This window comes from Tenrec ecaudatus, chromosome 2, assembly GCF_050624435.1.
Source record: "Tenrec ecaudatus isolate mTenEca1 chromosome 2, mTenEca1.hap1, whole genome shotgun sequence".
In the NCBI taxonomy this organism is placed as follows: domain Eukaryota; kingdom Metazoa; phylum Chordata; class Mammalia; order Afrosoricida; family Tenrecidae; genus Tenrec; species Tenrec ecaudatus.
Window position 1 is genome coordinate 208,247,510 of NC_134531.1, and position 143,413 is coordinate 208,390,922.

General features: G+C 46.8%; 3 protein-coding genes, 2 non-coding genes and 2 pseudogenes across 5 annotated transcripts; 5 read left to right on the forward strand and 2 right to left on the reverse strand.

The window, feature by feature from the left end:
- The first annotated feature begins 4,713 nt into the window (after window positions 1–4,713).
- LOC142441616 (small nucleolar RNA SNORA27) lies at window positions 4,714–4,840 on the forward strand. Its single transcript, XR_012782980.1, has one exon. It is a non-coding gene; the product is annotated as a small nucleolar RNA SNORA27 (small nucleolar RNA).
- A 9,435-nt stretch (window positions 4,841–14,275) lies between these two features.
- On the forward strand, window positions 14,276–22,783 carry SUMO3 (small ubiquitin like modifier 3). Its single transcript, XM_075542206.1, has 4 exons — window positions 14,276–14,432; window positions 16,581–16,709; window positions 19,898–19,969; window positions 21,417–22,783. Exons 1-4 carry the CDS (start codon window positions 14,412–14,414, stop codon window positions 21,507–21,509), a joined length of 315 nt encoding a protein of 104 aa, XP_075398321.1. The 5' UTR covers window positions 14,276–14,411; the 3' UTR covers window positions 21,510–22,783.
- An 8,160-nt stretch (window positions 22,784–30,943) lies between these two features.
- Window positions 30,944–31,648, reverse strand: LOC142439668 (uncharacterized). The gene has a single exon (XM_075542207.1). It carries the CDS (start codon window positions 31,646–31,648, stop codon window positions 30,944–30,946), a length of 705 nt encoding a protein of 234 aa, XP_075398322.1.
- An 8,186-nt stretch (window positions 31,649–39,834) lies between these two features.
- UBE2G2 (ubiquitin conjugating enzyme E2 G2) lies at window positions 39,835–83,591 on the forward strand. The gene is made up of 6 exons (XM_075542208.1): window positions 39,835–39,980; window positions 54,302–54,337; window positions 54,447–54,492; window positions 74,218–74,336; window positions 77,684–77,824; window positions 81,980–83,591. Exons 1-6 carry the CDS (start codon window positions 39,938–39,940, stop codon window positions 82,090–82,092), a joined length of 498 nt encoding a protein of 165 aa, XP_075398323.1. The 5' UTR covers window positions 39,835–39,937; the 3' UTR covers window positions 82,093–83,591.
- Window positions 55,066–56,829, reverse strand: LOC142439666 (crooked neck-like protein 1 pseudogene; annotated as a pseudogene).
- Window positions 59,937–60,074, forward strand: LOC142442154 (small nucleolar RNA SNORA15). The gene has a single exon (XR_012783388.1). It is a non-coding gene; the product is annotated as a small nucleolar RNA SNORA15 (small nucleolar RNA).
- Window positions 83,592–103,307: 19,716 nt separating the features above from the next.
- LOC142439667 (DCN1-like protein 1 pseudogene) lies at window positions 103,308–104,157 on the forward strand (annotated as a pseudogene).
- The last annotated feature ends 39,256 nt before the right edge of the window (window positions 104,158–143,413 follow it).

The following is a 143,413-nucleotide window of genomic DNA, read 5'->3' on the forward strand; positions in this document are numbered from 1 at the left end:
TCAGCGATCATGTCGGGAAAGTGAGCATTGTGGAATGCCAATCTAATAGAACAAAGTGTTCTTGCATTGAGGGAGTACTTCAGTGGAGGTCCAATGTCCATCTGCTACCTTAGTACTAAACCTATACATATATGCACATAGATCTATTTCCCCATCCTCATATAAATATATTTACATATGTACATGTCTGGATTCAGACCTCTATAAATGCCCTTTGCCTCCTAGTTCTTTCCACTGTTTCCTTTTACTTTCCTCTTGTCCCACTAGCAGGCTCAGCCTTTATTTGGGTTTCAGTGACTTTGTTAGCTCTCTCTGGAGATAGGGTTGCACCTCGGTCCTTGGCTCTGCGCGAGAAAGAATTCATGCCGAAGCCTGGCTCGTGATCCAAGTGAGTTTAATGAGAAGTTGTTTCAGGTTTTACCCGGCACCCATAGGATTCCTCCCGACCACGCAGCCTGGCAGAGACTGCTCGTCACGCAAAGATCTTTCCCTGCGACTCCCTGTTAGATCTCTCTTCAAGTTCCCCTCCCAACTCTCTGCTCCTGCCTTTTCAAGGATTCCACGGGGAGGCGTGGTGGACCCCATTGGCTGAATTGAATTCACCTGGCCCAGGTGGGCCGATCCAGGTTTAACACCCACCCATGCCCACTGGTGGGAAACCCTGGGCCTCTGAGCATGTGCAGTGCACCACCCTTTGTTCTCGTGCTTGGCTCTCTGGGCATACGTTAATGGACATCCCCATCCCTGCGTTTATCTGTCTAACAATTTCTTTCAGTTACGTTGCCCTTGACCAAGCACTACCAGGCCTCTTATACACATGGGTGTCTATAAATTTATTTCTCTAGTCCACCCAGACTAACACACTGTCTTACTCACTGTTCCTATTTTTATCTCTGCAGTATCACTATTCTATCCCTACCACTTTGTTTCTGTTGGGTTTCCCGGTTTGTGAAGCACAGGGGGAGTAGATACATAGAGATAAGACCTGTTGCCAGGGCTTATAGGGGAGGTAGGGGTAGGGTGGGTGGGAGATGGGGAGGGTGAGGGGACTGAGGGAGCAAACAATATATGTGGGACAGGGGAGGGAGGACCAGAACTGATGGTTATTACATAACTCACTTTAAAAGTGATTTAACCTGAGGGGGTGGGGAGTGTTCTAAAAGTGATTGTGGTCCACCCGCCCCTTGATGTCTGTGTAGAACTCTTATCTCGAGCTGTGGTGTCATTTCTGTTGTGTTTGTTTTTTAAATTAAGTCTCCAATTGCACCCTGTGATGATTGTATTAAATAACATTTGGGGTTGGGGAAAAAAAGTGATTGTGGTGATGATTGTACACTCTTCTTGATATGATTGAATTATTGTGTGATAGGTGGTGAATTAAGTGCCAATAAAACTTGTAAAAAGTTAAGGTGGGGGTGGGGTGGGGGAAATGTGTCCTATTTCCTGGGTGCCAGAATTCAGGGGCAGTCCTGCATTGGGGTCCCATAACAGGATAGAGCCATCTGAAGACCTACGGGGCAAGAGGGTCTGCTTCCAAGCTCTCTTGCCAACTAGCAAGTGGGTGCTGTCAGCAGGAGGCCTGGGTTCTTTTCCACAATTCTCCTCGGGCCTGCTGGTGTGTGCCCACAACATGGGGCTGCTCCACTTCTCAGAAGCCACCAGGAGGCTTAGGCAGGAGCTGCTGTGCTCTTGTGGAGCTCCCCACCCCACCCCAGAAGTCACACCCCTTCCCTTCTGCCACATTCCACTGATTGCCTTACAGCATTGTGATGGGAGGAGCCAAACTGATGACTAGCAGATGGAGCAAGGTAGTCTTGATCCACAGGGAGGGAGCCAGCCAGTCTGATTTGACATAACTCTTGTCCTTGCCAATGATAGTTCATTGATTTACTCCCCCCAACCCCCACTCCCAATAAAACCATCATGGTGAAAAAGAGGTAAAATCTCTCATCCTGGTGGTGTGCACTTCTGGGGGAGTTGAAGCTGGGTGCAGGATCCACCCTTACCTCCCACCTGGCTGCCATTCTTCTGGGAGGGTGTGGAGTTGAAGGAAAAGTGGCCTCTCCCAGCTCTTGTCTCTAGGAGGGTGAAAGCCACGCCCAAGGAAGGTCCCTGGTTCTTGGTGTGGTGGCTTGGCTTAGGGTACCTATTGTCATGCAGACATTTTGGATTGTTCTGCAGTTAAATGTCTTTTCTTTTTGATAGGGAAGGGGGTAGGGGGTGTATATTTGGCCTCTCCTCATTCTAATTCTATTGCCCGGTTTTTCTAGCACTTAATTTTTTTTTATCGTACCTGTAAGGCTTTTATACCTGAAAAAGAGCATTCTGTTACTTGTTACCGTAGGTGTAAAGTGCAGCAAATTCTACTTCCTGAGTTGCCAGCCGCCCCCCACCCCCACACACACACCTGGGTCTGAGCAAGAAGGATCAAACCGTCTCAAATGAAGTGCTTCTGGCGGCCCAGGTGGGAGCAGGCTCACCTGTTGGGCTGATGTGGCCCCCAGGCACCAGACCCTGGGAGTGAGGGAGGGGGGACACGCATGCCAATGACTAGGTGGCTTCGTCATTTTCCTTCTCTTTACGCTATTGGTTCGCTATCGGATTCTACTTGGTGGCAGTGAATTTTTGTGGTGGGAAAACAGCTGTCAAGTGGCCCGGTAATCTTTCCTCAGGCCACCTAATCATAAGCCTTGGGCCAGAACAGGGCAGGACCTGAGCCTCCCCCTGTCCCAGTGACTTCTTCCTTATCTGGGAAATTCCGCTGCTGTGGGACATAGTCTGCTTATCGCTTACACGAGTATGTCCTGTGGCTCCGGGCCAAGCCCACTGTTGGTGCCTGCTTCTGCAGCACAAGAGAGCCTCCTGCAGACACCTCCCTGTGTAGCTGCTATGGGGAGAAATCGTGGCCCTGGGGACCGTGGCCTGCTGAAGCTGACCTGGCTCTGTCCCTCCCGGTGTGCGTCCAGGTGTTCCTCCCAAGCCTGGGTGTGTCTTTCTTGGCAACCTTGGACTTCAGGCAACTTAGCAGAAGAACGAGTTGAGTTGACGGTCACGTAAAATAGGCCATTTCAATCATTGTAAATGTACGGTGCAGCAATGTTAATTACATCTGCAATGTTGTTCAACCGCCACCACTGTTCCGCAAAAGTTTCATCCCCACAAACAAATTCCGTGCCCCATAAGCAGTAACCCTCCGTGGTCCTCTCCCCCACTCCCTGGACACCATGAATCTGCATCATCTGTGGCTTTGTCTCGTCTGCCTTTTGCCTTAAGCAGAGTCTCAGCACTGTTTCTAAGGAGACAGGCTAGAACATCGGCCTAGGATGGGGTGAGAAGCCAAGGGAGGTGACACTCGTGAGGGTGGCCACCCGATAGCAGATCTGCGTGGGGGGTGGAGGTGGCATCCGTGGACAGTTCTGTGTCAAGGACAGCAGCCAGCACTTGGCGGACACGGCTCTCTGTGGTCCAGGCTGCACTTTGAGGACTTAACTACTCAGAGCCGCTGTGGGTCTGGACAAACTCCCCAGGGGGCTGACTGTCAGCAGCCTGCTCTCTGGGATGTGGATGTAACACGGGTTTGTAGAAACTGGGAGGCCCCACAGGTGACAGGGGTGGCTCTTTGAGCACCTGCAATGGCTCAGAGCAGGGCCTTAGGATGCTCCCCCTCCCTCTTTTTCTCTAATGCTGCTTCAGGACTTGAAGATTCCAACAAATATTTATGAAGGCCACCTCCTCCAGGCCAGCAAGAGCAATCGTCATGTTTCACAGAGGCTAAGGGACTGGCTGCAAGGGGCTCAGTGTCATCACAGTGTTAGAAGCCACGGTCCCGGCTCCCAGGCAAAGCAGGAGAGCATCACACGCTAAATGGGCACCTGTGTTAGGCAGGGTTCTCTAGGGAAGCAAGACCAGGACACTTATGATGATATATATGTAAAAGCAAAAGTTTATATCGTGAGAAGGAAATGTAACAGCCAATCAATCCAACTCACTCTCTGGGACAGGCACTATGCCGAAGGTCTTTCCAGCTCACCTTATCACTAGCCCAAGGCCAAGGCAGCAGACAATAGGAAGATGAAGTGGTGAACCTTAGCAGAGCACAGCAGAGTGAAGGAAGCAGGTCTGGGTGGAGCCTCCCCCCTGTGGAGCCATGAAAAGTGGCTGGCGGGAGGTGTGGCTGGAGTGATGGCAAGATAGGCAGTTGGCCTGCAGGCAGTCCACAGGCAGGGTGGAGCGGAGCTGCAACGTGGGACAGACAGCACGGCACAGCAACTTGGTCCACATGATCGGTCCAAGGGTTGGCTTGGCCACCGGTAGCACAGCACAGGTGTTGAGGCAGGGTAGCTAAATCGGGCTGTGTGCTGGTGGGACCACCAGGGAGAGAGAGACAGGTGGACCTCTTAGAGCCATTTATCTCGGTCACGGTCACACTTCACAAAGTGGTCCTCAAGCTGCAGCCTGATTAGCAGGCTAAACTCTGCCCATATCTCCTATGGGTGTTATGTGGGCACACAGAAACCTATCACAGCGCTCCACCCATGTGGCTTTATTCCTGAGGGGCACATGGTGGACTGGAAGAGGGATCCCCTGGAGCCAGAGTCAGCCTCCAGTGTCCCCAGGAGGCCCTATAGCCTTCTGCCGCAAACACTCTTCTGTCTTTGAGCTTAAATCCTGAGCACCACATTTGCAGAAGGCTGTGGGTAATTGTGAAAGCCCCACCCCCTTTTCACTTTGTCAATTGGACTTATGTCTTTATTGGTCATTCAAGTGGGGCAAAAGAAATATCCTTTTAAAACTCAGGCAAACTGGGTGTTTGTCTTGGATCCTGTCAGAGGAAACAGGTTTAAAAAATTTTTGTGAAAGCCCCAAAGCCATTTGCAGAGTCCCCAGGTGGATTAAACCTCCCCAGAATGTTTTCTGACCATTAACCTGGGATGGGAGCCATCTAGCCCTCAGGCAGAATGAAAGGGAAAGTGGATTGCCCTCATCTCCCACTAGCCAGCCCAGGGAGGGGCACTCTCCATTAGACGCTTGCCTTGGGGTGTCCTTCATGGAAACTGCCATACTGGGTCACATAGTCCTGAGTCATACCCATGAGTCATGCCTGGCTGCTTGGGTCAGAAGGCTCTGGGCCAATCTCCTAAACAAGTCTGTCTAAAACAATGCACATATATACATGTCTCCACCATGGTCCAGGCCCCGCATCTGTTGCCCTGCTGTGACTATGGTGTATTGACCTGCCTCCAATCATGCTCTTGTGGCTGTTTCCTTTGTCCTCTGTGTCCTTTCAGAATCCCTGCAGCTCAGTAAACCTTTGGATGCCATTATGACCTCGTGCTAATTGTCGATCTCATCTGGATGATGTGTCTTTACCCTCCGTCCTGTATAAAACTTTATATTAGAGATTTGGGGTCTCTTTAGTGCCCTGTAAGACTTCCACCACTGTGCTCCATTGGCCCAGATGTCCCTGTGTGAGGTCCAGGCATAACTTGACTGATCTGTAGACCCTGGCTCCAACCTCTCCACATTTCTGGTTGCGCCCCAACCCCGGAAGCTCAGGGCAACCCCAACTCTTGCCTTTGTGTCCAGGGGGTGGTCAGAAGTCTGTTAGACTCGGACAGGAAAGAGGACTGGTGACATGGGGACTCGGTCTATTTCCCTCCCTTCAGCCTTCCTCCCTTCCTTCTGTCAATATGTGATCAAGAAGCTGTCTTTGGGGTACGAACAATGGAAAAGTGGGTGAAGGGTGACAGAGGATGATATAAGATATGAAAATAATAATCTATAACTTATCAAGGACTCATGAAAGAGGGAGGGTGGGGGAGGAAGGGGGGAATGAGGGACTGATATCAAGGGCTCAAGTAGAAAGAAAATGCTTTGAGAATGATGATGGCAACATGTACAAATGTGCTTGACACAATGGATGGATGTATGGATTGTGATGAGATGTAAGAGCCCCCAATAAAAGTATTTAGTAATGAAAAAAAAAGACACGGTCTTTGTGTTGGTCATAGGGCTGGGCATGAGGTAGGTAGGTAAAGGAGTGAGACTTGGGTAGGGAAACCCAAAGACAGGCTTCGGTTCTCGGGAGCAGTCAGGAGACAGACCTCCTTTTAAATGACCCAGGAATAAGCATGAGTTTCTTGTTTCCAGAAGCATGCAACAGGTTCTGGATGGTGGGAGGCCAGGCAGGGAGAGGATTTAAACTCATCGGGGATGTCCAGAGGGCACAGTTGAAGGTGAGGTGCAGCCGCCCCAGTGTAGGGGTAGGAGGCAACTGACAGAAGCCCTAAAGATCAAAAAGCCCAAGGAGGCCATGTGGCTGGTTGGGAGAGGTCACATGAGCCAATTCAAGGACACATTCCAAAGGAAGATGCTGGCGGGCAGGGAAGGTGTTTGGTGGAAGAAGCTAGAAAGGCAGGACTAGGCAACAATGGCAGGCTGAGGCCGAGGGAGGGGTCAGGGGCACTCCGGGTGCCCTAGCCCTGTGGTTTGGGGCCACTGGGGCCACCAGCAAAGCAGGGGGGAGAAATGGCAGGCCATACAAACTGGTCTTCCTATAGGATTTTATCACTGACAGCATTGTACTTCATGGTTAATCTTAAAGTGTTCTTGATGAATGAGAAGCCAGTCCTTTTTAAGACGGGGCTTTCTACTCCCATGAAACAGTTACTGTCTTGGAAACTCAAAGGGGGCCATTCTACCCCATCCTATAGGGTCGCTGTGAGTTGGCATCGCCCCGATAGCAGGGAGGTTGGACTTTGTGTTGGTGCATATTCAACCGTAGGATTGTCTGATTCAAAGTGGTCAATACCAGTCCATTTCAACTCACTGAAGCCCCGACGGTGCTGTCAGGGCAGTGCTAGAACGACTTGGACTGCCAAATAAAATATACAAGGTCGGTGGTTCAAACTCATGGGGCACTGTGTGGGGCAAAGATGAGGCTGTCTGTTCCCAAAGAAGATACACAACCTAGGGCACCCTCTATGGGGCCACTAGGCATTGGAATCCGCTCAAAGGCAATGGTAATGTTTAGGATATTGATCTTTATCCCCTGGTCATATTTTTAGCCTTTCCCCCTGAGGGGCTCATTTTCAGCATTATACCTGTCCAGGTCCTGCTACCCTTTGTCAGGTTTGCAGTGGTTAACCTCACAGACATGGGCCTCTTTACGTTCTTCCTAATCTGTCTTAGTCTAGAAGCTCTGCTGCAGCCACCACCCTGGGTGACCCTGCTGGGATGGGAACTATAATGGGACACAGCTTCCAGCATCACAGCAACATGCAAACCACCACAGGACAAGAGCGAATGTGCCAGGCGAGCGGAGTGCGGCCCATGGAATATAAAAACTCCACCAAATCCACTGCCCTCGAGTCGATGCTGATCCACAGCGACCCAGAAGCAGGGAAGACTGCACCTGTGAGTTTCTGAGACAGTACGTTTTGATGGGCGTCGAGACCTGTCTTTCTCTCCTAGAGTGGCTGGTTGTTTCAAACTGCTGACCTGGGGGTTATCAGCCCAGTAGGTTACCTCTGGAATCCTACCAGGCCTACCAGACATGGCAGCTCTCATGGTGGACATGCAGCAGGCCGCAGCCACCTCTGATCTGTCTTGAGGATGTATTCCAACATGTCACAGCCCCCCAGGACCCTGGATTCCCTACTGGCCTGCAGGCTCTGAGCCCAGAGAGGTTGAGTTCCCACAGGTAGCCAACGGAAGTATCTAGGCACTACCCTGCTCCCTCTTGTTCCCGGGACCTAGACAAAATCATGGAATGTAAGGACGTTAAGAATCAGGCTGGTGTTCCTTGGGATCCCAAGATAATCACAGACTATTCAGTGTATTATATCAGAGAACCAGAACATTGGCCTGGGGCAACCATGAAGGTATTCTGTGCTCATTGAAGACAGCTGGCTGATCATCTTTGCTGATAAGACGGAGGAACACAGCAGAGTATTGGTTGGGCTAATTGCTGCACATTGTGCCAGGAGTTCATGCTGATTCGCTCTGGGTGGCCACCTTCTGAGCTGTGACAGGTGTCCCCCTGTGTCTGAGGGTCCACCTTGATTTTCCATACCCTTCTGGCCTTTATAGGAATCATAAAGCGATGTTGGCAGCAGTGTCTCCCAAGACCTGGACCGGCATTCATCCCCCTGTGGTAATGTCAGTGTCATGGTTCACAAATTTTTGGGAGCAGGGTGGTTCCAGGTATTTCACGTGTTCCTTTCTCCAACAAGATCCTTCCCACCAGAGGTGAATGAATGACGGTGGAGAGTCTTTCAATTGCTGAATTTGTCGTACCATGGGGCCTTGTGTGTTATACAATGGAAACTACCACGCATATTGCAAAATACCAGCAAAGTCACCCAAAATACCAGCCGGGATAGGTTTCCCTGTGAAGCTTCTTGACTCAGACTGACTAGGAAGAAAGACCCGGCTGTGCTTGTGAATGAAAACTGTGTAATTCACAACACAGTATGGTCCCACTCGCTGCTTTGGGCACATCCTCAGGAGAGAGCAGTTACTAGAGGAGAGTGTGGTGCTTGGTGAGGTAGAGGACCAGCGAATGGCATTCTTGGTGAGCTGGCTGGATTAGCCCAAGAACCACAGCTATGGACTCAAATATGCAGGTGATCAGGAGGATAACACAGGATTGAGCAATGTTTTGTTCTGTTGTACAGAAGGTCACCATGAGTCAGCACTGACTGGATGTCAGCCATTGATCTAGCTCCACAGACTAGGGCCTCTGCTGCCACTGATCCCACTGTGAGACTGATAAGGCCAAGGTCGCCTCCTCAACTGCTCTCTATAAACCCCAGTCTGTCCAGTGAACCACAGTGGCTGACTAGGGTCACTGTAGAGCCAGTTATCTCATGACCCTGAAAGATCAGGGCGTTTCCCTTTCCCCTGCACAAGGACACTTGCAAATCGCCACAGGCTGGGAAGACTGATGGTCTAGGACGGTTAATTGCATGGTCCTGCCTAACAGACTAGGAATCCCTATGACGATACATGAGTTAGATTTCCCCCAGCAGGCCTGTGTAGGTTAAGTAGCACTTTTGTAGGCCATACATCTATTTCAGAACTGGGATCCCTGCAGTTGGTTAGCCATCATCATGATCCCAGTGGCTCAGAAGATTCCAATTTCTTCCTGGCTCATTATGGAAATTGCCCCCATGTTTTCCCTTTCTTTCTTTTTTGATGCCAGTGGGAATCTGTTGTCAATTTGAGAGGATTAAGAGTGAAGGGGTGGAGTTTATCCTATTAATCAGGTTGCAGCTTGATCACCTCATTTGGAGGCGCTAAGGAGATAAATAGCTTTCATGAGGTGGGATGCACACTGAGTCACTGTGAGATGAGCTTGCTGACAAGCCACATGGAGACAGGCTGATGGCAGCCAGAGCCTCGGAGCTGGAGAAGCTACGTGGAGACCCCCTACCAGTGCTGAGATGCTTACACTGCCACTGGATCCACAAGACTTCTCATCTACTGGCCTATGATCTTCCTGCATTTGACGCCATTGAATGTGTTTCTGAGTCTGAAGAGGACTTCATAGATTGGTGTCAGACATATGGGCTAATACTGAAATTATGGACTTGATCTGGACTGGATTGGGATGTTTTCGCAATATTCAACTACTCTTGTATATAAAGCTCTTTCTTATCCATGTATGAGTGTCTATGAACTTGTTTCTCTCGTAACCCAGACTAACACAATGTCCAAACAGCCGTTTTAATGTGTTGAATCTACTCGTGACCTACTGGTGGTATGCTTCACATTTGCTATTGTGCTTATTATTTCCAGCATTCGACTCTTACACTTTCCATTTCTCTCTGAAATGGCCCATCTGTTCATGCATATTGCTCATCTTTTCCACTAGTCTCTAGCATTGTCCTCTAATAACTTCAGAATGGAAGTCATATCTGAATTGGTTTCTGTTGATTTTTGCCTGCTTTCCCCTCCCCCCTGCTGTTTTTGTGTCTTATAATTTTAAATTAAAAGCCAGACATCAAGAGAAGAATAGAGCCTGAGGTAAATAGCGTTTATATTTGTAATGAACATTCCTTTTCTTCTATATAAAAGAGTTTATCTCAGTTTGGGTTTTATTGGAACAATGAGTGTTGGGCAGCTAACAGCAAGGTTGGTGGTTCACACCCACCAGTTGCTCCATGGGAAAAAGTTGAGATTATCTGCTTCCAATCAAATTTATAGGCTTGGAAATCCTATGTAGGGTCACTATGAGTTAGTATTGACTCAGTGGAAGTGAGTATTCTTCTAGCATTATCTAGTTTGCTGGAGAGCTTCTCTCGATTGAAAAAAAATCTCTTCTGGCCTATTTTACCTACTTCTGTAACTCTACTTCACAAACATGTTATATCTTTTCATCACATTGTATATGTCTCATACCATTTTACTTTATCTTCTGTACATTGCCTTTTCTAAATAATCTGAATATTTTCTTCTGTCCTATCTTCCAGTTTACTAATTATCTTTTCCCTTGTGTCTAATTTGTTGTTAAACAAGCCTTTGAATTCAGAATTTTTTTGTTTTCAAATTTTCATTTTCTTTTTTTTGTTGAGATTTTAGTTCTTGGCTGAAACTTTCCATCTCAATTTATTTTCTTAAACATATAAATCATAATTGTTTTAAAATCTATGTCTAATGTCATCAATTTCCTATTCTCTTGTGGATTTATTCCTACTGTGTGTATATATGTAGTTTTGGATCATTTGTCTGCTGTGTTCTTTGTATTTTTAATGCTTAATTCTGGACACAGTATGTGAAATTTTTAGTTTAAGGCCCTGGATAATGCTCTCTTTTTTCTGCAAGGATTTCCTTTTGTTTCCAGACAGGAAGTGGGGGCAGATCATCTTGATGAGATCTCGAATTTGAGTTGAAGCTTTTAGAAGCTAGATTTCAGTCTATGCGTGGGCTGAGCTACTTAAACTTCAGCCTTATGCCTATATCGTTCCCTCACCATTTCTAACTGAAGGTATAGCTATTTACTTATCAGAGCTTCCCTACTTAGCAGGCCGTGACTAGCTACTGTCTTCCCCGGTGTGGGATTTAAAAGCTCTGTTCAGTTTTTCAACTTCTCATCCACTGCTTAGTAATCACTTCTTTTCACTCTGGGATCTTTGTCCCTCAGTTCCTCCTTGCTTTGGTAGTATCTGAAGTCTATAAACCAGATTGTTTTTAGAAATATTGTAAACAAGTTTGTTCTTCTTAGGAGGATTGGTCTGATATGAGTTAGCCCTTCTTTATCTGTCATCAGAAACTTCTTAGGGCGCTTTCAGGATTTCTTGTCATGCTCAATATTTCTGTTGGTCTTTTGTTAGTCAGCTCTCTGATCTTCAATGACTTTCGATTTGTAGAGTCACACGTTTCTTTAATTCAGGGACATCTCTTCAATGCTGTCTTGGAATTTATCATTTCCTTTTCTTCATTTGAAGCAGCGTTCTTCTATTAATCTTGCAGTTTTCTCTGTAACGGCTAAGAGGCTAGGAGCTGTGGTGATGTAGTGGGTATGTGTGAGGCTGCTAACCATGAGGCTAGCAGTGTGATACCACCAGCCTCTCCGTGGGGGAAAGATGAAGTTTTCTACTCTCGTGAAGAGCTACAGTTGTGGAAACCCACAGAGACAGCTCTATCCTGTCTTGTAGGGTTCCCAGGAGTCAGAATGGACTTGATGGCCGAGTTTTTCTTTCTTTTTTTGGTTTCATGGTCACTCATTGCAAACATTTCTTCATGTATGTGTTGGCTGTCTAAATATCCTCTTTGGTGAACTCTCTGTTCATGCTGTTTGCTCATGTTAAAAATTGGATTATTTTTATGTTGTTACATTTTAACAACTCTGAAATTGAGATGTGTCCTCCAATCCATGTCTGTCATAGTTGAGTGTTATGTAGTACATACTCTTGTCATGTTTTCTAATTTATTGTTAGAGTTGATGTCATATTGATAGCCTGTTAACATTATCTACCCAAATCACATCTCAGCAAACAATTTGGGTAGTTCTAGTCCAATTCCATCTTACAAGGAACTGGCTCCTGGTGGTCTGATCTTCCAGAAGCACAACTGAAGCTAGTCATTCTACCTGGGGATTCTCTGGAATAGGCTGGCTACAGTCCAGATTCACAGATGAGAAGGGACCAAACCCTCTAACCTGGTTGGGATGGGGGTTTGGGTTCTGACCACGACTTTCATGAAGAGACTTTGTCAGATTTTGGGGGAGGGGAGCCCAAATTTTAGAAGACCCCCTTCCTTTTCCTAAATGGTGGTCCTAGCCAAGACTCAATGATGGATTGTAGGGAACAAGACCATGAGAATTTGGCGCAACAGTGTTGTGGTATGAATAGGAAATGAGGGAAGCCCAGTTGGATAGGCTTCGCTCAGGCAGAACGGAAAGAGTTCTGACATATTATGTCTGGTCCCTACTATTGGCTAACTATACAATCTTGTGCAATCTGCCCTCCCCTAAACCTTCATTTGCTAATTGGCAAAATAGGAATCATGAAGGCGTCTGCTGTTGAGGGCTGTGGTGGGGTTTTGATGGATCAGCACAAACTTGACACTGTGTTTGGCACACCTGGACCATTTCATCTGAGGGCATTCAGGTGAGAGACCGGGCAGCCAAGAAGAACCATTGTCTTCTCAGAGGATATAGGACAGGACAGGTAGACCAGGTGTCAGATTTCTCCAGCATGTTTGCCTTGTCCACCTGAGGTTTCCTCTTCTCAGCTGTGCTTGTAATGTCAACTTGCATGTCAGACATAGTAGAACGTACTGAGTGAACTCACAGACCAAGTGCCCAAGCTTCTCATCAGCTATATGACCATGTTACTTGTCTTCTGGAAGTGCCTTGGTTAGACCATCTACAGAATGGATTTTTTTTTTTTTGGGTGAGGATTAAAGCTAGAGGGCCCAGGTAAGCATCTGTGAATTCCGATGTGTAGCAAAATCTGTCACTCAGATTGAAACTACCCACGGGGAGAAAAGGAAATCAAAGAGGGTGTGACAAGTGGACAAGCAGAGGAAAAGATGCCCATTACCCCTGAGCTCCACTTTCGGGGCACCCTTTTTACTCTCTTCAACTCAACTGATACCATCGAGTCAATGCCGACTTACAGCGACCATACGGCACCAGATAGACCTGCCCATGAGTCTCTGGGACTGTAACTTTTAACGGACGTAGCAAACAAACACACTCACTACCGTGGAGTCATTGTGGACTCACAGCGACCCCTTAAGGATTTCCAAGACTGTTAATTGTTTATGGCAGTCGAAAGCCTAGTCTGTCTCCCACGGAGCTGCAGGTGGTTTCACACTGCCAACCGAGCGGATCACAACCCAACATGTAACCACTGCACCACCTTATACTCTCTTCCGGGGTGCCTTTATCCACCTGTGGAACCTTGGCGGTGTTGTGGTTGCGCGGTGGGCTACTAACCTGAATGTCAGAGGTTGGAAGCCACGAGCTGTTAGCACTGCAGGAGAAAGCTGGGGCTTTCTACTCCCATTAGAAATACCGCCTCGGAAACCCATGGGTTGAAATTGGCTACGTGGCAATTAGGTTGGTTGGTTGGTTTTTTAAATCCACATGAGCTCTTGGTGAGGAAGGACACACTCAGGAGATGCGATGAGACTGCCAAGTGAACTCAACGCACATGCACCGAGGTGAAGGCTGTACCGAGTCTCCGCTCCCTTTAGGCTGGTTCAGGAGGTGATCTCACTCAGGCTCTTTGCCCAGCCCCACCTGGGCGACTCTGGGCCTACGCAGATGTCAGGGCCCCTCGGACTGCAGACGGTGTCTGCGCCCAGAGCCCGCGAGCCATCAAATGAGAGGATGGCCAGGTGAGCCAAGGCACGTAGCCTCTCAGGTCGCCAAGGCAACGGGTTTTTGCCTGCCTGGACTCATCCCGCCCATGTCCTGCCGCGGGGCCTGAGACCCCTGGGGCCAAAGGGCCTTCTGCGCAGCTCCCCGGTGGAGTTGTAAGGGCCTGGGGCTTACAGGACGGGACCGCGGCCCACGGAAGTGCAGTGTACCAGGAGCCAAGGGTACCGGAGACTTGGAGGTGCGGGCCCGGAAAGACCCTGGGATTTGGGGACGCGGGGCGCAAAGCCAGCGGGGACGCGGAAGGGACGCGGGGGCGCGCCGCCGCCCCGCCCCGTGACGCATTTCCAACCGCCTGGAACCACGTCCTGGGCCGAGCGCGCGCCCGACGCCCGGGGCACGCGCCTCGTGCACGCGCAGCCGCCACGTGACCCCAGCTCTGGCCTATCGGCGGGTCCGGATTTGGGGGGCAAAGCGCGGTCCCGCGAGCAGTTGCGGCGGGAGAGCGGCGGGGCTGAGAGCGTGACTCGCCCGCTCCGGCGTTGCTCCTGCCATCGCCGCCGCCTACGCCCGCACAACCATGTCCGAGGAGAAGCCTAAGGTAAGCGGCCGGCGGGCGGGCGCGGGCCCCGCTTCCCGCGCTCTGGCCGCGGTCTCCCCTGCTGGCCTCCCGCGCCCGCTACCATCTCGGAGCTCGGGCCCCGTGTGCGGCCACTGCGGCGCCCCTCGGCCTTCCCCGGGCCTGCAGGGGACGCGGCGCCGACGGGCCTGGCGTCTCAGGCCTGCGCGGGCCGGCTATCCACTCCCCTCCCCCGCGCGGGGTGCTTCCCCTCCCCCGCCCGGCGGCGACCGTGGCGCGCCCCGCTTGACGCCCCGCCCCAGGGACGCCCCGTCCCGAACTCCGCCTCGGCCCCGGGCTCCGCCCCTCCAGGAGCTCCGCCTCAGGCCCGGGCCCCGCCCCTTCCCAGGCCCCGCCCCTTGTCGGGCTCCTCCCCGCCCGGGCTCCGCCCCCGCGGGACGCCCACCCGGGGGCCCGCCCCGTGTTTGTTCTTAGCTGTTTTTCCACGGCCGGGCTCTGCTCGCTGCACCCCTAACATTCAGCTTGCAGCCCTTTCGCCGAGCCCTTTTTGTCTGCAGTCTTAACCTCCTCCTCGCGTCTCTCTCATGCACGTGGTCCGCGGCCCTGGTGGTGTTGGCCGAGGCACCCCCGCGCGCCTCTGGCCCCTCTTTTCGGGGGTCAGCGTTCAGTTGAGGGGGCTCTGGGAAGAAGCGCCGGGACCTGAGCTGGAGACCCTCAGGGCAGAGTCAGCGGGCGCTCGGCGTTTCTGGGAGGCCTGAACTCCACTTCCACCAGCGCACGCTCCTCTTCGGGTGCGCGGCCCCGGCCCCCCGTCACAGTTCCCCGATAGGCGCCTCACCACTCAGGTGCAGAGAGCCGTTTGTTTGGGGAGCAGTCCTGTCACTTGCGCAGCTCCTCTGAAAAGGGGGGCATTTCTGAAGTGGTTGGGCTCCTTGGTTTTGTTCCAGCGGAGTGGAAGATTTGGTTAGCAGAGCGCTTTACACTCGGACTTTCTCGGAAACGAGGCTGGGCATGGCCTTGTGATTTACAGACGCGGAAGCCAGCTGGGACTCGACCGAGCATGCCACCGTGTGCCCAAGTTTCAGTCGTTTTTTTTTTTGTGAGGTGGCTTAAGCTCAGTGAAATAGCTGTGATAGATCTTTCTTCAGCGGCCTCCGGGTGGTTCTCTAAGGCCCGTTTTTAGGGGAATGCGCTTCTATGTTGGAAGTAATTGCAAGGTGATTGAGCTGCTGCGGTCCCCAGGTGCCTCCGAGCCGTGCTCCCTCCCCCGGCCTGGAGAACAGGAAGGACTGGGTGGGGAGGGAGGCACCCTGGATTACTGCCACTGTGCCTGCCATCCCTTGCTCTTGTCCCTCACATGTCCCTCCCTGCACTGGAGAGGAGAGTTTTAGAGTAGACGGTGAGTGCTCAGTGGCCGTGGTGAGGACCCTGTGCCTGGTTGGAGCCACTAGCCTGCCACGGCTCTTCTGTTGGCCTGTTTGTTTTAAAATTTGTTTTATTGAGCTGTTATTGGCACATCATAGCTTCAGTAGTTTAGTCATATTGAGAAAGGGTATGCAGCCCTCCCCACCGGCAACACTGGCACATTTTCTTCCGGTGCTGACGGGTGTTGATTTTTCCTTTCTCTTGTAAGGAGCCCTGGTGGCGCTATGGGCTAGCCGATGGACTGCTAACTGCAAGGTTGGCAGTTAAGACCGGCCAGCACTCCTCCGGAGCAACACGAGGTTCTGGGCACCTGTAAAGATTTGCGCTCTCAGAACCCTTGATACAGGGTCACTAGGAGTCGGAACTGCCTCGACATAAGTATCTGTGATCTGTGCATATGTGTTTTTACTGGTTTCATTTGAGAGTAATTTTAGAAGCCGAGATGGATTTTCTCAAGAATTTCCCCTAGATTGATTCAGCAGATTGTTTTTTTGCCCTAACGGCATGTGAGGACAACTCTGGATTTGTGTTGCAAAAAGTGCACTCTCTTGTATGTGGGTGCTACCATAGTAGCATTAATAAAAGCTGCACAGAAACCAGGTCCGAGCTCCTCTGACTGGGTAGAGGGATTAAAGGATTAGGTGTGTTCTGATGGCTCAGGACAATGCCCAGCTGTCCCTCAGGACTTGCCTCTGCAGTCCAAGGTGGCTTTTGGTGAGGTGCCCCTGCCCCCCTTTCTTTCAGGAGGGAGTGAAGACGGAGAACGACCACATCAACCTGAAGGTGGCCGGGCAGGATGGCTCTGTCGTCCAGTTCAAAATCAAGAGGCACACACCGCTGAGCAAGCTGATGAAGGCCTACTGTGAGCGACAGGTGAGGGGGGCGTACTTCTGGGACCTTGGCATAGACCCTTAAAGATTGACAGTGACTCTAGCACCCTGCCCCAGTGAGCCAGGACCCACTGGTGGACCCCTCGGAGTGTCCTTGGACAGCCATTTGGGCCCTGTGCCCTGGAAACCGGTGGTTGCCCCAGAGGCTTGACCAGACTCAAGTTCAGTTTCGCCCCCTTTCTTCTCTGCCTGGCAGGTGTTGGTGGTAGTGAGGGGTTCTCAGATGTGTTAGCTCATTAAGGGTCACAGATGGTGAGTTCTAGCTCAGCTCTTGAGTGCCCATCACGGATCACTGGAGCATGTCAGCATAGCATAGAAAAGGCAAGGCCATGCTTGATTTCTCAGAGTAAGGAGTTGGTTACCACTCTCCATGGGGGCCATTTGGACTAATTCCTATTGTGTGTGACTGTTCATGGCACTGTGAACTCATGACTTCATTTTATTAGCTCATCTCAGTCCAGTTCTGCATCCTCCAGCTCCAGTGGTCTGGGTCACTCTCTCGCTGGCTCGCTGTGTAGCACAGAGCCCGGCTCACCCGTGGCTCGCTCTGCCCCTTCCCCAGTGCCCTGCTCCTCAGAGGGGAGGCACGGCTCCACCGCTAGGTGCCAGCTGTGCACTGCTGCCTGCCTTCTTGTGCTTGGAGAGGTGAGGCGTCAGGTGCCCCTTCATGCTGTCCTCTTGGCTTTGCCATTTCTTGTCGGGGGAGTTTGGTTTCCTGAGAAACGTTCCTCCTCAGAGGCAATCCTTGTGAGCCCTCTGTGATGTTGAGAGCAGGCGGAGATGTCGTCTCATGTAACAGAAGTACCACAGTGGCTGGGACTACCTCCTCTCTGTTGAGGGGCTGAGTCAGAACTGGGGATGTCGGGGAAGGCATTCTGTCCTCCCTGGGGAGAAATCCTTGTTTGCTCCAGCTTCTCCCCTACCCCCACCCCATCATCTCCATGTGACACCTATGCTTCTGTCAGGGCCTCACCTGCTCTTTGTGTCAGAAGGGATACTTTCCACACTGATACCCCCTCATTAACACACCGGAACCCTGTCCTAGGTGGGCCTCTGTCAGCCTGTCTAGGGCTTAGGACATCACACACACATCCCACACACACACCCCACCCCCCAGCTCTGTCGTAGGCAGAAAGGCCTGCACCCTGTTTGCTAAGCAGCAGCCCTTACGGGGCAAGCACCTGCTCACCCCAGGCTGCTATGAGTTGGACTCGACAGACACCTAACACCCACAGCCGTCCCTAACCCGCTTCTCATCTTCCTGTGTGAAGGAGTAGGCTGGATGTGCAAATGCTGTGTCACATGACCCGTGGTGTACTTCCCACACCCCGCCCCCTCTGCTCCCCAGTCGTCTTGCGTGGCTGCTGTCTGTGTCATCGAGACCCCGTTAGCCTTTCTCTCTGTCCCCTGTTCTGTAAGTGTCCCCCATGGGACCAGGGACCCCCAGGCAGTGCCACTCTGGGAGTGTTTTTCCCCAGCATCCCACCTGGCGCTCCTATCCTGTCATTGTCTGTGATTGCCCAAAGTTCTTCGTTCCTTATCTTTTCTTTGAATGTTCTTTTTCTTCCATGTCTTATTTTGACAACTTTGTATTTTCTGGATGTCATTTTGTTTCTTCTTACCTTAAACTCAAAAACCAAACCCACTTCAGTTGAGTTGATTCTGACTCATGGTGACCCAGTAAGACAGTGTAGCTGTCTGTTTCTAACCCTGTAATGGGAATAGCCAGCCTCGTGTTTATTGTGAGGAGCGGCTGGTGGGTTTGAACTGCTGACCAATACATGACACATAATGGCACCAGGGCTTCCCTTCTAACGAGGTGACTGACCGATTTCCTCCCAGGATTCCTTTCTTTCTGTACTGTGGCTACTTACATATTTGAGCCTTTCCCTGATTGACCACCGGGTCTGGCTAGTAGAACATATTGAGGAACTGTGTACTAAAGCCTGGAGAGAGAGAGAGAGAGAGAGAGAGAGAGAGAGAGAGAGAGAGAGAGAGAGAGACTGCACGTAGGACTGCAGTTCTCAACCTGTGGGGCACAATTCCTTTGGGGACTTAACGACCCTTTCACAGGGGTCACCTGATTCACCACAGTAGCAAAATTTCAGTTATAAATTAGCAATGAAAATAATGTTATGGTTGGGGTCACCACCACATGAGGAACTGTATGAAAGGGCTGTGGCATTAGGAGGATTGAGAGCCACTGGCAGGGTGATCTGCCAGCGAGTGTCTCGGAGCACCGAGTTTTAGGGCTGGCTCCTTCAGACAGGCCGGGGCTCTGGCAGTGGCTGGGGCCTCGGAATGCAGCTGCAGGATAACGAGGTGTGGCTAATGCTGCCTTCCTGGTACAGCAGTTCCAAGCCCAGACCTGAATCCATGCCTCCTACAGGTGGGCCTGTGCCGCGGGAGGCACAGTTGCTAGGCCTCTCTTGGGATTAGGGTCCCGAGTTGGCGTCTGCATAGGACCTTCCAAGCAGTAGCCCAGAACCAGCTGCAGGCTGTTCCTCGGCCTCAGGTGGAGACCCCTGCTGTCTTGGGGCTCCATGTCCTGCTACGCCCACCCCTTCAGAGTCCAGGTTTCTTCAGACCACCCTATCTCCTGCTCTGTGGCTTCGAGCTCTTGACCTCGATTGCTGTCTGGCCCCTTTCCATTCTCCCTGCCCTGTCCCTTTTGCTTTGTGCTCTGTGACCCTCATTAAGCAGGGTTAGGATGGAGCAAGGATGCGAGTGTTCGCTCTGGCTTTTGTTGCAGTGAAATCGGGATGCTGTTTTCATGAAGTGCTCATGGGCCCCACAGCTGCCATTTGCTCCCTGGGATGCTGACAGGCTTGGCAGCTCCTTCTGGATGGAGCACGCCTCTGCCCTGCTGCCTTCTCCAGACCCAGGGTCTTGCTGTGGCTTTCCAGATTGGTGCAGCCTCATGAAATCCCCTGTCCCAGGCCATTAGGTCTTTGGGAATGTCTTAAATGGGAGGGAAGGATGGTGGTGCGAACAGCGTAGGAATTCTGTTCGGCTTCTGGAGGAAGCGGAAGGCAGAGTTGAGGAGGAGAGGAATTGACCATAAGGCCAGCGAAGCCTCCCCTGGGGGTCTTTGTCATCGGCTGGTTTGTGACTGAAGCAATGCTTAATTATGTAGAATTATTTACTGATAATTGTTTTTTTTCTTTTCAGGGCTTGTCTATGAGACAGATTAGATTCAGGTTTGATGGACAGCCAATAAACGAAACAGACACCCCAGCCCAGGTATGAAAGCCATCATCATACTTATGACCCCACCCCCTTTAGAAAGGCCTTGCTGGAGAATTCTTGAGGGATGCAGTCATGTAGTCAGCCAAGAGAAATTTTAATTATTGGAGTATTACCTCTGAAGGGGAGTTTCTCAGATGAGGAAAGCCCACGTTGTCAGATGTCATCCTTCTTGGAGACTGTTGCTTGTCCACTTCAGTGGCTTCCCTGGGAAGGCTGGGGAGAAGGGCGCCCCTTTGGTATTTAGACCTGCCTTTGAAGCCTGGGCCACTTTATGGCTGGCTCATTGGCTGCTCTGCCCTGTGTCCGCTAGGCTTCGATGGGGTAGAAAGGAGCACCTGTTGCCGCCCAGGGTGCTCCTCGGCCTGCGCATCAGCAGGTAGCAGCACGTGCAAACCCCTCCAAGAGGCGCTCGGTCCAGTTTTGGTGCCGCACAGCAAAGGGAAGGCAGCTTTGGACCTAGATGTAGAGGCTCAGCCTCCATGGCTGCTCAGGCCATCTGTTGCCTAACTGCGTGACCTTGGGGTTGAACCACGGAATCTCTTAGGGCTTGTTTTCTCTAGCTATGAAATGCACATCCATTTCCCTCCCTCCCTCCTGTACAGGGCTGGGGACAACGCTTGTGTAAAACCCTGAAGGGCAACATGTGAGCAGCCTTTATTTCTACCCTCATTTGGGAGAGAGGGACTCTTCCTAGCACAGAGTAGGGGCTGTGGAGGGTGGGGCAGGCTCTGGAAAGTGGGTGGGCTGGGACAGGAGGCGAAGGACAAGGCCTCCTCAGCCCTCAAGCACAGCCTGCAGAGAGCCTAGCCTCACTGCGCTCTTTACACCTGAGAAATGCACCTGCCACCAGCCATGGTCTCACTCCGGAACAGCTGACAGCTTCCTTTGTTGAGAGAATGGGGAACGATCAGGGTGGGTATTTTGGCTCCCTGCTGTGCTTGAAGAGGAGACTCGGGTGGGCCATGCTTCCATATTTCTGCTCGGTCTCTGCAGGAGAGGGCGTGGCAGAGGGGTCTATGCTGGAGCCTCCTTACTGTTGTGGGCCTGGCATGCTTGTGCTGGCTTTGAGCCTCACATGGGTGATGGAGGGTGGTCCATACAAGTGCCTTCCCTGTGTTTGTCCCAGGCCTTGTGCTCTTAAGTCATCCATTTGTCACACTGCTGTGGAATTTGATATTCAGTTTATTTTTAATGGGACCCTATTTTTCTCTGTCAGTTACTATTCATAACCTTGGAAATTATTTTGTGAGCTTCTGGGAAACTTGATGCATAAACAGGGCTTATTATAAATCTAGATTAAAAGGCGGTTCCCTGCCCCTTCCGCGTGCAGGAAAGGCTGACAGGTCCAAGGCATGGTGGGACGGAAGGCTTCCTAGCCGTGGGTAAGAGACAACTAACCAGGCTCCCTTTTTTCCTGTGTCTGGCCCGCCGACCTTGACAGCTGGAGATGGAGGATGAAGACACAATCGACGTGTTCCAGCAGCAGACGGGCGGCGAGCGGGTGGCTGGAGGCTTCTCGGGATGTGGCCTCTAGGTGCTGCACCCCATCCGTGTCACCTGTCCTTGCATTTGCGATCTAGTAGTAAACACGTGAACACGCCAACACAGAGGAGTCTGCGGAAACTCGAGGACAGTCACCAAATTACTTTTGTCTCTCTGACGTGCCTGGAGAGCAACTCAACACTATTTCTGCAGGGATTAACCTACAACTGAAATTGGGCCAATATAAATCACTATCTTTGTTTAGGTAAATGCGTTGCTAGGTTTTTGGGCTTGTTTTTGTTATTGGTTCCCCTTTCTGTAACACTTCTTTTCCAAATATGTGGCCTGCCAGTCTTGTGGGTAGAGATGTGGCCCCCTCTCCCCCACTGTTGCATCCAACTGTGTAGGTGGCTCCTATGTGCATGTTCAGTGCTTTGGGTGTTGGGTCTAGACACCTGTTTGGGAGGGTCTGGTGGGGATGGGAGAGAGAATTTCACTGGCTGCTGGTAAGCAGTATGTTACCTTTTACCCACCTGTTGAAAATTTTAGCTTTGTTCAGCATCTGGTAAAATCAAAGGGCAGATACTAGGATGCTGCTTCAAAGACAAACCAGGGGCACCGTGGGGCCCTTCCCTGGCATTTCCCCGCAGGGTTCTGGACCTAGAGTCTCCAGCACCACTGCTCAGGGCCTGTCGATCGGTGTAGCAGGCAACCACTGCAAAGCTCAATTGGCTTCTCCCCATTTATTCATGTAGGAGAAAACAAAGGCCACAATCCCCCTTTGGTCATAGTATTGTGGTCTCAGTTCCTCTGGTATTTGTTTCTGCTGAGTCATTATGGTCCCTCTATGAGAAGGCAAGATTCAGGATTGCTGACTTTGCAGTTCTGCTGTTGTGTTCAAGAGCTGCTTTGGGGTGTGGTGACGGATGAAGCCCATGGAAAGATGACTTCATGTTATTCTCACGGATTTTTGCTGTGCTGCTTTCCAAATATGTATTGAATTTATATGCATTAGTTTGGTGATTTCAGTTCTGTGAACTCTTTGGGGATCTATACCAATCACAAAATCTCATCATGCTGCCTGTCGGCCTTCAGTAAGGGTTCTTTGCTGCTTGACGGCCATTCTCTGCTCTTCGTAGTCACCTGGCGGTGTGACATGACTCCTCATCTCTGGCTTGTGTGAAATCTTGCTGAAAATGTTCTTGTTTCCTTTGCAGTTTGCTTGTGGGTAGGGGTGGGGTGTTTGTTGGCTCTGTTGTGTTTCTTCACCAATTTGTACATTATTTGTTGTCCTTTACTACTGTAAACAGTAAATATAGTTTGGTATTCTGTCTCTTGGCTTCTATTAAACACTGCATCTGAAGGCTGGAGACAACGTCTGTCACAATTCAGTATCTTACATTCAGCAAGAACTCTCAGCCACTTTGATGGGAAAGCTGTCACTGAGAGGCGACTTCCCACCAGCAGCCTGTCTGCCCGCTGGGCCAGCCAGTGCCTCCTGCCCGCTCTTCACCAAGATTCTGGCCTCATGTGAGACTGACTGTGCCTCTCCTGGTCTCTATGTCAAGAGGAAGTGGAGGGTGGGAGGCAAATCTGGGCTTTCGTCGGGGGCTTTTCGGTTTTGGGTAGGCCTTTGTCTAGTTGACATCCAGCCCACCTGTGTTGAATCAGACTCTCCCAGTCCTTAAGTGGGTACTGACTCTGGTCCTGCAGGACAGGGTAGAACTGCTCCTGTGAGTTTCCAAAACTAACTGCCTTTCTCCTGAGGAGCGGCAGCTGGTGATTTCGAACTGTTGGCTTTGGGGTTAGCAGCCCAACACACAACCACTGTGCCACCAGGGCTCCCTGTAGAAACAGAAGGGAACCGATACCCATGCAACACCATTGCATCGCTTCAGACTCCTACACGAGCAACACTGGCCATCTGAGCACACTGCCTGCCGTGGCAGCACCAGGACTGGCAGTGCTAGACCTGCTTGGTTCATGAGTAACATGAACACAGGGAAAGCTCTTGGGCAGTAAAGGACCCCAAGCTCATCCATACTGACCCTCAACTCAAACCACAAGCCTAGGGCCTCATGTTAGACCGGGTTGACTAGAGAAAACAAATCCAGAGACACTCACATATAAGAGAGCTTTATATCAAAGAGCAAGTGTACATTGAGAAAACATCCCAGTCCAGTTCAAGTCCATGAGTTCGATATTAGCCCATCTGTGCGATACTACATAAACTACTCTTCAGGCTCACGTAGCCACTCAAAATGGTGCTGAATGCAGTAGGTGGAAAATCTTGTGGATTCAGTGGCAGTGGAAGCATCTCAGCGCTGGTGTGGGTCTCTGTGGCTCATGTGAGCTTTTTCCAGGTGTCTCAACAGCAGGAAAGTAAAACTGGCCCACCTCCAAGGAGAAAAAAAAGGAAATTCCCGGAAGCCTCATGCGAAGGCCACACCCACAAGGAGACATCATCAGACTGAACAGGTTCGACTCCACCTGTACACTTAATAAGTCGACTTGAAGTTCTGTAACCACGGGCTTAGAGCAGAGCATGTTCAGGAGTCGGAGTGATTCGCCAGGTGTGTCGGATGGGAGGTGAGAAAGGTCACTTGTGTCGGGGTGCACCCCAAGATGCTCTCGGTTAGAGAAGCAGAGGGTTGACTTGGCCACAGAGCTGTGGATATTTGGGTTTCTATCGTAAACACAGCTGTGGAGAACAGGGCAAGAAATCTCCAACTTGTCTGCCTTAGGGATTCATGCAAGTTGTGTGGGAGAAAAGATCTTTTAGTATTGATGTATTTGAAAGCATAAACCTAACTTACAGAATCTTTGGGTGAAACGCAGTGTCTCCAAAAGATAAGCCTTATTTATCTCCCCATTAGCATTCCAGTTGAGATACTCAGTTATAGTCTGGAAAGTTCCACATTCTGGGAACCCCCTCAGTCTCAAGCAGAGGAACTGTGGGCTCCCTGAGCCGTGCCGCACAGGTATTTGGTTTGAGAAGTGGTGTTAATATCAAAGCTGTACCATTCAACAAGGGCCCCCAGTACCTGTAGTGGGGTGACGAGTTGGGCAGCTAATCACGGAGTCAACAGCTTGAGACTACCAGTCACTGGGAGAAAGACAAGGCTGTCTACTAGCGACTTAAAGTCTCAGAAATCCATAGGGGCAGGTCGCAGTCCTACAGGATTGCTACGTGTTGGAATAGAATTCGTGGCAGTTAGAACAAGTAACAGGTTCCGCTGTGAGGTCTTTAATTTTAGTCTTTCAGGATTTGAGTTCCCAGGGATATCAAAGATGTTTAGTTTGCCCGGAACTTCCTGCCTCCCCAGTGTGTGCTGCTTAGGAAAGTCATTAACTCTCACCTGCCTACAACTGAGAACACTTGGTCAACCAATCACTGACCAGCTGAGCTTAGACTTCCTAGAGTTACCAATAATGGAACACATCGCAGTTAAATTAGGTTTTCAGACAACGACTAGCTAGCAGTGGTTCTCAACCGAGTGCTGCAACCCTTTAGTACAGTTTCTCATGTGGTGACCCCCAGCCACAAAATTATTCTCATTGCTACTTCGTAACTGTAATTTTGCTGTCATGAATCATAATGTAAATATCTGATAGGATGTATTTTCGTTGTTACAAATTGAACAAAAATCACAATGATTAATCACAAAATAATACGTAATTACATATTGTGAAATACGTGTTTTCCGATGGGCTCAGGCGACCCCTGTGGAAAGTTCGTTTGACCCCCAAAGGGGTGGGAATCCACAGGTTGAGAACTGCTGAGCCTCGAGCTCGAGGAACGGAGGTCAGGACAGGAACCTACATGTGTGGTTCTCTGAAGATACTAGCACCAGGTGTACAGACACACGAGATACTGGTTTCTGCCACTGGAGGGCTAGTGAATCCTGCTGCACAGTCACAGTTCCTGCGGAGGGCGTGTCCTCTGCACTGCTTTTGAAAACATTGTCAGGAAGACAGATTCAATTAAGACACATCAGAAATACTTGAGGTTGCTGTTTGGAGGGTCACAAACTTCACCTGCATTTCCTTTACTTGAAACTGGGGGGTATTTTTCTTCAGTTGAGTGGGATGGGAAGGCCACCCTCTGACCCTCATGTGACCAAAGGCATGGTTCTGTGGACTAGTTTGGGACTTGGGATGCATTTTGTGATTGCAGGGGAGAGCTGCTGTTGGGAATGGATGGAGGGGCTTCAGCATTTGCAAATCCAGTATTCCTTGATGCTATCTACAGCTTCTTACCAGAGGACTCCTTCAACTAACAGCCTTAGTAACTCACAGGGGACAGGGTCGCCAGGACTTGAAATCAACTCTGGCAGTGAGTTTGGTTCGGGTGGGAGAAGCCAGCCAGCAGCAGCCCTGCAGGAAAATGACCGTGGGTCTGGAATTCTGGAGTCTGTCCTAGGCCACGCTGCAGGGAAGTAGATTTTTATTCATGCAAACTGGAGTGGCAGAGTGTCAATAATAATCTGAGATCTTTTAAGTGGGCAACACCTGTTGGGCTGAAAACAAAAGAAGGTCAAATTAAGAGGCCACCATCACAACCCAGATGATTGTCCTCTGTAAAAGGCACATCTTGCATAGTCACAGGTACCTAATGTACTTACTGTTCCTTGCAATCAATACGGATGTGACTTCTGAGGAGCATACATCTCTGTAGGTCAACCAGGAGTAGAACCAGTGTACCAAAAATTGGGGGGGGGGGCAAAGGCAACGAGGGAGTTGAAGTCGAAGTCACTTGGCGTGCCTGAAGTGCACAGGAGGGGATGCCCAGGGGGTCTGTGAAGAAGCCTGCTGCCTTCTGCTTTCCGTGGTGACCTTGGGTCACGGTCAGCAGAACTGGCAGGGTCAAAGCCTGCCCCATTTAGGGATGATTGCTCGACAGTGTCCCCTGAGTTAGAATTGCAGAGAAGTCCTGGGAATGTGTTCAAGACTAGCCACTTCAAGTAAAGGCTAAAACGTATTCAAACTGGTTCATTCAAACTTCACAGATACACTGAATTAGAATCAACTGAGGATCTTGTTAAAAACAAGTTTTTCAAAGTCCATATGGAAGAAGCACACCAGTCTACCCCGACACGATTGTTGAAGACAAAGCAGATGCATAAGCAAATGTGAGGAAGAAAGCTGACGGTGCCCAGCTGTCAAAAGATAGAGAATCTGGGGTCCCATAGGCTGGAAGATAAACAAGGGGCCATCTAACTAAGAAAGCCCACATGGAAGAAGCACACCAGCCTGTGAGATTGCAAGGCATCGAAGGTATCAGGTATCAAAGAAACCCCCCCCCCAAAAAAAAAAGTCAAACATTGTGAATGAGGGGGCCCATCGTTGGGAAATTGGACATCCCCTTGCAGAAGGGCTGTGGGGAGGAGACGAGCCAGTCAGGGTATAGTGTAGCAATGATGAAACTTACAACTTTCCTCTAGTTCCTGAATGTTTCCCTGTCCATCCCCCCCTCCCCCCAACTATCATGATCCCAATTCTACCTTACATATCTGGCTGGATCGGAGGGTGTACACTGGCACAGATAGGAATTGAAAATACAGGGAATCCAGACAGATGAACCCCTCAGGACCAGTGGTGAGAATGGTGATATCGGGAGGTAAAAGGAAGGTGAGGGGGGACAGATTACAAGGTCTACATATAACCTCTCTGGGGGACAGACAGCGAAGTGGGTGAGGGGAGACGTCAGATGGTGTAAGATGACAAAATTATAAAATATCAAGGGTCGGGGGAGGAGGAATCAGGGAGGAAGGGAAAAAAAACATACCAAGGGCTCTAAGTAGAAAGCAGATTTTTTGGAAATGATGATGGCAGCATATGTACAAATGTGCTTGTCACAATGGATGTATGGATTGTGATAAAAATTGTATGAGCCTCTAACAAAATGAATTAAAAGAAAGTTTCTAAAAAACAGAAAAACATGGAAATTGATTTGGTGATACTTAAAACAGATGGACATTGAGCTACCCAATGACCCAGCAATCCCCCTACTGGGCATATACCCAGGAGAGGTAAGAAACAGACCACAGCCACTCATCTGTGCTCCAATGGTCATCTCCACCCAGTTCACAATCGCAAAGAGTTGGAAACAACCTAAATTCCCTCAACGGATGAATGGATTTAAAAACTCTGGTATATGCATAAACAGAGTACTACGCATCCCTAAAAAGCAGTGATGAACGCATGAAGCACATCGTCTCCTGGGAAAAACTGGAGGAAATTGTGCTAAGTGAAGTAAGCCAAGCACAAAAGGCCAAGTACAACATGAATCCACTGAGGCAAGCTTAAAAAGCACAATGGCATTGGGGAAAGCTACTAAATGCATCAATTCCTGGGGCGAGGTCCAGACTGGCAGGTCAGACCCAACCCAGGGATGCATATGGCAGCCAACTAAAAAGGAAGGGAAAGAAAAAAAGACCTGTGGAGTAGGGCACTAACCCACCCATGGAGAGGGTACTGTCCGTGTCTCCACAGGAAAGGAAGAGAGGGACCAAACCTGAGCCTGGTATGCCAAGCCTGGAGGGCAACCTACCTGCATGGAGCAGCAGACTAACAGGACTACGGGGTCGGCCTCAATCCCAGTGATGTTGACCCCTCCCCAGAAGAATGCACTGCAGAGGACAGTACTGAACACTAGCCATGGGAGAGTGGTGGGTCTGCCAGGGAGCAAGAGTGGACCACATCCTGGCCCACCAAGCCTCGAGAATGACATTCCTGCTCCGAGCAGCCAATGCACAGAGGACTGTAGGGCCGACCCCACCAGAGACACTACGTCCCTTCACCCACAGTACTACAGGGGGCAGCACTGGAGACAGTATGGGAATTTTGCCAGAGCTGACAGCTTCCCCCAACGGGCCGAAGCATGAAAGGAGTGCAACAGAGCAGCAAGGGGAGCAAAGCATTAAAGTCCCCAAGGAATCCCCAGAATAGACTTATCACTCAGGGGGCAGGTCTTGGCTCCTCATCAGACCAGATTGGAAGCTACTTCGGAAACCTCAGTCACTGGGCACCCCATGAAGAGCACAGCTCTCATCTGTACCACTTGGGCACTGTGGGTAGGAATTAACTTGATGGCATTGTGTTTTTTGGGGGAGGGGGACGGTTTGTGGGGGTTGACGGTTAGGTAAGGAGCGGAGGAAGTTCAATGAGAACTTTGCCCAATGCTAGGTAGGCCCAGGGCAGCGTCTGGGTCAGGCTGGCCTGGACAGAGAGCCAAGACACAAGGGGCCCGCCTGCCACTGCTAGGCAGTATCACACAACCCACACCACCCTCTGGCATCCCGAGTGCCTACATGTCTATGGGGAGCCCACAGTCCATGGTGAGGGAGAAGGATCCTTCAGACACTGCCAAGACCAGCGTGTGCCACCGGTTGTCCGTCAGTGCCATGTTCCGGAAGGACGTGGGTCTGCCAGGCCCCAGAGGCGTCCTTGCTGAGGAACAGAAAGTGGAGCTTGCTGGCCGAGTAGCTTAGCCCCAGCAGCAGCAGGCCTCGCTCTTCCGCCAGCACCGTGAGCAGAAACTCGTTCTTCTGCAAGAAAGACCGGGGAGGGAGGCGTGAGGAGAGGGCTACAGGGTCTGACCAGCAAGGAACAGTGACATAAAGGCACCTCCACCCCCACCATGGCCCCCGCCCCCCACAGCAGCACACCCCACTGGTCTGCAAAGCAGTCTTGTTATGCACTGACCTGTGTCCCCCGGCCCCCACGGTATGTGGAAGGCCTAGCCCGGTACCTGCATGGGCGACCCGGTGTGGAAATAGGGCTTTCTGTGGTTTTGTTAGTGAGGAGTTAGCACAGCAAGGTGGGCTCTACACCTAATCCCTCACGAAATGGAAAGGACTCTGAGAAAGACACGCAGGGGGAAGACCGTCACCATGGGGGGGGGTCTGCTGGGAACCTGCAGCAGGGAACTGACCCCCGAGGGTCGAACTCTTAGCCTCCAGGGCTGCGGGACAATCATCTGTGTTTTAGCCACCATGTGTGGCGTGTATTCACCTCAGGAGACTGAGGGCAGAGGACTTCCTCTTTGATTACCAACTGACCAGCTCACTGCTGTCAAGTTCCCTCGGGGCTCCTCAGGCTGTCGGGACCCTGTGGGACACAATCGGACTTTCCCTGTGAGTTTCTCAGACTGCCGCTCGTCACGGAGCAACTGGGGTTTCAACTGCTGACTTACGGTTAGCAGCTAAGGCAGAACCCACCAGGGCTCTATATGGATTATTCATGTCTAAGCAATTTTCACTTAATTATACTTAGGGGACACTAACATTGTACTAACCCCTTCTCTAACACCTCCGCAAGGGTAGGAATTTAAAATGATTGGACTTAAAGGTGTCAAGCAAGTATGCGACAGTTACAGAGCAAAAATCTCAGCTCATGTCCCACCCCCCTATGAGCCAGGTTCAAGTCAATTGCTTCTCCCAACAAGCTGAACTCCCCCTGCCCTACCCCCCTGCACCTTGAAAAGTAAGACTCAGCAGCAATCGAGCCAATTCTAACTCATTTAGACCCTATAGGACAGAGGAGAACTTCCCCTGTAGATTTCCGAGACTGTAATCCTTTATGAGAGTAGAAAGCCTCGTCTTTCTCTTTCAGAGCAGCTGGTGGTTTTGAACCACAAAACTTGGAGTTAGCAGCGCAATACCTAACCACTGCATCACCAGGGCTCCTAACCCCCCCAGGACCTTCATCTTGCATTGAATACACAAGTGCCCCTGCCCCTGGCTGTCCTGGGAGCTGAGGGGGAGGCACGAGGTAGCCCCCTGGATCTCACCTTGAGGGAGAAGACAAACCCCCAAAGGGAACTAGGTGGGAATGCCAGACAGCAGGTGAGGGACATGGAGCGGCAAACAGAGCTGTGCAGGTGAGACCCTAACAGTGAGGGCCTGGAGCCGGGATGTCCCCACAGGGCAGGCAAGGGAGCTGGGGAGGACTCGACTGCACTCAGGAGGATCATGGCATGGGGCTTCTCCACATCCCGCCATGTTCACATTCGAGGTGATCCTTCCAGGCCAGCGGAGTCCTGGGCACCCTCCCAGAGGAGAGAGACCTGCCTGTGCCTCTGAGGGAAATCAGGCATTCTGAGAACACTCGTAGCAGGGACACCGAAGTCTGCTCGGAACTATGTTCCCCCGTGAATTGATGACAAGAAACAGCTTTAGCTGGTCCAGGGGTGTTTATTCAGGTGCCAATGTTGTGTTGACAAGCTGGAAGTCAAGGTCATGTGTCATGGAGCCCAGAACCAGGAGGAGAGAAAGGGGACCCCAATAGGCAGGTGGAGATGGGAAGAGAAAGCCTGGGTTTCCCAGGAGGGCAAAAGGCAACAGTCACTTTGGGACTGTGGAGACACAGGGGTGCCCCATCCTCAGGTGTGGGGAGCCACCTAACAAGGTCATGACCTGAGAGTGGATGTGAGGAACCAACCATCATGGGCCTGGAGCCCAGCTGGCCCAAGGGAGTGCCTGCTCAGCAGCAGGCCCCCTGGCAGGATGAGGTGCCACAGCAGGCTGGGCGGGGACAAGCAGGGCGGCAGAGCAGGGACATGGAGGAGGAGGCAGGGGCACAGCAGGCAGGTTTGCACACAGGTTGGCAGATGAGGGACATGCAGGAGGAGGGTTTGCAGCAGGAGGGCCCACACGGAGAGGGCTGGCAGCATGAGGAGGATGAGCAGGGGCCTGCCCCACAGCAGACGGGCACACAGCAGGGAGATGTGCAGCAGACAGGTGTACAGCACACAGGTGTGCAGCAGACAGGCACACAGCAGGGGGAGGATGAGCAGCACACTGGCTGGCAGCAGGAGGGCCCGCAGGAGCTGGTGCACACCGATTGGCAGGGGCTGGACCCACAGCTCACGGGGCTGCAGAGGAGGGTCAGGCAGGAGGTTGGAGCACAGCACGACTGACAGGTAGGGACACAGCAGGAGGACTGGCAGCAGGAGGGGGCACAGCAGGAGGACTGGCAGCAGGAGGAGGCGCAGCAGGGAGGCTCACAGTAGCTCTCCGGGCAGTCGTCCACCTCCCAGGAGGGACCAGTACGAGCACTGGGCATGCAGACACGGCTGCCATAGCTCCTGGGCATGTAGACTCGGCTACCATAGCTCCTGTCGCTGGAGCAGATGGACCTGGTGGACCCAGCTGGAACAGAGGTCCCGGAGTAGCAGGTGTCAGCCATGGTAGGAGTGTGGGCTGGAGGAGGTGGTGGGATGAGCGAGGGAGGAAGGCAGTGAGTGAGGTGCTTGCTCCGGGAGGTCCGGGCTTTTATATCCCCCTTTGGCCTGTGCTGTTGCAACAAGAAGCTCAGTAAGCCACCCCTTCCTTGTTGTTGTTAGAACCCCAGCTGGAAGCACTCATTAGTGTTGCTTTATTTGTACAACAGGGGTTACTCAGCCTTGAAGACTCCACGCTGTCAGGCTCAGTAAGCAAACACCACAAAGAAGGCAGGTGCTCCTGGAGCCCTTGCCTGCCTGGGGCCTGCTCTGTCCATCTCTCTGAGAGGCATCGTGAAGCCATCATTCTCTGCCATGTTGCAGGAGAGGAGAGCGCAAACCCAATCTCCTTGACAACATCTTGGAGCTGCAAGTTCAGGCAGAGAAGGGCCCCTTGCTGCTCATGAGCTGTAGCTCCCCCCTTACAGAAGGTGGGCTGAGTCTAGGGGAGATCAGCCAACGAGAGAAGTCGTCAATGGAGAGACTCACAAGTCTCTGGAACCCAACACAGGACAGTGATGGAACACATGAAAGATACACAGAGGATGTTTCCAGAAGAGCCAACATGCACAATGTAGGATCCAGAAAGCGATGCCAGGGACTAGACCAGAGGATGCACACTGGTACAGATAGGAACTGGAAACACAGGGAAGCTGGGACCGAAAAACCCCTGAGGCCCAATAATGAGGGTAGCTATACCAGGAATAGAAAAGTGGGTGAAGGGAGATGTCGGACAGTGTAAGACTTGACAAAACAATAATCATTTATAAATTATCAAGGGTTCATGAGGGAGGGGGGAGCAGGGAAGGAGGGGAAAATGAGAAGCTGACACCAAGTGTTCATTAGAAAGCAAATGTTTTGAGAATGTTGATGGTGACAAATGTACAAATGTGCTCGACACAATGGGTGGATTGTGATAAGAGTTGTATGGGCCCCCAATAAAATGATTTGAAAAAGAGAGAGAGAGATGTCTGGGAAAGGGAGAAATAAAAGTCCCCAGAGATAGGGGAAGCATGGGTCCTTGGATTTGAAATTCTGAGCAACTATGTATCTGATACATGGAAACCATGTCTGTCTAAACACCCTGGTAAGCGTTCTGACAGCTAAGACAAAGCCCTAAAAGTGTCCCAAGAGATTTGCAGCTCTGGTGGCATCGTGGGTACAAGTTGGGCTGCTCACTGCAGGGTCAGCACTTTGAAACCGCCAGGCCCTCAGAGGGAGAAAGAAGAGGCTCTCTGCTCCCTAAACAGGTGTCGTCTCTGAACCCACAGGGGCCCTTCTGCTCTGTCCTGTAGGGCACTGTGAGTCGGAATCCACTTGATGGCAGTGGCTTCAACTCCGTAGCTCTCCGTCCTACAGGCGACGGAGCGGAATCTTCAGCGCCCAGGGAATGGCCGACCCGTGAGGTGGAACTCCACTTACTGGGCTGTGTCAGGAGAGTGGAAGCATTTCGAACGGACAGCTGCACTGAAAGTTCGCCCCAGAACTGATCAATGAGAACAGCACGGCACGCAAGGCAAATGTAAAAGGGTGGGAGGGGGTGTGTGAGAAATGTAAGCAACGGTGTGGAAAATCAGCCCCAAGCAGTTGAAGGTTCTTCACTTTTTCAGGGAAAGAAAATACACTTGCTCGACTTGACCAAGGCGAGATATGCAGGTAGATAGCATCAAGGATATCGAAGTGAAGGAAGGTCATGAAGAAGGCAGGACAGAAAGACAGACTCAAGTGCATGTCAGAAGGGCCTGGAGTGTGCTCTGGAAGGTGGAGTGATAACCAAGGTAAATGGGAGCCGCTGTGAAGTGCAGGAGCGGAACAGGACTTTCAAAAGGCAGCTTGAGAAGACAAAGTAAAGCATCATCATGGGCCGGGCAACGACCTGGAGTGAGAACATTAACAAGTGAGGAATATGTTCAGCATATCTCAAACTGAAAGAACTTAAGGGAAAAAAATCAACCCAGCCTTGGGTGACAATTCTGAAGGACTCTTTAGGCAAAATGTTGAATGATACCAGAAGCGGCAAAAGAAGATAAAGAAATACACAGTCACTGTATAGATACAAAAACTTGGTTGACATTCAGTCATTTCGAGAGGTAGCATATCATCTAGAAATGATGGTATTGAAGGAAGAAATCCAAGTTACATAAAGGCATTAGCGCAAAACAAGGCTCCAGACATTAATGTAACATTAATTAATATGTTTTTAAAAACATTTTTTGATTAATGAAGCAGTCACTAGTGTAGACCAAGAAATTTAGAAGACAGCGACCAGGCCAGCCGATTAGAGGAGATCTGTATCTATGTTCATTCCAAGAAAGGCGCCCTAGCAGAATGTGGAAATTATCACTCAATATCATTAACATTACGAGTAAGTAAAATTTTGAGGATTCTGGGAGCTTCCTTTCTTTCGCCCTGGAGGCTGGCCACACTCTCGCTCAGCCTGACCTTCCTGTTGGCAACTCAGGTGGAGCCAAACTGAGACCTAAGCAAACCACGTGGCAGAGGCCCACACCAGCCCCGTGATGCTTCCACTGATACTCAGACTTTTCACCCATCGGCCTGTGATCTTACTGTATTCGGCATCATCGCATGGTCTGCGTGAGTCTGAAGAGGAATTTATGAATGAGTATCAGACATATAGGCTACTGTAGGACTTATGGACTTGATCCGGACTAGGCTGGGATATTTTCTCAATGTACAATTGCTCTTTGATATAAAGCTCTTGCACACGAGTGTCTCCGGATTTGTTTCTCTTGTCAACCTGGCCTAACACAAATGGGAATTCCAGAACACTTAATTTTGCTCCTGTGCAACCTGTACATGAACGAAGAGGCAATCTGACATAGCTTAAAAGCAGGAAAGGTGGGCACCAGACGTGTGTCCTTTCCCCACACTGTTCACTCTGTGTGCTGAGCAAGGCACCTGAGACACTGGGCCTACGTGAACAAGAGCGTGGCATTAGGGTTGGAGGAAGGTCATTAACCTGTAATATACATATGACACAACCTTGTTGGCTGGAAGGAAGAGGATTTGAAGCACTTGCTGAGGAAGATCAAGGATCGAAGCCTTCTGTATGGTCATAACTCGATTGAAAGAAAAGAAAGTCCTCCCCACCAGGTCAGCAGACAGCATCATCATACCTGGAGAAAAGACTAGAATGATCAAGAATTTCATTGTACCTGGGTTCACAATCAACGTGCATGGGAGCAGCAGGCAAGGAATCAAATGATGCGTTGCGTTGAGGACATCTGCTGCACGAGACTTGTTGACCATCTTAAAAAGCACAGGGGCCCTTTGAGGACTAAGGTGCGCCTGACACAAGTCAGGGTATTTTCAACCACCTCAGATGCACGTGAAGGCTGGACAGTGAGTGAGGAAGCCTGAAAAATTGATGCATTTAAATTCGGTTATTGGCAAAGAACATTATATCACACACTACCAGAAGAACAAATTATCTGTCCTTGGGAATGGTGAGACTTTGTCTCATGCACCTTGGATATGTCATTGGGAGGGACCCGTCCTGGGAAAGAATGTCATGCTTGATTAAATAGGAGGGTCAGTGAGAACGAGGAAGCCCCTCAAGGAGGTGGATTGACAAGGTGACTGTAACAATGTACTTAACACCGGAGCCTACAGAACCAATCATGTTCCTTTATTTGATTCTTTGTGATGTACAATTGTAACAGTTTTGACCAATGAAGTTTCCTATAACCACACAATGCTACATAGAAGAATCTCATCACCCCCCACCCCCCCAACATCCTTTGTGCTTCCCCGTTGTGGCAGCTCTCCCTGGCTACCACTGGCTCTCTCTTGGCTTTTCTGGGATTTCATGTTAGTGGAATCATACCGTCTGTTGAGTCTGCGTGTTTTGTTTTGTTTTTTACTTAGAGAAATACATTTGAAGTTCATCCTGTGTCTATTTAGGGACATCGATGGTTTTTGTTTGTTTTTCTATTGCTGAATCATTTCCCAGGCTATGAACTCGCCACAGCTTGTCTAGTCAAAGGACGGATGCTGTGTCCTGTGTTTTAATGACTACGCAGCTACGGTAGACGTTGTGCGCAGGTTTGTGTATGACAAGGAAGCTCTCCTGTTTCTTGAGCAAAGCCTATGAGAGGGGTTGCTGGGCCACTTGGTAATCACATGTCTGACTTAATAAAGAACTGCCAAACTATTTTCCAAAATGACGATATCAGGCTGCATTTTCATGAGCAATGTACCAAGTTTTAGTTGCTACACGTCCTTGCCAGTGTTTTATGTTGTGGGGTTTTTGCGTGTGTTTTTCACTTTAGGCATTCTTTTTTTTTTTAAAAAACAATTTATTGGGGTTCATACAATTCTTTTTTTTTTCAAATGGTTATTTGTGAGTTTTAATTTTTCAGTAATATAATTGAATTTGTGTTTGTCTGGATTTCTATTTTTTTTAATTTTAACAATTTATTAGGGGCTCATATAATTCTTATCACAGTTCATACATATACATACATCAATTGTATAAAGCACATCCATACATTCCCTGCCCCAATCATTTCAAGGCATTTGCTCTCCACTTAAGCCCCTTGCATCAGGTCCTCTTTCCCCCCTCCCCTCCCCGTTCCCCCCTCCCTCATATGCCCTTGGTAATTTATACATCGTTATTTTGTGAGCGCGATGTTTTTATAACATTTAATTGAAACGTGTCTGGTACCCAAATTATGAAGCTTTTGGAGCCGACGACAATGTCCACAAAATCGACATCTTTACTAGTGCAGATGCATACTGCTAGTCGTGCATTTTAGCGGCAAAACGCCTGAATGGTGGCGCATGTTTTGACCGATTGCGCGTTTGAGGTTAAGTGGTTGTTGGTGGTCAATGCATTTTTCGATGATTTTCAATCTCGTGAAGTTTTAGTGTTAATATATTTTGTGTATGTTCATAAAACTGTAGTTTTTATGTTAAAGGTATAATATCCATAAAACATTATATTTATTATATATTTCTGCTTTTTCAAAACATAAGTACTTCATTACATTTGTGTTTTGAATTGACAGTGACAAAAATGACCACAGCATGGATCGTGATTTGTTTTATGGAAAACAGTAAATTTATGACCTAGATGGAAGCGGAACAGACTCAGACAAGTAATCAGATGCTAATATAGATGAAATTGGTAAATAAAATGTGTATTATATTTTAAAAATTTGATATTACAATATAAAAGTTTAATCATATTTCTATTCAAAGTATTTTGATAACAATATTTATTTTTTTCTATGATAGGAAGTGAATATATGCCCAATTATTCTGATTTGGATGAATTAGAAGATCTCATAGTTAGTAATGAATGAGTTAGAAACTTGTTGAAGTTGAAGAATCAATTCCAATAACTACAAGTTCAAAGCCATCTACATCAAGAAATCGAAGAATTCCTCTTTGGCGGCACATTTCTGGAGACGGTACAGCTAGACCTATGCCTGAATGGTTAGGACAAATAGACTCTTCTGGGGTAGTAAAACGTACTGTTGAATATTTTAGACATTTTTTTCTCAAAGGATATCATTACTCATATTGTTGACCAATTCAAATCTTTATGCAATCCAGCAAAATCCCAATAAGCCTCTTGCACTGAGCAGCCAGGAACTTGAGCAATTTTGGGTATACTGTTTGATTTGATAGACTCGCTAATTGCACTGTACAGAATTCACATCAGATCGAAAAATATTATCACAAATGATTTTTTCATTTTATAGATGTGACAGTAGTGAACTCTTGGTTACTTTATCGTAGAGACTGTGAGAGACTTCAGTTACAAAAAAAAAAAATCCAACGTCTGCAAGAGTTCAAAATGAGCATCGCCGAAGCGCTTCTGCTTGAAGGAAAAAGTAATAGACCAACAAAAAGAGGCAGACCCTTCTACTTGCTTTACTGATGTTGAATTTGCTAACAAGAGAAGAGGTCCTGCCACCAAGAGTATCCTTGGAAGAGACACCCGTTTGGATGGTCTTCACCATTACCCTGAGGTCACACAGAGGAAGATGCAAAAATGTAAATTGCAAGAGTGCACCAGTATTTTTCTGCAGCAAATGCAAAGTTCATCTTTGTATCACACACACAAAAATTGTTTTGTTCAATTTCACACTAAAATTATTAAAAAAATAAATTTTGTCTTATATTTTATAAATAAAATAACTTGTATTATATTTTATAAATAAAATAACTTTTGTTTTTTATTTAATAATAAAATAAGATGAAAAATAATATAGAAATGAAGGTGCATTTTTTATTCTTGTATTTTAAATCCATGGACAAATGTGACAATTTGGTTACATTTAAAAAAACATTGCAAATTTTATATTTTAAAAATATATTTTGGTTTTGTATATTGATAACTATGAAAGTAAAGAATAAAAACAACAAATTTTTCCTGAAATTAAAAATTCCAGCGTTACAGGGTTAAAGGTTCAAAGATAAAAAAGCGGCCATAAAAAAAAAGCAGTCACGTAGCTGGGAAGCAACAAAGTCCACATGGAAGAAGCACACCAGCCTGTGTGATCACGAGGTGCTGACAGGATCCCGTATTAGAAGACCCAAACCAATTATATGAGTGGGAACAAGGAGGGAGTGGAGACTCAAAGCCCATCTGTAGACAACTGGACATCCCTCACAGAAGGGTCACAAGGAAGAGATGAGCCAGTCCAGGCGCAGTATAGCACTGATGAAACATCCCACATTCCTCTAGTTCTTTAATGCTTCCTTTCCCTCAATATCATGACCTGAATTCTACCTTACAAATCCAGCTAGAGCAGAGCAATGGACACTGGTACAGAAAAGAGCTCTCAACACAGAATCTAGGACAGATAAACCCTTCAGGAACAATAATGGGAGTAGATACCATGTGGGCAGGGGGAAGGTGAGGGAACCGATTACAATGATCGATTAACCCCCAACCGCCCAGGGGGACAAACAACAGAAACATGGGTGAAAGGAGATAGCAGATGGTGTAAAATATGAAAATAAAAATAATTTATAATTCAAGAAGAGTTCCCGAGGTCGAGGGTAGGGGAAAAAGGAGTCGATACTAAGGGCTCAAGTAGAAAGAAAATGTTTTGAAAATGATGGCAACCTATGTACAAATGTGCTTGACACAATGGATGTATGAGCCCCCCCCAAAAAAATGATTTTAAAAAACCACCCAAAAGCATTTGAATAATGGCCTGAACAAAATGATCACGACCACCAATCTGACACCCTCTAAAAACCTTAGACTAGTGTGAAGGGTTTATTCCAAGGAGCATCAAATGTCCTCCTGGATGGTTTCAGTCTCAGTTGCACTTCAAGAATTAAAACCTTGACACTAATTAGAGGTGATTGTGGGTCACCTCCCTGAAACGGACCAACCTGCAAGTGTTTAACTGACAGTGTCATGAAAAATAACTCTTGGGCAAAGGAGCTGATACCAAGGGCTCAAGTAGAACGAAAATATTTTGAGGATGATGATGGCAACAAATGTACAAATGTGCTTGACACAACGGACGCATGGATGGATTATGATGAGTTCTACGAGCCCCAAATAAAATGATTAATGAAAAAAAGACTATTCTACCATTCAGAGAGGCATGGCTTATAGAATTTGAGTTGTCAAAAATAGAAAACCCCACCTGTGTCTGTCACTATCACATTGTATTTTAAATAAAAGTGCAAGTCTCTAGCAAGACACACACAAATTAAAAAAAAGAAAAAGAAAACTAACTCGGGGTGAAATTCAGCGGGTCCCGGGCCCTGCCCTAAAGCTGGTTGCACTCCGGCGGGGACGGAGCTCCCGGGGTGCCCCGCTCGGCGGCCGTTTGTGCTCTTCGGCTCCCCGCCGCCGCTCGCGGCTGCTGGTCCCCCGCAGTCGTCAGTCCCATCCGTCCGCATCAGACACGTTTTCACTGCATCTGAGAATAAATAAAGCCGTCAACCTCCAGGGCGCACAGCGTTCCAGAAGGCCAGGCGCTGCGCGACTCCGGACGCGGCGGGCTTCCGCAGGCGCCTCCTGGGACCCACTTGCCGCCACGCCACCATTAGGTGCTGGGAACCCGAACCCTCCGCACCCGGGCGCTCGGCGCCCGACGCACGTCACGCCCGACGTCCGCGCAGCGCGCCATAGCGTTGCGAGTGTCGTGACCCGGAAGAGCTGCTGTGGTTGCGGCGGCTACCCGGAAGCAGTTAGTGTCGCGGCGGGCGGGACGTGCGCTTATGAGGCGAGGCCGCGGAGGACTGCTGTTGCCCGGACGATGGCTGGGACGGCGCTCAAGAGGCTGATGGCCGAGTACAAACGTGAGTGTAGGGCCCTGCGCCGCCCGAGAGTCGGGCCTCGGCCTTCCTGGGGTCGACGTGCGAGCCCCTGGCACGGGCCGGGCCCACCCGGACGCAGTTTGGACTGTGGGGGCTTCTTCCCGCCCCCTCGTCCTTTGGGCTGGCCGGCCGGCTGCAAGCCTTCGAGCCCGCGCCCCCGAGGCTGGGCTCGCCCAACCGGGCTCGCCTGGCCTGGCGTTATCCTGCCCTTGAGCGATCGAAGCGGAGCCGCCCAGCACTGCCCTGCACTGTCCTGTCCCTGGGCCGCAAGCCACAGTGCCAGCGGGAACGGAGAGTCCCGGGGCTCCCAAGCGTGCAGTGACGATGCCCCGAGGACGCAGAGTCCAGAGAAAGTTCACGCTCAGATCCTGTGCCAGCCGTGTAGGCGCTTAAATTAGTTCGGATTTGGGAGCTCCGGAGTCTCTCAACCTCTGAATCATGCAAATGAGTTTTGTTATGGTCCCGTGTGACTCATAGCCGGCACTCTATGTACTCTGCCGACCTGCCACCCTTATCCTCAGGGTTAAAATAAGGGGTGGGGGAAGCACCCACCTACCACGCATGCACTTTAGAATGCTTAAACACCCCCTGCACCCCTCTCGTAATGAGTAGAGTCCTGGTGGCACAGAGGTTATGCTTTGGCCTGCGATTGGCAGGGTCTGTGGTTCAAAGTCGCCCGAAGGAGGACTGGGATTTCCACTCCACTCAGCCCCAGAAACCCACAGGGGGTCGCTATGAGTCAGCATTGACTCACGGCAGTAATTAACTACGATGGGAAGGAGAGCCAGAGTTCTTGATAGAAAACTGTAAAAACTTGTGTTCTAAGGGACAAAAACTCACTGAAAAAACGATTATAAAGGGTAAATAATAAGGGTCCCTTAGGGGGTGGTGGGAGAGGGGGGTGATAAAGGGGAGCTATTATCAAGACGGAAAAGATGTGTTGAAATTGTGGTAGCACTTGTACAACATTGATTGAACTATGGATTGTTATGATAGCTGTAGGAGCTCCCCAAAATGATAAAAAAATAAAAACACCTCGCTCATGAGTGTTCGTTGAAAGATCTGGGTTTTGCTTTTCTAAGAGAGCAGGATTTTGAACACTGCCACTTGTCCTTTTTGGATAGTGTTCAGAAAACCTCGTGAATGCTTTCTTAGCCAGGAAATAAATATTTCCAATATTTGGGGCAAGGAAAAGGAGAAATGAGAAGCTTAAGAGCACACTATTCTACCTTTTAAAACTGTTGGAATAAAACACAGAGGACTGCCTCAATGAGAAGTTATGAAATGCTGTTGCCGTCCTGATGGAAAGTGCCAGAAACTTGGATTCACCGGTGGCAGACAAGCTGGTAGCAGTTACAGTGTGCTTCTAGAGACACAGATCTGGGTCATGACTCTGCCTGCCTCTTTGTCTCATTAACTGTCTGACCTGGGGCAGGGCCCTTAGCCTCTGACAACTCCTTCATCTGTCAAGCTTAAAGTTGATTTAGCATGTGAAGTGCTTATTAAGATCATCTGATAGCTCGAAATAATATTAGTTATTGTTGTTATTACAATTAGATAGAGGATTGATTGGCAAGAATGTTGAAAATGAAGTGATATATATATAAGAACGTAATAAAAAGAGTTGCTAAGTATTCATGCGGCTGTTTCCTAAACCTTGCAGCACAGGGAGTGTTGATGTTTTGCCCTGAGCATAACCAGACTGGCCAAATGCTAGCTCGTTAAGTCAATGTCTAAATAAGGTTCACCACCTGTGTTCATTAAATTAAGAACATGTCTTTATGCTAGATTTTTAGGGGACTGCAGGGGAGATGGTTCACTTAGGACAGAGGATGGTGTGGTGGGGGCCGTTGTCTTCACACCTTTTCAAGGGAAGCCTGGTTGGGGGGACACCTGCCATTTACTCCTGACCTTGTGGTCTGTGTTTCTGTACTGTTTTTGTCTGTTTGGTCCTATTTCTAGGCCGTGAGCTGGTATCATGTCCTTATTCTCCTAGCCAGGAGGCAGGCGGGGCGGGAGGATTGGGTCAGCCTTTCTGTTTCAATCCTTCATTCAAAGTGTTGAACTTGTATTTCCTAAAAATATTTGCATTAGCAAGCTTGTTTTGTTTTACTTTTTCCTTTTGCCTACTTATGAAAGCCTGATTTCAACTACATTATTGTCCAGGAATAAAACCTGAACAGCAGTTCAAATGCTGCAACACTGTATCCTGTTTGTGTTTTTATATGTTAATGTGTGGAACTTTGGAGAGTACCCTATGTGTGGTAGGTAGAAAGGAGCTTTGAGGGTCCTGTCAGGTAAAAGTTGGGCTGTTAACCTGGTCGTTGGTTCAATTCCACCAGCTGCTGCTCAAACACAGATGTGGCTGTTTGTGCCCATAAAGATTACAGCCTTGGGAACCTTATATAGCAGGGATAGGGAACCTTTTTAGGCCAAGGGCTGTTTGGAGTTTTAGAGCATTGTCGGGCCATACTGGTCAAACATTTATTAACTCATCCTTAACAGGATGGCTGGAGCTGCTGCTCTTTGGTGAGGCGGGTGACGTTATCTGGCATTGATGATTTCTTGGGCTGTATACAGCCTGAGTGCTGGATGTTCCCCACCCATGCTGCAGACGGCATTGTGTGGCAATGGGTTTTTTTGTGTGTTGTTGTTTGGTGCTAGGCAGAGCTGTAATGGTCTAAGGATACCCTGGTTATTCAATTAAACAATGATCTAGGTATTGCAGAAGTAATTATGGCTCTTACACATCTGCCCTTAAATTATGAGAAGAGAGATTAGCCTGGATTGTCCAAGTGGCCACAGTAAATCCCATGAATCCTGAAAAGCAGGTGAGGAAGGCAGGTGGGCTGAGACACGTAGGGTGTGAAGGACTTAAGCTCTCTGTGGCCATCTTTGTAGGTTGGGGAAGAGGGCCTCTGAAAGCTGAGAATTACCCCTGGCCAACCATCTGGACAGAATGGGAGTGGGGTGGGGGATGAGTCCTCTGTCCTGAGTATCCCCAACGACCTGGGTGAGCTGGGGCACCGTCCTGCCCACTCCCTGAGACCCGAGGAGCCGTGCCATGCCCCGACTCCTGTGCGTTCGTGAAGGAGTGTTGTCTTCAGAACTTGTTACTGCAGCGGCAGAGAAGGGGTACAGCATGTAACTGAGAGTCTTAGTCATTCGGTACCATTCCATTTGCTGACTCTTGTGTTCGGTGTCTTAGCATCTTATTTAGGACTGAGTGAGAGATCCATGCCTGTGTTTTTAAGTCTTTGAGTAGAATCTGTAGGTGAGTTGAACAGGTGTATACAGGGCGGAAAGCCTGTTCTGTGGTTTAAAAGCTGCACTTGCAGCAAGGAGAGGCAATCGTGATGGAGAATTTGTTGCCAGAAAGTGTTCTGAGGGGCTAGTTCAGTCATTTGAAGGTGAGCACCTTGATAGAGCATTGAAGGACCGGGAGGAGCGCTCCCTCAGTATGCCGTCCCTAGCCCAGGTGCTGCCTGTGTCTCTAACCACGTTGTTGTTAGGGGCCATCGAAGTTCCCACTCATAGCAGCTCTTTGCACAACAAAACGACACGGAAGCACCAGGCCCAGTGCTATGGTTGCTATGTTGGAGCCACTGGGTCGGTTCATCTTGTTGAGGCTCTTGCTCTTTCTTTAGGAACCCCGCTTTACCTAGCGTGATGATGTCTTTTCCAGGGACTGATTGCTCCTGACGAGCCCAAAGCACTGTAAAGCCAGTGCTCATCATACTCACATTTCCGGAGCATTCTGGTAGTCTTCCTCCAAGACAGATTTTTTCCTTTGGGCACACTGTATTTCTTTCAGTATTGTCGGAAAACACAATTCAAATGTATCGATTCTTCTTTCTTTATTATCCAGTTTTACATGCCCATGAGGCAATTGAAAATACCGTGACTTGAGTCAGACATACCTTCTTAGTTGCCAAGGTGATGTCTTTGCTTCTTAGCACTTTAAAAGGAGTCTTGTGTAGCATGCAATAATACTTCATTTGAGTTTATGATTTGGCTTACAGGAGTGTTAATTGTGGATTCAAGTAAAATGAATTGACAACTTAAAATCTTTTCTCTGTTTACTGTGACATTGTGTACTGGTCCAGTTGTGAGGATTTGGGGTTTCTTTACATAGAGTTGTAATCTATACTGAAGGCTTTCATCTTTGATCTTCAGAAAGTCCTCTTTACCTTCACAAGCATGGGTGTGTCACTTGCACATTCCAGGTTGATAAGGACCCTTCCTGGGCCCTGGTGCCTTCTTGTTCTTCAGATTGTCCAGCGTCTTTGAGTCTTTTCTCAGCACGTAGATTGAGTATGCATGGTGCAAGGGCATAACCCCGATGCACACATTTCCTAATTTTTAAACCATACTTCCTTGTAATCAAATTGATGCCAACTCACAGTGGCCCTGTAGGAAAGAATAGAACTGCCCCTCCAGGTTTCTGAGACCGTTGTTAATTCTGGATGGGAGTAGAAAGCCTTATCTTTCTCCCACAGAGCAGCTGGTGGTTTTGAACTGCTGACCATAAGTTAGTAGTCCGATTCATAACCACCACACCACCAGTGCTACTTTTAAATGCTGCAGTTCCCCCTTATTTGTTTGATTGACTGCCTCTTGGTCTGTGTACGGATTCCACATGAACACATTTAAGTGTTTTGGAAGTCTCATTCTTCTCCGTGTTATCCACAGTTTGGACCTGGTGCAGTGAATGCCTTTGCACAGTTAGTAAAACGTAAATAAACATCTTTTCGAAATTCAGTGCATCTGGTATTAACAGTGGATGACCCTTGTTCCATGCCCTTTTCTGAATCCAGCTGGAAATTTTGTCTGTTCCCTGTTCATGTAACATTGCAGCCATTGTTGAATTATCTTCAGCAGCATTTACTTTGCTTGTAATATTAATGCTGTTGGGAAAGATGTATGTCAGGTTTATCTTTTTTCATCATACTTACTGAATTTGTATCCCGAGCAAATAATCAAAGAATCTGGACTATATGAGAGAAGAAAGTAGCAGCAGGATTGGAGGAGGACTCCTTGGCAACCTATGATATGCAGATGATCCCACCGTACTTGCTGAAATGAAAGCGGACTTGAAGCACTTAATGGAGGAGATCAAAGACTGCATTCTTTAGCATGGATCACACCACACCACAACATCAGCCAGAATCCTCCCAACTGGAGCAACAAGCAACATCATGACAAATACAGAAAACACTGGCGTTGTCATGGATTTTACTTGGACCCACAATTAACACTTGAAGAAGCAGCAGCCAAATGAAGCTCCTATTGCTTTGGGCAAACCTGCTGCAAAAGACCTCTTTAAAGTGTTAAAAAGCAAAGGTGCCACTTTGAGGATTAAGGTGTGCCTGACCTAAATTATGATATTTTCAATCACCTCATATGCATTTGAAAACTAGACAAAGGATAAGGAAGATCAAAGAGAATTGATGCCCTTGAATTGCGGTCATGGTGAAAAATATTGATTCTCCCATGCACTGCCAAAAGAATGTACGTATCTGTCTTGGAAGACGTACAGCCAGAATGCGCCATTGAAGTGAGGATGACAAGTCTTCGCTGACATACTTAGTACGTGTTACCAGAAGGGAGTAGTCTGTGGAGAAGGACACCATGCTGGGGAAAATAGATGGATTGACACAGAGACACAAAGGTGAGCTCAAATTTAGTGACACTTGTGAAGATGGCACAGAATTAGGTGGCACTTTGTTCTGTAGTTTTTGCAGGGTCAGGGTGTCTGTACTGACTCAGCAGCACCTAGCCAAGAATGAGCCATTGCCAGACTGGCTGATTTTTCTCCAGGACCCAGAGAAATTCTCTCTTACCAGATGCATGTCCTTCGAGAGCAAGCATTGCCCTCAACTTTTCTTGGAGCTCCAAGGCATACTGTAACCCTTCAAAAGGTCCTTTACCTGGCTGGGTGACATGCATGCCCAGATTGGAATTCTGCTTCTGACAGAGACTCTCTGGATCTCAGGAGTTCTGTCACCGTGGCTCTCTGATTTTCAGCACTGGACAAACTCCGGCAGCTTTGCTGTTTGTCACCTCCGCTCTGGGACATTCCTGCACTGTGCTTGGTCCTCTCTCCTGTACCTCAGACTCGACACTCCAGGCACTGATCTGGGCAGGTTTTTCTCTGTCCAGGATCTATGTCCTTCCTTGCTGGTAGCTAATGTCTTGAGAACCATTCTGATACGTATTGTGATAGTCACCTAATTTGGTGTCAGTTTAAGGATTAAGAGTGTAGGGGTGGAGTATAGGCTGCCATCTGGAGATAGCCAATGAGACTTCTGTGTGGGCATGGCCTTCGCCTGAGAATTCTGGGAAGTCTGGTACTTCTTCCTTGGAGGCAGAAGACACCTTTTTCTGCAACTCCCTGGGAGACATCGCAGAAGACAAGCTACGTGGACACAACCAGACCTCGGAAGCCAGAGAAGCCACAGGGAGACTCCTGCCAGCACTGAGATGCTTACAACGCCACTGGATCCAAAGACTTTCTACCCACTGGCTTATGATCATCCTGCATTTGCCTTCATTGCATGTGTTTTGTGAGTCTGAAGAGGACTTTATAGATTGGTATAGGACATATGGGCTAATATCAGACTTATAGCCTTGGACTGGACTGGGATGTTTCCTCAATGTTCAATTCCTCTTGTATTTAAACCTCTCCCTTATATACATATGTATGTCCATGGATTTGTTTCTCTAGTCTACCTGGACTAACACACATATTTTGACTGTTTTTTGTTGTTGCTTCATGCAATCCAGAAATTAATTCTGATCCCTGTTACTTCACCTTGGATTGCTGTATTAGTCCTCAGGCTGCTTGCTGAGTTTTATAATGAGTCTTGTAGAACTGTCCTTTCAGTCTTTATGTGCAACTTCTACAAAACCACCACCACCAGCAAAAAATGAAGCCAAACCTACACTATTTATAAATTCTCTTTATATCTTTTATAAGTAGATATTTTACTAATGATTGAATGACTGGTTTGTGATACAGGCAGGTAGGAGTTTGTGAAGAGGATATATTTAAAAATGTTTTCCCCGATACTGGGAGGGTAGAGGGTGAGTGGATTAGAAAGAGGGAACCGATTACAAGGATCTACATGTGACCTCCTCCCTGGGGGATGGACAACAGAAAAGGGGGTGAAGGGAGATACCGGATAGGGCAAGATATGACAAAATAATAATCTATAAATTATCAAGGGCTCATGGGAGAAGGGAGCAGGGAGGGAGGGGGGAAAAAAAGAGGACCTGATGCAAAGGGCTTAAGTGGCGAGCAAATGCTTTGAAAATGATGAGGGCAAAGATGTACAGATGTTTTTTACACAATTGATGTATGTATGGATTGTGATAATAGTTATATGAGTCCCTAATAAAATGTTTAAAAAAAAGAACAACAAAAAATGATGATGGCAACATATGTACAAATGTGCTTGATACAGTGGATGTATGTAGGGATTGTGATAAGAGTTGTATGAGGTCCCAATAAAATTTTTTTAATTGCTAAAAAAAAAAAGTCAATTAAACAGACAACATGGAAACAGGCCAGAGGAGTGGGCAAGGAAATTCCATGGTTGTTATTGGAGATAATACAGTAAACAACAAATAAAGTAGAAAAACAAAAAAAATGTTTTCCCATGGAAACATGTTTTTCAAACTAATTGGATCTGTGAATCATCTTCTGTTTAAACTGGAGTGTTTCTGGAATAGAGCACTGATTTTTGTTGCTGTACAGAACATTGTTTCTTTTTATATTTTCTAGGTTTTTTATTTGAAAAAATATGTGTATGGTAAAAATGTATGTAGTATCAAAGGTATGAGAATAAAAATTGAGCTGTTTCCCTTACATTATTTCACAAGTATTTTTTCATCAGAGAATCATTCTTATGAATTTCTTGTATGTCCTTCCAGAAAATTTCCCCATATCACACTCCCCTATTTTTCTTTTAAACACAAAGACATTGCACTGTAATCAATTTTCTATATTTTGGTTGTGGGGTTTCTTTTTGTTGTTGTAACATTATACTTTTGTGACCATACTCTGTTAGCATATATGGTTGCATTCATGTATGTATGTTTGCATGTATGTATGTCTGCATTGCCCTGGTAGTGCTCTAAACACCCAGCAGGAGAAAGGTGAGGCTGTCTGCTCTTGTAAAGATTGACAGCTGTGGAAACCCTAAGGAGCTATAAGGTCACTGTGAGTGGAATCAGCTTGATGGCAGTAGGTTCATAGGTTATATATAGTATATTAACTTAGTCATTGTTCTCTGTGGAACTACTAGTGAACAATGAATTATATAAATGTAGTTTTTACAAGGTTGGCACACATCTTTGCTTTACATATAAGGAGAATATTGATAAATTTCCAAAATACGATGGTTGGGTCATGTATGCATTTGTTAAATTACTCTCTTAGAACGTTATACGAAGGAGCGCTGGTGGCGTCGTGGGCTGTGATCGCAAGGTCAGCAGCTGGAAACCACCAGCTGCTCTTCTAAAGACCAGGCTTTCTTCGCCCTCGAAGAGTTGCAGACTTGGAAACTCTTCCTATAGGGAAAAAAGAAAAGAAAGTTATACTAGTTTCTAGCTTCAACACGATATTATCAGTCCACTAAGTAGCAAGTGAATGGGTAGCGTTTAGGAGATTGACTTGCCTGTACAAAAGCCCTGGGTGGTCTAGCCACCCCAGCTTCCATGTCTGACTTCTCCCTGGCCCGAAGACATACCTCTCTCCTTCTATGTTCAGGTTTGTGCTTCATAAGGTCCAGAAATCTGTTTGATTCAACTTAGAGTGCGATGTAACTGCTGGCACATCATTCCGCAAGACACACCTGGCCTCCTGGGAGTCTACTCTTTGGCTGTGCTCCTGGGAAACTGAAGTGCCATAACCTTCTGCATTGTTTGGACTGTTGGACTCAGTGTGCTGCATCTGAGAATTATATAATCACAGACTTTCATACACGAGGGAAGCTGGCCGGGGCCAAGTGAAGCAGCAGGATAGTTAGCCAGATCTTGACTGAAAGGTTTCTTCCCCTGTATTTCTTCTCTGGTTGGGCTGCAAGAAGGTTGTTGTCATCCAGAACACTTGGGGCGCTTTCACAATCACGTTCACAATGGCTCTTTCCCATTGGTTGACTGAGTGTCCTGCCTGGCATCTGGTAGGAAAAAGTTCTGCGCTCAAAAAGGGCCCTGTGGGCCAAGCCTGTCTTCTTGGCTTGCGACGTGCAAAGGATCAGCATGAGCTCACTTTCCAAGCTGGAGATGAATCCAGCCTCCAATTTCTCCTTCTCCGTTCTTGCTTCCAGCAGCTCACACCACCGCCAACTGCCCCAGCCCCCATAGATGATCACCACTCACATTTTACATGCACAGTCGTTCCCTCCTAGCCCCCATCGCTCTGTCAGAGCACATGTTAGAAAGACACCTCTCAGCCTGTCTAACAGACATGCCAGCCTGTTGGGGTTGCCTGCTTCTGCGGGTTCACGAACTCACTGGAACAACTCACAGAATTCCACAAAAGCACATGAGACGCTTCAGGAGGTTCCTGGAAAAATTCCATTCTCTTGAGTCCATGTTCCACAAACTTTTTTTTTCCCCCACAAACTTTTTAAAGCTCCCTCGTATTTATCAGATACAACTAAAACCCAGAAGGGATGCAAATGGAGAGACCTATAGGCTGAGGTCTGGAATTAACACTTCTCTTAGTCAGAAAACATCAAGAATTTTGTTCTTAGAAGAAAACCAATATGCTAGACATGTGCTAAGTGTATATATTAGCTTTTTAAAAATACCTTTGTTCCAATAGTGCTAATGCTGTGTGGGCTTGGGGAAATAGGCCCAGTCAGTGACTGGAGTAAGTGACAAGCTGTCCCCCATCATGTGTTTGGGTTGTGACTTTTCCATCCTCACTCTGGGTAGAGGGCAACCATCCTCTTGTCTACCTTTCTCTGTCCTTGGTCTGAGCATCTCCCCCCCCCCCCAAACTATCTCCTCCTTCCCCTCCTTTTTCCTCCCCTCCCCTCTCCTCCCCACCCCTCCCCTCTCTTTTCCCCTCTCCTCTTCTCTCCCCTTGCCTCCCCTCCCTTCTCCTCCCCTCCCCTCCCCCCCTCTCCCCTCCCCTCCCCTCCCAGGAGGTATTTGTCCACCAGCCAGGGAAAGTTTGTTCAGAGACACCCAGTAATGAAGAGGAGTATATATGGAGTTTCTGGTTCTTCAGGGATTCTTCAGGTCATGCTTTGGTCATCACCTCCTCTGTTGAATTCAGCTGCCACACTCCAGAGGCTTTGTCCTCTAGCTTCAGGTTAACCCATGCTGTCCCCAGACTGAAGCAGTGGTGAAAGTGTAACAGTAAAATCTGCTCCCCCATCTTCATAGAGAAAGCCACGTGTACGAATATGTTCCTTTCCGTGGGCTTTCCATTTTGGATAAACAGAGGGCCCCTCCTCCCCAATGCCTGAGGTGTTACCTTTTACCCCAGAGGGCTTGTTATTTTTGTCCCGATGGATACTGTCTGGGTAAATAATTTGATGGTTTGAAATCTTTGATCTGGCTCTGGGCTGCAGCAGCTTGCCTTGTGATTGGTGTGTGCCTTGTAGGGATTGGTCAATAACTCATGCACACAAGGTTACCGATGGTCCACGGGGGATTGGTCACTTTGTGGACTTGCTAGGAGACCAGAAGTTTGCGCGTGGACTTGCTAGGAGACCAGAAGTTTGCGCAGATAGTGGCACTGTGGGTTAAGGCAGTTGGTTGCTCACTTTAAGGTTGACAGTTCAGACCCACTGGTCATTCCCCAGGAGAAAGATGGAGTGGATTGTCTACTCCTGTGAAGACTTACAATCTTGGAAACCCTGCATGGGGTCACCATGAGTCAGAATCTACTTGATGGGGGAGGGTTGCTTATGTAAGTACCCCTTCCCCCTGGGGATTTTGGAGAAAAGGCAAGAAGAGCAAAGGCACAGAGGGACAAGAGGCAAAGAATTTCTTCTAACAGCTGTCACAGGGGTTCAGGGTTACAGTGAGAGTTCTGGAAGGCTCCCTGTGGCAGTCAGTGCCGCAGAAACCTGCTGCCGGGAATGTAGCTCACGCTGAGTAATGCCACTGACTGACTGACTGACTGACTATAAGCCAGGTCAGTGAGCACTAGAGAGGTCACCAGCAGGGAGACAGAAACCAGCTGTGTGTTGTTGAGAAGGAGTGCACATGGCCAAAAGGAGGCTTGTCATAAGGAAGCTGGAGGAGGGCAGCTTGCACAGGAGAGAGAAGGGGCCTGCTTGCTCGCACAACTGAGAGGACCTGAACAGGCTGTCCTGCACCAGAGGAACCTTCCAGATTTTGCCTAAATGCTGCTTGATCCCAAGTTGTAAGATGTTGATGCCGATCCTGCGGTTTACCCTGTTAGTACTTCCTTAATAAACAGAACAAACTCACTGCCATCGAGTGGATGCTGTGACGCATAGCAGCCGAGGCTGTAACTCTTTATGGGAGGAGGGAGTGCCATCTGTGTTCCGCGGAGCAGCTGGTGGTTTCAAAGTCCTTGCCAACTCATAACCCTTATGCCCCAGGGCTCCTAGTTCCTTGATAGGCCCCTGGATTCTAAGTGTGGCCATTGCAATGCATCGTCCAACTCAGCAGACAGTAGAGAATGCTGTGGAGGGGAAAGAAGTTGGAGTGGACCTATGATTTTGATGTTCACCTCATAGAAACAACTTTATGGTGGTCCTGGCGCTGATCTTTAAAGAATTTGGGTATTTTCTGATGTTCCTGCAGTCCAGGGTCATTATTGCTTTCTTTTCTTTTTTTTGTTTTGCTTTCTTTTCTTTTTAAACTGGTATTGTTTTGGTATTGTTTCTCCTTGTGTGGTTAAGCCACCATTTAGATACCTTAAAAATTTTATTTTTAGGAATTGCTTTAAAAAAAAATTAGTGTTTGTTTTAACTGTGTTAACTTTTAACCTAAGTCAGATCTATGAAGCAAAGTACAGTCAAACTAGTTTCCCTGTCCCTTATACTCTTTATATGTAACATGTTTTTCCTTATAAATAGTGTGTGGTCTAATCTACACCCCCCCCCCCCAAAATTGAAACAGATTGATATGTGTATTTATGCCCCTTCCCCATGGTTCTTAAAAACTAGAGCATATTGTATGCACTTTCTTTCCTCTGGCCTTTTTCCAGTAATATAATAATCTAGTATTCTGGAGATTCGTTCTGAACTAGTGTATAGAGAGAGTCATCTTACCTTTTTTTTTTCAACTGTCCAGTATTTCATTGGTAGATAAATAATTGACAGACATTTGACTTCCATTAAGGCTTCAGTGACAATAATGGCTTTTGCTATTTTCTCTGATGTTAAGATTTTGTTTCTGTATTGGAGGTTGTTTTCTATCTGTGCACATAAAATGGTGTGTGTGTGTGTGTGTGTGTGTGTGTGTGTGTGTGTGTGTGTGAAACAAACCAATCACACGGGCCCTTAGAAACACGCCCTCTGGGTCACTTGCATTTGTGTATGTGTGTGCGTGTGTCTTAGAAACAAACCAATTACATGGGTGGGGGGGGGGTGGTGTGTGTGTGTGTGTGTGTGTGTGTGTGTGTGTGTAACAAACCAATCACACGGGCCCTTAGAAACACGCCCTCTGGGTCACTTGCATTTGCTGTTTCCCTTTATTGACCAGTAGATGGCGCTGTTGTAACAATGCCGCTAGGAAATGTAACCAACTCCTGCTGGCTCTCCAAGTCGCACAGCCTTTCTCTTTGGAGGAGCAGGTCTGGGGCTGCAGTCTCTACACCTTTTCCCTCTCCCGAAAGAGAGGATGTCACATAAGTGGAATTCCAAGGGGTGTCTCCACATGAAGAATGGAGCCAGCTCTTTTTGGTGTGTGTGCCTCCTTGTTGTGGACCTGTGGAAACAACAGGTGTAAGGCTAGTGTATTTAGCCCTTAGGCCCCCTACGTCATTTCCGTTAAAGATTTACAGTGTTGGAAGCCCAGAGGAGCATGTTTGACGATAGGACTGAAAGAGTGAAGAAATGACCCAGAACTTGCATCTGCAGGAGTCGAAGAGAGGGAGAGAGAGAAGACTGCTCCTGGAAAATACAATCAGAAAGGGACTTAGGTCAGGAGACACAGAGAACTGTAGTCAAGGGCTAGCACAATGCGGCCACATTCTTGCACATTGCCAACCAGGATGGGTGGGGGCTTGGGCTCTCTGTTTCCATTGATATCTTGGGAGTGCTCACAGCCTTGGCCATCAGCCCAGCACATTCGGAAGACGCACCACCTGAGGACCGTCTCATCCTCTCCTGCAGCATCCCTGCAGGACTGCAGCTAGCTTGGGCATGCACAGCAGTTTCCCAAAGGGCACATCTCACTGTCCTTTATGTTTGCCATGAGTTGGCAGTGGGGTTTTGCTACATCAACAAATAAAAAACAAAAAATACCTCAAGAATTGAAATGACATCTCGTTTAATGACAGTTTCTAGGTGGCAGTGCTGGGCTTCAAGTCTTTACTAGGACTTTTAAATTTTGGAGAGAAGATACTACTGATACACTTATTATTATGCCTGTTAATTTCTTTTAAGAAATAATTTTTATTGGGTTGTGCTTGTTTTATCACTAGATTCTTAGTTCATCAATAGCAATTTCTAGAATATCATCTATAGCGACTCACAGATTTTGTACAATGGTATTGAACATCAACAAGTGATTTATACCATGTGTGATATGCTTGGTAGTGGCAAATGTTGGAAACTCACGCTCTGGTTTGAAAATCCTTTTAATTTTTTTTGTCATTCGTAAAATGAAAGGATTTATGATCCCAACATTCATTGTCACTCTAGTATAAAGAATTATAGTCTATTAGAAATGTAGGGAAGGGAGACTCCGGATAGGGCAAGATATGACAAAACAACGATGTATAAATTACCAAGGGCATATGAGGGAGGGGGGAAGGGGGAGGGAGGAGGGGAAAAAAAAGAGGACCTGATGCAAGGGGCTTAAGTGGAGAGCAAATGCCTTGAGAATGATTGGGGCAGGGAATGTATGGATGTGCTTTATACAATTGATGTATGTATATGTATGGATTGTGGTAAGAGTTGTATGAGTCCCTAATAAAATGTAAAAGAAGAAAAGAAAAAAAAAAAAAAAGAAATGTAACTGAAATAGATGTTCATTTTGGGCAAACAGGTTTTTTGATGATACAACATTTTAAAGATGCTCTGTGAAAATGGCAATTAAATATTTACTCTGTTTACTAAAGTTTTCACTTTTTACTTTTATAGAATTAACACTGAATCCTCCAGAAGGAATTGTGGCAGGTAAGGTATTAATGCTCATTTTTTTAGACTCCTGATTTCCAAAGTTCCCTTCAAAGTTACAAATAAAAACTCTGCATTTCTTTCTTTTTTTGTTTTCTTTTCTCTATAGGCCCTATGAATGAAGAAAATTTTTTTGAGTGGGAGGCCTTGATCATGTAAGTAAATCACATGTGTTTATTTTAAAGACTTTAATGGAAATAGACCTATAATTCACTTTTGGCACTATGTGCATGATCAGAAGAACCACTTAGAGGATATGGTGTAGAAAAGTTTAGCTGAAATTTTCCCCCCATTTTGTACAGGGTAACACTGTATTAAATATGTAAGGTCTTGTCTACATGAGTTTAGTTACAGGAACTAATAAAGTATTCTCTCATTGTCTCTGTATGTGTGTGTATGTATGTATATATGTTTGTATATATACATATATAAAGGCTAACGTTTAATTCTTCTCTAGCCAGTTGATCTAAAAGCAATGTGTGTGTGAAAATTATTCAAAAAGAATGAAAATGTCACTGTCCAACTAATAAAAGGCTTTAGTTTAAAAAAAAAAAGTTCCTTAGAATTCCCCACCCTTAACTCTAAAGGCATTATGAGGGCATTCATTTTTTTTTAAGTAGCTGTCAAAGAATCCAGCCAAGTTATTGCTGGTGAAATAATACATAGGAACCATAAGCATTTCAAAGTATTAGTTATGGAAACAATGCATTTGTCAATAGGAAAAAAAGTCAGGATTCACTCTCATCAATGTCCTTTTCTGAGTCTTGCTCAGCAGCCTCCTTTTCTTTTTTTTCCAGCCTTCTTTTCTTGTTGCTGTTTCTTCCAAAGTTTGGCCATAGCGAGGAGCTTGAGGTTAGGCTGGTTGGCAGCATCTTCTGGAAAGATGTAATCATAGTGTCCTTCCCAGCCTGGATCAGACCCACCGTCAGGCTGCCCCTTTCTTCTCTTTTTGACTTTCTCTGGCACGTATCCACTCTCTCCTTATCAGAGATGGGTCCAAATTCAGCTTCAAAACGCTGCCAAGATTCTAGCAACATACGCCTCTCTTCCTTCTCTTCACAGTTTCGCATGGTTTTGTTTGCCTCTTCATAAATCTGTCTGCCTTTAGCCAACCTTCCTTCTTCCCCTGAAGACAACTCATACTGAGCAAAACTAGTCCATACCTTGTCATGTTGGGTTCGTTGAAGTAATCGTCGGTAAAGAGTCCGTGTTCTTTCACTTTCTTCCTGCTCAATTTCAAAATCAATATATGATTTCCAAAGCACCTCTAGCGAGGCTGGCTGATGGCCAACTCATAGATGGCCCGGGCCCACTCAGTGCAAGGATTGTTTCTAATTCTGCAAATTTAATCCAAGAGGTACAATTTTCGGGTCCAAACTCAAGAAGCTTTTCAGAAAGCTTCCGGCATCTGTCAAATGCTCGAAGTTGTAACTCCAGTTCTATGTAGCCTTTTAATAGTTTGTTCTTTGGACATTTGTTTATGGAAGTTCCCACAGCACTTCGGGCAAATGGTAAATTTTTCTGTCTTATTTCAAACTGCACATATTACCCACATTTTGACAAATGTGAACTTTTTGTGAGGAATTAGTTCCAAAGAGGCTTTATATACTTGTCTTGTTTTCTCAGGATCCTTTGCCCCCAACTCTTCATAGAGTGCATAAGTGATCCAAAGATAGATATAGCGCTTCCAGTGCCTCTTCTCCTGAATTGGTGATACATTGGCAATGGCTCTTTCATAGACTTCTCGTACAGTGATGTTTCTGTATCACTTTCCACCAAGCGTAAATAATCAAACCATGCATCATAATTATGTGGATTAGCCTTTACTACATCTTCGTATTGGAATTTTCGTTTGCTCATGATGATATCTTCAATACCCCGTCTATCACCAAACTTCTTCTCAAAGATGGTATAATTTTTAAGAGTTCTTTGGCCTCTTGTTTTGACATTCTCTCCAGGGCATATTTGTAGATCACTTGTACCCTTTCAAATTTTTTGATGTTCTTCAAATTTGGCAAAGCAACATAAAGATGTTCATCCATATTCTCATCTCCAAAGAAGTCAACAGCTCTCTCATAGACTTTCTGAGTATGGGCAAAATATCTATGTTTTTCTTTAAAGCGAGCATACTCGATCCAGTTTGTAACATCAGGGTGTACACGGACAAATCTTTCATATATGGAGTGGGCCCGATCTACTTTGTACCTAAGCCCAAAGTTGATGTCAGAGTGCCAGGCCTGCTCCTCGGGCTGCCGCTCCATCCAACGCTCAAGCACTTGCCGGCATCAGCCACGTTTCCCAACATCTCCTCCATGTAGGTGTACTTGTACCAAAACTGGTTGACTCGTGGGAGAGTTGTTATGGCCCGGTCCCAGATATTTCGGGCATGAGTTACCTGGTAATTCTTCATTTCCATTTCTGCATATTCCAGCCACAGTGTAATATTTCGATATTACATCTAAGGCGCGCTCGTACATGGACCGAGCCCTTTGAATCTCCTTTAGACTTTCTTCCAGTTACTAATGACACTTCTGGTTCTCCTTGTTTTCTTCAAAAGTCTTTCTTTTCCTTAGTTTGTAGTCTTTCAGCTCTTCGTCGGTGATCTTCTGTTGGGGTGGCGGGGGAAGCAGCTCAGGTTCTCTTTCTTTTGCTTCCTTTAGCAGTTAGTTGCTCAGTTATCTGTATGTACCTCAGCTGGGGCTTTATTTTTCACTTTGGCTACTTTGGGAATTCGCTCCTTTCCGGCCAAAGTGGAGGACCCCCGAATCCCAAAAGTTGGTTTGAAGAGTGTTCCCCAACACCTGAAAGCTTTCTGGCAACAAGCAAGCCCCAGAAGGCCTAGTTTTAAGTATTATCCATTTGTAGAGTTTTAAAATAATTTTGAAGTTGTGTGATGTCTGAAAGTTCTTTAGGGAACAGCAGTGAGAAATATGAACAGCAGTGAGAAATATATATATCTATATATGTGTGTATTTTCTTTTTTTAAATATGTGTGTATTTTCTTAAAAATTTTTCCCCTCAAGAAATTGGGTGTCATGATTGTGGGGGCTACCAAATCTAAACTCCATAAGTCAGGCAGTAGGCAAGACTTCTGTAGGCTTGTCTTCTGTTGGTCATGCATGGAATCAGTGCAGAGTGAAGAGAGAGATCAGTTAAAATACCTATTTTTAGAATATATGCCTCTAGACTATACATAGATAGATAGCTTGTAGGTAGAATACTCCTTTAGGAAACTCTTTCAACTGATAGTTAGACTATATTATGTTATGGAAAGTGATTACATTATATTGCCTTAGAACTACATTGTGGAATAGCAGGTAGTCTAGGTTTGCCAAAGCCACTGGGAACTGTCACCTAGCGCAGTTGCTACATAAAATTAACCTTTATTATGGTCCTAGTGGTTGAGCCTAACATGGCATGGGTGGCCTTGGTTTTGAGAAGTCTTATGAGCTCCGCTTTGACAGATAGGAAAGGATCCTTAAAGACGGGGCATCTGCTTGGGGTGTGTGAATGCAGCATCGCTCCTGCCCTATAGCTGGGCAAGGGCTGCATTTTCTTGTCTCCTCTATCCTTGTTCCTTCCCATTCAATTCTTCTTAGTTTTCCTCTCCCTCTCTGGGCCTTTCTTTGTCTTTGAGACAAAGGATGAAAAGCTTGGCCCCCAGCCCCATTCTGGAAGATTGGAACTGGATTTGATGATAGCAAACCTACAGTGGTGTTACTTGAGAAGAGAAGGGATGAGAAATGAATGGATGTCTGATTCTAGAGACCAAGAGCCAATGATCCAGAACCTTTGTTCCTCATTCTTTTATCTTAGAATGTGAATTCAGTACATTGTGGGTGAGGTAAAATTGAAAGTTGGGGGGGGTGGATTAGAAAGTTGAAGTTTATAATCATCTCAATTTTCTCATCAGTAAAATGAAATGTTTCCCCTAGCTTGAAAACTGCTCATGTTGTATCTTGTTGGACTGGCCCCTGAATGGCTGGGAGGGGAGAAGAAAAGAGTGAAAAACAGCTTTGGAGAAGAAAGTCGATGTGACATGTTAAACGAAAACGGGAAAGTAGAGCCAGAACAGGGTTGACAGCAGATCACACCTGGCCCTGGCAAAAGGAGGTTGCGAGGAAGGAGAGGAAGAAGGGAAGAGGGAACCTCGGATAGTGGGTGCATAGTTTGGTTCTTTTTTCCCCAGGAGGTTAATTCTGTGCTTGGTCCTAAGTGTGAACTAATATACATGTTAGTATAAAAAATAAATTATCAGAGAAGGTTTGATTAGTATTTTTCATAAGCAAAAGGAAATTGCATGATAGGATTTTGCAAGACCCAGATGTTTCTTCATAGCAAATACTTTTTCAACAACACAGTGGCTATACACATGGACTTCTCCAGAGGGAATACACAGAAGTCAAATTGACTATGTGGGAAGAGCTGATGGAGAAGTGCGAGATCAGCCCTAAAACTAGACCAGGGCTGATTGTGACACAGTACAGTTGCTCACATGTAAGTTCAGGTTTAAGCATAAGAAAATGCAAACAAGTCACAAGAACCAAAGTACTGTATTTCATCCGAATTTCGAGAACATCTCAAGAAAGATTTGTTGCATTGAACACTAATGACAAAAGACCTGATGTCAAAAGCATCGTGCATGAAGAAAGCAGAGTCATTAAAATATAGGGAAGAAAGAAAAAGGATCAAAGTGGATGTCAGCAAAGACTGAACCTGGATCTTAATTGTAGAGTAGCTAAGGCAAGCGGAAGAAATTACAAAGTAAGAGTTGAACAGAACATTTCAAAGGCAGCTTGAGAAGATAAAATATAGTGACATATACCAAGACCTAGAGTTAGAAAACCAAAAAGATAGAACATGTTCAACATATCTTAAACTGAAAGAACTCCAGAAAAAAATTCAATCCTCAAGTTGCAATGTTAAAAAAAAGTCTAAGGGAAAATATTGAACAATGAAGGAGAGACCTTAAAAGAAGATGGCGAATTACACATTCAGTGTACCAAAAGGAACTAGTTCAGTCATTTTAAGAAGTCGTATATAAACAAGAACCGATGGGACTGAAGGAAGAAGTGCAAGCTGCACGGAAATCATTAGCCAAAAATGTGGCTCCAGGAATTGATGGAGTACCCACTGAAATGGTTCACAACAGACTGATGATGCACTGGAAGCACTCACTGATCTGTGTCAGGAAATTTGGAGGACAGGTGCTTAGCCAATGTACCCACTCCCCCAAAAGATGTCCAACACAGTGTGTAAATTATAGAACACTATCAGTTTCACATGGCAAGTAAAATTTGGCTAAAGATCAACAGTTGCAGCACTCCATTGACAGGGAACTGCCAGAGGTTCAGGTCGGATTCAGAAGAGGATGTGGAACAGGGATATCATTGCTAACATCCGATGGATCGTAGCTGACAGCAAAGATACCAGAAAGGCATTTCACTGACTGTTGATCATCACAAACAGTGGACAGCATTGACAGAATTGGAATTGCAGGACACTTCATTGTGCTCATGTAGAACATGTACATGGATCAAGAGGCAGTTGTGTGAACAGAACAAGGAATACTGCATGGTTTAAAATCAGGAAATGTGATGCATGGCTGAATACTGTGCTTTTTATCTATAATCTGCACAGCCAGACACCATGCCACAGTATCATTTCCCTTTCATAATGTACTTCCGGTGTGCTGTGTCTTCTTCATGGCATATCATGTGTAAAGGTGAACACAAAGAAGAAAAAATAACAGTAAAATCAGAAAATGTGTAGACCAGGGCTGTATCCTTTCACTATACTGATTCAATCTGTATGCTGAACAAAATAGAGAAACTGGATAACATGAAGAATATAGTATCAGGATTGGAGGAAGGCTTATTAACAGTCTGCGAATATGCAGATGACACAACCTTCCTTGCTGAAAGTGAAGAGGACTTGAAGCGCTTGCTGATGGAATCAAGGGTTGCGGCCTTCAGTGTGGGTTATAACTCAATATAAAGAGGTCCAAAATCTTTACAACTAGATAGGTAACATGATAAATGGAGAAAAGATCGACATTGTCAAAGATTTCATCTTGCTTAGGTCCACAGTCCATGCTGCTGGAAGCAGCAGTCAAGAGATTAAGTGCCTCTCATTGCATTGGATAAATCTGTTGCACAAAAACCTCATTAAAGTATTGTGAAGCAAGGGTGTCACTCTTTTTTTTAAAAAAAAATCATTTTACTAGGGGCTCATACAACTCTTTATCACAATCCATACATCAATTGTGTACAGCACATTTGTACATTCATTGCTCTCATCATTCTCAAAACATTTGCTCTCCAATTATGCCCCTGGCATCAGGTTCTCATTTATCCCCTCCCTTCCCGCTCTCCCAACAAGGGTGTCACTCTTGAGATCTAAGGTACATTTGACTCAAGCCACGGTATTTTCATATGCCTCATGAGCATGTGAAAGTTGGACGTTGAATAAGGAAGATCAAGAAAAAAATCAATCCATTTGAATTATGGTGCAGGTGATAAGTGCTCAAAGTAACACAGACAACCCAAAGCACAAACAGCTAGGTCTTGGAAGGACAGCCAGAGCGCTCCTCGGAGGCAAGGATCACAAGACTTGTCTCATGTACCTTAGCTACGTGTCAGGAGACCAGTGTCTGGAGAAGGACATCCTGCTCTGGGGGAGCGGCAACAGCAAGGAGGAAGGCCTGAAGGAGCTGGACGGGCACAGTGGCTCCAGCACTGGCTCAAACATAAGAACAGCTGTGAAGGTGGTGGCATGGGACCTGGTGACGTTTGCTCTGTTGTACTTAGAGTCGCTACGGGTTGGAAGGACACCCACTGGAAGATAACTGTGTGAACTAATACACATGTTAGTGTGAGATATAACTTGCTGCTAAATATTGGGGGGGGTGATTAACACATGAACATTGATTTGAAAATGAATATTTTTCATAATGTTTTAGAAAAACCACCAATAAACACCATCCTGATAAATTCAGGATGCCTAATATTTGGGTATGTACTTTCCTGAGAATTGTATTATTGTATAAATTTGTACTCTTATTTGCACGAGCCTATGATTCCCATTCATTCTAGAAGGAGGCTGTATGTACAGTCCATGTTTGTGTGTAGTGTGGTGGTGCTGCCTGGTGTATCCCCACAAAAGCCAGTGGCGAACTGACAGGCCCACCATTAAGTTGCTGCATTGCTCACCTGTGGCACAAGAGCACTTTTGTCTTCAATGCATTTGCTAGATCATGTTCTTTCTTTTTGTACTAACACGTACTCCGCACACACTCCTCTCCCCTCCTTGCCCTTTCCAGAGCATCCAGCCCACTAACTCTTGGCCATCATTTCTAAGTGTAGAAATGCCTCTGGGTATTGTGCAAGGGTTTGCACCTGAGAGCTCTTCTGTATTTGTCAGAGCTTGGTGTATACAGGTCCGCAGCAGAGGTATTTAGAAGCCCATTGAAAGGGCAGTGTGGCCCTCTAGTAGTGTGTGTCTGTGTGTTTTAAGTGTCTACTGTTAAAAATCTGTTATGCTAACTATTGCTAATTTTAAATAAACAGTATAAAATTTATATCTCAAAAACGTGTCTTAAAAAGTCATCAGAGCTATTTTTAGGTAAAGCACTTTTATGTTTGAGTAAGGCTTTGTATGAGTATGGAATTCCCCTGCTTCAAGATCCGGGTGAGTTTGTGGGTCTTGGTCATGTTCCAGATCCTTTCACAAGTCAGAGGCCGTTTACAAATGTACTTAAAACATCTATTAAGGAATTAACTGTCCTCCCATTGATTGGTCTCACCCTACTATTTTGGCAGACAGCTGGCGGAGTGTTTCTCTCCCTTAGTGATAGGTTTTTTTCCCTTCTTATTTTAGTCTTTGATGGTTTCCAGGGTTTCCTTTATATCCTAGTATTTCTGAAAACCCTGATTGTGTACTTTTCTTGGAGTGTAATGCTATCAGCCTTTGCAGGGGGACTTGTTTATCAGGCCTTCCTTCATCTCTTTGGGGCTGGGCAGTAACCAAAAAACCATCTTTTCAGATAATCAAGCAGCAAATACTAAGGGCCTGATGGGGATGCAGGTGTGCTATGGGCAGTGCCACATCTTGCTCCAAAGCAATGGGGATGAGGCACGAGGATGGGGAATGTGACAAATAAGTACGGCAAACTAAGTAAAGTTGCTGCTGCCTGCATCTTGAATTAAGAGCAGGTTTCCAAACAACTCTTTCCAGTAACACAGCCTATTGTAGAGCCAGAGATTAGGACAGGCCGTTGGAAACTAGCTAGCTCTCTTTCCTCTGCTGAGCTTACAGTGGAGCTTGAGCAGAGGACCCAGGAAGAAAGGGCAGCCGTTGCTGCTATGCAGGATTGGCCTCTAGGTTAGTTAGGGACTGTCTGAGCATGTGCTGGTGGCCAGGCATTATGGTCTTTGGCCAGTTACTGCCCTCTGACTTTCATTCATGTAGATCAAATTTAGAAACTCAGTGTCCTTTACAACAAATAGCTGAGGTCACTCCAGCTCCACGGCTCTTGTCTCTGAATCAGTTCATTGCCACTCGGCTGCCAGCTGTGGTCTTTCACAGTAGATTAGTGCACATGCTGCTTTTGGAGTACTTCTGTGGACTGTGGAGCGAGCCATGGCCAGGGAAGGGCAGCTGTTCCTTGTCTGTAGCTGGAAAGGCCCATTGAGTCTTGCTGTCTTGTTTCTGCCTTGTCCCAGCATTCTTGAAGTGTCTAGCTACTTAAAACATTTATTTCTGAATGTCTTCCCATTGATCTGGCTCATGCCCAAATGCCGCTCCTTTTCTGATAGGACCCTCCTTTTATTGAATGATTGGGGACCCTTAATTGACCCCAATTTCTTTCTTGTTAACTGATGGACCTTGAAGGTTTAGTGGTGAGGTGATTTCCCAAGGTTCTCAGCTGGTCTAGGAATTTCAGCCTGGGTTCTCTTCTGGGCATACTGCTAGCCTGTGCTCAGGGAAAAAGTTAGGATCACAGTGTGTTAGGGTGCTCTAGAGAATCAAAGCCAGGACACTTAGGATTATATATATATATAATCACATATTATGGTTTTATATATATAGAACCTGTATGTATTTGTATGCTAATTAGCTAATTAGTCCACACAGCAATACAAAGGGCTCAGTTCAACTCACTTCCATGGAACAGTTAATATACTGGAAGCCCTTCAACTCAAGGGCTGCTGGGTTCAAGGTCAAGGAAGCAGACAGCTGAGTTTTTCCTTGGACAGTGCAGGCAGGCCGGTCATAGGCAGCAAACAGCAAGGCAGATCATCAACAGGCAGCAGCTCAGGAGCTTAGTGAAGCAGGCCTGGATGGAATGTAGAACTCAAGCTCAGGTGATGTATATACCTCAGCAGCGTGGTGAAACAGGTCTCGAAGGAACCTCAAGCTCTAGCAACATGATCCACGGGTTGGCCATCCCACAGGTAGTATAGCTCACAAGTTGAGGCAGAGAACTATAGCTGCATGCTGGTCTGATCACCAGAGAGCAAGAGAGAGAGGGTACAGGCCTTGCTGAGCCATTTATCTCTTTGCCCTCCAATCAAACTGTGACCTTATTAATCCCTCATGCTTACAATAAACCTACCTATCACACACAGTAAACACCCTTTATATCAGGCTTTCTAGGGTATGACAGAGGGTCACAGCATTTCGTCCATATGGTATCCTGTTAAAATTCACCTGTGATATTAAAATATTTATACAGTAATTTGTTTAGTGTATGCTTTGATTAGTATTCCCAAATGTAGAAACAAATCATGGGAAAGATCATTGCCCAGTATAATTTAGGGAACATTGACATAGCGCCTAGGTTCCCTTTACAGGAAAAAGAAAAAGAGAGACTCCCTCCTCCCCCAATGAAAAATGTCTGTACTCTAGCTCACCATAATCCAGGAGGAAGTATAGGTGTCTACTTTTGCAGCCTCTCTGGATTTACAGCCCTCCCCAGGGGATGGTACCACCCAGTTTTTGAAACAGATATGGTGGAATGCCAAGTTACCCTAAAAAGATTTAGGTAAAACCTACTTACTGACAGGGAAAAGCCGTCTAGGATGCATTATTAAATAGAAACAAAAGACAAACAGGTGCCATTGTGTTTCTTTTGCTCGTGGCAGTCTCAAGTGTGTCAGAGAGAGCTGTGCTCTGTAGGGTTTGCAGCGGCTGAGCTGGGGGAAGATTGCCAGGTGTCTCTTCTGAAGTGCCTCTTGGTAAATTCGAACCTCTCATCTTTTGGTTAGCAGCCAAGCATATTAACTGTTTATACCACCCAGGGGACTCCAATTCAGTGGAAAAGTACATCTAGGACAACAGGCCCAAACCAGTAGATTTTACATGGGGACAGATTTGCTCCCCAAGGGATATTTGGCAATGTCTGGAGACACTTGGTTTTTCACAACTGAGGGGGGTCTGCCACTGGCATCTAATGGGTAGAGGCCAGGGATGCTGCCAAACTTTCTACAGTGCACCAGGCAGTTCCCCCAGCAGAGAATTATCTGGCCAGTTGAGCTTGAGAAACCATGCTGTAGAGCACAATGTACCTTGTGCATTTTTATGTGCATTTTATGTGCATTTTCTATGTGCATTTTAAAATGGCCTTATTGAGAGAGAATGTACAAATCTAAGTAGTCATTTTAAGTGCATAAACCAACAATTCCAGAGAATCTCTGTAACAGTGCATATTTAAAACATTTCCACCCTCGGTCTTGGCAATCACAAATATGCTTTCTGTCTATTTGCCCTTTCATTTAGGTGGAATCCTAAAGTGTGTCATCTTGGTATCTGGCTTCTTTACCTAGTATTACGTTTTGTGGTGCTGGAGTGTTCTGTTGTGTGGCTGCTGCCAAGTCTTTATCAAGCATAGTAACAATTGAGAGGATGGTACTGGACAAGGGATTATTTCCTTTTGCTGTTTGGAGGGTTGCTTTGTGTTGGAACTGACTCGACGGCCCCAAACATCGCATTTCGTATCATTATAGCTAGTCTGCATTAAGATTTGGAATGAGTGGTACAAATGGTCATGCACTCTCGGCTAACCTAAAAGTCCAAGGTTCGAGCTCTTCTGAGGTGTCTCAAAAGAAAGGTCTGGTGTACTACTTCTGAAGAACCATTGACGATCCTGTGGAGCCCGGATATATTTTCACACAACTTGGGGTCCCCAAGAGTGATGGGGTCCACTCAGTGACAACCACAATGTTTTCAATCATGAAAATACTTAATAATGGTGTAAAACCTGTATTTGGTACTACCACGCTTCTCCAAATGAAAATGAGAGGCATCTCTCCTTTTGCATCTCTCCCTTTCCTCCCTACTTCCTTCTCGGCATTGGTTCTTCACAGTAGAATTGCCTGGAAACTTGGACCAAACAAAAGGAAAAACAACGGGTGCCTGGTCTAGCACACCCAGGCTGCGGTAGGGCCCTGTTGTGGCAGAACGCTGAGTGAGACATTGGTCCACTGTGCTGGAGGCCAGAGCATTCAAGGGCACTTATGATCTGTGTTCCCTTTCCAACCAGGGCATCAGGATCCTGGGGGCAGGAACTTCACCTCATCCATTTGTGTTGACCTTCCCCTTTGGGTCTGGCATGGGGACTTCACTCAGCAAGTGTTCCTTTGAGCTCTGTTTGGACTTAGAAGGAGATGGATTAGCAACTAACAGCTTGGCAGGGTGTACTGGGTCCACAAAAGTTCCACAGTAGGGGCGGGGCTCTCTGTGGTAGTACCTGCTCTCTGTTGGCAGGGGATAGGGAAGAAGTGGCACTGCAAGAACTTTTTGCTGGACTTTTTGATTGAAGAAATGGGACACACCTGTATTTGACCCAGACTCTAATTCACCATGCACACCTGCATGCTCTATACTAAGGTGGGAATGTCTCCCTAGGAGGAGGAATGTAGCTAGAGCAGTCAGTGGATCTTTCTTGTCTGTACAGCAGGTGACCATGATGTCTAGGGAATACTTGTCCCTTAATGATTCAGTTCAGGTTTAAGAAGTAATTAATAGGTTGACACCACCCCCTCCTGTGTCAGTTTGTCATACTGTGGTGGCTTGTGTGTTGTTGCTATGATGCTGGAAGTTACATCGCTGGTATTTCCAATGTCAGCAGGCTCACCCAAAGTGAACAGGTTTCGGCAGAGCTTCTGTAAGACGGAATCATCTGTCCACTGTAGAGGAATTAGCCACGGAAAACCCTATGAATCTAAACATTGTCACTTAATGAAAACATAAGGACAGAAGTAGAGCATTGTCAGAGATAGTGCCAGCAGACGAACCCCTCGGCTCGGAAGGCCCTCACACATGACTGTGGATGAGCTGTCTTCTCAGAGTCGAGCCGATCATAGTGACTGATGGAGTAAAGCTTGTAAGAAGGCCTTTGAGACCTTCGCTTGTTGATGGAGCATGAATCAAGAGGAGAAGCAACTGCAAACATGAACTAATAATTGGAATGTAGAAAGATGCATGTTGGAGAATTGTAAGCCATCAAAAAATGAAATGACGCACATAAAAATTGATAATCTCGGTGTTAAGTGAAATGGACTGGTTTGGGCCATTTTGAATCAGAAAATCATATGGCTTACTGTGCTCAGAATAGTGCAGTCAAGAGGAATGGCTTTGCAGTCATGATCCAAAATGACATCTCGTTATCTTCAAGGACAGCGCTGCCTGTGATAGGATCTTGTCTATCCGCATGAAAAGGAAATCCAATCAATACAACTATGATTCAGATTTAGGCACCAACCACTAAAGCTAGTGCTGAAAGAATAAGTCCAAGCTGCGCTGAAAGCATTAACCCAAACCCAGGCACCAGGGCTTTGGTGGTGCCTGATGGAATACCAACTGAAATGTTTCAGCAAGCTGAAGAAGCATCGGAAGCATTCATCTGTTCCAGGAAATTTGGAAGACAGCTACTTGGCCAACTGAATAGAGTAGATCCATATTTGTAACCATTCCAAGAAAGGTGACCCAACAGCTGCTCACATTATGGAACATTATCATGAATAGCAGATGCAGTACCATTTGACTGCAGACTATGCAACAGTGGTCGCAGCAGTACGTTGGCAGGGAGCTGCCAGAGGGTCGGGCCAGATTCAGAAGAAGACATGGAACAAAGGATATCATTGCTGATGTCAAATGGATCTTGGTTAAAAGTAGAGGATACCAGAAAGATATTTACTTGTGTTTCATTGGCTATGCTAAGGTATTTGACGGTGTGAACCATAACAAGCTATGGATAGCCTTGAGAAGAATAGGAGCTCCAGAAACTTCATTGTGCTCACGTGGAACTTATGCATGGATCAGAGACAGGTGTGCGAATACTGTTGTGGTGTGAAATCAGGAAAGGCTATGCAATAAGGCTGCATCCTTTCACCACGCTTACTGAATCTGCATGTTAAGCAAACAGATCGGAGAAGTGGATTATGTAAAGAAGAGTGTGGTATCTGGAGTGGAGGAAGGGTTGTTGACAACCTGTGATATGTGGATTACACAGCCTTGCTTACTGAAAGTTAATTACTTCCTGATGAAGACCAAGGATTTGCAGCTCTCAGTACGGATGACAGCCCACTGTCCAGAAAGAAAGATCCTCACCATTGGGCCAGTACATGATGAATGCAGAAAGGTCGAAGTTGTCAAGGGTTTATTTATTCATTCCCTGATCCACAATCAATGCTTATGGAAACAACAGTCAAGAGATCAAGTGACTCATTGTATTGGGTAAATCTTCTGCACAAGACCTGTTTAAATGGCTGCAAAGCAATGATGTCACTTTAAGGTCTGAGGTGCTTTTGACTCGAGCCTTAGTATTTTCATTCACCTCATATGCATGTAAAAGTTGGACATTGAGTAAAGAAGGCGGAAGAAAAATCAATGCATTTGAATCATTGTGTTGAAAGTACCAGGCACTTCCAACAGAACAAAGCGATCTGTCTTGGAAGGCGTACAGCCAGTATGCTCCTTAGAGGCAAGGATGGTAAGATTTTATCTCACATGCTTTGGACACGTTATCCTGAGAAACCAGTCCCTGGCGAAGGGCATCATGCGTGGTAAAGCAGAAGGCCATGGAAGATAGTGAGAGCCCCCAATCCATCTGCCCACTATGTAGCCACATTAAGCTCTGACAGATTCCCCTCTAGCCACAGGGGAGGGACTCAACCAGTTGTATTGTCAGACAGAGGTCATTGTAAACTTGATGATGGTGGAATGAACCATGGCATAATATGATACTTGGTCAGTTTACCTCCCTCTTGACCCAACCCGAAATTGCTTTAGGCTCAAATATTTCTTGCTTGTTCCACGACTGAAATATCTTTTGTTGCTTTTTAAATATTGTTGGTAGTCTTTTCTTTCTTACTCTTTATTTTTATCTTTTTATTATTTTCTTTTTGTTTTTTATTTTTCCTGTTCGGTCTCCCAACTTAGGAAGCACAGGAGTGGATGCATAATGAAATAACAGACGCAGTGGTTTATGGGTATGTGTGTGTGAAGGGACGTGAGAAGCAAATAACGTAGGGTGGTGAGGGAGCATTAGAACTGATGGTAATGTATATACAATTCCTTTTAAAAACTGTGGAAGTGTGATATGAATATCATTTCAAGAGATCTACTAAAAAGAAAACCAAACTTGACCCATGGTTACCATGGGTGAAGGAGGAAGAGCGTGTGTGCCGGGGACATTGAGTTGATGTTAATGGTGGGGAGTGATTTGGAAAGGATCTCTAATAATGGTTGCACACCACGGAGAGCATGAGCAAGGGCTGGATTGTACACGTGGAGGATGTTGACTTAGAGAATGTTTGTGTATGTTTTTTCCACGATAAAAATATTACATGAATAATAAAAAGAACAATCAGAGGGCAGTGGGAAAGGAGGCCCTGGAGGAGATGGGTGGACACAGTGTCCACACAGTGGGCTCAAACATGACATTTGCGAGCGTGGCACAGGACCGGGTGGTATTTTGCTCTGTTTTACATAGTTCCTATGAGTTGGGTCTGATTGGAGGACACCTCTCAACAACAAATGGATTGGCAAGCTCCATTTAAAAAATAATTTTGTACATACTGTTTTTGAGATATTTTGTTCATGTGACAACCTTGATAGGGAGAAGAAAACTGGCCAACATTGTAGGCTGCACCAGGGCTGTACAGACGGAGAGCAGGGAGGAACCATGCCTTTGGGCAGATACACTTGGTGAAATGTTAGCACACCAGACCTTACTGTGAGCTGAGTGTGGAAACACTGGAAGCATCTATCTCAGCCTCCCACTGGCCACGTGAATGATGGCCATTAAGAACGGGTGAGGTCGCTGCTGTTTGCAGGCACAGGGAGCCAGGAGCTAGCAGGCGGCCCTCTGCGGAGCTGGCCTCGTGACCTCAGTGGTTCCCTTAGACCGTATGTGCTTGTTCTCTTACACATGGTTGCCCTAAAACTGGGACGTCCCAATGTGCTGTGCGAAAGGGGCTTGCTTTTGAACAGAGCAGCTCAGTCTTAGCGCTGAGACAACATACATGGTAACTTTAGTCGGCATGATAGAAATAACCTTCAGGCTATGAGAAGCTCGTAGTTGTTTCAGGTGAATGTTAGGGTGTGAATTGTGTCTTCTCTCCACAATTTGTTGCTAACCTCTCTAGGGCAGTGGGGCCATTTGAGAATTGGGCTTTTTTGGTAATGTTAATCAGGGAAAAGCAGTGTAGGGTCTGTTGTGAGCCAGTAACTTTGAGATATAAGAGAGCAGATTAGACAGACTGAAGAATGGGCCTCCCCCATGGGTGAAGATGGAGGCCAACCCCAGGGGAAAGGCAGGGAAGCTGCACAGAGAGGAAGACCTTGCCGTGGAGCCAGCAGAGGACAGTGTTCCCCTTGAGGACGGACTCGGAGCCTCCAGGTCAAGCAGTTTGAAAGCACCGCCGCCCCGCTGAAGAAAGATGCGGCCGTGAAATGTTAGCAGCTCAGAAACGCACAGGGGCAGTTCTGCCCTGTCTCATAGGGTCACTAGGAGTCTGAATCCACTCACTGGCAGTGGTTTACATGGTGCCACTTACTTTGCAGTATTTCTATGGCAGCAGTACCAAGAAGCTGTGTGAATTTATTGTTGGCCTTTTTTTCGGTCCGTGATCCTGTTGAAGAAGCCAGGCTGCAGTAGGGTCTGCAGCACAGCCTGTACAGACACTGCTTGTCTTCTGAGGTGCAGAGATGTGCAGGCTTTTGTCAGGGGCATGCCCTAGCCTCCCCGCAGGCTGCCAGGCACAAGGCCTTCTGGCAGAGTGGCGAACCAGAGTGTTTGCTGTGACCTAGATGTGAACGCACTTGAGGAAACACGTGGTTGTACTTCTGAGCCACTAGGGACCCAGGTGATTTTTTTCTCCCCCTAAGAAAGTTCTGTTCGGAGAAACAAAGAACTGCTATCAAAGCTTTGGGCAAATACCACTTGGCTCATTCCCAAAACAACACCCAGACATTTTCCCCTGATTGGAGACTCAGGTGCCAGAAACACCCAGGCACTGGCAACCATTCCCATAGGAACCGGGTTACTTTGAAAAGATAGTATCTCTCTTTGGCCAGCTTTGTGATTTAGTAGCTTAAACTATGTGTTCTATTCTTAACTCTGTTTCTGAATTGATTTAGGACCTTCACTAAATCATTTAATCCTTGGATTTCCCAGCTTTGCTTAACAGTGAGATGGAAACAGTAATTCTCGACACCCTTTCATCAGAAGGATGTGGAGAAGACTAACGGGTGGGCGGGCCGCGCTCCTGATTTGCTTTGAACTCATCTGCTGGGAGTGAGACTGAGCTGCTGTTTTTCAGGGCTGACCCACAGCCCGGGTGCGAAAGGGCTTGGGCTTTTCCTGGTTCCTCCCCACGTAGCTTCTGTAGTAGCGGAATGAACCAGACTTGGGGGTCTGGCCATGTGCAGTTGCCCTCTGCCTGGACAGTTGCTGCCCTCAGAGAAACGCAGCCCCCCCCCCCCCCATGACACTGCCTGTGCAGCTGTGTAGGCTGTCCCTTCGGTGCCTTGTCTCCCTGTGGTGCCCTATCATGGTCTGCGCCAAAGGCCTGGGGCTGTCAGCCTCTCAGGCGTGGGGGTGGCAGGGGGGCTGGGCCAGTTCCAGTGGGTTAAACAGAACCTCTCGGGCTGGTCACTGTTTGGGTCTCCCTAAAAGTAGCATGGACACAGATTTCACTTTCAGGATTCATCAAGTAAATTTGAAAAGGAATTTTAAAACCTGGCTTCGTGAAGTGCTAGTAGCCTTGTTCTGTTACTGTGGCCAGTTGGCTACTGGCAGCCCTTGGTTCTGGGAAGCAGCGCTGGCGTCCATTGCAGGAGTGCCCCTGAAAGCCCAGAGCGCTGGCCTCCAAGTGGAAATGAAAACTGGTCTGTTTAAAATTTTGAGTCTCTGGCTTGGCATTTTTCTTTCATTGGCACAGTTCAACTGGGTTTCTGCTGTTTGCAAATTTCTGTTTGTATTTCCGTGAACCAGAATTTCTTCTTCTTTTTTTAAAAATCATTTTATTGGGGGCTTGTACAGCTCTTATCACAATCCATCCATCCATTCACTGGGTCAAGCACATTTGTACATTTGTTGCCATCATTTCAAAACATTTTTTTTGACTTGAGCCTTTGGTATCAGTTCTTCATCATCCCCCCCCATGAACCCTTGATAATTTATAAATTATTATTTTTTCCTGTCTTACACCGACCACTGTCTCCCATCACCCACTCTTTTGTTGCCCATCCCCCTGGGAGGGAATTATATGTAGATCATTGTGATTGGTTCCTCCTTTCTCCCCCACCTTCCCCTTCCCCTCCTGGTACTGTTTCTCTCCTTATTGGTCCTCAGGGGTTTATCTACCCTGGATTCCCTGTGTTTCCAACTCTTATCTGTACCTGTGTACATGCTCTGGTCTAGCTGGATTTGTAAGGTAGAATTGGGGTCATGATAATTTCGGGGGAGGAAAAAGAACTAGAGGAAAGTTGTATGCCTGAACCAGAATTTCATCAACAGGATTTAAAATAAATTTTGCAATTTGGGAAAAGAAAAAAACCTTAATTCTTGCCCCCCAAATGAAGACTAAATATTTATTTTTCAAATAAAGGCTGAGCAGTTAGAAAACCAAACCAGAATGAAGGGGGAAGTGCAGAGTGGAGACCCAAGGCCCATTTGTCAGCCACTGGAGATCCCCTCATAGAGGGGCTTAGGAGAGGAGATGGGTCAGTCAGGGTGTGAGGTAGTACCGATGAAGAGCACAGCTTTCCCCCAGATCCTGGATGCTTCCTCCCCCCAACTACCATGATCCGAATTCTATCTTGCAGGACTGGATAGGGAAGAGGTTGTACACTGGTGCATATGAGGGCTAGAGGCACAGGGAATCCATGGTGGACGATACCTTCAGGACCAGGGGTGTGAGGGGCGATGCTGGGAGAGTGGAAGGTGAGTGGGTTGGAAAGGGGGAACTGATTACAAGGATCCACATGTGACCTCCTCCCTGGGAGATGGACGGCAGAGAAGGGGGGGAGGGGAGGGAGACTCCAGATAGGGCAAGATATGACAAAATAACAATCTATAAATTATCAAGGGCTCATGAGGGAAGGGGGAAAAAAAGAGGACCTGATGCAAAGGGCTTAAGTGGAGAGCAAATGCTTTGAAAATGATTAGGGCAAAGAATGTACGGGTGTGCTTTATACAATTGATGTATGTATGGATTGTGATAAGAGTTGTATGAGCCCCTAATAAAATGTAAAAAAAAAACAAAAAAGAAAGAAAGGAAACCAAAGCAAACCAAAAAGCCCATGCCATGTCTTTGATTTGTGTCAGCAGGCTTCATGGCTTTGCCACTGAGCTGATCTGCCAGGCTCCAGAGCTGGGCCTCCTGTGATGGCTCTTGTGTAGAAGTCAGTGTTGCCAGTCCCTCTTTCACGGGGGTAGAGGGGTGCACAGGGGCAGACTGTGACTCACTTTCCTTTATTGACTTGATCAGTTTCTACTGTTTTGGGGTCTGTCACTATCATCCAGCTCTTCTGTTTGCCGGAGATCTTGAAAAACTCCAGGAACGCCCGTTTTCTTAAGTCTGAATTGTTGGGATGTGGGGGGCGCCTCTTCACACTGGTGGGCCCCACGCTTCTGTTGCCCTGGTGCATGAGCCCTGAGCTGGCTAAGAGGCATGGGGATGTACATTTGAACGGGACCTTTGAATGGTTTGGTCTGCCCCAGTGTGCGTCCCCACCTGCCTCCTCCACACACACTTAGCTATGGGGGACAGCCATTCCCAAAGCTGGTTGTGTGTGAGGTGCCCAGGTGTTCGAGCCGGTGCAGCCTGGGCTGCAAGCTCAGACTTGCCTCACAGTGCACGTGCGCATACCTCAGTCCACGAGGGCGAGCGTACTTTTTTATCTGTTTTTAGAAGGTTGCAGAAATCACTTCTTAGGCAGATTTAAAAATAGCCCGTAACTCCTCATTTGTCTAAGTAGAATAGAATCTTGCTAGAATGTGCCATGATTCATATCTGTATTCTAAGATGTAATTGTACCCCATCTACAGGGGGGAGTAAATCACAACTCTTGCAACATTGGCATTAGCTCCTTTCTCTGATCATGTTCTTATAAAGAGGCTCTGTCGCCCCAGTCCTTCTTCATCCGTCTAACAACCGTGTCCGTAATGCCATCTTTGTGCTTGGACTTAAGCTTTAAACCAGATTAGACTAGGAGGAACAAGGCATTGCCTTCCATCTGATGCAAACACCATTAGGATGGAGGGACCTGTTTGACATGAGCGTGTAACCCTGTGCAACTTTTCTGATTGTGGAAGGCCTGGGAAAAGCTGCCTGGGAGGTCTTCTGTTACACTTGTTTTATATTTTCTAGGGGCCCAGAAGATACCTGTTTTGAGTTTGGTGTTTTTCCTGCCATCCTGAGTTTTCCACTTGATTATCCCTTAAGTCCCCCAAAGATGAGATTTACCTGTGAGATGTTTCATCCCAACAGTAAGTGTTTCTCGAAGTAGTTTTTATAGTGTTAGGAGTGGCACAGAGGTAACATAAAGCATGGGGAATATAGCATCTCAGAGACTTGCTTGGACCTTTAAAAATAATATTTTCAATTTTTAACACATCATACCATTGCAGCATTGACACCAGGAGTTCATGTTCGAAAGATAGTTACTGTAGATTGAAAAACAAACGAACCCTGAAGATCTGGACACTCCCGGCCCAGCCTTTCAGCGTCTGCAGGGTTGTTACCAGGAGTGAGCGTGGGCTTGTGCCTCTGCAGCCACCACTTCCCCGCGGAGACAACCAGGAGCAGGCTCTGTGTTCAGCAGTCTGGCTGGTTAGGTTAATGGTCATGGAAGCCACCAGTTCATGTGACAGATGCCAAATAGATAATGTCCTGTGATCTTGAATAGAGTGATATTTAGGGTTGATTTTGAAAAATGGGCTACCATAATCTTATTTTGTTGAAAAAGGAGGACATGTAATTTGCATATGTAATTGGGAAGTTAAACACAAAACTGTTAAGTGATTTTTTTTCCCCTCCATGGTGGAATTTTTTTTCCTTTTTGTAAATAATTTTCTCTAAAGGAAACCTATATTACTTTTAAAAGAGGGAAACATAGGTCATTTAAATAAATTATGCTTATTTTAGTTGAAAAAGTTCAGTAGAAGGGAATGGAATTCCTGAACAGCTGTGGGCTTTCTTTTATAGGTGGGATTATAAAAAAGACACTGACATAGAAAATGGGGTATGGTTTTTAAAAATAGCATTTAGGATAATATTGCTTGTAATTTTCATCTACAAGGAGACTTCAAAAAGTTTGTTGAAAAATTGCATAAAAAGATTGGAGTTTTCCATAAGCTTCTGAATCCCCCTCCTATTTAGTAAAAGGAAAATATTACTAATTTTTCACTTACTTGAATCCTTTTCCTATACTTACCTGCATATCAAATAGCTCAGGACTAATTTGATCTTTGAAATCATTTTTCTATGCGTAGTTTCTGAGATTTTGACTTCTCTTGGTTAAAAATAATCCCAGATTGCACACCTTCCCCCGTCCACTCCTGTGTAAATCCCATCCACCCATGCAGGCCCCACCAAGCCAGCCCCTGTCCAGAGAGGCTTTCAGCACTGCCCATGGTGTGGGGTACTTTTCCTGGGTTACTCAGTGCCGGAACCTGCTCGGAGGACTTCTCGTCCTGGGCTGCCGTTGCTCTGTGAGAATAGCGAGCGTCTCGTCTGGAGACCTCTTTGCACAGTGGGTGCTCACAAGCAGCCAGTGTCTCCAGGCTGGCAGCAGTTCGGGCTGTGAAAGCACGAGGACATTCATCGTACTGGTGTCTACTGTGGTGTCGGTGTGAAATCGCCTGTAAGAAAAAGCTAGAAAAAAGACTGTTACTTAGCTAAGAGTTCCTTGAAGAGGCCAACAATCTCAAGTTGATTAACCATAAAATACAACTATGAGGGCGATTTAAAAATTAAAAATGGAAGATTGCATTATGGCTAATAAACATTAAATGATATGCATAGGTACCAGACTAATGAACCTGGTAATGTTATTTTTAATGTTCAGACAACTATTATAAAGAATTTTTTATTACCTTGCTATAAATGGGTGCTATTTTTATTTTGTAACTTATTTAGTGCTTGAGCAGGGCGTGGAGGGAGCGGGGGAGACTCTGGCATGTGAAAGGCCTTGTGTAAGAAGTGAGGGCGGAGGAAGGCTGAGAGCAGACCAGTGGGGTCTTTTAGGTAGTATGAGGGTGCCATCTTTATCCTGGGAACAGTGGCAAGGCACGGAGGGGCATTTGAGAGAGTGCTCGGAGTGGTCTTCCCAGGGTCCCTGGTTGTCACGTAGAGAGCAGATTGGCGAATGCTGGAAATGCCGGGAGCCTTAGCCACGCTGCTGCTGCAGTGCTGTGCCTGCACTGAGAGAGGTGGGCCAGGGTGATGGTAGCATGCCCGGTGGAGGGCCAGGGTGCTCTTTAGAGTAGGACTCAGATCAGTGCAGAGCTGTGCACGTTACCCCAGCCCCTCAGAAACCAGTGGCAGGGTTGAAGGGTGCATTCCAAATGCCAGGGGCCAAAGGGACAGAGGGGTGAAAACCGGTCTGGCAGGTTCGGTGACTGCCTAGCACTACCAACCTGAGGAAGGGGCACTTAGAACGACACTTGTTGACCCCTCTCCTTCTGAGGGCTGTGGTGGAAATGGTTCCAAGTTTTGGGTAGGCGGAATGCATGCAAGCAGACTCTAGGCTGACACCCTGTGACCATGGCCACTGTGCTGACCGTGTCCTAAGCTCCTTCCTCAGAAGAGGACTTAGGACCAGCCTGTCTGGATGGCCAGAGGGCAGTCCCTGTGGGGGTGAGGGGCTGGTGTGAAAGGAATGCTATGGAGAGGTCAATGATACTGATTAACATGTCTAAATTTTTGTGGAATTCTGAGCTCACAAATGCAAATAAATTAAATACATTAAAAATCCTCTGGTATTTCTATTACAGGTTTATTGGTCCTATAATTTGACAGTTGAGTATATCCAAATAGATTTCCTTGGATCCTAAAGATCGTCTGCATCGTCAGGGTATCTTGTTAATGGTAATGCTTGACGGAGAGTTGGGGGGATTAGATTCACATACAGTTAATCTCCAGGTAGTGGTGTGGACCGTCATTTTTCTGTTAGAGTAAGTTCCTTAGGGTAATCTTGGTTCCTTCCTTTTTCTGGATTTAAAAACCACATCAAACCCACTACCAATTCGGACTCATTTTGACCCTGAAGGGCAGGGCAGAGGTACTCCGCAGGGGCTCTGAGGCTGTAGATTTTCACAGCAGCCGACTGCCTCCGCTGTCTCCTCAGCAGGGCTGGTGGGTTTCAGCTGTCAGTCTTTCTGGTAGCAACCCAGAGCTTAAACCATTGTGCCACCAGGTTCTGTCGCTTTCACCCTAGCCATGTAAGCAGCCCAGTTGATGTATTTTTCAGTAGAAATAGAAGCCGTGAAAGAAAACTAGTTCTGAAAGTTGGGAATGTACCTGATTGTGCTAGATATTTTCTGTAACATCTGATTGCCAGGTGACTTTTTACTTACCCTATTTGGATATAAGGGTCTAAAAAATTCACTACAGCCCACGAGAAGTAGGCAGGCATAGAGCACCAGCAAGGACTCAAGAGGCCTGGACAGGCCCTGGCCTGAAGCCCTGGCTTGTGATGAATGGGGCCTCATGGTGTGTGTGTCCCCGGTGTGCTCAGCTGTCTAAGCAGCCTGGGTCTGTGTAGAGTTGCTCTGCATGGTGTCGTCTCCGGTGCCTCTCGGTTCACCTTCTGTGCCGTGTTTTGACTCTGCAGTCTACCCGGATGGGAGGGTCTGCATCTCCATCTTGCATGCCCCCGGAGACGACCCCATGGGCTACGAGAGCAGCGCTGAGAGGTGGAGCCCCGTGCAAAGCGTGGAGAAGATCCTGCTGTCGGTGGTGAGCATGCTGGCAGGTATGGAGCCTGGCACACCCGCCCTTTCCTGTCGGTAGTCAGGTTTCCTCAGTGCAAAGCGTGGAGAAGATCCTGCTGTCGGTGGTGAGCATGCTGGCAGGTATGGAGCCTGGCACACCCGCCCTTTCCTGTCGGTAGTCAGGTTTCCTCAGGGACGGGTCCGTAGCCGCTCCTTGTCTCCTGTCACTAAGATTTATTTTCATTAATTGTTAACTAATTTATACCACTTTATTTTCTGCTTTTTCGTGTAATGGCACTGTAAGCATGGTGTTCATAATTCTCACCAAGGTTACAGATGGCCCAATGTTGTACATCCTGCTGTTGACCACAGGGAAATTGTGTTGGTGTTGTCACTCTTCAGTGGACATTTGAGTGCCCTTTGTCCTGGGCACACAAAACTCAGTGTGACAGACCCCATCGTTAAGGCAAGGGGAAATTCTAACTGCCAGCATCCAGATTAGGACATGCTTTGGAAGCAGTGGGGTTCTGGTCCACCCCTGGAGGAATCCGGAAGAATACGTAGAGTTCATGAGGTGCAGGATGGAGAGAGCCTGGGCTGTGGCCTGAGGCTGTGTGGCTGGTACAGGGCACTGCCAAGAGCTCAGGAGGGCTGGCGCTCAAGCTGTGTGTAGGAAGGCCACCGGGTGCACAGAGGCTGCTGCGGAAGTGTGCGGAAGACTGAGCCCAGCCTGGCAAGCTGGGAAATCCCCGAGGGTTGGGGCACTCCCATTGCTCTACCCCAGTTGCTCCCGAGAGGATCTTCCTGCAGCACGTGGGGCACCCCCTCCCTTCCTGACCCCCCTCCCACGCGCCCCAGCTGCCAGGAGAAGAGCTGAAACTTGGGTCAGACTGGCCCATTGCAGAGCCGCCAGGAGAAGAGCTGAGACCTGGCCCAGAGGCTTCGTTTCTTGGTTGGACGCCTTTGGCAGGAGAGCGTGCAGGATTTGGGGTGTGCTGAGTAGGAATCCCTGCTATATGGGGTTTAGCTTGGTCAAGGACCTGGATGGAAGTAAAGGTCTGGGCATCATCTCTGGGTCAGGCTGATGGTGAGAGCCACAGGGTATGTAAGAAGGGAGGCTCACAAAGGGAGGGGGTGATGGAGAAGTTGAGGAAGAGAAAGGACCTGCAGAAGGCAGGGCAGCAGTAGCAGACTGCAGAGAGGCCAGAAAGCTGCCCCTGCGAGGGAGCTCCGTGGATGGGCTGCACCAGCCAGACCGCAGGCTCCCACGCAGTGGCTTGAGGTGGAGCGTGAAGTTGGGTTGGCTGTTGTGGAGGACAGGTGTTTAATAACACCGCGTACTGAAGGATAGGGAGGGCAAGCTCTGGGGAGGGCAGGTGGTTATTGCGCTTTTTAAAGTTTCTGCCAACTGGTTAGTTATACCATTCTAAAAGCTTTTGGCATACTTTTTTTTTTTAGTTCAGTGTGTTTTTTTTACCATTTTCCTGTCAGAGTATATGTCCTATTTTTTTACAGTTTTATTGATGCATATTGGTATATATCATACAATTCAGTAGTTCAGTCATATTAAGGAGCGTTATACAGTCACCACCACAATCCACTTTAGAACATTTTCGTCAATCTTGCACTCATGCTGTTAGCTCCTTATTTCTCTTCAGTCTCCCCTGACACAATCTCTCCAAGAATCTGTTAATTTAGTCACTGTCTCTAGATTTACCTATCCTGGATTTCATGTAGAGAAAATCCTATTAAAAAATCTTAAAACTAATAATAATGTAAAACAGAACAACTTCATTCAAAATGAAAGCAGAACATATCAAAAACTAGAACAAAGTTTAAAAAATCATTTTATTGGGGGCTCATACAGCTCTTATCACAATCCATACATCCATCGATTGTGTCAAGCACATTTGTATATATGTTGCCACCATCATTCTCAGAACATTTGCTTTCTACTTGAGCCCTTGGTATTAGCTTCTTTTTTCCTTCCCCTCCCTCCATCATGAACCCTTGATAATTTATAAATTATTATTTTGTCATGTCTTGCATTGTCCGATGTCTCCCTTCACCCACTTTCTATTGCCCGTCCCCCTAGGGAGCAGGTTATATGTAGATCCTTGTGATTAGTTTTCCTTTTCTAGCCTACTTTCCCTCTACTCTCCTGGTATCACCACTCTCACCACTGGTCCTGAGGGATTCATCTGCCCTGGATTCCCTGTGTTTCCAGTTCCCATCTGTGCCAGTGTACATCCTCTGGTCTTGCCGGATTTGTAAGGTAGAATTGGGATCATGATAGTGGAGGCGGGGGCAGGGGAGGAAGCATTTAAGAACTAGAGGAAAGTTGTTTGTTTCATGCTACTCTGTACCCTGACTGGCTCGTCTCCTCCCTGTGACCCTTCTATAAGGGGACGTCCAATTGCCTACAGATGGGCTTTGGGTCCACACTCCACACTCCCCCTTATTCACAAGATAGGATTTTTTTTGTTCTTTGATGCCTGATACCTCATCCCTTCAACATTGTGTGATCACACAGACTGGTGTGCTTCTTTCATGTGGGCTTTTTTGCTTCTCGGTGAGATGGTTGCTTGTTTAACTTCAAGCCTTTAAGACCCCCAGATGCTATATATCTTTTGATGGTCGGACACCATCAGCTTTCTTCACCACATTTGCTTACGCATCTGCTTTGTCTTCAGCTATTGTGTTGGGAAGGTGACCATCATGGAATGTCAGTTTACTATAACAAAGTGTAACTGGAACAAATTTGAAATGGGTCAAAAAATTTTTTTTCCAGTAAATTGTTTATTTATATAATCATTTAGGTGTTAAATTTTAGTCTAATTGCATCTTTAGTAATCCAATTTCCAGTGCATGATAACAAAGCTGATCACATCCCAGGTCCATGGTCAGAGAGGATTCCCTGGAGGCTTCATCCCCTGCCCTTTTCTTTTAACCTGAAACAACTTTAAAATGGGTCAAAAGGGAGACCAAATGATAATACCTTTAACCTAATTGGCGTCTTCCGTAATCGACTTTGCAGTGTTCTCTGTTTGATAACAAGGCTATTCACTGGAGGCATGATCTGTGTGTGGACCCTGTACATGGGTTTTGGGCCTCTCCCTGTCACCTGTAGCCTTCTGCAAATCCGGTGTTCACAATTTGAACTGTGACACCATTCCCTCCTTTGGATTTAGAGTCCATTCTTTACCCGAATATATATCCTCTGGACACTAAGCCATGTCCCCAGTGTTATCTTCTGTCCTTCCCCATGGCACCTGCTTGACCAGAGACCTGCCATGGCCTGTGCTCACCATGGCTTCCTGCTCTGGCTGCCTCCCTTGCCCAGCCTACCTTCACTCCACTATACCCCTGGGGTCTGCAGCCCATGGGCCTGTGGGAGGCATTTGCTGGGACCATGCAGGAAGTGGAGCATTCACGCTTGTGCTCCCTGCACCCCAGGCCGCATTCCTAGGCACTGTATCTGCAGAGAAGCCTGCTTTGATCCTACTCAGCCTGCCTCCCACCTCCCTGTTCTTCCCTCCTGGGCACTTTTCACAAGTCAGGTTGGAGTGAGAGTGTCTGTTGATTGGCTTATTGTCTGCCTGTCCCCTGTGGTGGTCCACCGCTGAAGATAGGACCTTGCTCCTGCCCTCCAGTGTGCACCTGGGCCCAGCACCAGACGCTGTGCACAGGAAATGCTGAGCCTGTCTGAGGGCTGCATGGCAGGGCAGACCAGGCTGCAAGGAGGGGTGGGCATTTTACTTGGGCTGCTTGGTGCTTGAGGAGCATACTCATTCTAGCAACCTTAGAAAGGAAGCCCGCACATGATGATGGTGTCTCTTGCTCTCTGGTTGGCCTGGCCATGCTAATACCGTTGCTGCTCTTTCCCCACACGCGTCATGGCGTGTAGGCATCACATCGCTCCAGTTGCCGTGCGTGGCGTTTCCAGAGCAGAGTGCAGACAGCTTGTATTGGTATTTGTAGACTCTTAGAGGTAGGGATTCTGGGAGTGGATCTTGGTGCCTGGGGAGGTACACCGGGTCCACTGGTGCCCCTGTGCCTTAGCCCTCTCTTTAGAGTCTTCTTCCTGCCTGCCTTCCTGGGCCACGTGTCTTGAAAGCTGTGTTAGGTGGAAGGAAGGTCCCGAAGAGGGGCTGGCCTCTGCTCCCCCTCACGGAGAGTGCTTCCCTCTCTTCCAGAGCCCAATGACGAGAGTGGCGCCAACGTGGATGCGTCCAAGATGTGGCGAGATGACCGGGAGCAGTTTTACAAGATCGCCAAGCAGATCGTACAGAAGTCTCTGGGGCTCTGAACGCCACTGGACACGCATGCACACACCAGGGAGCCCCCGCGTGCATGCGTGCACGCGCATGGACACCACCACCAGGCCGGCCCCGTGCTCCTCCTCGAGAGACCATGACAGTGACACTGCTAGCACCAAAAAGGCAAACTTGCAGAACCACCGCATCTGTTGTGTTCCCACCGCTCCCGTCCCGCATGGGCTTCTCTCCGAGAGGGCGGCCTAGGTAGGAAAATGGCAGCTGACTGCTGCGGCAAAGTATTCCACTCGCCCTGGGCAGGCTGTCGGCACCATCTTTAACCCCCCCACCCACCCAAACTCCACTGCCCCCCAGAGCTCAGGAGCCCCTGCCCTCGTGCCATGTGGAGGGTTCGGACATGCCAAACTCTCAGTGGATTAGACTCCACAGTGCTCCTTCCAAAGAAAGGTTCCTGCAGCAGAGACAGGGAGGGCCTGCCCGCCCCACTGGGAACACACGGCGCCGGCTTTGTTACTTCGTAGTGTACCAGCAAGCGCTTTCCCTCAAAGCGAAGTCAACCTTGTTGTGTATTACGAACTGGCACACAGAATCCTCTTGGGAAATACATACCGTCTCGTGTGTCAATGGCAAGTCAGGAACATAGAAATCGCTTGCTGTCCCTTGGGACCAGCAGCTCCTTTCTGCCCTGACTACTGCCTGGGCTTCCTGAGACCTGCCTGAGCCGCCCTGCTGAGATGGCCCCACCTACCCTCTGGGTGGGTGTGCACTTCACACCTGTGGTCTGGGCTTTGGCTGTCATCCGCGTGGATTGTGCACGGCAGTGGGCTCTGCCATTGTGGAAGTGGCCCAGGGTCCTAGACGCTGGGTGCCATTCGCCCTGTGGACAGCAGGGCTCGGCTCAGCTTTCTTCGCCACACACTCAGCAATAATGGCCCGTGTACCGCAGCACTGGGGCTCGGCCTGTCACCCAGGCTGTGTGCAGTGGGGGTTTCTACTTTGGAACAAACAAGGGTGGGTCTCCAAGCCGCCCCTTAGGCTTCCCTTGGCCTCTCCCCACGCTGGACCGAGTGGTCTGTTTAACTGACCTCACACACTCACCTTCATGGTGTTCACAGCTAAAGGGGCCCCATGGGCTTCTGTGGAAACCAGATCACTTCTCAGCAGGGCCCTGTTGGAAAGTGGAAGTTCAGCACGGCCTGTGGGCGGGGAGGGAGGGAGAGGTGCCTTAGCTAAAAGTGTGGCAGGGCTGTGAGACCAGAGCAGTCTTGGTGCGCAGCAGCAGGCGTGCTCGTCCACCCCATAGGGCGGGGGGCGGGGGAGCTCATGGGCAGGGCTTCTGTGGGGTACCCACCAGGCTTCAGGCTATCGTGGCAGGAGAGCAGCCATCTCCTTGGAAAACAAAGTATTTTTATTCATTTGTATTTATTACACGGAGAGGGAAGAATTCCAAATCCCATGCTGTCCTTATTCTAAGTGGTGGAATTGAATGACAATGTTGCAACAATAAAGCTCTTTTCCCTGTTACGAAGAAGCAGTGTGTTTGTCGTATTTTCATGTGCGTTCGCAGTAGCGGGAGGGTATCACCACCATGGCCCTGGGAAACGTGTGCCTGGCTGCTCGCCACCTGGACTCCAGAGCCGGGTTGCCTTCGTGACTGCATACTAAGTACCAGCTCATCCTGAAGCCTTGGGCCTGCTGATGTCCTCTTCATTTCCTGTTTTCTGTGGCTTAGATCCTTGGGTTTCTTAATTGGAGGCTTTTGACAGGATCCAGGAGGAAGTAAATTATGTTCTCACTAACCTCTAGATGACACCTCACATTTCCTCCATAAATATAGGCAATGATGGACAGTCAGATGAACAGCACATGTGACCTGGCCGTGCAGAAATCCGTGCAATTTTCCAACCACGCCTCTTAGCATTGGGTTATGGGTTGGGCTACTAACTGCAAGTTCGGCAGTTCAAATCCACCAGTTGAGGGGAGAAAGATGTGGCTTTCAACTCCCGAAGAGAGTTAGTCGCAGAAACACGGGCAGTTCTTCCTTGCCCTATGGAGTTGATGGGAGTCAGGATCAACTCAATGGCAGTGATATTTTGGTTTGGGTAATGGTGTGGTCGCTTCTCTGTGGTCCTGTGTGTGACTTCACTCATTAAAGAATGTCATTCACAGGCCATTGCTTGGACATCACCAGACACCAGGCCCCTGCACACAAGCCTGGTCCTTGTCTCCCACTTCCTCCAGCACTGTCGGTGCTGTGGGCCTTCCGAGGACACCTCAGCTCAGACTTCTAGGCTGTTCTTGTCCAGCAGTGTGCTTGCTGCCTTTGTTAAGTGTTTTTCAGCAGTCCTACGACCCTCTGGTGTGAGTCCATGTTGGGGATCCCTCCAACACCCCCCCCACCCGCTACAGCCCAAGGTTTGCTGATCGACTAGGGGGACTCACAGGACTCAGCATCTAGTGCTCACAGCCATGATTTCTTGTAGCAAGCAGACAGGGCAAAGTCGGCAAAGGGAGCAGACGTGAGTGCCTGGGGACAGCAGGTATAAGCTGTCAGTCCCCAGTGCAGTCACACGAGTGCGGTGACATGTGAAGTGTCTACCTGGACTTTCACTGGAAGCGGGTCACAGGCACCCCCTTGCCTGGCATGAACCCAGACTCCAGATCTCAGGAGGCAGGCCGCAACCATACTGCACACTTGGGCTCAGTGCACCTCACTCCTCACTTGGTGGTGTCCTTCCGGGGCCCAAGTTCCCAGAGCCCAGCTAGGAACATAGTAGAGGGTCTGCTGTGTTACCTTCTTGTTTTGGCACAGAATCTGCCCCTCTTGGAACTTTAAATTCGATATATTTTAAAATGTTTGCTTGCTGTGTGGCTTTTCATTGTTCTGGTTGTTAAGTTTGGTGACCCCCACCCATGGTATTGGTTTTCTGTAAGTGGCTCCTGTGACTTAATGTCCACCCTCGTTTCTGAGATGTCCTGTTTGCTCCCCTGACTTCTGGGAATGTGGGTAGAGAGCTGTCAAGGTGGTGGTGGGAGGTTTCTGGAATTGCCTTCTGCTATGGGGAGCTTCCTGCCCTTCCCATGAGACCAGTAGCTCCACTTGTGCATTAGCCTGGGGACAACCTTGGATGGTGCCTGCTGCTCAGCCTGATGGGTGAGGGGCTCACATTCACCCTCAGGTAGCCTGATGCCGTCAACGCCTCATCACACAGTCTCGTGTGCTTCTTCCATCTGGGCTTTGTTGCTTCTGAGCTAGAAGGCCGCTTGTTTACCTTCAAGCCTTTAAGACCCCAGACGCTACATCTTTTGATAGCCGGGCACCATCAGCTTTATTCACATTTGCTTATGTACCTGCTTTGTATTCAGCGATCATGTCAGTAAGGTGAGTATCATGGAATGTCAAATTAATAGAACAAAGTGTTCTTGCATTGAGGGAGTACTTGAGTGGAGGCCCAATGTCCATCTGCTATCTTAATACTAAACCTATAAATATATGCACATAGATCTATTTCCCCATCATCATATATAAATATATGTACATATGTACATGCCTGTATGTAGACCTCTATAAATGCCCTTTGCCTCCTAGTTCTTTCCTCTATTTCCTTTTACTTTTTTCCTGCTATCATGCTCAGCCTTCATTGGGTTTCAGTAAATCCTCTTGGTTACATTGCCCTTGATCAAGCCCTACCAGGCCTCCTACACCCTCCTCACTATTGATTTTAGATCACTTGTTGTTCCCTTGTCCCTGGGTTTGTTAACACTCACATCCTTTCCCCCTGCTGCCCCTTCACTCATGTCCCCCCGTTGTTTTCTCCAGATTGTTTATCCTGCTTATCTAGGTAGACATGCAGAGACAATAATATGCACAAAACTAAAAGAAAAACAACAACAAAAATAAGTAAAAGAAAAAAAAAACAAAAAACATGAACCCCCCCCCCTCCAAAAAAAGAGCCTGTAAATAGTTCAAGGTCTGTTTGTTGACCTTTAGGAGTATTTTCCAGTTGAGTCTGATGGGGTGCCATGCCCTGGACCCCAAATCTCTTTTTGGTATTCCCTGGGGACTACCTTGCTCTGCTCCCCTTGCTGTTCTTTTGCACGCCCTAGTGTTTCGCCTCTGTGTGGTGGGGTCAGATTGGGCACAATTCCTGCACTGTGTCTCCAGTGTTGACCCCGTACTGCTATGGGTCAGCGAGGGCCGAGTTGCGGCGTTTTTGCAGTTTGGCATCTGGATCAGATGACTTGCTACATTTCCCACATAATGAGTGGCTGTGATGCTGCTGCTCTTGGCCTTAGGGCTCAGAGTTCCCTTCGCAAAGCGAGTCCACTCTGGTTTAGACAGAAGGAATGCCCAGGATTGCCCTCTGTGTGCCTTGCACCCTGAATCATGGCTGGGCTCCGGGGCTGTGCTGGCAGCTGCCGTGTGCATGCATCCAAGCTGCAGTGCACCTGAGCCCTTCTCCCTGGGTCAGGCAGGCAGAAGCCACCCATCCAGCTGCGAGAAGTGGGGAGAGGAGGTGGGGATTCTGCCGAAGGACAAGGAGGGCAATGTCCAGGTGAGTTGGGGTGGCCACAGAGCATAGAACTGGGACAAGTTGCTTGTACCTGATTGGTTCATAGAGGCCTGTTCTAAGAGAGCTGCCCCCGACCGTCTGAGATCCCTCTCCATCCCCAAGTCTGCACGTGAGTGAGGTGTGTCTGAGCACCTCTGTTCCTGAGCAGCCTTCCCCATCTCTGTCACAGCATCTCTGCAGGTGTCTCTGCCTGTGCATGTCTGGTCACTGGAACCCTAGGGTCCAGCTGGGAGCCCCAGGGCACATCTCTTCAGGCCGCTTTGCTCCCGTGCATCCCTTGGAGAAGAGGGTTCTGGAGCCTCGAACGTCTCGCTTTTCCTTCCTCCTTGCTGACTGGTGTCAGAGAGCTAGAGGCAGAGGCGGCTGCAGTCAAGGGGCCCCTCTGCACTTCCTGTGCGCCCAGGCTCCTCACTTGGATGGAGGTTAGGGGGCTGGCTGAGAGGCTGCCGGGCTGGGGAGTGGGTTCTTGGGGGACCAGAGGCCTGGAAGGAGGCACTCCCCAAAGCCGTAGGAGCCACATATTTATTTCACCCTGGTGCCCAGCAACCTGCCTCTCGCTACCGACCCCGTGTCTGCCTTCAGTGAGTCCCTGGGTGCATTGGCTGCCTCTCTAGCGGGTTCAGTGAGCCTAGCCACCTGGTGCCCCAAATGCTCAGTGGGGGTTCTACTCCAAGGTGTTCCTCAGAGTGGCAGTCCTGCCCACATGCTGGCGGGACCCCCAGGCTAGCGCATACGGGCACAGACCCTTCCCCTGGATGCTGCGGTGACCAACCAATCGCACAGTGGCACTGAGCCTGCCCCAGCTCCAGCTCAGCCCGGACTCTGTGCTGATGGCTCCCGTCCACCCCTAGGTTGGCAGAAAGAGGTTGGGAATCACTGAACAGGTTCCTTTCAAGTCGTGTGCGCGCGTGTGTGTGCGAGCGTGTGTTCAACATTCTGGCAAAGGACCTGACGTTGGAACCGATTCAGATGGAAACAGGAGACGTGGAGGAATTGTCTTCTGCTAATGGCTCTTTGAAATCCTGGATAATGTACTAAACGAGTTGGAACCACATGAAACAGCTGCAGCTTCAGGGCAGAACAGACTTGGGGATTCTCACCGGTTTCTCCCTCTTGGGCCAGTTCTGACGGGGTGGGGTTGCTAAGCAGAGGGGCGAGACGGGCAGGAAGCCCCTGTGGCTTTTGGGGCAGGCCTAGTGGCAGTGGGCACATGAGCACACTGGCGCCTGTCTTGCCAAGGAGCATGCAGAAGGCGCAGGAGGTTGAGGCATCTGAGGCTCAGGCCTTCCATGCCTTCCACAGCACTCTTCTGCCCTGCTCCTTGGCACCACCGTGAGCCTGCCTGCAGGGCTGAACCCGGGGAGGATTCAGGATAGCTGACAGGCCTTTTGGCACAGGTACGGGTGGGCTTTTAGGGTCTGGCAAGGGGTGGTGGGTTCAAGTTGAAGGGCGACAGCTTGGCAGTTTCTCAGAAAGTTGACTGCAGAGCTGTATCCTATGAACCAGCCCCTCCAATGCTAGCACACAGCCCACAGACGTGAAGGCAGGAATGCACACAGACAGGTCTGTACGTGGACGCGGCTGCCGCAGCAGCAAGAAGGTGGAGACAACCCAGTGTCCGTCCACGAATGGTAAGACAATGTGCTGTAGTTGTCCCACAGAACAGGAACTCGTGCTACAACATGGACAGCTTTTGAAACCATCATGCCGAGTTGCTTAGCTTCTTACCGTGTTTAGTTGTTCAGAAATTAGTTGCAAAAGGACAAATTCTGTGGGATTTCACTTCCTAAGAGAGAAGCAGCGATATGTTTTTAGCTGCCCTGAAGTCGATTCCAGCACGGAGCCCCGTGCTACCCCGTGGAGAACCGAACTGTTCTGTGGGGGTTTCAAGGCTGCGACCTTTTGGACGCAGACCACCAAGCCTGTCTTGAGGTGCTTTCTGGGTAGGTTCAAACTGCCAACCTTTCGTATAATAGTCAAGCCGGTTTGTGTCACCCAGGGATTCTGCTCCGAGAAGAGCAATCCACAGACCTCCATCATGACTAGCAATTACCAGGGGCTGGAAATGAAGCCCTGGGCATGTGGCAGTTACATGTTGGACTGGGTTGACAGTTCAAAACCACCAGCAGCTCCCAGGGAGGAAGATTGGGTTTTCTTTTTATAAAAATCATTTTATTAGGGACTTATACAACCTCATACAACTCTCATCACAATCCATACATACATCAATTGTGTAAAGTACATTTGTACATTCATTACCCTCATCCTTCTTAAAACATTTACTCTTCACCTAAGCTCTTGGCATCAGCTCCTCATTTTTTCCCCGCCCTCCCTCATGAACCCTTGATAATTTATAAATTATTATTTTGTCATATCTTGCACTGTCCGATGTCTCCCCTCACCCACTCTTCTGTTGTCTGCCCCCCAGAGAGGAGGTCACATGTAGATCCTTGTAATTGGTTTCCCCCTTCCAACCCACCCTCCTTCCACCCTCCCAGTAACGCCACTCACACCACTGGTCCTGAAGGGATCATCTGTCCTGGATTCCCTGTGTTTCCAGTTCCTATCTGTCCCAGTCTAGCCAGATTTGTAAGGTAGAATTGGGATCATGATAGTGGGGAAGGAGGAAACATTTAAGAACTAGAGGAAAGTTGTATGTTTCATTGTTGCTACGTCGCACCCTGACTGTCTCGTCTCCTCCCCGAGACCTTCTGTAAGGGGATGTCCAGTGGCCTACAAATGTGACACTGGACTCCACTCTGCACTCCCCCACTCATTCACATGATATGATTTTTTGTTCTGATGATACCTGATACCTGATCCCTTCGACGCCTCGTGATCGCACAGGCTGGTGTGCTTCTTCCATGTGGGCTTTGTTGCTTCTGAGCTAGAGGCCGTTTGTTTACCTTCAAGCCTTTAAGACCTCAGATACTATACCTTTTGATAGCCGGGCACCATCAGCTTTCTTCACCACATTTACCTATTCACCCGCTTTGTCTTCAGCAGTTGTGTGGGAAAGGTGAGCATCATAGAATGCCAATTTAATAGAAGAAAGTGTTCTTGCGTCGAGGGAGTACTTGAGTGGAGGCCCAATGTCCTTCTGCTACCTTAATACCAAACCTATAAATATAGGCACATATATCTATTTCCCCATCCTCACATATAAATATATTTGCATATGTACATGTCTTTATGTAGACCTCTATAAATGTCCTTTGCCTCCTAGCCCTTTCCTCTATTTCCTTTGACTTTCCTTTTGTCCCACTGAAGATTGGGTTTTCTACTCCCGTAAACAGGTGCAGTCTCGGAAGCCCACAGGGGGTCGCTGTGAGTTAACCACTGACTCGGTGGCAGTGAGTGAGGGGTTGGAAGGAAGATCAGGGGAGTTTTTACATCTTGTGGGCTAATGGTGAGGGAATGTTTTGGAAAAGGACCACAAGAGTGGTTGTACAAAGGGGCAATGTCCTCAAGGTCACTGAATTATCCATGTAGAACTTCTTGAGATGGGCTGTTTTATGTGCATTTCCACCACAATGAACAGATCAGTGATTTTGGGGATGTTACATTGCACAATACATGGAGTATTTTTCAGGACATCAAACTGCATCAGCCAGCCACCCCCACCCCCCTGCTGGGCAGCCACACTGTTTTGGCATGGTCTGAGTGTGTAGCCACCAATCAAAAAGCCAACCTCACTGCCATCCAGTCGATGCTGGCTCCTAACAACACTATAGGGCAGGGTAGAACTGCCCCTGCGAGTTCCCGAGGCTGGAGCTGTTTGTGGGAGTAGAAAGCCTTGTCTTTATCCCACAGAGACACTGGAGTGTCCAAATGTGGACCCTGTGGATCGCAGCCCAAGGTGTAACCATGATGCCACCCACCGAGGCTCCTCCTGGTGTGGAGCGCAGTGCGGGGAAAGGACAGGAACCAGAGCAGCACAGTCTGGCCGCCAGCTTTGGTACCACCTCTCTGCTCCTGCAGGGGCTGCTGGGTGGCTGGGCATGTGACCTGACCCTCGGGAGCCAGGGCATGTGCCTTTGGCCAGGCCTGCCTAGGGGAGACCCTGGGCTGGGTCGGAGATGCCCCAGCCCCCAGGCCCACAGAGCTCCATCCAGGGTAGGACTTCCAGGGCATGGCAGGTGGAGTTAGAAGCTTATGCTGGCTGCTCTCTGGCCCTCATGGGGCTGGAGACCCTGGGAAGTACCCTAACTTCCATCACCCCAATTCTTTGTGAAATGGGGTACTGAGTCTGCAGCTGCTAGCTTCACGCTGAATAGAGCTCTAAGCAGGGATGGAGGGCCTGGCAGTGCTTAGCAATCCAAGCCAGTGCTGGGGCCTTGGTCTGGGTGAGAACTTAGCCCAGTGGCATGGGATAGGGAGCCTAAGGCTCTATACCTCTCCAGAAATCCTAGAATCCCCCTGTCAATGGTTACCCTTGCCGGCAGCTTCTGGCAAGAAACTGGAAAAAAGAAAAAAAGTGCCCACATTCAACTAGTGGGCTTGTGGTTTGGCTCTATGTCGGTCCTTTCACAGCACTGCTCATTGCTGAGAGGCTCTGTCCCAAGGGACCTGAGCACTGTTTGAAGACATCTGTGGTTGGCAGAGCTGAGGGTGCCCTACTGGCATCTAGTGGGTGGGGGCGGGATGCTGCTGACCCTTCTGCAGGGCATAGAATGTCCTACCACAGAGAACTCTCCTGCTCTGGTGCCAGCCATGCCAGGCAGATCCTTGGGTTAGCACCACCTGCTGGAAAGCCATTGCCCATCCCCCCCGCCCCTGCCGCCGCCCCACTGTCAGACTTCCCATTCAGAGAATTCAGGACTGGGCCTTACTGGGTGTGGTGTGGCCTGTAAGGTGGCAAGTGGGGACAGCTCAGGGAGTGGTCGAGGGGCCTGAGACAAGCCCACTGTCTCCTGTGGGACAAGGAGGCATGGGGCAAGCACAACCCTGCTCACAGGCTCTCCTCCTGGGGTCCCAGCTCTTTCCCACACGTTCACCTGCTGCCTGTGCAGCTGCAATCAGCTGGCATCTTGGCCACAGAGCTGACTGCGGGGGTTGGGGGGCGCCTGACTGAGTGTAAGTGAGCCCGCTGCCCTGTGTTCAAGTCCCATCTTGGGGTCTGACATGCTCTCCTTTCTGTGGTTGATGTGGAGGGCGGCCTGAGGTTCCCCTTCTCCTATCAGCCCCCGGAAGGCCTGCTAGGCCTCTGATGATTACTGGGAGGGCATCCACAGAGTATTTATCTAGATCACTGAGAGGTTTAGTGTCCCCTTCCACGTTGCATCTCTCTCAGGGAAATACACATTTCGGGTTCTCAATAGACGCCGTTGGTCTGAGTGAGTCCTCCGAGGGCCTCAGTGTCGAGGTAATGGTCGCTTGATTAAATGAATTGGGAGGATTTTCCCCCTTGACATTCTCTGAGAGTAAGTGTATTGTTCCTTCTTTCAATGTTGGCCAAATGGACCAGTGTGACCTTGGAGCCTGCAGTGTTCTGTGGTGGTTCCTCTTCTGTAATTGGGATGGGGCTATTCAGTTGATTTGTTCCTTTTAAAATGAGTTTTGGTAGTTTGGGTATTTCAAGAAATTGCCCACTGCACCTAACTCATCCAGTGCCTTGTCTTAGAATGTGAAATTTGGAAACCAAGCAGCAGGAGCATTACTTGGAAAGTATGGCTTTGGTGATAGAAACAAAGCTAGAGATGGAGTGGTAGAAATGTTGGTAGAAATGACTTCCTCATCACAAATACCATTGTTCAAGAGCACAAATGGCAGCTATACCCAGCGGAGAAACGTGCTATCAGCAGCTAGCACCAGGCCAGGGGCCGACCGTGAATAGACTCACATGTAAGTTCAGCTGAAGCTGAAGAAAGTTGAAACACATCCATGAGAGCCAAAATACAGCCTCCAACACCCTGTCCTTGCATTTCAGGAACAGCTCAAGAACAGATTCTATGCATCAACCACGAGTGACAGAAGACCCGATGAGCTATGAGAGAACATGAGGACATCATACGGGAGGAGAGCAAACGGTCCTTAAAAAGACAGGGAAGAATGTCAGAGATTTAGAAATGTGCCCTTAACTGTAGAGCAGCTACAGAAAATGGAAGAAATAATGAAGTAAAAGAGCTGAACAGACAGTTCCAAATGGACACTCTAGAAGACAAAGCATTGCACCAGAATGTGCAAAGACCTACAGTTAGAAAACCAGAAAATAAGAACACGCTCCGTACATCTTAAACTGCAAGAATTATCAACAACAACAACAAAAATTCAAGCCTGGTTTCACAATACTGAAACATTCTATGGGTAAAATATTAAATTATCCAGGAAGCATCCAAAGAAGATGGAAATAGTGAATGAAGGGGAAGTGCAGAGTGGAGACCCAAAGCCCAAGTGTCGGCCACTGGAGATCCCCTCACAGAGGGGTTTAGGAGAGGAGATGGGGCAGTCAGGGTGCGAGGTAGTACCGATGAAGAACACAGCTTTCCCCCAGGTCCTGGATGCTTCCTCCCCTCAACTACCATGATCCGAATTCTACCGTGCAGGGCTGGATAGGACAGAGGCTTTACACTGGTGCATATGGGAGCTGGAGGCACAGGGAATCCAGGGTGGACGATACCTTCAGGACCAAGGGTGTGAGGGGCGATACTGGGAGAGTGGAGGGTGAGTGGGTTGGAAAGGGGGAACTGATTTAAAGGATCCACATGTGACCTCCTCCCTGGGAGATGGATGGCAGAGAAGGTGGGGAAGGGAGACTCCGGATAGGGCAAGATATGACAAAATAACAATCTATAAATTATCAAAGTCTCATGAGGGAGGGGGGAGCGGGGAGGGAGGGAAAAAAAAAGAGGACCTGATGCAAAGGGCTTAAGTGGAGAGCAAATGCTTTGAAAATGATTAGGGCAAAGAATGTACGGATGTGCTTTATACAATTGATGTATGTATATGTATGGATTGTGATAAGAGTTGTATGAGCCCCTAATAAAATGTAAAAACAAACAAACAAAAATCAACAAAGAAGATGGAAAGATGGAGCAGAGATTCAAAGCCCATCTGTAGACAGTGAAACAATCTCCCCACAGAGGGCCCACAGGGGAGGGATGAGTACAGGGTGCAGTAAAGCATTGATGAAACACACTATATTCCTCTGGCTCCTTGAGTCTTCCTCACCCCCCACTACCATGACCCCAGTGCTGCTTCTCAATTCAGACTAGGCTGGAATATGTACACAGGTATAGATAAGAGATGGGAGCTCACAACACATAGGAACAGGAGTGGGAATAGTGATACCAGTAGGGTAGGGGAGGGGGAGGAAGAAAGAGGGAACCAATCACAATGATCGACACATAACCATACACCCTTCTGCAGGGGGAAGAGAGACAGCGGTCGGTGTGAGATATAAAAATAACAATGTACAATCTATCAAGGGGTTATGAGGGTGGGGTAGGGGAGGGAGGGGGTAAAAAGAGGAGTTGATACTAAGGGTTCAATAGAAAGTAAATGTCTAGAAAAGAATGAAGGCAACATATGTACAAATTCACCTGATGCAAGCAATGTATGGATTGTGACGAGTCGTAAGAGTCCCCCCCCAAAAAAAAGAGTCCCCCCCAAAATAAAAAAAGCAAAAACCCCCAAACAAAAAGAAGATGGAAAGAATACAGCATCACTGTACCAAAAAGAACTAGTCGACTTTCACCTATTTAACAGGTGGCATATGATCAAAACTAATAGTACTGAACACAGAAGGCCAAGTTGTGTTGAAGGCATTAGGCAAGAACAAGGCTCCAGGAACTTGTAAACACCAATTGAAATCTTTCAACAAGCTCATAAAGCACTAGAAGTACTCACTCGTCTGTGTCAAGAAATTTGGAGACAGACTTAGCCAACTGACTGGGAGAGCTCCATATTTGTACCCATTCCAAAGACAGGTGACCCACAGAATGTGAAAATTGTACAACAATGTCATTGATCTCACATGCAAGTACAATTTCACTGAAGACCAACAATGGTTGCAGCAGTAGATTGACAGGGAGCTGCCAGAGATTCAGGTTGGATTCAGAAGTGGACATGGAACAAGGGATATCATTCTGATATCAGACTTTAATAGGAAGCAGAGAATATCAGAAAGATGCTTACTTGTGTTTTATTGACTCTATGTGGATCACAGCAAACTATGGATAGCCTTGAGAGGAATGGGAATTGCAGAACACTTGACTGTTATCACGTGGAACCTATATGTGGATTAAGAGGCAGTTGTGCATGCAAACAAAAAGCGACTTCTTCATGGTTTAAAACCAAAAAAGGTATGCATCAGGGTTGTATCCTCTCACCATGCTTATTTAATCTATACGCTGAGGAAATAATCCGAGAGGCTGGACTATATGAAGAAGAACAGAGAATTGGAGGAAGGGTTATTAACCACCTGAGATATACAATTGACATAGCTTTGCTTGCTGAAAGTAAGGAGGACTTGAAGCACTTGCTGATGGAGACCAAGGGTTGCCACCTTCAATATGGATCACAACTCAATGTAAAGAAGGCCAAAGCCTGAGAACTGGACCAATAGACACTATCATGATAAACAGAGACAAAAATTGAACTTGTCAGGGACCCACAGACCATGCTCATGGAAGCAGCCGCCAAGAGATCAAACGACACCACGCAGTGGGCGAATCTGCTGCACAGACTTGCTTGCGGTATTGACACGCAAAGATGTTACTTTGAGGACTACGATGGGCCTGACCCCAGGCCATGGTATGTTCAGTAACCTCATGTGCGTGGGAGAGCTGGACAATGAATGAGGAAGAACAAAGACGAATTGATGTGTTTGAGTTATGGTGCAAGCCAAAAATATTGCAAGTACCATGAACTGCCAAATCAACAGACAGATGTGTCGTGGAAGAAGTACAGCCGGAAGAGAGGATAGCAAGACCAACTCTCCCATATTTTGGACATGTTCTCAGCAGAGACAAGTCCTTGGGAAAGGACATCCTGCATGGGAAGGTAGAGGGGCAGTGAGAAAGACGATAACCCTCAAAAAGATGGATTGACCCAGTGGCTGCGACAATGGGCTCAACATGACGATTGTGAGCATGACACAGGCAAGGCGATGGTTTGTTCTGTTGTACGTTGGGTCACAATGAGTTGATGGCAGAGAGTTTTAAAAAAATGTCTATTTCAAAATATTTTCTGATTACCTTTGAGACTGCTTCCTTAAGCCATAGATTATTTGAGAGTGTTTTATTTACCGTGTAAATACTTGGAATTTTCTCAATATCTTTTTTTAAATACTTTTATTGGGGGCTCTTACAGCTCTTATCACAATCCATGCATTCCTCCAGTGTGTCAAGCACATTTGCACATATGCTGCCATCATCATTTTCAAAGCATTCTCTTCCCTTGAGCTCCGGATATCAGCTCTCCATTTCTTCCCCCTCCCTCTCCCACCTTCCCTCCCTCCTTCATGAACCCTTGATAAGTTATAGCTTATTATTTTCATATCTTACATCATCCTCTGTCACCCCTCACCCACTTTTCTGTTGTTCATGCCCCTGGGAGGGGGTATAGATTGATCCATGTGATCGATTCCCCCTTTCTCCCCCTCCCCTCCCCATCTTTTTGTTATTCTTCTTTACTTTCAGTCTGTTCTGGTCAGGAACATGCTTAAGCAATTTCTTTTGTTTCTTCCAAATCTTACTTATGGTGAATGCTCCACTTGCTCCCTGAGCTAGCTGTTGGATTTTTCCTTGACGCACTGGCGTTGTCAGGCATGCGAATTGCTTTCCAGTCTTGTTCCTGACAATACCTTTGCTGGTGGTGCAGTGGATTCAGTCCTGTACTGCCACCCGCAAGGTTGGAAACTCAAGCTTTACCTGTCACTTCCGAGGAGAAAGATGAGGCTGTCTGCGCCTAGGAAAACTGATCATCTTGGAAACCCTAAGGAATAGTTCTACTCTGTCCTATAGGATCCGTATGAGTCAGAATAGAGTCCATGATGCACAGTTAGGGTTGCTGTGTTCTCTTAGGGACTTGCCCTATATTGGTGTCTTTCTGTGTGCTGACTCCAAATCGAAATTTGCTTTCTGTCACCAACTGCAAATGCAGTACTTTCTCAGACCCTCACCACCAGAGCTAGGGCAGAGCTCAAGTTAAAGGACACAGTCCTCCAGAGAACAATGTCTGTCCTAGACTTCAGCCACCAGACCCAAGCGGTGGGTCCTCTTGACACCCTCCTGATGACCTGCTCGCTATGAAGTTGATGTTCTCCACAACCCCCCAGGAAGCCAACTATAAAACGAAGGGTCCCGTGTCACCCTCACGTCTGACCTACTGTCTATAAGTTCGAGCGTTTCCTCTAACTCCTCATGATGCCAACCATAGGTTCAGAGATTGCTAAATCTTGCTCACTTGGGATCTGGCAACAAATGTGGGGTACCCATCACCCTCTCCAGGTTGATAATAGTAAGACACATATAACTCAAGGAAGAATTGTGCTTATGATCACAGATTTATTATAGCAGAAAGGATACAAATGAAGCGGTGCATAGGGTGCAATCTAAGGGTCCCCAACGGGAAGCTTCCATGTCTCAAAAAGGCATGTACTGCCCTCCATGCTCTACTCTCCGTGTGCACTGATTCGATCACCAACTGGGAAGCCCACCGAGGCAGAGTGGCTATTTTTTAGTGGGATTTCATTGAATTAGGATACTAAATGATTGCCTAGATGGTTGAATTCCGCCGCCAGCCCCCTTCTCCTGAGGTTGGGCTGATATCAAGCCGTGAGTCATTCAGGATTGGCCAGTACCCAAGCAGGAGTCATCTCACTGCCTTCATCTGTCAGGTGTGGTCTGGAAGCCCTCCATGAATAACAGCAGCTCCAATCACGGGGAGATCTCCGGGTTCAGCAGCGATCGTTCAAGAACCGAGGACAAAGCCCACATTCTTGGAGTGAGTGTGATGGCTTACCCCATACGACTTATTAATCATTATATAATGCCCTCATTATCCCTAAAACCGTTTCCTTGTTCTGAAATCTACTTTCTGATATTGATATTGCCATTTCAAGTCTCTTTTAGTCAATATTTATATGGCATAACTTTTTATGTCCTTTTACATGTATCTATTTCTACGGCAGTTTTGCTTTGCATAGGAAGACAACTGACATATCACACATGAAATAAGCCACCCAAAATTGCTCCCCATAATTTGTATGTGCTCTCTTTGATGAAAACATTTACTGTATCCTAACAAACATAGTATAACTTATGTATGGGTACAGAGTATAAACTTATTTTTTTTCCTGTTTAGAATAGAATGTTTCTTCGAAGCAAGGATAACGGGACTTTGTTTCATCTATTCTGGACACGTTATCAGGAGAGACGAGTCCCGGAAAGGGCCGTCCTGCCTGGTAATGTGGAAGGTCAGGGAAAAAGAGGATTGACATTAAGTAACAGTGATGGCGAGGAGGGTGCAGGGCCAGGCAGGGTTTGTTCTGCTGTCCATACGATGAGAACCAACTCAGCAACACGGCACAACAGTGCATGGCATTCCAGTTAGAGTGGCTTTCTTTCTTACAGCCAATGTGTACTTGGGTCTGTTTGGGGGGAAAAGACCCCCAGTTCAACCATTTTTATAAAGACTCCTTTATGAAGTCTTGCTTAAGAATACTCATATACTCTGTGTAAGAAGCAGATTTAAAAATAGTCTCAGAATAGATGCTTACTAAAGAGACACCGTAGAATTAGGAATAGTTTCTCTATGGAAGGAGGGTCGCATGATTGCTTTGAGACCAGATGCCCTCAGTTTTGTAACTGTTACCCAGATATCAGCCAATCACTGAATTCTTGTCAAAGTTCCTTGTCTTCTCCCACCAATCGAATGTACCTCCATCTGAATTTTGTGATCATTATCTAGTTATAAACAACATCTTGATAAAAAAGAAAGATTAAGTTGTCAAGGATTTCATTACACTTGGGTCTGCAGACAACACGCATGGAAGCAGCAGCAATTGGCAACTCTGCTCTTGAAGACCCCTTTAAAGTCTCACAGAGCTACGTGTCATTTTGAGGGCTAAAGCAGACCTAACTGGAAACAGTATTTTTTAATAACCTTATATGCATGTAAAAGCTAGGCAGTGAACAAGGAAGAGAGCAGAAGAATGGATGCAGTCCAGTTATGGTGTTGGTGAAGGACATTAGAAACACTGCGAACTGCCCAAAGGGCAAACAAATCTGTCTCGAAAGACGTACAGCCAGAACGCTTCACAGAAGTACAGGTAACAAGACTTCGTCTCACCTACACTGGACATGTCAGGAGAAGCCAGTCTCTGGAAAAGGATAGCATGCTGGGAAAGGAGAGGGTCAGTGAAAAAGAAGGCACTGGGCCTGCACCATCCTGACACTTCCTGACATGTTTGAGCCCATTGTTGCAGCCTTGTGTCAGTTCATCTCATCATGAGTCTTCCTCTTCTTCTCTGCCCTTCTGCTATGCCAAGCATGACCTCCTATTCCAGGGACCTGGCTCTGCGGGTAACAGGTCCAAAGCATGGGAGCGCACTCACATCCTGTTCTAAGGAACATTCCAAGAGAAATGCTTGCTCTTCCAGAAGCCCATGGCACTGTCACGATTTTTCACCAACACCCTAATGGAAACGCTTCAACCCTTCTTACACAACGGCAACAAACTCATGACCTCAGGCAGGGCCTCGGAGCCCTGTAGTGGTTACGAGTTGGACTGTGATCTACATGATGTGCAATTCAAAACCACCAGAAGCTCTGAGGAAGAAAGACTGGGCTTCTTACTCCCCCAAACAGCTACAGTCCCGGAAACCCACAGAATGCCCCTTTGAGCCAGCATTGACTCGATGGCAGCGAGCGGCAGGGCAGAGCTGCCCCTGTGGGTTTCGGAGAGCGTAACTCTTTATGGGAGTAGAAAGCCTCTTGTTTCTCCTGCAGAGCCACTAGTGATTGCAAACGGATGGACTTGCAGATTTGAACTGATGGCCTTGTAGCTGGCAGCCAAATGCAGAGCCACAGTGCTACGGTGGCTGCAATCCTGGGCTCAGACCTAGGAACTGGGAGGACGACACAGGATCGGGCAGTGCTTCCTCCTTTTGGACACGGGGTCCCTCTGAGGCAGAGCTGACTGGACGGTACAGACCACCATAACCTTTGAAATGTTGGCCCTTTGATATTGCACCAGGATATCGTTAAAAAAATAATTTTTCTCTGTCTTCATATTGAATATTTTCCCCCATTATTTAGAGAATACTTTATTCGTTTCTGTATTCAAATCACACTGGATATTTTCTGTTGATCTCTTTTCAAAGTGCACAGGCTCTCTGTCATCACTGTTCTGCTGTCGAGCCTATTCAACAACATTTGTATTTCATATATTGTATTTTTTAAAAATTCTGAAACATCTGTTTAGATTCCCCCCACCTACATACTTTCTTTGTTTCTACTAAAAACATCTATCTTTTCATTCAGTTCAAATATGTTGATCTTCACTTCATCAAGGATGGTCACAAGGAGTGCTTTTTATCTCTGATAATTCTTACATCTGTATCATCTCCGGACTGGAACCTGCCGAGGTCCTTATCTTGGGAAGTGTCAGATTTTAAGGCACATTGCAGATAGAGTAATCTCTTTCTTTTATCTCAACATTCTGGATATGATGTTTTCAGATCATGGAGCCTATGAAGTTCCTCCGAAGTATGTGCATGTTTATTTCGTGGGGACTCAATCCTGTGAAGTTCTAACTGAGCCCCTCCCGTTCTCTGGGCTGTGGTTCCAAAGTCTGGGTTCAGTTTTGAGAGCCTTTACCGTGTGCTGGGTCTACAACATGCATCACGCCGACAGGCGCTGTGCCTTACGTTCCTTGCTCAAACACTTTCTAGGCTGGCTTGGGCCTGTTCTTTGTTTGTACAGCTCAGGGATGAGCCCAGGACTTAGTTGGTTCAAACACAGAATTGGGGGATCCCCCTTTCCAACGCTCTCCTCTTGGGCATTTCCCCCACACTCTCCAGCATCCGGGGCCCCTTTGACCAGAAACATGAGGCTTCCGGAGAGTCTTAGCCTTCTACAGTTCCTCACAATGGGCCTGCCCTCTCAGGGAAGCAGTGAGTGAAAGGGAGGAAAAAATGGGAACAGCAGGGCTTCCTCCACCTTCTCTGGGCAGCGGGGACATTCCCCACAGCCCCTTTGGCCAGAAGCAGGAGTCTTCTCTTGGGGTTTAGGTGCTTGTACTGCTGTGGCTGCAGCAGTGCTGTTTATGCCCCGTGACAGGCTGGCGTGGGGGGGGGGGGCAGGGCTTTGAGGGAGAGAGAGAGGAGGAAAGAGAGAATGAAGTGGGAATCCCCTCGCATTCCCTGGCCCACAGGTGTGCCTTCCCCGGCGCTCAGATGAGAAATAGGGGCTTTCTTCCGGAGTGTTTGCTTTTCATGTTTGCTGTGCAGATCTACAATTTGGCCCACCCTCCAGTTAGAACTGGAGACAGGAAGAAAATTACTCCACAACCCACCCCCACTGCAGGTCATTAGTCAAGTGTTAACTTCAATCCCAACTCTACCTACTGGTGTTTACTTTTGAGCCCTCAAGCAGTTTCTCCATGTTTTCTGCCCGGAAGTCATGATGTAACCAGTGGGGCAGCAGGGGCCGATGTGGTTCGGTCCACCTTGCTAGCACCAGAAGTTCAATGGGAAGTTTTCACGATTTCATTCAACGCCTTTATTGATTTGTTAGCATGTCTGGATGGTGTGATGGGTTACATATTGGGCTACAGACCAAAAGGTTGGAGGTTTGAGCCCACTAGCTGCTCTGCTGAGAAGATGAGGCAGTCTCCCCCCGTATAGGTTTACGGCCTTGGCGACGCTTTGGAGCAGTCCTACTCTGGCCGATTGGGTGGCTATGCGTCAGAATTGACGTGAGGGCCGTGAGCTATTGAGATGTTAGCTATACCTTTTGCAGCTGTTAACTACAAAGTCAGCAGTTCAAAACCATCGACTGCTCCTGGGGAGAAAGATGAGGCTTTCAACTCCCATAAAGAGTTGCAGTCTGGGAAACCCTCAGGGGCGAGTCTTCCCGGTCCCATGGGGTCGCCATGAGTTGGCATCAACTCCAAGGCCACAAGTCAACTGCTTTGTGCTATTGCTGTTGTATCTTCATACGTTAGAAGCCCCACCCTACAGTCTTCTTTTTATGTTAAACAGACAGATGGCTGTCTCTTCAGGAAATTATGAGAAAAGAATAGCATAGTCTTTTATATAATTATCGTGCTCTGCTTTCTTTGTGATCCAAGTTCTTATCCAGTATCATTTCCCTTCCGCCTGAAGGACGCCTTCCTGCGTCTCAGGAAGGGCAGATCTGCCAATGACATACTCTCAGAATCCGTTGACCTGGAAACGTCTTCTTTCTCCCTTTTGGAGTGTGTCTGCTCTGGCCCCGGGCTCCGTGTAGGGTGTCCCTTTGCCCTGCCTCAGTGCCTTTCAGATGTCCTGTGTCTCAGGCTGGCCTCCACTGTTCCTGGTGAAAGTCAGTGGTCAGTGGTCCCATTCCCTTGTGTGCCCAGGGTGCGGTTTTCCTCTGTCTGCTTTTCTCATTCTGCCCTCCACCGCCCTGTGTGATTTCAGCCACTTGACGGCGATGTGCGGCGGGGTGAGCTGGCTCGTAGAGCTCCTGCTTGAGGCTCGCTGAGTGTTTGGGATATGGAATCTTATCTTTGCTCCCTAGGGCTGCACTTTATTTTTATTCTTCACATATGTTTAGTTGTACCTGCCCTCAATGTTTTGCTAAAACCCAACATCTGTTCTGTCTTGGGTTTAGTTGACTTTGATCCCAGTTGACAGTTCAGTATTGATTGATCAACTTGAGGTTGTGTAAGCTTGGTTTTATGTTTTATTAGGCGAATCCAAGGAAAGTTCTGACGGTGTTTCCTAAACATCTCAAAAGTTTCCTCAGTGGCTCATGTTTCTCTCCATCCCTGGGTAGTGCAAGTCATTTGCATGGAGCTGTTTGAACCTGTGCAGCAGCACTGCGGAAGAAAGACCTGGCCACTGACTTCCATAAAGGTGACAGTCAAGAAAGATCGATGGAACAGCTCTATGCTGTAACACACAGTTGTCACAAGTCAGAATTGATTCATCGACAGTGGGCTTGGCTTGGTTTCTTGTTTCTCATAGGCTTTGTCCAGGTGGGTATAGAATAGGCCTTAAATAAGGAGTCCTGGTGGCATAGTGGTTATGTATTGGGCTGTGATCTGCATGGTTGGCAGTTTGAAACCACCAGCAGCTCCATGGGAGAATGACTGGGTTTTCTACTCCTGTAAACATTCCAGTCTCGGAAACCCACTGGGGGTCACTATGAGTCAGCATTGACTCGATGGCAGGGAGTTTGGAGTTTTGATTTGGAAGGACAGCATCAATGGTGGGCTTCACATAATTTAATCAATATTTCACTGCCCTAATGACCATTTTAAGTATAAAAAACAGTATGCTAAGAGGTAGTTTATTATTTCACGCAATCAGTACTTAAATAAGAACAATGAAACAGATACACAAAACTATAAGAGTTCTAAAAATATTAATGAAAGGTACTAAATAGTGCCTGATAAAAACAATAAAACTTGCATTCGCTGCGGAGCCGGAGGAGGAGGGGAGAGGCCTGGAGGACACCAACATGAACACGTTGAAATCATCGCAGCAGGATAAAGTCCGTCAGTTTATGATCTTCACACAATCTAGCGAAAAACAGCAGGAAGTTTTCTGTTTCAAAATGACTGGAAGTTAGATGTTGCAACAGACAATTTTTTCCAAAATCCTGAACTTTATATACGAGAGAGTGTAAAAGGATCATTGGATAGGAAGAAGTTAGAACAGCTATACAGTAGAGACAGAGATCCTCAAGATGAAAATAAAATTGGAGTAGATGGTATCCAGCAGTTCTGTGATGACCTGGCGCTCGATCCAGCCAGCGTCAGTGTGCAGATCATTGCGTGGAAGTTCAGAGCAGCCACGCAGTGCGAGTTCTCCACACAGGGGTTCGTGGACGGCATGACAGAACTAGGATGTGACAGCATAGAAAGACTAAAGGCCCAGCTACCCAAGAAGGAACAAGAATCGAAAGAACCAGGACGATTTAAGGATTTTTACCAGTTTACTTTTAATTTTGCAAAGAATCCAGGACAAAAAGGATTAGATCTAGAAATGGCCATTGCCTACTGGAATTTAGTACTTAATGGAAGATTTAAATTCTTAGATTTATGGAATACATTTTTGTTGGAACACCATAAATGATCAATACCAAAAGATACTTGGAATCTCCTCTTAGACTTCTGTACAATGATTGCAGATGACATGTCTAATTATGATGAAGAAGGAGCCTGGCCTGTTCTTATCGATGACTGTGGAATTTGCGTGCCCTCAAATTGCTGGGACAAAAAGTACAACAGTGTAGCACTAAAGGAACTTTCTAGAATGTACATAGTCTGTACAATAAATACAACGGAAAATTGCACAGCCAATTTCTGCTGGCTGGACTGAACTGAAGATCAATCCTCACAGTGCAGTCTGAGGGTTGAGACAACACTTTCAGGCTATATCTTGGACCATATCGTATTTCATTCTTCTGATGGTGGTTTGGGCTTGTCTTCTAGTCCGGGCCGCTCTGACCGTTTATAATCCCAACCCTGTGGAGCTCACCTTCTCTCTGTGGACCTCCCTAGTTTACTCTCCCGTAAGTCTTAGAAGCCAGATGGTGATGATTTTGAGGTTTCCATTCTCGCATAAAGCACAATGCTGTCTTCACCAGAAAACAGTTTGGCTTAAGAATTAAATGTGAACATCACAAACAATTTATAAAAACTTCCTTAAATAAAAAAAATTAAACTTACCAAAAAATCTTCCATTTTGCTTCTTGACTGGCGTCCCGATTTGCAATATTCATCGCTTTGTCTGAGCATCGTTGGCTGTGAGCTTTATCCTGTAGAAATAGCATCCCCATCCCTTTAGAGGTAGCCAGTGAGACAGTGTTGTTTGATACATCAGAGACGGGCGACTTCTGGTCTCGGAACAGGTTATGTTCATCTTTCGAAAAACCCCTTTTTGATGAACTTATAGGAATTGTTCTGCCAATAGTTTTAGCTCTTTTAGGACTTGCATAATTCACTTACTCATATACTATCTGGTGGGAATTTGGGGCATAACATGAAGCCGAAACCAGTGACAGTGTCACCCTCTGGTTGTTTGGCACTTTTCCTCTTTATGTTAGATGTTTGTTCACTGAAGTAACAAACACAAGGGAGTAAAAATGTAGTATTTCATCGAAAGTATAATAAATTTTATGAAATGAATAAATAAATATTACAAGCACAGTTCCATCTAATTTTTCATACCCATGAACAAAATGACCATTGCTATTGGCTGGTGCTTAGAATACATTGTTACACAGATGAATGTTAAAAAAGAATGAAGAATGTAAATTTGGGACTTCCACATTGCGTGGCACTCTGCCCAGCCTCCCACCTTAAAACCCTGGTGACAAGCACTATTTTAGCACCCAATTTGCAGAAATCAACAAAAATTCGGTAGACATGTATATATCAAGCCTGCTGCCGTGGGGCCCTTCCTGACTCATGGTGGTGAGAGTAGAACTGCTTCTAGGGTTTTTAAGACTGTAAATCTTTATGGGAACAGAAAGCCTCATCCGTCTTCCCTGGACCAGCTGGTGAGCTTGAACTACTGACCTTGCGACAAATGGCCCAGCTCATAATCAGTGCCTGTAAATGTGAGAGTCATGTCAAGAAAATGACTCACACAGCTGTAAAGGTGGGAAAGTTCTAAGTCCATAGGTCAGATGTCAGGCTGGAGGCTTCTTCTGACTTAAGTAGCTGCAGGGACTGATGCACCCAAGGACAGATGGCAGGCTTCTGGCTGCTGAAGTGAATGAATCCAAGCTTGGCAGAGAGACGGGGGGCTGCTAATGAAGCCTAGGATCATCAGGCAATACAGAAGACCACCGGGTCAAGGTCAAAGCACCGTAGGTTAAGTAACAAGCCTGGTGCAGGATCCACACCCAGCAAAAAGCAGGAAGCCATTCTTCAGCATCCACTTATGTTGAAAACAGGACAAAATCCCAGTGAGATCATGTGGCAATCACTACTTCTTAATGTCCAGAGCACTGAGAATCATGGGCCAGCCAAGTTGACATCAAGCCTTAACTTAGCACAGGGGTCCAAGGACTGGGAAGCTTATGCACACCCTTAGACCACAGAGGGTCCCCAGAGGGCCCCGTTCTCTCCTAGTTGGAAGAATGCTGTCATGGGGACGATGAACTAGCTGTCTGAAACCAAGGAGATGCCCACTGGTTCTCCAGGCAGGACGGCTGTCATCAGTGGCACCTTGGATGTACCAAGGAGGCCACTCACTTGTGGATCCGGTCTGGAGGAGACAAATTAATCTCCTCCTGCCAACCTGGGCACTGTAGAGTGCTGTGGGTCAACATGCAGGGCGCTTTATCGGACATACCCTGCGCCTCCCCGACCAGCCAGGAGCAAGCCCCCAGTGTGTGTGCCTTTGGTGAGTAACAGCCAGGGTCTGAGTGCTGTGGTCATGCTGGCTGCAGTGTTTGGTGTGGACTGGGCTCCTCTCCACAGCCCATCCTCAGTGATTTCCCTCATGCAGCTGGGACATCACCAGTGACAGCAGGGACCCAATCCTTCCAGGTTTTGGGGAGGCGGGGGTGGGGCTGATACACAGCCTTCTTTCTGTCCTCAGGCATCTTTCCAGCTCCCCCAGATTCACTCCGTGGTTAGGCGACACTGCTGCTTGAGTAATACTGCCCCCACCAGCAGGAGGTCGAGTGGAAAGCCCACCCCATGAGTCACTACCTGCCACCAGGGTCAGCTGGGAGGTGAAAGGGGAAGAGGGGCAGGGCGAGGAACCAGTCCTCCATGGCTTCAGCATTCCAAGTTAACATGGCTGAGTGCTTGGAGTGTGCCTGCCGCCGCGGCCAGCATTGCCTGTGGCTGCTGTGGTCTGCATTACTTGACGCTCTCTTGGTGGCGCAGTGGTTATGCGTTGGGCTGCTAACCACAGGCCAGAAACTTGAAACCACTAGCTGCTCCAAGGGAGAAAGACAAGGCATTCTACTCCCATAAAGAGTTACAGTCTCGTAAACCCACAGGGGCAATTCTACCCTGTCTGATAGGGTCACTCACTGTGAGTGGGAACCGACTCAGTCTGGGGGCCTTGAGCTTGATTGGTTAGTTGTTCTGCTTTTGCTGACATATAAATGGGTCTCCCACTGAACTGGGTCTGCTGGGGGATCCAGACAGATGGACCTGGCCTCCCTATGTCAGGCGATGACTGAGGGAGGAGTAAGGCTGCGAGGAGGAGGCCCCAGCTCAGGCCAGGTTCAGGTAGTGACAGGGGGAAGTCAAGTGGGCAGAGGGGTCACCGGTGTGGTAGGCAGAGCATGAAGCTCTGGAGAACCGAGGCCAGAGCTGAGAGAAGCAGCGAAGGGGGAACTGTTCCAGGATGTCCACATGTATCTTCTAGAAAGTTCACACGTGCTAGTACATGGGAAAGTTCTGGGAGAGGCAGGGAGACATGAGAAGCAGGCGGGAAAGTTCTGGGAGAGGCAGGGAAACTTGAAAAGCAGGCGGGAAAATTCTGGGAGAGGCAGGGAGACTTGAGAAACAGGCAGTGTGGGAACCCTAGCTGCAGAGACGGGGTCCAGTGAGGGTCCTTCTGTGTCCACAGTTATCACACGAGGGGGTCTTCAGGACACCCAGCTCCTGGGAGGTGGGTGGGGTGGGGACTGTAGCCTGGGCATGTGGATGAAGTCCCTGTGCAGACTCCTACATGCCAGACAGAGAGCACTACCAGCCCGCCGGTGTGCAGACCCCAGACTGGAGCCTCCCCAGGTCCTCCCGGAGAAGCACGCCAGGGCAGAGCCTCCCGATTCCTAGTGTTCCCTCCCCTGCACCACACCCCTCCTGGATGAAGACTGGCGGCAGGTTGATCAGATAGCCTCCTTCTTACCCGGCGGCCCTCCACGCTGTGGACCAGCTTCAAGTCTTCTCACGTACCCCCGAGAGAATGATTAAAAAGTAATTAACCTAAATTTAGACTGATTGTCATAAATAACTTAACGGGATGAATCACCTGTGTTCTGCTGGCCTGCACATGCCTGGCTGCCAGGTGAGCGTCCCTGCAGGGTAGATGCTGCCCACCAACGTTTGGCCAGGAGAGCTGGCACCCCGCAGCCCCCAGACGCGGGGACAGTGCGCTCTTCCAAGGCTTGCTCGTGGCTGATGAACTGCAGCTGGTGGAGGAAGTTGTGTTGCTCACTCCCTGGACTGGTTTCCGTGGCTGAGGCAGTCATGCTTCGTGTCCAGTGCTTCTGCACATAGTCAGAGACCAAAGCCTGAGAAGTCTGTCTCCAGACACAGACCAGCCCCCACCCAGATGTTGGCCCGGAGGGATGGAAGGGGCCCCAGGGATCAGGATGGTTGTGTCTTCTGGGCCTTGGGGTCTTCCTGGACTGTGTGGGACTGACCTTGGACATTAACACAACAGCCCATTGTCACCACTGCCTGCTGGTGACCCAGGGAGGGCCAAGTGTATGTTACTCGAGGTGGACACAGTTGCTGTGCTGCAGAAACATACATCCTCCCAAGGCCCGGGGGCTGAACTAGGTTTGCTTTTCACTCTTATGAGTGAGAATCCAGGGGCTCTGCCCCACTCTCTGTGCCAGCCCACAGGACAAGACGCACAGAGAAGGGGCACCGTGGGGTCGGAGTGTTGTTGGTACTCAGAGGGGATGTTTAGGGCTGTGTTGAGCAGTGATATGTGCCAGGTCCCAGCGATGAGACCCCATGTGCACGATTTTGTGTATGTGACGTGCATATCCTCTGATGTGGAGGGCCCAGGGCTGGGCACCTGTGGCTGGAAGAGACCGCAGAGATGCCAGGCCTGCTCCCCTGTATCGGCTTGCAAGGAGGACACGTTACTCCTGCACAGGGGGCACCTGGTGCCTGGAAGGAGAGGGAACTGGTGAGCACACATTTCAGATCAGGACTACTGACCTTCCCCATCCGGTTCCTCTCTCTGCACTCAAACAATATAGGTTAACCTAAATTACAGGATCTTCTGGATAAGAATCCACCAGTCAAGGAGATTCTGTTCATATTTATTTAATTTATGTGTAAAATTTTTTGTTTCCTTTAAAAATTTTAAAATAAACATAATAAGTACAATCATTTGAACTACCCTCATGCCCTTCTCTTTTCCTCCCTGTGAGGTTGTGATGTACAGGTGAACTGGTCCTTTCTTCAGAAAGATGGGGTGCGAGGATCTGTGGGGCTGGACCTGCGAGGATGATTCTGGGGTTTCTCAGCCTCTTTGGAGCACCTAGAGTCCCTGTGGAAGGTGGCAAAATGTAAGGGATAGCCTAAAAGTTCAAGCCAACCAGGATGATAATTAAAGAAATTATGGGAGGGAGTAGATGACTACTCAGAGTAATGGCAACAAAGATCCTCTCAACTGGACCGTTAGACAACATAATGATGTATGGAGAAAAGACTGAAGTTGCCAAGGATTTCGTTTTACTTGAATCCACAGTCTCATGCTCGTGGAAGCAGCAGCCAAGACATATTGCCTGGGGGAAAAAATCTTCTGCACCAGACCTTTGTTAAAGAGCAAAGATGTCACTTTGAGGACCCTATCTCCATTTTTTCCAATTGATTCATAGTTATGGAGAAGGTGGGCAATGCACACATAAGATGCAGAAGAATGGATGAACTTGAATCATCAATTGGTGTTGGTGAAGAATATTGAAAGTACTATGGACAGCCAGAAGAACAAACAAATGCCTCTTGGAGAAAGTACAGCCAGAAGGATCCTTAGAAGCAAGCCTAGCGAGCCTTTGTCTCACCTAGTTTGGATATAGCAGGCAACTCCTGATGTTTGATTAAAGGGCATCATGTGTGGTAAAGTACATCTTGTTCGATGACATTGAAAAAGTAGAAGACCTTCAAACAAGAAGGGTGGACACAATGGCTGCAGCGTGGGCTCAAACACAACAGCTGAGAGGAGGACACAAGACCGGGCCGTGTTAGGTTCTGTTGCTGTGAGTTGGAACCACTTGACAGCACCTGGCAACAACCACGAAAATGGGCGGGAAGCGCATTGTGAGAGGGGGCCCTTCACTGTGGGTGCAGCCAGCAAGCTCAGGGAATGGGGAGTTGTGATTTCACCAGGCACCCCTTCTCGGGCAATTCAGAAAACAAGTGGCAGAGCAACATATTGAGCGTGTTTTCTATCATTAGCTTGATGGTGTTGTTGTTTTGCTTTCTTTTGTTGCTTGGTTTTGCTTTATCTTGTTTTTGTGCATGTTATTATCTCCATGGGTCTGTCTAAATAAGATAGGCTGGATGAACTATCTGGAGGAGAAAACAAGGGGACTGACAGTTCCGGGGGACATGGGAGAGGGGGAGGTAGGGGGAAAGGAAGTGGTGTTAACTAACCCAGGGACAAGGGAAAAACAAGTGATCCAAATCGGTGGTGAGGAGCGTGTAGGAGGCCTGGTAGGGCGTGGCCAAGGACAATGTAACGGAGAGGAATTACTGAAACCCAGATGAAGGCTGAACATGATAGTGAGACAAGAGGAAAAAAGACAAGAGTAAAAGGTAATAGAGGAGAGAGCTAGGAGGCAAAGAGCATGTATAGAGGTCTAAATAAAGGCATGTACATATGTAAATATATTTTTATATGAGAATGTGGAAATAGATCTATGTGCATATATTTATAGGTTTAGTATAAAGGTAGCAGATGAACATTGGGCCTCCACTCAAGTACTCCCTCAATGCAAGAATACTTTCTTCTATTAAACTGGCATTCCATGATGCTCACCTCCCTGACAAAATCAATGAAGACAAAGTGGGTGCATAAGCAAATGTGGTGAAGAAAGCTGATGGTGCCTGGCTATCCAAAGATATAGCATCTGGGGTCTTAAAAACTTGAAGGTAAACAAGCGGCCATATAGCTCTTCAGAAGCAACAAAGCCCACATAGAAGAAGCACACCAGCCTGTGTGATCACGAGGTGTCGAAGGGATCAGATTATCAGGCATCATCAGAATAAAAAAATCATATCATTGTAAATGAAGGGGAGTGCAGAGTGGATACCCAAAGCCCATCTGTAGACAATTGGACACGCCCTTACGGAAGGGTCGAGGGGAGGAGACGAGCCAGTTAGGGTGCAGTGTAGCAACGATGAAACATACAACTTTCCTCTAGTTCCTAAATGCTTCCGCCCCCTCCCCCCCACTATCATGAACCCAGTTCAAAATCTGGATAGACTAGAGGATGTACACTTTACAAATCTTGCTAGACCAGAGGATGTACACTGTTATAAACAGGAAGTGGAAATGCAGGGAATCCAGGGTGGATGATCCCTTCAGGACCAGTGGTGAGAGTGGCGATACTAGGAGGGTGGAGGGAAGGTGGGGTAGAAAGGGGGAACCGATTACAAGAATCTAAATATAATTTCCTCCCTGGGGGACGGACAACAGAAAAGAGTTTGAAGGGAGATGTCGGACAGTGTAAGATATGACAAAATAATAATTTATAAATTATCAAGGGCTCATGAGGGAGGGGGAACGGGGAGGGAGAGGGAAAAATGAGGACCTGATGCCAGGGGCTTAAGTGGAGAGCAAATGTTATGAGAATGATGAGAGTAATGAATGTACAAATGTGCTTTACACAATTGATGTATGTGTGGATTGTGATAAGAGTTGTCTGAGCCCTCAAGAAAATGATTATAAAAAAAAGAAAGCAAAAACACCCATGGGGCCAAAACCAGAACCTGTAAGGTGATAAAAGAATCATGAATGAAGTAAAGAGAAAGACCACACACTGATTAGGATCATCCATACAGATTATGCATGAATATGTACATATTTTACATAAATATACATGTGAAGGGGTTTCTACAAGTTCATGGGAAAATTCATTATTTCTCACTTCTATTTTTCCATGAACATTTTGAAGTCCCCTGACAAAAATGATGAATATTCAAGGAATGGAAAACGTCTCAAACCAGGATAAAAACGACAATAGCGCAAAATAACAGGCAAGGAATACAACACATGAAGATATCAAAGAAGAAAATCGAGTAAACAGATACAAAACTTCCACCATCTCATTAGAAACTGAATGCAAATTTAAACAACCATGTACCATTTTGTGTTTGCAGTCTTGGAAAAAAATCTTTCAAACACCAAGTATGATATCAAGTGTTCATGTGGATGCTGGGAAATGGCCAGCTGCATCCACTAATGGTAGAAGCCAGTGCTGGTAGAGCCTCTGTTGGGGAGGCGTTTGAACATTTCTATGAAAATGATCAGTGCTGTCAAGTGATTTTGACTCATGCCAACCCATGGGGGTCAAAGCAGAACTGCTAAACAAGATTTTCAGACTTACTTTTCAGAAGTAGATTGCCAAACATTGGCTAGGTATGTTGGTTTCCAGTATTGTATGCCTGTGCTCCATTCTGGGATCTGATGGAATTTTCCTCTATTCTGTGATGTGTTGTACATCCTAACCTCTGTATGTGAATGAGGCAGGGTCAATGTGGGGTGTATGTTGGATCACAGCCTTCTAAGCTCTTAGTTCACACCCTGGCTTGAGTCCCACCTCTTATTTTGCGACAGGTAACATTATAGAAAAGGGAACACAGAGAGTGAGAACTTCCAATAGAGTCAGGGAGGACCTCAGTACTACCAACAAGAGTGGCATATGTCCTTTGGACCTAGAGATATTGAGAATCTCCTAGATTCAAGGGAAGATTCATCCTAAGACACATGGAGATAGACAAGATACACTGGGTGCACAGTTGTTGAAAAGAAGCAAAAACCTTCCCCTAGAACCAGCACCCAGTATTTGGATTATTAGTCCCCGAAACAATAAAATCATTTTTAAACAGTTTGATTGCCATATAATTCACAAACTATATAATTCAGTAGTTCAGTTGTATTAAGGAGACTGTACAATCATCACCACAACCAACCGTGGAACATCTTTCTTGTACTCATGGTATAAGTTCCATTAGAAAATGCAATTCTTAAAAAAAAACAAAACCAAAAAAAAGAAAATGCAATTCTTTTATGTTAAAGACATCCCATATGGTGATTTCTGTAACAGTAGCATTAGATGAACAAGACAGAATTGGGTGTTCAGGAGTGGTATGCTGCCGTAATGCATATCTAGGATGTGGAAGCAGTTTTGGAATTAGGTAATCAGTAAAGATTGGCAGAGTTTTAAGGTGCCGATAGTAAAAGCCTAGTAAAGAGGCTGTTTGCTAAATTGTGGCCATCCAAGGTAATTTGGTGAGAGCTGAGAAGGAAGTGGGGAGAGCTGTAGAGAAAGCCGCAAGGCTCCTAGACATGGAGACATTCAATGGATTTCTGGTGAGGATTTGGAAGGAAATGGTGACCATGCGATTGGATAACGGAGGGAGGGAAATGCTTTTGATGCCATGGCAAAGAACTCGTCCGAATTATGTTCAGATGTCTGGTGGGAGGTGAAACTTGTAAGTGATGAACTTGGATATCCACTGATATTTCTAAGCAAGATCTTAAAAAGGGGCACATCGTTTCTCCTATAGGCTTCTAGTAAACTGAAAAGGAAAGAGATTGATTTTAAATATGGACTGGGTAAATTGAAAACAACATCAAAGATTTGATAAAGTCTGTTGTACAAACTAAGGACACATGTCTTAGCACTTTCGCCGAGGACATGGTAACACAAACTTTTGTTAAATAGATTGAACTGGTGACTGATGGATGTAACAAACTACCATAGCTGAAAACCTATCATCTTAGATTTAAGGGAACTGAGAAAAAAAGAACACTATTTGCCTTTTGGAATCCCACAGGCAGGAAACAGGCCAAAGGAGCTATTACCTGTTGTCCTTCAAGAAAGGGTTGGCGTGGGGGAGAATAAATACCCCTGGATCAGCTCAGAGACCGGACGCATGTTGGAAGGAGCACAGAAAGCCAAGCTCAAAGGCTTCGAAGGGTGGGGCATGGCCTCCTTGATTTCTAAGGTGGTGCCACAGCCTCCTAGGTTTCAGAGTTGACTCTTTGCCAACTGGATTCTGGAGTGTAGAACTGACATTAAAATGTGCCGGGGGGATGGGGCCACCACTCCAAAGGGATGGGGCTTCCATGCACTAGAGGCAAAAGAATGGGTGTAGGCCACCAAGACACCATCCTTTTAGTGCCTCTTGCTTCTTTCTGAAGATATATTTTCTTGGCAAGATATCAAGATTTCCATTTTACCAACCTAACAGCTACAGATAGAAATGTAGGCCACTCAATCTAAACACAACTACTGTATATACTCGTGTATAAGCCGAGTTTTTCAGCACAAAAAATGTGCTGAAAAACTGGGGTTCGGCTTATACACGGGTCAGTGGTACCCCAGTGAGGTGTAACATCTCGCTGTCCTCCCCCCTCCCCCGAGGTAACGGGACGAGCGCCAGTTATCTCGCGGGTGATTGCCATGTCTCCACTGTTCATTCAAAGCCCCGCTGACACTGCAGGGCTTTGAATGTTTGTTTACTCACATCTAACCAATCAGAGCCATCCTATGACGTGTATCTTTGAACAAGCCTTTTAAAGACCGTGTGCGAAGGATGTGTCATGAGTGGATGTCATCTGGTCAAGCCCGACTAACAAAAGGAGGAAATCTCATGAAGCCCGACATGGAGTTAATAGCAAAGTGGGTTCAAGACGCATGGGAAGACATTCCAGAAGACATGGTGCGACATGCCTTCCAGAAATGTAGTATTAGTAATGCTATGGATGGCAGTGAAGACTACGCTTTGTATGAAAATGACAGCAGTGATGGAGATGACGGCGATCTCAGTGAGGACAGCGTCTATGATGACCTCACACCAGCTGAAGCACTGCATTGGGATACGGATGATGATGAGGAATCCGGATTTAAAGGATTTTAACTCCTTACATTTTAGCTTGGTTGCTGATTGAGCTCAGGGAATAGTACTCTTCAAGGTATCATTGTTGATACTTTATTGTTTTGTTGAATCTATTTTCCACTTACTGTGCTGGTTTACTAATGTTAAATGACTTGTCCTTTATTTAAAATAAATATTTAAATACATTACTCCACTGATGTCTCAAATTTTAGTAATTTTATTTTCATTTGTTTTGATTATTGAAACTCACCAATAGCTTCTGTATTTTCCACCCTAGGCTTATACTCGAGTCAATCAGTTTTTCTGGTTTCCCAGGTAATAATTAGGTACCTCGGCTTATACTCGAGTATATACAGTAATTCTTATAATATAGCCTTCCCTGGTCAATGCTTGCCCTCATGAAGAGACCATTGAATATATGGGTGCTACAGCAAAGTTCGGTGAAGAAAGTAGATGGTGTCTGGTGATCAAAAAGCAATAGCATCTGGGGTCTTAAAGACTTGTTTGCAAACAAGCAGCCAGCCATCTAAGCGAGGTGTCAACTAAGTCCACGTGACAGAAGCACACCAACCTATGTGATCCCAGAATTAAAAATAACAAGATTCAAAGCCAAAAGAGCTTAAATTGTGAAATCCAATTTGTAGAAGGCTATGGAGGACAGGGGGAGCCCCAAATCCACCTTCAGGGTCCCCACATGGACTAAGCATCTGGTGAGTCCCCTCCGACCATAGTTGAAGGTGAACAGCCTTGCCAGCGACTGTTGGAAACTCGATTATGGCAGATGGAATGGGGTTAAAATGGAATGCCTGATCTTTTGCTCTCCCTTTTATCACAGTATAAATTAGTTCTAATTTTTTATATTTCCTGCTTTTTCCCCTCTGGTTTATTTTAATATTGTTGTTGATCTTTTCATGTGTATATTTGGTGGGTTTGTTTGTTTTGTGTGTGTGTGTGTGTGTGTGTTTATACATTTTCCATTATATGAAATCTAGTCTAGGTAAATCTATAGCAATAGAAACTGGAATAATGGCTGACTGCAGATATAAGAGGGGAGGTTGGAGGAAATGGAGAGCTAACAATGAATACAAGAAGGAAGAAAATATTCTACAGCTGATTATAGTAATGATTGTACAACTTTTTTTAGTATCACAGAGCTATGGAGGTGCAGGATATATAAATTATATCTCAATAAAACTGGTAGTTACATAATCAGTTGTCAATTTGAGGCTTAGGAGTGAAGGGGTGGCGTTTAATCTGTCAATCAGATCACAGCTTGATGACCTCATTTGGAGCTGCTAAGGAGATAAATAGCTCATGGGGAGGCAGGACGCACGCCCACTCCCTGAGAAACTCTCTACTGACAAGACACATGGATCTATGCTGATGGCAGCGAGAGTCCTGGACCTGGAGGGGCCATGTAGAGACCCACGCCAGCACTGAGATGCTTCTATCGTCAGTCGATCCACAGACTAGCCACCCACTGGGCTGTGATCTTCCTGCATTTGGTAGAATTGCATGGCTGTGTGAGTCTAGAGAGGAATTTATGGACTACTGTTGGACATGTGGGCTAATATTGAACTTAGGGACTCAATCTGGACTGGGCTGGGATGTTTTTTCAATATTCAATTGCTCTTGTATATTAAGCTCTTTCTTGTACACATATGATTGTCTATGAGCTTGTTTCTCTAGTCTACCTGGACTAACACCAAAACTATTTTAAAAAGAAATACAGGCTACAAGGTAGGAATTTAACAAGGCCTTTCCTTGGTTCAGTGCTTTGTTCTCAAGCTTCAATTCCGAATAGGAGGACTTGACTACATGCATCCATGAATACAGAAAATAGATCACTGACAACAGTACATATTCTCTTTTCAGTTGTGATTAAAATCTGCTTTAAAATCCACCAGTTAAGTCCTTAAATTTGGTAACTGTGGTAGGCAAAATAATGAGTCCTCAATAATGTCCATCTCCAAATCCGTGGAGCCCATTAATGTTACTTTCCAAGGCACAAAGGACATTGAAGATGGAAAGATTTTTCTGGATCATCTTGCTGGGCCCAGTGTGTTCACAAGATCATCATAAGAGGGAGGTGGAAGGGTCAGAGAAGTTATGACCATGGAAGCAGAAATCAGCTATGTGGTCCTTACGCTGAGGCTGTGCAGGCAGCCTCTAGAAACTGGAAAGGGGAAGAACATGAATTTGCTTCTAACATCTTCAGAAGAAACCAGTCTGTTAAGACCTGGATTTTGGCCCCCTGCAATCTGTTTTTGACTTTCAACAGAGAACTATAAGATAATAAACGGTGTTATTTTAAGATATTAATTTTATCGGAATCAGAGTAGCAAGAGAAAATGAATGCAGCTACTGTATTTTTATAGTGGGTGACTTTCTATGTGGGTATTTCAAGAATGCAGAAATTACTTTTCCTGGTTTTCAGGTTCCTGCCCCAAACTTCAAGCTTGTCTTTTGTACACTAGATTGTTACAGTTCATATCTGACCACTTCTCTTTCTGGAGTTTGTGAGGATTTGTTGTTGTTTTTGTTCAGATGCCTTTATGCCCTTCTGTACCTCATTCTCTCTATATTATGGGAATTATATTAGAAAATTATTTGTAAAAGTAATGTGAGTCCTGGGATCATGCTACCTTTTCCTACATAGGGTTTTAACAGTTGCTTCTTCTAGGCTCCTTCAGGCACTGGTGTTGAGGAATCACTTCAATCTAAATTCTGGGCTTAACATTTGGGGACGACTACCAGATAACTGTGTATGGGCAGATAACTGTGTATGAAGAATGGGGATTCCAACCCCTTCATTGTGGTCATGCAGACTTGTAGGCAATCATTGGCACAGACAAAGAAAATTGTGTGGTTTAAAATCAAGATAGGTGTGTGTCAATGTTGTATCCTTTCGACATACTTATTCAATTTGTATACTGAGCAAATGATCTCAGAAGCTGGCTTATGAAGAACATTCCATTAAGATTAGGAAAATGCTTACTAGCAACCTTCATTATGCAGATGACACAACTTGGCTTATGAAAGCAAAGAGGTCTTAAAGCACTTTCTGATAAAGATCAAGGACTACAGTCTTCAGTATGGATTGTAGCTCAGTGAACAGAAAGTCAGACCCCTCACAACTGGATCAATAGACAACATCATGACTGGAGAAAAGACTGAAGTTGTCAAGAACGTCACCTTGCTTGGATCCACAATCCAGGCTCATGGAAGCAGCAGTTAAGAGATCAAATGGCATTGATTGTGGGAAACCAATCAATCAAAGAGGGCACACGATCTCTTTAAAGTGCTGAAGGCTCTGGTGCCCCTTTGAAGGCTCTGGTGCCCCTGATCCAACACATGTTAGTAGTATCACACCTCATATGCCTGTGAAAGTTGGACATGGAATAAGGAAAACCGAAGAAGAATCAATGCATTTGAATTATGGCGTTGGTGAAGTATATTGAAAGTACCATGGACTGCCAAAAGACAAACACATCTGTCTTGGGAAAAGTATGGCCACAGAACTGGTCCTGGAGAAGGACCCCATTGTTGGTAAAGTAGAAGGGCAATGAAAAAGAGGCAGGCCCTCACGGAATGGAATTGACAGCGTGGATACATCATGAGCGCCAACAGAATTGTGAGGATGGTGCAGGACCAGGTAGGGTTTCATTCCAGGAAATGATGTGAAGGCACCTAACGCTACCAGATAAGTGGAAGCCATAGGACAAGCTGTGCAAAGATTGGTTTGCTTCTCGCTCACTTTACACCCTGTGGGATGGGTCCTAATTCCTATTTTTCAAGCCTTGGGAGGCTTGCACCTCAGTCTTTCAATTGCTTGCTTCAGGGTCCCAAAAGGGTCTCCAACTCTGGGTCCTTCTCTCTGTTTTTCTGTCTTCTCCTGGATCTTGGCCCAATAATGCTTATTGCTTGTCTTGTAGTTACCATTGAGTTGGCTTCAGCTTATAGTGACCTTACGTTTGATGGAACGAAATGTGACTTGGTCCTGGGTCACCTTCAGCAGTGTTGGGATGTTTGAGCCCATCTCTGTGGCTCTTTTGTCAAGCCACCTCGCAGACGGTGGCCCTCCTTTTTATTGACCCTCTGCGTGACTAACTACAATGCCCTTCTCTGGTGATCATCTTTCTTGATGCTGTACCTAAAGCAAGTGAACCAAAGTTTCTCCGTCTTCACTTCTAAGGGACCTTCTGGTGCGTCTCTTCTAAGATTGATCTGTTCATTCTTCTGGCTGATCACAGTGTAGTCAGTATTTTTTTTTACCTACACTACAGCTCCAAGGCATGGATTCTGCCTTCATTTGTCCCTGCCCATCTTCCACATGCACTGGAGATGATTGAAAAGACCCCGAGTTGGGTTGCTATTAGGTGCCATTGGGCCAGTTCTGACCCCTTATGCAAAACAGAAGGAAACACTGCCTCGTCCCGAGCCACCCTTCCAATTCTTCCTATGCTGGAGCAGGTTGTTGCAGCCCCAGTAGCAAGCTCGCTCCTCAAGGGCTTCCTCTTCTTTGCTGCCCAGAGCAAAAAAGATTGCTCCACTTTACTGTGGGGTACCAGTTCTCACAATCGAATGGGTCCAAGAGACAGTTGTGTAATTGAAGGGTAAAATTAAGGAGACATCAGGCAAGATAAAGCATGCAATGGCTCACCTCCTGGACGGCCATGATCTCAGCAGCCAGGTCCACGCAGAGAGCAAGAATATATTTCTAATCACGACTTATTTACATTTAGGGGACATGCAAGCTTCCCTGATTACTGGTAACCACATCTGTAAGAGGAAGGGGCTGTACAATGGACATGCACGTGACAGGAAGGGGATGGGCTAGGGGTGTATACGCAATAGGAAGGGACAGGTACTGGGGTATAATACATGTGGCAAGATGGGCAGACCTAAAGTCAAGATGGAAGTTTAACCTTGATCCTCCTTGATTTGGCTTGACCTTGTCTTTGGGCTCTCCTTCAGGGGAGCAATCCACTATCCTGATCATCAGGTTCAGACTATAGGGTCTGGTTGCTCTAGATGGCTGATAATCCTCAGGGAGATAACCTCTAAGCAGTTGGTCTCCAAGTATATAGTCATTGACCACGTGTTAGCAAGCAGCATCTTAGGTTTGGCATATATTATGGGGGACAACCTGGGAAAAACCTTTCTGTTTCCCACACTTTACCAAACATGATGTCCTTCTCCAGGGACTGGTCTCTCCAGACAACATGTCCAAAGATGAAGTCTCACCCTGCTTGCCTCTAAGGAACACGCTGGATATACTTCTTCCAAGGAAGATTGGTTTGTCCTTTCAGCAGTCCATGGTGCCCTCAATATTCTCTCTAGCACCATAATCCAAATGCATGGATTCTTCTTAGGTCTTTTTAATTCATTGTCCAACTTTCACATGCATATGAGGCTATTGGAAATACCGTGGCTTAGGTTAGGTGCACCTTAGTTGCCAGAATAACAGCCTTGCTTTTCAATAGTCTAAGGAGGTCTTCTGCAGAATTTTTACCTCATGCAATTTGTCTTTTGATTTCTTGACTTGTTTCCATGAGCATTGATTGTGGATCCAAACAAGACTACATCCTGGACAACTTCAGCCTTTTCTTCATTTATCATCGTGTTACCTATTGATCCAGTTGTGAGGATTTGGGTCTTCTTGACACTGAGTCATAAACGATGTTGAAGTTGGCTCAGGTGCACCTTAGTCATCAAAGTGAAATCTTTGCTCTGTAGAACTTTAAAGAGGTCTGTTGCAGCAAATTTGCCCAGTGAAATATGTCATTTAATTACTTGATCGCTGCTCCCATGGGGAGTAATTATTGGGCCAAAGATGCTTTTTATAGCTTTTTAAACTGTCTTCAGCGGGAGCAGTGGTAATAGCCTGGTCCACATTTCCACAGGTGCTGACATCCGTTCGTTTGCTTTATGGCTGCATTTTCTTTCCTCCTGCACTGCTTTAAATCCCGAGGCATTTTTTTTCCCACATCACTGTATCTGCATGGTCCCTGCTGCCATGAAGGAGACCCGGAGAAGCCACCTGCGAGTCACGAAGAGACTTTCTGCAAAGCTCCCGTGATTGAAAAATGGAGAGAGAAAACACTGATAGAAACCAACCCCAAAGTTGACTTGCCCTGAAGCCAGCACCACACTGTCCTATCCATCAAAGACCTTGCCTGAAACCTGGAAGAAGGGGAAAAGCTTAGGTCTGGGAATTAGATAGACCCGGGTGGGATTCTGCATCTGCTTTGAATGAGCAATCTCTTTGCTCCTTAACCTTCACCTGGAGTGCTCAATACACTGCGTCCGCTGTGGGGTGTGTGTGTGGAGGGCTTGTACCTGTCCTCCTCTGGAACAGCCATCCTTCTGAAGAGAGCTTGGCGATCACGTAGAGCAAACCCCAGGCCACCGAGCACCGCTGGCAGCAAAGGTGTGTGATTCCCCAGGGAAGTCTTCTTTCATCTTTTATGGGCACAGACACAAGTCAAAACCAGTTATGGGCTGCCTCATTAGCAGGGGCACCCAACCGACGTAGCTCCCCGAGCCCTGCCTGCAAAACCTGGGAGTTACACTAGGAATGTGTCCAGCTTCCTCCACCTCCAGCCACCTGGAGATGCAATCATTGACGCTATCTGACTAGATTCTATCTCTGCCTTTCAAAGCCATCGGTCTTCCTCCTGCTTTAATTACCTGAGGCGGGAGGTGACTCACTCGGCCTTGGAACCTAAGGAGACTGTTGCTCTTGGTTCGATAGCTACACTTACACATGCACACACCAACACACAGACACACACACATACATGTTCCCATTTGCATACACCCAACTCACACTCACATGCATACATATCCATTCTCACGGACCACACACTTACAGAGATGACACTCACACACATACCCACACATATATAATCATACACACTACACATAGAAACAGCTACAGACACCACCCAATCATATGCACTCATGTACATATGCACACACTTACACTGGCTCACACTTTAAGCCACCCAGCTAGACACACTCATGCACACATACACACACTCATCAAATGACACCGCACAGTAGTACCATCCACTCATGTACGTGTATGTGCACACTCACACATGTACACTCACACATACTCAGGCACGCACACATGTGCACCCACTGGCATATACCACACCACCTTCCCTGTGTTGATGCCCCAGCAGAGGGACTGTCCTGAGGGAAGATCAGAGAGTCCCGGCCTTCTGTTTCCTAGCTGAATCCTAAGTCACATTGTTATGTAATGCGTTGTTAGCAATTGTCAATGTGAGAGGTGTTTTACACACTCCTCATTCATTGTTCACTGACTCCCCGCTGGCTGGCTCCCTCGTGGCTGCTTACTTACTCCCTCCCACAAGGTGTAGGCCCTGCTCAGGCTGGGACCATGACTGGAAGATCTGGGGCCCCTGCAGGCAATGACAGATCACCCCAAAAGCAGTGTAGGCCTGGGCTCACTTATGCTTACTTAATAAGATATGGGCAAGTTCACTCCTTATTACCATGTCAAAGTAAGGTTGGTGTCTGTCTCTCTACTAACCTTACAGCATCTTCCTACAAAGTTGCTCTTCCAATTTATAAGCCCGGTGGGATAGTGGGTTACGTGTTGGGCTGCTAACCACAAGGTCAGCAGTTCAAAACCACCAGTTGCTCGCTGAAGAGCAGGCTGAGACCCTGTGCTCCTGTGAAGAGTGACAGTCTCTGAAACTCACAGAGCTGTCCCGCTCTGTGCCACAGGGTCGCTCTGAGTCAGAATCGACTCAGTGGCACTAGGCTTGGTTTGGAACAGGGATGAGATTCAACCAGCAAGGGAAGTGTGAGCTCACTAGTCATTCTTGACTCCCTGGCGGTGAACTGTGTGAAACTTCAAGTTGTTGTCGAGCCTGTTTGTGACTCAGAGCGACCCCGCGTGCAGCAGAGGAAAGCACCAGCCATCCTGTGCCAGCCTCGCCACATTGTTCTTGTGTCTCAGCCTACTGCTGCAGCCACTGCTGTGAATTCACCTTGCCGAAGGCCTTCCTCTTTTTCATTGCCCCTCGGCTTTACCAAGCGTGACACCCTTTTCCAAGGCCTGGTCTCTCCTGCCATGTCCAAAGTCCAGGAGATGAAGTCTTGCCATGCTTGTCTCCAAAGAGCATGCCAGCTATACTTTCCCAAGATGCATTTACTTGTTCTTTTGGCAGCCCATATTCTTCACCAGCACCGCAATTCGAATGCATCGATTCTCCTTCCGTCTTTCTTATTCAGTGTGCAGCTTTCCCATGCAGATGAGGCAATTGAAAATACGATCTGTGTTAGGCTGGGTTGACCAGAGAAACAAATCCAGTGACATTCATATATGCACAAGGGACAGCTTTATATCAAGGAGAGTTTTATATGTCAAGCAAACGTCCCAGCCCAGTCCAGATCAAGTCCATAAATCCCTCGTCAGAATCGCACAGGCACATGCCATGATGCAGAATGCAGGAATGTCACAGCCTGGTGGATGCAAAGTCATGTGGATCCAATCTACCTCACAGGGCTCACAGCAACCAGGGTCAGCCATCAGGAAAGTGAAGATAGAGAGAAGGGGTGGGGGCAGCCTCCAGACAGCTATTTATCTTGATCACACTTCCAAAGGAGGTCATCATACTGTGACCTGATTGACAGGCTAGACTCCATTCCTGTCTTCTTACAGGGGCCACACTGCCACCAAAAAACTTAACTATCACACCATCGCTTAGGTCAGGTACTACAAGTTATTAATAAGTAAGCACAAGCGAGCCTGTACTTACCTTGCTAATTGTACACTCAGCCCCTGCCTATGGATTTGGGGGGAAAGGCAAGCAGCAAGTAGAAAACGGAGGAAAGAGCTCCTTCCATGAGTACAGCTGGGAACGGTTCCTGAGTAGGTCAGTGGTCATAGGGAAGTTCTAGGCACCCAGCTGAGGACCCATCTGGTCTTCTATGTTATTTGTTCATTTGTCCATTCTTGCACTGATCCATTCATCTCTTTTATCCATCCATCCATCCATCCATCCATCCATCCATCCATCCATCCATCCATCCATCCATCCAGTTATTCATCTGTCCATTTTATTTGTTCGTCCATTCATTCAGCATAAACGAATGCTTGCTCTGCAGCCTGCAATGCTGATTGAATAAGACAAATAGGAACATTTAGGAATTTGCATATGTTTTTTGGGAACCTGGTCAAAGGAGTTTATATAGCTCAGGGGGCTCTGGGCAGTGCCACTTGGTGACTATGGAAAGGCCAATTCTTCCCAGAGCTGGTCTGGGAATTATTGTGGCACGGAATATCAGCACAGGAGGACACACTGGACCTGTCGGAGCCCAGAAACTCCTCTTTAGTGGCATTGGTACCCAGAGAGGCTCCAGTTGGCTCAGAACGGGTTGCCCTAAGTGATGAGGGTATAGCCCTGGGTAAAGGAGTCATTGGACCAGTCACAGGAGGAGTCATCTTGGGTCAGCAGGATGTCCCTGTTTTCTAAAATTAAAGATGTAAAGGTCTCTTCTAAAGGGGACTCCAAAGGTGGGAAGAACCAAGGCCACTCTGTGGAAAGATGTAGGGTGTTTGCTGCCTCTCCTCCCAGCCCCCTTGCCTGGGACCTGGCTGACCTCTGAACCTGTGCTGAGAGTCAGACCCTGTTCCTTTGGTTGCTGGTATTGGAATAGCTGTGTTTAACTTGCGAGTGGTTCAGATCCCCAGATATTCTTCAGAAGAAAGATGCTGCACCCATAAAGATGTACAGCCTAGGAAACCTTTCAGAGGGTCTCTGTGAGTCGGAATGGACTCAGTGGGTCTGTTTCTCTGTTTGACTTAATTATTAACCAAAGTGTGTGTAGGGAGGACCCCTCCTTTCGTAATCTCTTTACATGTCTCTCCACATGTTTCCCCATTCAGTCCTCCACACTTTCCGGGGATAGCCCCCTCTTGTCTCTGAGAATGGACTGTCAAAAGCTTTACTTTCATTCAGAAAAGTTTACTTTGACTTGCAAGCAAACAAACGAAATATAGGGGGAGAAGAAGGGGAGAACAAATCCATAGAGGGCACCAGGCAGGTTATTATGGAGGAAATGTTCATGTCACATAAGGCGCACACACAATGTAGTGTGCGCATGGAGTACTGCCACATTCTGGTGTTGCGATGCTCCCCATGCACTGCCAGAGCACGTTCCTCATGTCCTACAAGAAGCGCATGCTCACTGATAGGGAGCTCCCCACCTCCCACCACTCCCAGCCCGGCGCCCACTGGGCTGCCTCTTTTGGATAGCTCCTCACAATGGAATCAGATGATTGAGGTCAATGTGGGTACCCACCCTACCTCTTTTCACCCGGCATGATGTCAAGGTTCACTCGTGCAGTGAGCAGTTTTTATTAAACAAGTGTCCTAAGGGAAAGAGGAGGTGGTGGTGTGGTGCAGACTCTTTGGGCTGCTGACCTCAAGATCTGAAGTGCAAAACTATCAACTACTTGGGAGAAAGACGGGCTTTCTACTCCTGTAAAGAGTTACTGCCTTGGAAACTCACAGGGAGGCAGTTCGACCCAGTCCCATAGGGTCACCATAAGTTTGGGAGTTCAGTGAACTGGTGACACGATGCGCCCTTGTCTTAACCACTAGAACTTGATGGTTGTGTTGGTGGGAAAGTGCTTAGGGAACCTTGGGCGGGGCGGGGGGGGGGTGAGATGTGAGGGAGAAGCAGGACACTGTCTACTCCCATAAAGATGTACACTATTGGAAACCCTCCACAGTGTTGCTGTGAATCAGAATCAACTCAGAGAGCGGTGGGTTTGGGGGTTGGGCAGTCTTCTGTGGCTGGCGTCTCCCATGTCTAGGGCAGTTCTACCTGACCCGCTGGTCCTTGCTGGTCACTGTATGGGTGGAGGTTGGTGGCCTGACTGCAGGCATGCTCAGCGTTTCTGCTGGCCTTTCTCAGATCCCCTCTTCCTCCTTCAGACCCAAACTGCCAGGCCTCCGTGTTTAACCCTGCGTTCCTTTTAAAAAGCCCACTACAGTCTCCACACCAGGAGCATGCTCTGCCGCTGCAGCATCCATTCCACAGTGAAGGTGGAGTCCCCACCCTCGGGCTTGTGCAAACACCGGCTGGGGCCCCACCCCAGTCCCCTGATCCTGCAGACCAGACCGGGTGGGGCCCGAGAATTTGCATTTCTAATGAGACAACCCAGGTGATGCCCCTAGGGCTAGTTTTGGGATGAGCTTTAGTAAACCCTGCCCTAGAGCAGTGGTTCGAATTTTGGCACAGAGTGGAATCACCTGCAGAACTGGTAGACAATAAGGTGGTTGCCCTCCTGTCTCACACCCTCCACACCCCAGCTGACTCAAGGTCTGGTCTGGGAGACACTGCTGACAAAGCAGGTGGTCCCAACCCAGGCCCAGGACGGCCCAGATGTAGGTGAGGACCATCACATCTGGCTTGGCTGAGACCAAGCAGGTACGTCCAGCCTGATGTTTTCTTGGGAGGAGCGCAAAACCCTGAGGAGAACTTGGGACAAAAGAATCTGACTCTCCAGAGAGTTCCCTCACTGACCTATCCTTGTAGGAAGCACTTCCACACACAATTATACCCAAAGTCAACTAATTTTACACCTGAAGGTCTTATTGCTTATCCTATCTGATTTCTCTACAACAAAAATAGGTATATAAAGTTAAATTTTGAAACATGTCTGTGCATTTAAGTAATTTTCCTTGAAATTAATATACATTCAAAATGAGTAAAACTGTATAAACATTATTATCATCATGATGTTTTTGATAGGATATTTAAAATACTTTGGCTAATATGTTTAGAGAAATGCATCTCTTATTTAAATGGGAGTTTGGATTTTTCTGTAGTTCATGTCTCCATCTATCTGTATTCATATGATTCACGGATCGTCTGCTGCTAGCACGAAACAGAGTTCAGTGGAAATCAAAAGCAAAAGATAAGATCTAGTCAGTCTTGGCTCATAATGAAAATTTGATGATTATGCTGATTGCCTCATTAGAGCTAGAATCTATATTTTATTGTTGTTTCTTTGATCTGAATCAAATAAATACATGATAAGACAATGAATATCAGGAAAAATGGCAGGTAGGTCACGATTGTTTTAGGGTACAAAAGAGACCCTCAATCTCAAACATAATGAAAGGAGAACATTGGCTGTCTTAAAAGAGACAAGTACAACATAATGAGTATTTAGATGATTGTATACAGACACATTATCTGGATGAGGGAGGCCATTAACAAGAGGTCAAAAAGGCATCTAATGATTCATCTAATGGGATGCTCGTTATCTAAGTCACGGAACAAAGGAAACGATCACAACTTCATGCTTGGTGGCAGATCAGTACATCACAATCGCAGGTGGAACTACAGGAGCATGATCACGACCATGGTTGGGAACATGTACACCATGCGAGATAGCAGGGCTTACAAGATTGGGCCAGGACTTTCTGACCAAGAGTCAGGGTGAGACGATAGGGGATGACTCCTGACGGTATGATCCCTAAGTATGCTGGCCTCCATGAAAAACAGACCAGACCCTTAAGAGAGACTGCCACTCCACGGACTGGCTGGAAAGGGGCAGAGGCAGTCTACTTCCCAAATCACTCTCCTTAAGGGTAAGACTATCTACACCCTTGTTTAATTATCAGAAATAATTCAATGGAGGTGTTCTCTATGTGGGGACCCTGCAAATAGATTTTGGGCTATCATTGTCATCCATCGCCTTTTTCAAACCAGGGTGCCCCGAATTTAAGCTCTAATACACAAGAAAGACTTGTACCAAGGAAAGTGGCTATCGATTTATAATGCAGTCTCTAGGTATTGAAAGGAATCAGCCAAGTTGCACTGAAAGCATTAGCCAAAAGCAAGGCTCTAGGAATTGAAATGTTTCAACAAGCCGACAAAACACTCTTCTATGCCAAGAAATTTGGAAGCCAACTGCTCTGCTCATCGACTGGAAGGGATCCATGTGTGTACTTATTTCAAAGAAAGGTGACCCAACAACATGCTTACATTATAGAACAATATCATTAATATCACACACAGATAAAATTTTGCTGAAGATCATTCAACAGTACAACATTACAACAGTACATCGACAGGGAGATGCCAGAGGTTCTGGCCAGATTCAGAAGAGGATGGGGAACAAGGGATATCATTGTTGGTGCCAGATGAACCTTGGCTGAAAGTGGAGACTAGCAGAAATATGTTTACTTGTGTCTATTGACTGTGCCAAGGCCTCCACCTATGTCAAACCTCTAGCCCGTTGCTTCTTCTTCTCCTCTTGCCCTCCCTACCTTGGTGGCCTCCAAAATCTGTTCACTTTGATATACAAGTCTTTGTCTTGGTTTTCATCCTTATACCAATGGTCTCGTGCAACATTTTCTCTTTTGTGATTGACTATCTTGTCTCAGCATCATGATCTCCAGGTCCATCTAGGTCATGAGGTGCTTCATGGTTTCATCATTTTACAGTGGTGTATAGTTTTCCATTTTGTTTATGTACCCAAACTGCTTTATCCATTTTTCTACCAAGGCAGACTGTTTCCGACTTGGTGCTATTGTGAGCAGTGCTGCAATGATCATGGGAGTACATGTCTGTTTGCGTATGGCTCCTACTTCTTTAGGGTATATACTCAGCAGAGGTATTGTTAGGGTGTATGGAATTTCTATCCCCAGATATTAATTTCCACAATGAGTGTATATGGTCAGTCCCACCAGGATTTTTTTTATTTCACCCCCATTTCCTCTATTATCTAGTCATTTTTAAGTAGTGTGTTACTCAGTTTCCATTCATGTGATATTTGCCCTTGTTCTTTCTATTACTGATTTCTAATTTTATAGCACTATGGTCTGAATAAATAGTGTAGAATCTCTATATTTCCCAACATATCAAAGTTTGCTTTGTGTGCACTGGAAAAGACTGTACACTGTGCAGCTGTTAGAGTGCTCAGTATTTATCAAGGAGGTTGAGTTGGTTAATTGTGCTGTTTAGTTCTTCTATATCTTTATTGAATTTATTTCCTGATGAGCTGTTGTTCCTCAAGGGTGCTGTATTGAAGCCTCCTACTATTATTACTGTTTTGTCTAATTCTCTCTTCAACTCTATAAGAGTTTGATTAACGTATTTTGTGAGTCTTTCATTGAGTGCATGTGGTAGTTACATAATTTCATGTTAACTTAGGTGGACAACTAGGGTGGAGTCTAGCTTGTCCATCAGGTCACAGCCGTTGGGGTCTCCTTGTGGGCATGACCTTCATATGAGGGTCCTGGGAACTTCCTCTCTTTCTCCCTGGAGGTGGGCCACAGACTTTCTCTCTAATTCACTTTCCTGCCATTGAGACATTCGGGGAGCTGGAGGAGCCATGTGGAGACCCATGCCAGCACTGAGATGCTTCCACCACCACCTGATCCACAAGACTTTTCACCCACGGACCTGCGATCTTGCTGCATTCAGCATCATTGCATGTGCTGCGTGAGTCTGAAGAGAAATTTATGGACTAGTGTGGCAGTCACCTAATCTGGTGTCAATTTAAGGATTGAGTGTAAGGGTGGAGTCTAGGCTGTCAATCTGGAGATAGCCAATGAGATTTCTGTGTGGGCATGGACTTCTGAGAATTCTGGGAAATCTGGTACTTCCTCCTTGGAGGGGGAAGACTCTCTGCTACTCTCTGGGAGACATTGCAGAAGACAAAACACATGGACGCAACCAGATCTTGGAAGCCAGAGAAGCCACACAGAGACCCCTGCCAGTGCTGAGATGTTTCTAATGACATTGGATCCAAAGGTTTCTACCCACTGGCCGGTGATCTGCTGCATTCGGCATCATTGCATGTGTTTCGTGAATCTGAAGAGGACGTTATAGATTGGTATCAGACATATGGGCTAATATTGGATTTACGGACTTGATCTGGACTGGGTTTGGATGCTGTCTCAATGTACAATTGTTCTTTGATATAAAGCTCTCTCTTCCACACATATGAGAGTCTCTGGATTTGTTTTTCTAGTCAACCAGTCTAACACAGCACATATATGCTTATTATGGTTCTATTTTCTTGTTCAATTATTCCTTTAATTATTTAGTGACTTATTTTGTCTCTCATGGTGGTTTTTGCCTTGAAGTCTATTTTACTAGAGATTAATATTGCAATTCTTGTTTTTTTGTGTGGCTGCTATTAGTTTGGAATATATTTTTTCCGTCCTTTTATTTTTAGATTATTTTTGTCTTTGTGTCTAAGATGTGTTTTTTGTAGGCAGAATATTGATGGGTTTTGTTGTCTTATTCAGTCCACCACTGTGCATTTAGTCCATTAGCATCGGTGTCAGTGATGTGTATAGGTTTGTTGTTGACATTTGGCTGTGTGTGGTTTTATTGGTCTTCCTGTTTCTGTGCTGTTCCAAGTACTGTCTTTAAGTGTTCTGATTTCTGAGTGGTGTTGTCTTGTATGTTGATCTCAGATTTGTCCACTGCTTTTGTTGATTCTCTCTCTAAAGTATTCCTTTTTTTGGTAATACTGGTTTTGTTTTTTCAAAGTCTCATACTTTCTCCTTATCTGGAAGTATACTTATTTCTCCCTCATATTTTAGGGGTAGTATTGCTGAATATAAGGTTCTTGGTTGGTAAGTTTTTTGTTTTTTCTTTTAAGGATTTTATATATGTCTCTCCATTTTCTTTTTTTAAAAAACATTTTATTAGGGGCTCATACAACTCTTATCATAATCCATACATATACATACATCAATTGTATAAAGCACATCTGTACATCCTTTGCCCTAATCATTTTCTTTTTTTTTCTTTTTTTACATTTTATTAGGGGCTCATACAACTCTTATCACAATCCATACATATACATACATCAATTGTATAACGCACATCCACACATTCCCTGCCCCAATCATTCTCAAAGCATTTGCTCTCCACTTAAGCCTTTTGCATCAGGTCCTCTTTTTTCCCCCTCCCTCCCCACTCCCCCCTCCCTCATGTACCCTTGGTAATTTATACATTGTTATTTTGTCATATCTTGCCCTATCCAGAGTTTCCCTTCCCCTCCTTCTCTGCTGTCCATCTCCCAGTCTCTCCATTTTCTTCTTACTTGCACAGTTTCTGCTGAGAAATCTAAGTTTATTTTTATTTATTTTCTTCTGTAGGTGACTCTTCTTTTTCTCTAGCTGTTAGCAGGATTTGCTCATTGCCCTTGATATTGGAGAGTTTAACTGATATGCCGTGGTGCTTTTCTTTGGCATACATCCTGTTTAGGGGTCCTCCCAGCTTCTCAAAAAGCAATTTTCTCCTCTTGTATGCTTTTAGGAAATTATTCTTCAAAAATTTCTTTTACTATTTTCTCTTCAAATGATATTTTTGTTTTTCCCCCTCTGGAATCTCTTTGAAAAGTAGATTGTTTTTCTTGATAGTTCCACCTAATTCGTAGGCTTTCTTCAGATTCCTTTACCCATTTTATCGATTGCTTCTCTTATTGGTTTCGTTAAGGAATTTGTCTTCAAGCTCACTAATTCAGCTTTCCATTTCTCCAATGCTATTACTCTGCTCTTTTACTTAGTTGTCTAATTCTACTATCTTATTATTTATCTCCTTGAATTCTATTTGGTGTATTTCTGGTTTTTTTATTATTTCCATTGTTCAACATTTCCTCCATCCATTGCAAATGTTTGAATACCATTCTTTTGAATTCTGTATCTTATAGTTCCAGGGGCTTTTATTCAGAATATTCGTTTGGATCTGGGTCTTAGTCAGTTGTTTGTGCATGCTTTCCCTTTATCTATCTATCTATCTATCTATCTATTTATTTTTTTATTTTGTGTGTATGGACATGGACTGGTGTTTCCATGGTGTGTTGGAGTAGCTGTTAATGTTGGAAGTGCTCCTGGGTTGTGTGGGTGTAGACTACTTTGCCTGCTGGTGTCAGAAAGGAGGAAGAAGGGAGAAAGAAGAGGAAAGAGATAAAGAAGAAAACGGTGGGGGTCATAACTGGAGAAAATAAAATAAATAGAAACAGAAGAAGAGAAAGGGAAAGAAAGAAAAAATGGCCATTTGACAAAAAGAAAGGGGGAAAGGAGCAGAAGCAGAAACTGGAGAAGAGGAAGGAGGAGGAGGAGGAATAAAGAGGAAGAAGAGATGAAGACAAAGAAGAAGAAGAAGAAGTGTTTACACTTGTAGACAGCAAGAGTGTGGGTGAGCCACAGTAAAAGGGTGATGGCATCAGGTGTGCACCTGGAGGACTCACGGGCTAGGTTGTGGAATGGAGAAAGTGCTGCACCTTGCTTGATGGTAGGGCAGAACAAGGTCGCTGGAACAGGGGTTGGGCCTGGTTGCTGGTGAAGAGCAGAAAAATTCCCTAGATGAGCTTGCTGGCAGTGCACAGAAAATTGTTGGCCTAAGGTTGGGCCTTCTTTCTGCTGGGGTATGGAAAGAGTGTCTGGCTGGTTTGGATCCTGCTTGCTGGCGGGGCAAGGAGGGATCACCGGGCCAAGGCAAGACTTTCTTGTCCGTAGGGTGCTGAAAGAACACTGAGTTTGGCTAGGCCCAGCTTGCTGGTGGGACTCTGAGAGATTACTGGTCCTGTAAGGTGCACATGGTGGGATCTGCTTGCTGGAGGGGCTCAGGCTTGCTGGGAGCTGACAAGCAAAGAAAATCTTTGGGTGCCTCAATGGCAGGCCTATTCCTTTTCCCCCTCCACCCCACTCACTCCTGCAAATTCTAGGATATAGTTTGTTTTACTTAGCTTTAAAGTTGTTCTTTGCATTCGCTAGCTGCCCAATCTTTCCTTCAGGTGGATTCTATCCTACTTGTAAATTGAGGGATCCAGCTGTAAGCATGTTCAGTAGTCATCTATCAGACTCTGGAAGTCTGGAGATGTCCCCTAACTATTTTTTGTGTGCGTTGGATGGACGAAGGTTTACAGAGCAGATACTTTTTCCATTCAACAAGTCATATATGTATTGTTTCATGTAACAATGAAATATCATTTATCCCATCTCCTCCATGTACTTCCTGTTTCCATTCCTCTTTAAAAAAAATCATTTTATTAGGGGCTCATACAACTCTTATCACAATCCATACATACATCAATTGTGTAAAGTACATTTGTATATTCATTTCCCTCATCATTCTCAGAACATCTGCTCTCCACCCAAAACCCTGGTATCAGCTCCTTATATTTTCCCCTCCCTCCCTGCTCCCCTTCCCTCATGAATCCTTGATAATTTACAAATTATTATTTTGTCATATCTTGTACTGTCTGATGTCTCCCTTCACCCAATTTTCTGTTGTCTATCCCTCACGTTATATGTAGATCCTTGTAATCGGTTCCCCCTTTCCAACTCATTCTCCCTCCACCCTCCCGGTATCGCCACTCACACCACTGGTCCTGAAGGAATCATCCACCCTGGATTCCCTGTGTTTTCAGTTCCTATCTGTACCAGTGTACATCCTCTGGTCTAGCCAGATGTGTAAGGTAGAATTGGGACCGTGATAGTGAGGGAGGGAGAATCATTTAGGAACTAGAGGAAAGTTGTATGTTTCATCGTTGCTAGACTGCACCCTGACTGGCTTGTCTCCTCCCTGCGACCCTTCTGTAAGGGGATGTCTAGTTGCCTAAAAATGGGCTTTGGGTCGCCACTCTGTGCTCCCCCCCCTCATTCACAATGAGGTGAGCACAAAATGATATGATCTTTTGTTCTTTGAAGCCTGATACCTGATCCCTTCAGCACCGCGTGATCACGCAGGCTGGTGTGCTTTTCCATGTTTGCTTTGTTGCTTCTGAGCTAGATGGCCGCTTGTTTACCTTCAAGCCTTTAAGACCCCAGACACTATCTCTTTTGATACCCGGGCACCATCAGCGTTCTTCACCACATTTGCTTATTCATGATCCCGGTGAGCTTTTAAAGCCTCTAAATTACTTACTGGGAACGTGGCAGTCCCCTTGTGATTACTTGAAGTGACGAGACTGTTTCACACCCTTATACAGACAGTCCTGTATTCATTCACATGTTCTTCTCTGCCTGGGACTCTTTCCCCTCTATTTTCTTTCATCAGAAAACCACTTCTCAACCTTCAAGGTTTGGTTCATTCACCTTGTCTTCTTAGAGACCGCTTCATGCTGTTCTCCAGACTGATTTTCACGCTTTTCCTTTCCTTCCAATTTTTATACCCATAACCCTTTGCTTTCGTGTGGCTTTTGGCACAGGTGAATGAGGGGGTGAACTGCCTCTGAGTGACAGGTGAGAGACCTTGCACTAGACTGGTGTGAGGGAAAGGGGATAATGTAGTTCATATTCATTTGAAAGCATATTTATTTATTCAAAATGCTTTGTCTTCAGTAGGATATCAAAAAAATTAATTTATCCTCAAATATTTCTTGATGTTATATTTTCTGATTATGGGGAAGAAAGCTGATCATTTGCCTTGCTTAGCTGTACTCTATTCTGTCTGGATGTGCTGTGGTGAGGGGAGGGGCTGTCCCATTGGCTTCAGTGTTGATAGGCTTACAGCCCCTTTTGGTCTAGGCTGAGAAACTATTCTTATTTCAGGACCTTGAAGACTCCATAGAGGGTGTGACACAGGTTGTTCAATGGCTCTTTGCATCTCATTGAAAAGATCAGCTGGCTCAGAACTTGGGCAGGGTTTCAGGTACCTTAGGTGTATGAAACATGAACTTCATAATCCATGCTGCTATTGCCTTCTACTGCGCCTAGGGATGCCCAGGAATGCCTCCTAGAATGGCTGGATTTTCATACATTTTAAGAGCATCCAGAAGTTTGGCTTTTTATATAAAAGCTACCAAATTAAAAAATCTTAGAATCTAGTTAAAATTTGAAAAAGAAAGAAGCATACCCTAGGATCCAGCACACAGTGTAGGGAAGCAGAGCTGCAGACAAGGCTCTTGTGCATCCCGAGGCCCTTATAAAGACAAAGTCTCTGCCTCTAGTAAGTTTGCCTATGGCTCATTGTACATTTCACCAGCTTCAAACCTCATCCCATACAAGGTGGATTCACTGCAGTCCATGGTCTGGACTCACCACACAGTCCTTTACCCATCCTGTCTGTCTGTGATGGACAGAATTGTGCTCTCCAAAAGGATGTGCTCAAATTCGAATTCCTTCATCTGTAAATGTAATCTTGTTTGAAAATTGGGATTTTGATGACATTATCAGATAAATTATGCTGAGGTTGTACTAATTAGGGAGGGCCCTAATCCTATATAACTGTTGTCCTTGTAAGGAGAGAGATGTGACTACCAGACACAAACGAAGGAGGCTGAGATTAGAGTAATGTGGCCACAAGCCAGTGATTGCCAGGAGTCAACAGAAGCTGGGAGCAATAAGGAAGGACTCTACTTTGAACCTTTAAAGGCAGCATGGCCCTGCTGACACTTTGATTTCAGATGTCTGACCTTTAAAAGAACATAAATGTACTGTTGTTTTAAGTTACCAGTTTGTAGTGCTTATTTGTGCTCATCCCAGGAGACACACACACCTATCATCCTGGATGTATCTGCCAATCTGGTTTCAACACATAAGGGAACTGGGAATCAGGGTGGGTACTCCCTACCACCGGGGTTGGTGGAGATGTTATGTACCTTGACAGAATGTGACTCATCCCTCTGAGATGCAAGTCACTCATTCATCTCCTCTCATGCTGACTGACCCCCAACTCAAATTGGAATTCCAGGATGACAAATAGCCTGCATAGATGGTTTTTAAGTGGGAGGAAAAGCCCCCACAAGTTCTGCTTGTTGCCTGTCTTGGGTTGTAGCCCCAAGGCAACTTCTGTTGTTTTTCAGTGTTAGGTGGTTGTCTGGGGCAGGGATGGGGACACACAGAGAGGTACCAGTATTTGTGGTGGGAAGACGTTTGAAGTCTCCATGTGGTGCTTCTGCAGGCTTAATTCCGTGTCAGCCTAACATGAACACCGGACAACATTGCTGGGCAGGCTGCCTGGGTGGAGGAGTCCCATGGTGAATTCCTACATCTGTTCTTGAGACATTTCCTTGTGGGACTCCTGTCCCCTTCACTTATCTTTACCCAGAATGGCACTTGTCATCTGTAAGGCCACATGGTGTTTGCCCCTGTGTGCCTCTTGGTGTGTACCCTTTTGAAGACACTATTTAGAGAGATTTAGGTTTAGGGTCACTCCACCCCAATGAGAGAGAAAGATGAGGCTTTTTATTCCCATAAGGAGTTATAGTTTCGGAAGCTCACAGGGACAGCTCTACCCTGTCTCATAGGCCTGTCATTGATTTGCAATCCACTCTATAGCAGTGAGTTTGATTTTTCTGCTCCCATGTGACCTCGTTAACTTAATAAAATAAAACTTTTATTTATAAACAGGGTCGTATTGGCAGATACAGGTAGGACAAATTTTATGGGGATACATTTGACCCATTGCACTCTGTAAGCCCTTGAGGTACCACTTCTGTCATAAGCTTGGGGCTCTGCCTGTTCCCTGTGCTCCCCTTTCTCTGAAGACCCCCAATCTCTTCCCTCTCAGTACTCACTGTCCTCTTGTTATCAGGTCTTACAGACACACCTATGTCTGCTTCCACTGTAGCCTAAGCCCTGTGGCATAAAGCCTAGTCATCTTCCGTTGGGATGTGTTGCCACACGGTTTAAATTTTATCAGAAGTTGGGGCTTTGTGATCATTGACAAGCAAATGTGTGATTGTAAATCACTTTTGCAATGGTGTGTTTCATACGTCCACTCCACCAGGCTGTGTGACCCGTGGTGTGGTCAACAGTGGTCTGTCTGGAAGTCTCTGTGAAGCTATTTGTCAGGTATAATTAACGTGTACAATCAGTTGACTCTAATTAAAGGAGCTCATCCTTCTACCCCCCACAATTTGGGTGGATTTGATCCAATCAACCGAGGGCGTTCATAGCAGAAACCAGACAGGGAGGTATTCTACTTTATGACTGCGACGTACACACCTGCCTGAGTTTCCTAGCTACTTAATTTGGACTCTTTAAAAAAATAATTATTGTCAAAAATCATTTTACTGGGCGTACTTACAGCTCTGAACTCCTTCAACGTCAACTCTTATTTAAATTTTCAGTCCACTCTACAGGTTTCAAATTTGTCAGCCGTCACAGTCATGTGAGCCAATTCTTTAAAATAATGTATTTGAGGATAAGTCAAAAAAGTATTCCTACAAAATAACCCAAACCCAAGTCCTAAGCTACGATTTCTCAACATCCCTTCCATCTAGATCTATACCCTTCTGAAGGCGGTGTCTCCTTCTTTCTGTCCCTCCCTGGAGGATTCCGCACTCTGATGTAAACCACGTCTAAATGACAGCTGGCACCCTCAAGGGATTCAACCCTTTTACAAGTTTGTTGGATTTGGGATAGCAAAGAGAAACCTGAAGGGGTAAGGACAGTTATAGGGTCAGTGGGGGAAGGCTTTCCAACAAAATTCTCATAGGACAGTCCTTCTTTCCTTTAAATAATAAGCAGATGCATTGTCATGATGGGGGGCGGATTCCTCTGCTTTAATTCCTCTGCTTGACTAACCTGGCCTTTTTATTACCAATGGAGTTTTAAATTTTCTTAAATTTCTGCATCATAAGCCTCCATGACCATCCTGTCTCTCAGGAAAATCTGTCAAAGTTTTCCATTCGGAATTTTAAAAACCTCACCACAATCTCCGGAGCTGACTGTTCTGGCATGAGTGGAACTAGTCCAAAAGATCCCCTCAGCAGCCATTGTTGTGATTGGACTCTACGGTTCAATTTAAAGCACGCTATGGAGACTAGATGCAGTGGGTGCTAACCGAAAGATCAACAGTTTGAGCCCACCAGCCACTCCAAGGGAGAAGGATGAGGCTGTCTGTTCCCATGGAGATTTACCCCCTCAGAAATTTAGAGGGTCAGGTTTACTCTGTCCCACATGGATGATAGGTATAGGCTCTATAGCAGTTAGTTTGGTTTGGTTTTGACAGTAAGACTAAGACAAGGTGTGTTAGGTTGGGTAAACTAGAGAAACAAATTCATGGACACACATATGTGTATAAGAAAGAGATTTATATACAAGAGCCATTGAACATTGAGAAAACATCCCAACCCAGTCCAGTCCAAGGCCATAAGTCTGACATTAGCCCATATGTCTGATAACAATCTATAAGGTCCTCTTCAGACTCATGAAACACATGCAATGACGTCGAATGTAGAAGATCACAGGCCAGTCGGTAGAAAGCCTTTGGATCCAGTGCCATTGGAAGCATCTCAGCATTGGCAGGGGTCTCTGCATCAGGGTGGTCCATGTGTCTTGTCAGCTACTATGTCTCCCAGGGTGTGAGCAGAGAGAGAGGAAGTGTCTCTTGCCTTCAAGAAGGAATGACCAGATTTCCCAGAATTCTCAGGAGAAGTCCATGCCCACACAGAAGTCTCATTGGCTATCTCCAGATTGACAGCCTAGATTCCACCCCTACACTTTCAATCCTTAAACTGACACCAGATTACGTGACTACCACACAAGGCTATTACTAAGATAACTTGTCTGCAGCCATCAAGAGTGCACACAAACACTTTGAAGTGCAATTTGTTTAGAATAAACTCATTCATGTATTAACTGGAACCCTGGTAGCAATACTGTTTTACTCACCCTCATAATCTCCTGCGATTCTGCCTTTCTGAAGGATCCTGAATGAGACACTTAGATGGCTAATATTCAGAGCACTGGCCACATCAATTTGATACAGTTATGTGATAGAACTCACTGGACCCCCGTGTCCAAGGGTCTGGGGACTGCAAGAACCTCAGTTTGTCCAAAGTCATCTGGAGGGATCTAGGGTCAGCAACCATAGTCAGATAAGTAACAGGGAAGTCTTCTGGTGGTCTTGAGCCTAGTTTTGTAAGGACTCAGAAGATATTAACTTCTCCAACTCCACTAACTAGCCAAGGACCTTGTTGGAGAGGAAACTACAGGAGTCGTGGAGATGGAGAAGCCAATTCTCCAGGGATCTCACTCAGATATGCCATGTCAGATCTTTTCAGACCTATGTGAAGGGAGACATGGCCCCAGGTCAACCAGATGAGGCCCCCCCTCCTCTGAGTTCTTAGGATCTCTTGTACGGGAGCCAAGATGGTCATCGTGATGACCTTAGTACAAAGATGTCAACACACATTAGATGGCAGACGAAAGAGTGTTTGTAAGAACATTCACGTGCATTCCTGTGTTTAAAGACACAGAAATACGTAACATTATTTTTACTACATACCAAGAGGGTAAGTGGCTATCTCTGATGCTAGGATTATAGATACTTTTCCTTTCCTTCTTTCTGTCGTCAGCATGTGATGAGACCTTAACAAAGAGCCTAGTTTTACTTGTGTGACAAGAAAAATAAAGTTATTTTTAAAAGCAGATGCACACCTGAGTGATGTCATTTATTTGCTGGATACAATAGACAAGAATCACCGTAGACGACGGCAAAGCTCCTGGTTGACAGCTCTCCTCCATCTGTCAGCAGGGAATCAGGTTGTCAGTGCTCAATGGTCTCGCTGTCACTGTTGTCTTAACAAATTACACACATGAGAAGGGAGTATGTTCTTGCTGAGCCATCCAGGAGGGCATCATCAGGACAGAAGCCGGCCAATGCCGCGGACTCGCTGAAACCTCAGGGTTTACCTGCTGAAAACACACTCATGATACAAATGGCAATAGTTTGACATATCTCTTCTATTTAATTTCTTGAAAAAAAAAAGCCTTCAGTATTTCTCAGCCACGATTTGTAATTCTCTGTGTAGAAATATTTCACTTTCCTGGTGAAATGTAGGCAGCCTGGCCCTGTAGTGGGTTACAAATTGTGCTGCTCACCTCTTAGTCAGCAGTTCAACCCCTCGGGCCCTCCAAGGGGGAAAGATGAGCCCTTCTTCTTCTATCCAGACTTACAGCCTCAGAAAGGACAGTTCTACTCTGTCCTATGGCATCATCAAGAGTCAGCATCTACTTGATGTCCATGGGCTTGTTTTTCTTTGGTTTTGGTTAAATTTATTCCTGGCTGTTTTATTCTCTCAGATGCTCTTTCATTTGACTTTGAGGAGCCTTGGTGGCAGAGTGATTACACATTGGGCTGCTAACGGCAAGGTCAGCAGCCTGAAACGACCAGCTGCTTTGTGGGAGAAAGACAGGGCTTTCTACTCCCGTAAAGAGTTAGAGTCTCAGAAGCCCACAGGACAGTTCTCTCCGGTCCTCGAAGGTTGCTCTGAGTTGGTATCAACTCGATGGTGGGGAGTTTTGGAGAGCTCATTTGACTGTAATTAACATTTGTGGGCCACATAACCATCCTTTCATTCCTCCAACTGGGAACGTCCTCCACAGAGACACGTGCCTCCTCATTGAGTTACCAATTTGATATTTGTTACCAAGAATAGGAATACTACTCGATACATTTTTATGTGTCTATTTACTTTAGATCAACAATAGCAGCATATCTTTTCTATGAAGATGGTTAAAGTAATTGAATATATCCCAAGAATCAGTGTGGGGAAATACTGATCACATGCCAAATCACTAATTATTAGTTGTAGTGAACTTCCCCTGGTGAACAATGCTCTGGTGACATGTGTGACTTTGCCTTTGTTTGGGGGCCTTCTCTTTTGAGGGACTGCTAATTCATTTAGTTGGCTTTGTTGAAAGATGTTCATACCTCAGTACAGGTGGTACCACTGTCCTCAGGTGTTCAAGGCCAGTGTCCAAGGAGATGCTCACGTCCCGTTTCCTGGGCTTGGTTCCTCTTCCCTGGTCCCCCAGGCTCCTTGCTGTCACCTCCACTTTCTGCATTCAGGATGTTTGACAGTCTCAACTCTGGTCTGATGTCTCCACTTGCTTTCCACAACACCTGAGTTATTGATTCACATGTTGACCAGATGGCTCCCTCCCGCGGTCCCTGTGGCAGTTTGAGAGACCCTCCGTCTTCTGACTGCATCTCCTTGTTTGTCTTTCCTCACTAGTTGGGAATCTAGTTCTTTCTAGAATTCATTGAGCTCTTTCCTGCCTTGTGGCTTTTTCTTTTCTTTTTCAAAAAAATCATTTTATTAGGGGCGCATACAACTCTTATCATAATCCATACATACATCAAAGCAAATTTGTACATTAACTGCCCCATCATTCTCAAAACATTTGCTCTCCACTTAAGCCCTTGGCATCAGGTCCTCATTTTTTCCCCTCCCTCCCCGCTGCTCCTCCTTCATGAGCCTTTAATAATTTATAAATTATTATTTTGTCATATCTTTCCCTGTCGATGTCTCCCTTCACCCCCTTTTCTGTTGTCCACCCCCCAGGGAGGAGGTCACATGTAGATCCTTATAATATGTTCCCTCTTACCAACCCACTCTCCCTCTACCCTCCCAGTATCGCCACTCACACCCCTGGTCCTGAAGGTATCATCCACCCTGGATTCCCTGTGCCTCCAGCTCCTATATGCATCAGTGTACAACCTCTGCTCTATCCAGACTTTCGAGGTAGAATTCGGATAATGACAGTGGTGGGGAGGGGGGAGGAAGCATTTAGAAACTAGAGGAAAGTTGTATTTTACATCGATGCTACATCACACCTTGACTGGCTAGTCTCCTCCCCTAGAGTCCTCTGCAAGGGGATCTCCAGTGGCTGACAAATGGGCTTTGGGTCTCCACTCTGCACTCCCTCTTCATTCACTATGGTAAAATTTTTTTTGTTCCGATGATGCCTTACACCCTATCCCTTAGATGATGCCTCTTCCATGTGGGCTCTGTTGCTTCTGAACTAGATGGCTGCTTGTTTACCTTCAAGCCTTTAAGACCCCAGGTGCTATGCCTTTTGATAGCTGGGCACCCTCAAATTTCTTCACCACATTTGCTTTTGCACCCATTTGTCCTCAGTGATTGTATCATGGAGGTGTGCACCCAATTATATGATTTTTTTGTTCTTTGATGCCTGATAACTGACCGCTTCGGCACCTCGTGATCACACAGGCTGGTGTTTTCTTCCACGTGGGCTTTGTTGTTTTTGAGCTAGATGGCCGCTTGTTTATCTTCAAGCCTTTAAGACCCCAGATGCTATATCTTTTGGTAGCGGGCACCATCAGTTTTCTTCATCAGATTTGCTTATTTACCCTCTTTGTCTTCAGTGGTTGTGTCAGGAAGGTGAGCATCATAGAATGCCAATTTAATAGAAGAAAGTATTCTTGCATTGAGGGAGTACTTGAGTGGAGGTCCAATGTCCTTCTGCTACCTTAATACTGAACTTATAAATATAGGCACATAGATCTATTTCCCCATCCTCATATATAAGTATATTTGCATATGTACATTTCTTTATCTAGACCTCTATAAATGCCCTTTGCCTCCTAGTTCTTTCCTCTATTTCCCTTGACTTTCCTCCTGTCCCACTATCATGCTCCGTCCCCACCTGGGTTTCTGCAATACCTCTTCATTACATTATCCTTGATCATTCCCTACTGGGCTTCCCACACCCACCTCACCACCAGTTTGGATCACTTGTTGTTCCCTTGTCCCTGGGTTTGCTAACACCACTTCCTTTCTCCCCACCTCCCCCTATCCCATGTCCCCCCGGAACTGTTGGTCCCATAGTTTTCTCCTCCAGATTGTTTATCCAGCCTATCTTATTTAGACAGACCTGCAGAGATAATAACATGCACAAAAACAAGACAAAGAACAAAACACAAGAAAGAAAAGTTTGTAGTTAGTTCAAGGATCATTTGTTGGCCTTTAGGAGTGTTTTCCAGTCCAGTCTGTTGGGGCGCCACGCCCTGGCCCCGAAGTCCACCTTCAGCATTCACCTTGAGGCTTTTTCTTTTCTTTTTTTTTTTTTTTAACAATTTATTGGGGCTCATACAATTCTTTTCACAGTTCATACATATACATACATCAATTGTATAAAGCACATCTGTACAGTCTTTGCCCTAATCATTTTTTTCTCTTTTCTTCTTTTACATTTTATTAGGGACTCATACAACTCTTACCATAATCCATACATATACATACATCAATTGTATAAAGCACATCCATACATTCCCTGCCCCAATCATTCACCTTGAGGCTTTTTCACTCAGCTCCCAGCCACCGAGAAAGCTCCTTTCTTGCCATATTGATCCAAGCGTCACTGCCCTTCCTCAAAGAGGTACCCAGATCACCTAATCCAAGGACCACCCTCTCCTGCCATTGTCCTCAGCAGAGCGTGCACGACAGTGGGACAAGCTCAAGACTTGTGTCGTCGCTGCATTCTCTCTCCTCCATGGTCCTCACTCCTCTCCTTTCTCTCAGCCTCCTGCCACCATTCCAGACTAGCTTCTTGAGGGCAGCTGTGCCCTCATCACTTACTGCTGCATCGCCAGTGCCCAGACAGGGGCTAGCGCAGAATCCCTTCATCAACACACCTTACGTAAATGAATGACACATCTTTCTGAAGTTATCAGCCATCCGGAGAGAAAGCACCACAGGAAAAGTGTGAACTCCCAGAAGGAAGGTGGGGGTCATTTTCACTCAGGGGCACCTCTTCCTTCAGGGACCCTCATGAGATCATACGGCAGGAAGGCCTGAGGCACCCTCCCAGTTTTCTGTAAGCAAAGAACAGAAGTGGGGCCACTGCCAGCGCCTACCATCCCTCCTCCACCATGTGTGGAGCACCTCCCACATGCCAAGACCTGCGCTGAGACTGGGATCACCAGGCCAAAAGGGACACAACCCAGGCATCCAGGCTCTGAGGGGCAGCAGTTTGGAGCCGTTGTGGCGGGGAGGCTGGAG

What these genes read in the sequence shown, in the direction of transcription:
- LOC142439668 (XM_075542207.1), bottom strand. Translation starts at nt 31,648, where the DNA reads ATGGCTGACACCTGCTACTCCGGGACCTCTGTTCCAGCTGGGTCCACC.
- SUMO3 (XM_075542206.1), top strand. Translation starts at nt 14,412, where the DNA reads ATGTCCGAGGAGAAGCCTAAG. An exon ending in AGGCCTACTGTGAGCGACAG is followed by an intron (nt 16,710 to 19,897) that starts GTGAGGGGGGCG and finishes TTTTCTTTTCAG; the next exon opens with GGCTTGTCTATGAGACAGAT. An exon ending in AAACAGACACCCCAGCCCAG is followed by an intron (nt 19,970 to 21,416) that starts GTATGAAAGCCA and finishes CGACCTTGACAG; the next exon opens with CTGGAGATGGAGGATGAAGA.
- UBE2G2 (XM_075542208.1), top strand. Translation starts at nt 39,938, where the DNA reads ATGGCTGGGACGGCGCTCAAGAGGCTGATGGCCGAGTACAAAC. An exon ending in GCTGATGGCCGAGTACAAAC is followed by an intron (nt 39,981 to 54,301) that starts GTGAGTGTAGGG and finishes TTACTTTTATAG; the next exon opens with AATTAACACTGAATCCTCCA. An exon ending in TCCAGAAGGAATTGTGGCAG is followed by an intron (nt 54,338 to 54,446) that starts GTAAGGTATTAA and finishes TTTTCTCTATAG; the next exon opens with GCCCTATGAATGAAGAAAAT.